General features: G+C 38.4%; 5 protein-coding genes and 1 long non-coding RNA gene across 6 annotated transcripts; 4 read left to right on the top strand and 2 right to left on the bottom strand.

Moving 5' to 3' along the window:
• Window positions 1–9,124: 9,124 nt before the first annotated feature.
• On the top strand, window positions 9,125–20,303 carry LOC146370961 (C-type mannose receptor 2-like). Its single transcript, XM_084955028.1, has 10 exons — window positions 9,125–9,511; window positions 11,453–11,538; window positions 11,650–11,751; window positions 12,083–12,217; window positions 14,005–14,147; window positions 15,313–15,416; window positions 15,548–15,684; window positions 16,096–16,238; window positions 16,902–17,005; window positions 17,445–20,303. The coding sequence occupies exons 2-10, from the start codon at window positions 11,484–11,486 to the stop codon at window positions 17,593–17,595; spliced, it is 1,074 nt and encodes a 357-aa protein (XP_084811154.1). The 5' UTR covers window positions 9,125–9,511; window positions 11,453–11,483; the 3' UTR covers window positions 17,596–20,303.
• A 12,473-nt stretch (window positions 20,304–32,776) lies between these two features.
• On the top strand, window positions 32,777–39,824 carry LOC146370960 (uncharacterized). The gene is made up of 6 exons (XM_084954576.1): window positions 32,777–32,886; window positions 32,962–33,063; window positions 33,240–33,395; window positions 33,676–33,713; window positions 38,901–39,004; window positions 39,674–39,824. Exons 1-6 carry the CDS (start codon window positions 32,817–32,819, stop codon window positions 39,822–39,824), a joined length of 621 nt encoding a protein of 206 aa, XP_084810702.1. The 5' UTR covers window positions 32,777–32,816.
• Window positions 39,825–40,972: 1,148 nt separating this feature from the next.
• On the bottom strand, window positions 40,973–93,013 carry LOC146370959 (hydrocephalus-inducing protein homolog). The gene is made up of 93 exons (XM_084908360.1): window positions 92,941–93,013; window positions 92,067–92,171; window positions 90,566–90,691; window positions 89,760–89,879; window positions 89,330–89,464; window positions 88,276–88,475; window positions 87,880–88,004; window positions 87,137–87,338; window positions 86,780–86,954; window positions 86,062–86,161; window positions 85,667–85,785; window positions 85,099–85,322; window positions 84,864–84,931; window positions 84,507–84,748; window positions 84,016–84,116; window positions 83,220–83,355; window positions 81,905–82,069; window positions 81,654–81,806; window positions 80,805–81,043; window positions 80,392–80,689; window positions 80,140–80,283; window positions 79,530–79,673; window positions 78,897–78,989; window positions 78,422–78,636; window positions 77,535–77,709; window positions 76,714–76,923; window positions 75,563–75,745; window positions 75,248–75,422; window positions 74,712–74,842; window positions 74,308–74,435; window positions 73,837–73,973; window positions 71,315–71,442; window positions 71,094–71,207; window positions 67,963–68,043; window positions 67,680–67,829; window positions 67,296–67,535; window positions 66,819–66,948; window positions 66,584–66,706; window positions 66,194–66,364; window positions 65,888–66,061; window positions 65,002–65,174; window positions 64,679–64,753; window positions 64,335–64,518; window positions 64,081–64,222; window positions 62,630–62,756; window positions 62,464–62,551; window positions 62,248–62,339; window positions 61,618–61,749; window positions 61,165–61,326; window positions 60,811–61,005; window positions 60,478–60,678; window positions 60,081–60,313; window positions 59,806–59,988; window positions 59,515–59,634; window positions 59,273–59,432; window positions 59,022–59,194; window positions 58,628–58,826; window positions 58,420–58,513; window positions 57,909–58,002; window positions 57,652–57,817; window positions 57,487–57,569; window positions 57,131–57,277; window positions 56,895–56,985; window positions 56,187–56,391; window positions 55,772–56,004; window positions 55,524–55,672; window positions 55,166–55,361; window positions 54,899–54,995; window positions 54,087–54,326; window positions 53,847–53,989; window positions 53,100–53,324; window positions 52,845–53,005; window positions 52,474–52,568; window positions 52,097–52,316; window positions 51,768–51,968; window positions 51,563–51,689; window positions 50,985–51,150; window positions 50,320–50,467; window positions 50,000–50,207; window positions 49,673–49,894; window positions 48,595–48,764; window positions 47,173–47,371; window positions 46,315–46,467; window positions 46,063–46,233; window positions 45,727–45,836; window positions 45,373–45,595; window positions 44,353–44,562; window positions 44,068–44,231; window positions 42,975–43,125; window positions 42,664–42,894; window positions 42,321–42,545; window positions 41,828–42,109; window positions 40,973–41,413 (listed from the first exon to the last, which is right to left on the bottom strand). Exons 2-93 carry the CDS (start codon window positions 92,142–92,144, stop codon window positions 41,204–41,206), a joined length of 14,901 nt encoding a protein of 4,966 aa, XP_084764486.1. The 5' UTR covers window positions 92,145–92,171; window positions 92,941–93,013; the 3' UTR covers window positions 40,973–41,203.
• A 1,268-nt stretch (window positions 93,014–94,281) lies between these two features.
• On the top strand, window positions 94,282–97,009 carry LOC146370958 (uncharacterized). Its single transcript, XM_084908724.1, has 3 exons — window positions 94,282–94,971; window positions 95,278–95,413; window positions 95,689–97,009. The coding sequence occupies exons 1-3, from the start codon at window positions 94,637–94,639 to the stop codon at window positions 96,439–96,441; spliced, it is 1,224 nt and encodes a 407-aa protein (XP_084764850.1). The 5' UTR covers window positions 94,282–94,636; the 3' UTR covers window positions 96,442–97,009.
• On the bottom strand, window positions 96,909–98,723 carry LOC146370957 (uncharacterized). Its single transcript, XR_014797212.1, has 2 exons — window positions 98,610–98,723; window positions 96,909–97,790 (listed from the first exon to the last, which is right to left on the bottom strand). It is a non-coding gene; the product is annotated as an uncharacterized LOC146370957 (long non-coding RNA).
• A 2,134-nt stretch (window positions 98,724–100,857) lies between these two features.
• Window positions 100,858–106,302, top strand: LOC146370956 (CD209 antigen-like protein C). The gene is made up of 6 exons (XM_084955029.1): window positions 100,858–101,024; window positions 101,169–101,270; window positions 101,530–101,727; window positions 102,692–102,831; window positions 104,039–104,142; window positions 105,946–106,302. The coding sequence occupies exons 1-6, from the start codon at window positions 100,955–100,957 to the stop codon at window positions 106,088–106,090; spliced, it is 759 nt and encodes a 252-aa protein (XP_084811155.1). The 5' UTR covers window positions 100,858–100,954; the 3' UTR covers window positions 106,091–106,302.
• Window positions 106,303–110,127: the final 3,825 nt, after the last annotated feature.

The raw sequence follows: 110,127 nt of genomic DNA, 5'->3' as shown, positions 1-110,127 counted from the left end.
AAAAGATATGACGAGAGAAAAAAGTGGTTCATTTCCAGAGTTTGAAATCTGAAGAAATCTGAGCGAAGGACGAATTTCCTACCCTCAAACAAGTCCAACTCATCTCAGAACGGTAATAGGTGAGAAAATAATTCTTGAATTGTGAGCGTCAGGAGTATCTGAAGATATACGGGGACAAGCCTCATGTTTGAACTTCGATTCGTTAAGGAGATATGACGATTCGAATATGCCTCTCATTACAGAAATCAAGCGGTGATTTTGAACAAACTCTCCATTGACTTTCTATGGAGAGTTTTGAGACCTTGTGTTGGTCTGAGGAGATTTGCCAAAATTCTATAAATCCCACAACAATGATAGTGACATTTTCTGAAAGCCAGCAAAAATACCTACGTTTTGATGTATAATTTGTGGAAGTTGAGTGAAAATTGAGCAAGTAGCAAGAAGTTGTTCGGACATGAAGAGAAGACTGCGAAACCTTCAGTGGCACACTGGAAGCCAAGAGCATAGCAACCATAACAACGCATGTATTTTGTGAAAAATCAAAAAGATGAAACTCAAAACTTGAAGAGGGATAAGATGAAAACGGTAACAGATATGAAAAAGCTGAATCATACATGAATAGCCCAATAATTTGTGAACATTTTAAAATTTGAATGGTTGTTCTAGGCGAAAGTATGAGGAAGTAGTTAAGTTTCAAAAACGAGCAAGTTTTAGCAGAATTGCGGAAGTTTCCCATTCATTTCAATGGGACAAATTAAAGGAAAAAAGCTTAATATTTTAAAAAGTATAATAGTAATAAATAGCAAAAATCATAGCAGAAATAGCAGAATAGTTTAAAATTTGAACGGTGAAAATAGCACAAAAATTGTGGAAGTAGTTAATCGGCGAAATACGGAGCAACTAGAAGAATAACTAGAAAAATTTGCATTTCCTGCGAAAATGCAGTGTGGATGCTTTAAAGCTGAAGCTGTATGCAAAAACTAGCTGAAAAAGCTGAAAAGTTGCAGAAATTGTAAAAACTTTGCAGAAGCAAAAGAAGTTTGCTAAAATGTAATAACTTAGCAGAACTGCAATATCTTAGAGGAAACATAATACTTGGCAGAAATGCAATAGCATAGCAGAACTTAGCAGAAATATTGTAACTTACCAGAAACATGATAACTTCTCAAAAATACAAGAATTTAGGAGAAATAGTATAAGATAACAGAAAGAATATATTTAGCCAAAAATACTTAAGCATTACAGAAACACTATGATTTAGAAAAATAGTACAACATAGCAGAAATACTGTGATTTACCAGAGACACTGTGATGAACTATGAATATTGTAATTTTAAATTAATACTATGTTTTAGCACAAATACTATAATTTGACAGAAATACTATCATTTGGCAGAAATACTATGTTTCAGCACAAATACTCTGTTTTAGCACAAATATTATAAGATAGCAGAAATACAATTATATAGCAGAAATGCTATATTTAGAAAGAAAAATATAATATAGTAGAAATAGTATGATTTAGCAGAAATACTACAATATAGCATAATAACAATGATTTAGAACAAATACTATGATTGAGCAGAATAGTAATAACTTAAGTGAAAATACTGGAAAAGTAAGATGACAAGCTGAAAAAAAAACAGAACATGGTTAAATTCCCTCAAAACTAATTGTTGTTCACCTGTGAAAAAAAAATAAAGAAATAAAAATAAATTTAAAAAACAAGAAGGAACAGCCAACAGATACACACAAAATTAAATATGTATACACAAATGCACAGAGAGAGAGACACACGGAGGGTCTATGCCAGTCAACCAGTCTGAATATATTATATTTTTTTCCAACAATGAGATGCTGCCCTAAAGAGGGTCTCTCTCTCTCTCTCTCTCTCTCTCACACACACACACTCACACACACACACACACACACACAGGGAGAGAGCTGCTGAATTTGAATCCACCAATCAGAGAGGCTGTGTACTTTTTCCCGCCAAAACAGGTGCACGCAGCACAGAGAGACACAGGATTATTGCAGTCTATTTCTCATAGTGACGACTCCCCTCAAACAAATGGCCATAATTTCCTAACCGTAGGGGCTAGAACGGTCATTCTTACACCGTTTTGTTCAGAAGAGATGGGAGAATCTTCAAGTGTTGACAATTTATCATTAAAATATGAATTATTGAAGATATTTGACTTGTAATGCACCATAACGGAGTAGAGCGAAGCGAAAACTGCCTTGACTTGCCCTCAAACAACGCTTTGTAACTCGAAATCTATTTGGAGTATCGATATCATTCTTTCACCGTAAGAGACAGCAGGCTTTGGTGAACAGTCATGGAAATTTTCAGGTCTCTGTGGAAAACCATCAAAAAGATATGACGAGAGAAAAAAGTGGTTCATTTCCAGAGTTTGAAATCTGAAGAAATCTGAGCGAAGGACGAATTTCCTACCCTCAAACAAGTCCAACTCATCTCAGAACGGTAATAGGTGAGAAAAAAATTCTTGAATTGTGAGCATCAGGAGTGTCTGAAGATATACCGGGACAAGCCTCATGTCTTAACTTCGCTTCGTTAAGGAGATATGACAATTCGAATATGCCTCTCATTACAGAAATCCAGCGGTGATTTTGAACAAACTCTCCATTGACTTTCTATGGAGAGTTTTGAGACTTTGTGTTGGTCTGAGGAGATTTGCCAAAATTCTATAAATCCCACAACAATGATAGTGACATTTTCTGAAAGCCAGCAAAAATACCTACGTTTTGATGTATAATTTGTGGAAGTTGAGTGAAAATTGAGCAAGTAGCAAGAAGTTGTTCGGACATGAAGAGAAGACTGCAAAACCTTCAGTGGCACACTGGAAGCCAAGTGCATAGCAACCATAACAACGCATGTATTTTGTGAAAAATCACAATTTTGCAACTGAAAACTTTAAGAGGCATAAAAGCAAAACGGTAAAAGATTTGAAAAAGCTGATTTATACCTGAATAGCCCAATAATTTGAGAACATTTTAAAGTTTGAATGGTTGTTCAACGTGAAAATATGAGGAAGTAGTTAAGTTTCAAAAACAAGCAAATTTTAGCAGAATTGCAGAAGTTTCCCATTCATTTCAATGGGACAAATTAAGCTTAATATTTTAAAAAGTATAATAGTGAAAAATACCAAAAGACATAGCACACATTAGAAGAAATAGCAGAATAGTTTAAAATTTGAACGGTGAAAATCGGCTGAAAATTGTGAAAGTAGTTAAGTGCCAAAAGTGTACGGAAGTCCCAAGAGGAACTCAATAGTGTGGATGCTTAAAGCATCCACACAATAATAAAGTATAAAGTATAAAGTATAAAGAATAAAGAGAAACAGGAACTCAATAGTGTGGATGCCTTAAAGCATCCACACAATTATTAAAATGTGAAATTGGCAAATATTTAAGGAAGGTTGGCAGCCTTAATGTGAAATCCAAAAGGTTAGAGGAAGAAAATATAATCTCTCAAATTAAACAGTTATCTAATAAACAAATTGACACTTTAACTGAAGAGGATAAATTGAGCCTTGCTAAATTACAAGATAAATTAGATCGTTTATACTCAGACAAAGCAAAAGGAGCCTTTATCAGATCAAGATCGAAATGGCTTGAAGAAGGTGAGCATAATTCCCATTATTTCTTCAGTTTAGAAAAGAAACACTCAAGCATAAATAATATTAGCAAATTAATGATAAATGGGGTTATAACAAAGGATTACAGATTAATCTCTAAACATTGTAGTCATTTCTATAAGGAACTTTATAGCTCTACATTTTCTCAGGAAGCTACAGATCACCTCTTAGAATCGCTGAATGTTAAATGTATCAGCCAAGAAGATTCGATATTGTGTGATCAACCCATTTCATTAGAAGAAGTTAAAAATGCAATTTGGCTATTAAAAAATAGCCCAATTGCCCAATCTCCAGGTACGGATGGTATTACTGCTGAATTATATAAAACTTTTTCTGAAGAGTTGTCTCCCTTTCTTCTTGAGGTATTTGCAGAAAGCATAGGAAACCAACAACTTCCCACTACAATGAATCAAGGTTTGACTACGTTGATTCCGAAGCCTAATAAGGACCTATTAATGACTGATAATTGGAAACCAATTAGCTTGCTAAATAATGATTATAAAGTATTTGCTCTAATTGTAGCTAACAGACTTAAGATGGTTCTTGACTCAGTTAATGATGAAACACAATCTGGCTTTATGCCCAAAAGACATATAACTAACAATATCAGATTGGTTTTAGATATTCTGGATTATTCTGACCTAATAAATAGCAATGGTTTCATATTATTTTTAGACTTCTACAAAGCCTTCGATGCGCTGGAGCATGAATTTATATTTCAAGCTCTAGATAAGTATGGTTTTGGCACTTAATTCTCTACAGCGATTAAAATTTTATACCATAACAGTAACAGCAGTATTAAATTAACAAACGGTACTTCACCCAGATTTAACATACAAAGAGTGATAAGACAAGGCTGTCCCATTTCTCCATATCTGTTTTTGTTAATTGCCCAACTATTGTCTAACCATATAAAATCAAGCACTGTAAAAGGTATATCGCTAATTGGCAAAGATTTACTCATAACACAGTTAGCGGATGACACTACATTATTCCTAAAAGATGAATATCAAATCTCTATTGCTATTGAAACAATCTCCATATTTTCCAAAGCTTCTGGACTGTACTTGAATATTCCTAAATGTGAACTTATGGCAATAAAAGAATGTTCGAAAACAGCTTTGTGTAACATTCCAGTAAAACAAGAAGTTTGTTATTTAGGTATCATAATAACCAAAAACCAGGAAGGAAGAATCACTCAAAATTTCTATCCTATTCTAGAACACAGATTTAATCAGTGGCTCTTAAGAGATTTGTCATTAAAAGGCAGAGTATTAATAACTAAAGCAGAAGGTATCTCTCGTCTTACATACGCGGCATTGGCATTGCACCTTAATAATAAACTCATAAAAGAGGTTGATAAGTTACTTTTCGACTTTATCTGGAAAAATAGGACACACTACATTAAAAAAAAAAACAGTTCTTATGAACTCCTATGTCAATGGAGGACTTAATGTGTTAGATTTTAACACTTTAAATAACACATTCAAAATAAATTGGTTAAAGAATATAATTACTAAGCCAACTTCCATTTGGAATACTATACCTGTGTTCATGTTTTCTAAGTTAGGTGGCACTGAATTTTTCCTTACTTGTAATTTTGATATTGATAAAATCCCTATAAAAAATCTCTGCTTTTCATCGTCAAGCTTTTTTTTAGCATGGACTCTTATTTACAAGCATAACTTTAGTCCACACAGTTATTATATCTGGAATAACAAGGATATTTTATTTAAAAGAAAATCTCTCTTCTTAGATAGTTGGTTTAGGAATAACATTGTTTTAGTCAACCAATTATTTGATTTGAATGGTACGCTTTTCTCCTATGAAGAATTTTGTTTACATTTCAATTTAGCTATAAATCGTCATGATTATACAAAAGTATTTGGATCAATACCATCAGGGGTTTGTATGCTGTTTAAGAATCAACCTAATATCACTTCATTCCACAGGCCGTCGGCATCTCCCATACAAGCTTTTGTTGGCAAGATTTGCTTTTCTAAGCCATCTAAAAACAACAATAAATCTATCAGATCTTTATTTCAGAGTAGCATAACCACGGTACCATATGTAATTTTTTTTCTGGAACCGGCTGTCAGATGGCATTATGTGGAACGAAGTTTGGAAACTCCCTAATCAGTTTTTAATTACCAACAAAATTAAAGATATTTCTTATAAATTAATACACAGAATTTATCCTTCTAAACATTATCTTCAAAGCAAATTCAAATTAGACATTGATACAAGCTGTAGCTTTTGTAAAACTTCCAAGGAATCTACTATACATCTTTTTTGGTTTTGTAACCTTGTGCAAGATTTTTATAGTTTATGTGTTTTTATCTCAGAAAATGTATTCAAAGGATTTGTACTGTTTTGGAAATATGTTTTATTTGGTCTAGACAAAAAACAAAGACAATTCAACTTTGATAACAGATATATGATTAACTTGTTAATTTTAATGGCTAAATTTCATATTCACAAGTCCAAATGTTTAGGATGACATCCCTCTTTTTATGTATTCTCCTTTGAACTTGTACAGTATCTTACACACAGCGTTGGGTGTGGATAATTTTGCCACAAAATACGGCAGAAGGGAGCGGCCCAAGAGTGAACTGTCAAAAGTAAGTACTGAATATGTCACTTATTTATGTGCGAATGTTTAATAATGAAGAACATTAAAACATTACTGTTGGCCACAATTCGGCTAAGTTATGTGACATTAGTGACGTTTCAAACATCACACATAACACACACAAATTCTTTTCACACATACAAATCCTGATTTACAAGTACAAAATATTTATGACCACATTTTGAGCCCATACATTACAACCTGAGACGGGGAACACGGAACATGAAGACAAGCGACGAAGGAACATGGAGAAATACAACGAGTGAAATCCATAAAAAGTTCATTTAAGATAGAACACAACAGAGTATAAGAGAGTATACTTTTAAATAATTTAAATCTTTAAAGCTCATGTTGGTTTGTTGCATGTATAATCTGGCACCTCTTAAACCGTAACCACAAGCACTTCCACTAGAGGGGACTGTTGTGCTGAACTTCAGTCAATGCTATGTGGGAAAGCTGTTTTTCAGTTAAGGCAGCTGTGTATTGAAACCAGGGCTAAAACTAAAACAAAATGAAGCAAAATGTGTCAAATTAACTAACATGTTAGCTTTCGGGGCTACTGCTGCTGCACTATCACAAGCAGTACCTGCAACAACTTGTAACAAGCCCTTGCAGTCACAGGAGTCTGCTGTTGTTAGCACTAGCCATGGATAAATGCAAGAGGAGGGACAGCAGTCCAAACAAGAGTATGAGGAAAAAAGAGTAAGATGAAATTAACATAGTAAGAAAATAGATGGAGGAACATAATTAGGAAAGGAGATATTCAAGGATTCAGGTAAAATTAATGGTGACTTTGATCATGAGCAACTAATAGCTAACGGGTGACTTTTAATTGTAACATGCTGGAATGCCACGAGGAGGTCATTAGAAGGAAGTGAACATGATTTATTGATGTACAGAATTGAGTTTGAGGTTTTTGGCGGTTAGACTCTGATGGCCATCACAACAGAATGGAATCCCAGCTTTGACAGGGATTAGGGCAGGATCCCTCTGTGTCTAGACGCTAGTGTGGAGATGAAGATGGAGGCTTGAATGAAGCCTGAGTGACGAGGTAGAAGTGATGATGGGGAGGAGGAGGTTTGCACAAGGTTTCTGCAAGGAAGAATGACAGATGCACAGTGTATGCATTAATGTAAAACACTAACACAGTCGCATTAATAGCTGCATTTAGACATTACTGGTTTGTTACAGATTTCAATAGAAAAAAATTGGTTGCTGTCTGCACTGCCGATAAAGAAGTCTCCCAGGGAACATAATATCTGCTCCATTTCTCCAGAAATAAATTCAGTGGTGGGCTGAGCCATTAGTGTGTTTAGCCAAACAAAGACAGCAAAGGCTTCAAGATGCTGGTGCCTTGTTTTTAGGTTCAAAAGAACTGCTCAGCAGATTTCTAGAGACATCAATAATTGTTAACACTGAATTGAATTGAGTTTAGTCCAAGCTCAGTGTGGTTCAGTGGGTATTAAAACATGTGTTACCGCCCGGTTCAGCAAGGAATGTAAGGAAGTAACACCAGAGACTGCCCCAGTCCATGTCAGAGGTTCGGGCTTTATTAACATTGGCAATCATAAAACACATACAACAGAAAACCGGCTGGGAGCCTCAGCGCCTCAAAAAGATGTCTCCTCTCACTTGGCACGTTTTCCTCCTTATATAGCTGCACCGAACCTTATTCTTCATGTCATTGGCTCTCTTCTTAGCCGAACTCCGAGGCAGCCACTCCTCAGCGAGCCCAGGCCCACAGGAGCTTCGTTACTAGAACCTACCTCCTCGTGCTTCGTCTTGGCCATAACAGCATGGCTAAATAACAGAATGCAGCGAGAGTGTATATAATTTGAAATAATTTTAAGGAAATTTTGCATTTGCTTTGACAATGTTTTTTTATGTAATATTGGCTTATTTCATAAAATCCTAAACCTGGCACCACAGCCTCTTTGACATTTCTTTTCCACTTAGCCACCTGTAATAAGGGATTTTTCCCCATAATAAAACTGGACTTTTGAAAATATTATTTTATTTTGAAATTGGCAAAAAAAATGGCAAAATGATGTGTCTTTGAGCTGTGCAACATTTAATGAGGCTAGCACCAAGCACCAGAGGGGTGAGAAGATGGGTGGACGCAGTCAGTCAGCATCTAAAAGGCAATTCTCAACTACTCTTGCCTCACACAAATATAAATCCATATCCCATTTAAACCAAAATGTAATTAAAACAGAATGCAGTGATTTGCAGATGTCATAAAACCACATTTTGCATTTACAATGATGCAGTAGTGAGTGCTGCTGTAAAAGAACCATTAGTGGCAGTATTGCATACTTCACACCAAGGTTAAATGAGGTAAAAACACAAATTTTCCATTACACCCCTCAGGATTGGTTATATCCAGTATAAATCTCGGAATTGAGTCGGATCAGCAGCAGAAAGGATGACTTGATATCTTAAACATGGCTTGCTGCAAATTCTGTGGGCCCTGCTATCATCCAAATTATATTAGCTGAGCAGGGGAAATCTCTCACTGGGGAATTCAAAGTGAATCTTCAGATTCACAGAATCAAAATAAATTAATTTCTAACTTGTCCTGAGCACACGATGGACGGTAAAGAGTGTGGGAAAGTGAGAGCAAAAAGCTCCTCTGTGCTTAAATGAAAACAGTGTAACATTGTGTGTGTGTGTGTGTGTGTGTGTGTGTGTGTGTGTGTGTGTGTGTGTGTGTGTGTGTGTGTGTGTGCATGGACATGTTTCTGTGTGTCTCTGTGTATCTGGGTCAAACTGAACACCACACAGGAGTTAAGCCTTTGTGTTTTGTAATTAGAGAAGTAAAGCTGTGCTCTTAATTCAGTTTTGTCTCACAGTCCTGCACTCTGGGTCCTCACTCTGCCTGTTACACCCAACTTATTGTGAGAGAAGATAGTAAGCAGTAAGATCGACCCAGCAGAGTTGGTGAGAGATCGGCAGTGATCAATAATTTCTTTTAGAGAAGAAAATAAGGGGTGGGGGGTCTCAGCAAGCCCCTGACCATGCGCCCCCATAATATGGGACTTGGCTCTTGGGGACCTCAGCATCTCTGAATCTCCTCAGCTGCTGCCCTCCCTCGGACCGATCTTCGGGTGATGAAAGTGGGCGGTCTCTGCTTCACATCTGCTGCTCATCTCCAGCCTCTTCATTCACCTGCTCTCTTCAACCACCGCAGAAGTATCTGAGCGAAACGGCAGAAGCCGGGGTATGTAGAGGTTTTTATTTCAGCCTTTTTGAGCCCTTGTATTTTTTCAGTGCTGAAAAACTAATTTAAAAAAAAAAACATCTGGAGGGCCTTCTTTATAAAATTATCATTGAATTCGTGCCTTCTTTTGAGCTCAAGTTATGCACACTTGAAAGGTCCATAACCATTTTTAATGTCACTTCAAATTTTGTAGTTTAAACCACAAGTGTATGTTACCGCAGTCTGTTTGACATGCACTACCTTTCACATCTTACATACAAAACCCTCCAAAACAAAACATGTTACATGTGTTTACACCTTAATAAACAAACAGCTAAGTGATCTCATACTTAAAACCTGGGCAAACACCCCATTTATTCAATCCATTGTGGATTGTAAATATATGTGAGTACAACAACATTCTAGAGTTTCCGATTTGTACTCTAGTTGTAACTGTAATTGTAACATAGGTACATATTTTTTGCAAGTACTTGACTCAGTCTAGTAGATATCAAAAATCTCAAACACATCCCTCTATGCTTCATCAGGCACGGTATTTTACCAAAATAACAGATACTAAAACTAACGAGAACTTCTCAATATTTTTTCTTTTCTTTTCTTTCCAAGGTCACAAAATAATTTGGAACTAAAATGTTTTTTCACATCTAGTTTTAGTTTTCTCTTAGAAAAGCTGTGAGAGAGATAAAGGTTATCTTATCTGTGTAAAAATGAAGCAACATGTTAGCAGCTGCACTGCCGACAGTAATGTCAGCAAACTAGTAAGCCCTCGCAGTGACAGCAAGGTGCTGTTATTAGGATTAGCTGAGAAAAAGTGCAGGAAGAGGAATCACATTTTCAACAACAGCGTGAGGAACAGACAGAGGAAAATAGAATCAATGTGGTAGGAAAATAGATAAAGAGACATATTTAAGAACGGAGCAATACAAGTAAATGAACGGCTATTTTAATCATGAGCAGCTTCTAATAGCGAAAATGTAACTTTTAAGTATCACATGCTGCGCTGGAGTGAAACTAAGATGTCCTAACTGAACAATAACTGTACTAACCTGATAAAAAAGAAACTTCAGTATCAATAATCAAAAAATTTGAAACATATAGGGAGAGAGCACAGAGCAAAGGACTGATTGTACTGGACGAGAAATACCAGGGACGATTTTTTTTGTGTCCCAGACATGTCTGTCACTTTGCTGCAGAAACTCTCTGATGGGACTATATCCTATCATTCATACTTGCTCAGAAATCATTGAGTGCCCATCTTATTAACAGATGCAAGACTAATATTGCCACATATCAATATAATAGTGCTTCTAAAAAATTGCATTTACAACAAATCTCTAGAGGAAAGAGGACAAACAGGAACTAGAATACAGTCAGAACAATGCTTAATAAAAGCTTTTGTGTAGCTGACGGCTTACATGGAGCCAGAATAAGACGATATGGAGCATTTCACTCACTAAGGTTAGCTTGACACAGAAGTAGCAGTCTTAAAAATATCCATTACACAGGGCTGACAAATCTTTAACAAATGGCAAAGGTAAATAACTGAGAGTAAAACAGTTGAAAATAAACTCCTGAGAATTTTCTGTATTTATGTAGAGTCCATCATATTGAGAAGCCAATTAAGCAGACAAGGCAAAAAAAAAAAAGAAACTTTATTATTATTAATATTTATTTTGGAAAGGGATCCAGTATTACATTAATATGTGTATACGTACTTCTAGTGTCTGACATACAGCTTTTATCAGAATCAGCATACTTTATTAATCCATAAATTAATTAATCCCTGCATGTTATGCAAACATTTCTGGTATACACAATATATACACAGCTTGAGAATATGTCCAGTTTCAGTGGTGACATAACTGCACAAACTACATATGAAATATGTAACTTCCACTGCAACCAGTGATACTTTGACTTTTCACATGTCCTCTGCTGCAGAGCTCTCAGAGATAATTCGTATCTGCATGCAATGGAGGAAATATATTTGAAACCTGATAACCCAACATCTTCAACAAATCACAGGGGTAAGAAAGAAGTGACAGAAACAGGAAGAGGTTTGTTCATATTTCTTATTACTCTTGTATATTTTGGGGGATTTTCAGATTCCTGGTTTTTCCCCCCTTTTCTCTTTTCAGGTCGAAGGAGCTCTAAGAGGAGTTTCTGTTTAGTTGGTATTCTCTCTCTTTGCCTGTTGGGTGCTTTCCTGCTGGCTAGACTGATCACTTTTGGTATTTCCTGTGAGTTGGATTGTTCATCAATATTTCTTCTAATTTACAGTCCCAAAATAATAAATTGTTTTCTAATGAAATTCTACTGAAATTTAACAAACATGGTAACATTCAAATCAAGGAAGTCTCACAAGTTCAAAATTTATAAATAATTTTAAGAGGACAAGATCACAGTAATAATGGTTCTTTATTCACATGCCAGTATAAAACTGACAAACATATTTAACATGTTTTAAAGTCAAACTTTTTGTTTAACTCTAAAATATATCTGAAACAGTCTCAGGATGAATGCATGAGGTCTTTTGAGTTTCAAATATATGAATATTTATCTTTATTTCAGATCATAACTGCTTACATGATTCAGTTGATCATCTGCCAGAAATAAAGAAACAACTTTCTTCAATGACTGAGGAGAGAGACCTGCTGACTGAAAAGACCAAAGAGCTGAAAACGCTGCTATGTTTGTCCAGTCAGTGTGAGTTGTATGAAATGTTTTGTCTTAGTAAAAAGCTTTAGTCGGGAATTCAGTGATTCAGTTTCCTAGCAATTTTTTTCCTGCTTAACATAAATTACTATTGGGAATCATTATTAATATGTATTTATATGAACAACTGTCAATACCTTTGCATCTATGCTTTTCAACATATAGCTTAATTACATTGGTGCATCTTATACTCATTACAAATTCACATTTATAAGGAAGTTATGACTGAACAAAATGACTGTGCCGTCATTATTTAGTAATTTCAAAACTTTATGAATCCAAAATAGAACTTAATGTTTGTTAATGAATTTTATTCATTTTTAATCAAGTTTTCATGTGCAAACTTTCATTGTAGCAAAACAACATTTAACAAATACAACGAGCATTAAACCCCAGAAAGTTGATTCTGTTCATCTGGACGTAGCGTTTTAGTGGGAGAATCTTTTTGTCACTGATCCAAGTGACTTCTGCTTCAGTCTCAGCTGATTGCAGGTTTCCCCAGCTTTATCAATAATGACCTGAACTAGTGCCACTGATTAAAAATGGGCCTTCAAGTCAGGTTCATGGTCATTAATATGCAACTTGTAATGACCATTGATCAGTGAGCATAAAAGAAAGCTGAAGTGTTTGTGTTAGCTGCCAGTCTTCTTACTCCTGTATTTTCTCCTTTTTAACTCTATATCTTTAAAACTGTTAACTATTCAGTTGCTCTTCTATTTGGTGATGATTTGTGTTTCAGTAGGGATGCATCTATTCACTATCATATCTCTTTTGAACTACATGTTTCACCTTTCATCAGTTTTACCCAGTTATTAGACGTTTTCAGTGGTTGCTGTATCTTAAATTCATTTGTGGTAGGTAGGTTTAATCACATTACACAAAGATTTATCAGGCTTTTACCCTTGTAGTTCACTGACATATGGAAACTGGCAATTTTAGTATGTAACAGTGCAATAAAGTTTGAGTGAAATGAGCACTTTCTTTATTTGAACTCTATAAAATTTTAAATTATTAAATATAATAAATTATTATTATTATTATTATTATTATTATTATTATTATTATTTATAAACATTATATATATATTTTAAATATGCATATAATTTCCCAATGACAGAAAAAGATTGACATATTACAATAGATTTCTATACTGACAATTTTGACATCAGCACAAACGTTCTATTAAATTAACTTAGATACCATTACTGGAGATTTCTTGGACTTTTCTTTTTGGACTGTGGGAGGAAACTGGATTACCCAGAAAGAACCCATGCAGGCTCAGGGAGAACATGCAAACTTCACACAGGTCTTGGGCAGATGTCTGGATTTGAGACCAGGACCTTCTTGCCCTGAGGAAAAAGTGCAAGACACCACCATGCTGCTCAGGGCAGGTTAAATCGTGCAGGGATCATATCATCAGCGACGTGGTCACCCCAGCCAAGACCATAACATTTTAGTGGGAGAAAATAGGTCACAGCACATCACTTTTTTTGGTAAACAAAACAAGTTCACTTCATCTTTTGAATCCTCAGCAGGAAATGTGTCCCACACACTTTGTTTTTAGAATAACTTATTGGAGTGGAACTGTTCTCTGTTAATATAAAATAAATTAGGTATTAAAACTGTCACCATGTTAAACACAAGCAGACAAATATAACAGTCAGTAAGTGAATAGACTGTGCAAAGATCTTTGTGATCAAGACTTTGGAGGATTGAAATTAAATAGAGATTGAATGAGCATCATTATAGAGTTCTTAAAGGATCTTTCCTTCCACCAGACAAAACATGTCCTGTAGGATGGAGCAAGTTCAATCATAGATGCTATCTCCAATCGGAAAGGTCTGATTCGTGGGATGCAGCCAGAAAGAACTGTACAGCCGAAGAAGCCGATCTAATAGTCATTGACAGCCCTGAAAAAGAGGTACAGTGTGTTATTGTGTTTGTAAATAAACACAATAGTTCAAATTCTTATTTTTATTTTTTTATTTTTTCTTCCTAAAAGTGTTTATTATGAGCATTTGAGCATTTAATCAACACATATCTAAACACAAAAACCTGAAATAACTGTAATTCTGTCTCAGTGTAGAAAACAACTAACAGACATTTTCTGTGGTTCTATATGGAATTTGTCTTAGCTGAATAGTTTCATTCTTCAAAAACTTTGATGAACATGTGAATTTTAAGACATATTTATAGAACTAAAGTGTATATATTATATGGGTCCTTATTTAAAGAAAGAATAATGAAATGTGGTGGTTTAGCAAAGATAGGAAAAACAGAATATTATAAAATGCTAAAGAATGCAGGGATGCAGCATACAAAGGTTCTTCCACTGTTACTTTGCAAGAGAGCAGTTACTACCAGGCGGATGGGAGTCTGTAGCCAAAGTGCTGGAGCGGCAGAAAGTCCAGGGATTTGAAGCATTGTTTTGCATGGTAAATGATGTCAGACAACTTTTGTGCCACGGATTAGCAAGTCAGTGGTGTCACTTAATAAGTCATGACAGTGACTCTTCTGCAGTAATCAAAACAAGCGTTTTTTTGAAACTTGGCAACGATGGAAATCACTGTACAAAAACCAACACCGTGGTCCCAGAATCTGGCAAAAAGCAATAGACCAAGCACCTGGTGTACTATCACCTTGACATCCTCTATTGTTGTGTTGTGTTGCATACAAATGCAGCACTGCTATACAACCTCACTAATATTAGGGTGGTACTCAGTCGAGTTTTTCTGTGGCGTCAGAACTACTGGGACACCGCTGCCTGGAGGGGAAAACAATACAGGAACGATTTAACTGAAACTAGAAACAACTTGGTAAACTTTACTGTGTGATGCAACATTAATGTGACAATTTAATACCTTTTCTGGTCCTACAGTGTAAATAACCAAATAAATAAAAAGACAAGATTTGCATGTGGTAATTCGTTTGAGTTAGCAATGTAGTGCTTACCTTCGCTTTAACCATGAACAATTTCTTGTTCTTCACTTCCCACAATGCAGCATTATTTACCCATCCAGATTGTATATCACAGAATAAAACTGGTTCAAAACTAAAATAAAATGTTTTATCCTCATGTTAAACAGACTTTCCTCTCTACAATCATCAATGAACAAACTTGGATTGGTTTGAATGACAAAGAACAGGAGGGAACATGGAAATGGGTAGATGGTACTCCACCGACTCTGATGTAAGTCTTCACTTTGGTTCAGTTTGTTACTCTAATTACATTTCCAAATCAAAGTTGTTGAATCCACAGATGCATGCAGAATTGACAAGAAATGAAGTAATAAGATAATGTTGTTGTGACTGACCTGCTAGGTACTGGGCATCGAGTCAACCTGATGATGGTGGAGATGAGGACTGTGCTTATGTCAGGAATCACGGCAAAAATTCTTGGATGGATTTTCGATGTTCAGCTTCTTTTCATTGGATCTGTGAAAAAACACTAAACTGCAGTACAGTTTACTGACAATGATCTATTAATAAATGTTTTGCAGTTTTTTTCTATCATTCTATTTTAAGTTTAGTCTGTTTTATTCTGTTATACTTTCAAATGTATACCATACGTGCATCTACTGGGAGGCTAAGGGGTAGCACTGGCAGCTGCCAGTATTTTTATTCTAGTGTTTACAGTGTTGATTTTTGTGTTTCTTGAAATTTTGAATTGTATTTTTATTTAATTGCCATTGCTTTATTTTCTGTGATAAAAATAAAATAATAGTTCTAATAAGAATTATTAGAAGAATAATAATTATTATAATTATTGAGTCTCAAGAGAATAGATTTTGCACAGATCTTTATGATCAAGCCATTGGAGCAGTCTAGTTTATAGCTAGCTTAAATATATTGTTTGTAATTTCTTGTAGAAAACACATGTTCTGGAGGATGGAGCAAGTTCAACTGTAGCTGCTATATCCGGTCTCAAAGCTCTGGTTCCTGGGATGCAGCCAGAAAGGACTGCAGAGACAGAGGAGCAGATCTGGTGGTTGTTGACAGCCCTGAAGAACAGGTACTGTGTTTATGCATGTGTGACTTATTGTGTTTGTAAATCAATACTGAAATTCAAGCTCCTTATTTTATGTAAATAATGTCGCCCTTTTTTAAAATACATGACAACGATTCAACACATATATCAGATCAGATCATAAACATAAAACCCAAAGTTGTTCTGTGGGAAAAAACTCATATGACCACATAGTTTTCTGTGATTGTGTAAGTGACTTAATGGAACCTTCAATTTAAAAAGTGTTACCACAATTAGGATGAAATAAAAAAAGATGAATATGAGGATTTCAAATCAAATTTATTGTACCAGAATGAATCAGAGAAATATACACAGACAAAAACATTAAGGGGGAAATAACCTGTCAATGGAGAAATAAGAAAGTATGGTGGTGTATAAAGAAAAAGGAAATCATAATATAGGAGGATACTGAAGAATGCAGGGAATGCAGTCAATGGACCTTTAAGAGTCCACTGACAGAACATAATACCATTTTAACCAGTCTTTTGTAGACAGTGTCAAAAGATTTTGGTGGCAACGACTTATAACATGTTAAAGAAAAAACGTGACAAATGTATTAAAAGTTTGGATTAAGTTTCAGCAAAAAGTGTATAAACTAAAATTGTGGTTCAAAACTAATATAAATTGCTTTTACTTCATATGAAAAAGACCTTTCTCTCTACGATCACCACAAAAAGAGTTTGGCTTGGTTTGACTGATGAAGAACAGGAGGGAACATGGAAATGGGTGGATGGAACTCCACTGACTCTGTCGTAAGTCTTCACTTTGGTTCAGTTTGTTACTTTCATTAAGTTTTCAAAAGAAATGTGTTAAACGTATACACACTACTGGTCAAAAGCCTGGACATTCATAGTTTTGATGCCTCCAGTGAGAATCTATAATGTACAATAGTCATGAAAATAAAGAAAACCATGAAAACCATTAAACTTTTGACTGTTAGTATATAAAACACACTGGTGAACTTACATTTCAGTGGGTTGAGCCAAACTGCAAGGTCAAAAGCTTAAAGATGTACACTAATGACTTGTTTAGACAACATAGGTTAGAAGTTGCTATATCAGCTATGACGTCTTGTTATCATCTCCATATGAAACTTTGTTATCTTAAAAAAGCCCTGTCACTACACACCAAACATCTGATTTTTGTCTCAATAATAAAAACAAGCTAATATTATGGTTATGGACTTACTAGGTACTGGGGATCGACTCAACCTGATAATGGTGGAGAAGAGGACTGTGCTCATGTCTACAGTGGTGAGGACATGACCATGAATGACCGTTCATGCTCAACTTCTCTTAAATGGATCTGTGAAAAAGCACCAGACTACTGTATCATTTCTTGAAGATTTTTTACTTGTTACTTCAGTGGAGACTTTCAGAGAGAAATTATTGAACACCAGCATAGCTGCATATGTTTAAATTTTGGGTTTCTGTTTGGTTTTTATTGCAGTGTTTTAAAGTTTTGATTTTTGTGTTTGTTAACAAAGTATACTAACTTTGTGTTAGTCAAATGTTACATGAAAATGAACAATGAGACAAAACATTTTGAGCATGCAATTTATTGAAAACAAAGCTTATACTGTATGGAACTGTTGTCCTTTTTTTTATAAACTTCCCTTGCCATCCTTACCCAAAGGTTCTCAATTGGATTTAGATCAGGGAAACACACAGGATGGTTCAAAACATTGATGTTATTGTCCTGGAAAAAGACCCTTGTCCTGCAGGCATTCTGTACTGCAAAGGTAGCATTGTCCTGTTGAAAAACCTAGTCGTTACCACAAAGATGAGGGCCCTCAATCATGAGGGATCCTCTCTGCAACATCTGGACATAGCCAGTGGCCACTAAAGGAAAAAGCACCCCCCGCCACTGTGGCGCATAGAAAACATCTCAGGTGGGATCTGCTTGTCATGCCAGTAACGTTGGAAATCATCAGGACCATCAAGGTTAAATTTTTTATCAGAGAATACAACTTTCTTCCACCTTTCAATATCCCATGTTTGGTGCTCTCTTGCAAAGTCCAAATGGTCAGTTCTGTGGCATTCAAGGAGATGAGGCCTTTAGCGACATTTTTTGTTTTTGAAGTCCTTCAGTCTCAGATGCTGTCTGATGGTTATGGGGCTGCAGTCGGCACCAATAACAGGCTTAATTTGGGTCGAGGATCGTCCAATTGTCATGAACCGTGTGTGGCAGGCAGGATTGTACCCAAATGCAGACTCACAAACAGGATTTGAACACAAAAACTCAGCTTTATTTCTGGTACAAGTTAATACAAAAATTAAACTGGAAATCTAGAAATGGAACTATGAACAGGAGACACAGCTGGGTATGAGGGAGACACTGACATAAATACACAGAAGGATAACGTGGGAAGTGAGAACACACAGGGACTACAGCTGACGTGAATTAACATGACGCCACAGGGAAAGCAAGACTAGACACACCAAACATGGAAACACTTGACTTTCATAATAAAACAGGAAACGGAGGAACATGGTACAGGAGTGGAGGAAAGGCAGACAAGAGAGACAGAGGGAGCACGAAGGAGCACAAGGGAGAGAGAAAGTAAACGAGAGAGACATGATAGACTGGGCAAACATGGATAAACATGACAAGCAGGGGGGAACAGAATGAAACACGAGGAGGGAAACAAAACACAAGAACTCACACAACAAATATAAACACAGAGACATAAAGGGCAAAGACACAAGAGGGAATCTAATAGTCTAATAATAGTAATTTATAATAATAATAATAATAATAATAATAATAATAAAAAGATAAACAGAAAAACCTGGGCACTACAGAATAAACTCAAGACTAACAAAATGGACTTAAATCATAATACAAAATGACATCAAAACACAAGAAAACTCAAAATGCTGGATCAGTGACCCAGGACCATGACACCAGTGTCTTGACAGACAGCCAACTTAATCTGCCGGCTCAGTGCTGGTGAAATTTTTGGGGGTCTTTAACTTGACTTTTTTGTTCCATAACCCTTAATCTTTAAAGAAATTCCAAATGACTTTCTTACTGCGTTCCACCTCAGCAGCATGAGACCCGGCTTGTGCACTTCAACAACCCGACCACATTCAAAAAGAGAAAGCTTTTTTTTGCCTTTGCTATCAGAACATCATGAGATTGTGACTACCTGAAAATGAAAATGAATTCACATTTTTGCACAGATTTGGCTCTTTAAAGGCAGGTGGTCCTACAGATCCAACCATGCAAAATATGATTTTTTGTCATTTTTCAAGTGGTCTTGAAATTTTGATCGGGACTGTATGTATTTAAGATGATGCTTAGATTAATTCACTTTATTCCACGTCTATATCAACTTCATACTGTCTAGTATAAAAAACAGAGTATACTGTTGGCAAAGGTAATCAGCCGATATAGCTCATTCATTAAACTGCTGACACCTTGTTGAATTGAGTTTTGTAATTCCACAAAGAGCAGCAGGTCAGCTGATCACAGCCTGTGCATTAAGAAAATCTATTGGAGCTCACAACAGAAATTATTGTGAGTTGTGATTATTTTTCCTACACATGTCTGATCTCACTTCAACCCCTGATTGTACTCATTTTACTTTTTAGGTGTGGAGGCAAAGTCCAGCTACAATGTAGGGAACAGAAATTAGTTATTTATAAATTCTCTTTCACTGCTTGTGCTCTACAAGATTCAAGATGAGTACAGTCATTAGAATTAGATTAGAATAATATTTTATTGCCATGTACTAGCCTGTGTATAATCTGTATAAAACATGATCTCATTTTAATTTTCTTACTCTTGAGTACATTTCAGACCCAGTACTTTTTCAGTTTTATACTCAGCATAAATACATCTGAATTGCATATTTAATTTCCATTATATTTTGTCTATACAGTGTTTATTCGATTGCTTAGAAGTGTAAAAGAAAATTAACTGCAATATATTTAGATTTTTTTTGCAGTGGGAGGGGTTTTTACACTGATGTGTAATCATTATACCAATATGATGAATCTCATCTTCTATCTGTGAAGCTCTTTGTAACTGTGTTTTAAAAACTGCTATGCAAATAAAGTTACGTTTTTTTGTCATTATTTTTATTATTGTATAGAGATGCAAAATGAGTACCCAAGCATTCGCAGGAGGATTAGTGAGCATCTCTCAATTTCTGAAATGAAGACGAAATGAAGAGGCAAAGAAAATATGATGAAGGAATTGACGGAGCTCCTGAGAGCAGTTGAAGAGGAACAAAAAAAATGCAAGCAAACAAAACAACTGAAAAGGCAAAGGCTTACTTAGGGCAAGTCCAGAGAGAATTTACAGAAGGCAAAGAAGGAAAATTAAATAGCAAAGAGCAAATTGTTGCATCATTCATTCGGACAGTTAGGATACTGATTGTCTGATCCCTATTTGCCTCTAGCAATCGTGGCATTAGATATTAGAATTAATCGTTTAGGGTCAGCATCATGTGTCATACTACCAAATGTGCTCTTCAAAGGAGGCTTGCTTCAGACTGGTTTTTCTGTCAATCCACTTTTTTTAACAGATAAAAGAAAAAAACCTGACTGATTCGGTAATATCAGTTTGCCAACACATGGCGTTGTATGGACGGAAACACAATGGCAGAAGAAGATGGGTGGATGGATACTCTAGGAACAACAAGTAAGCCTGCAGTACAAGAGTGAAGTGATATGGTACTATAAGGTCATTAAGTTAAGATGGGGCCTGATTATTTAAGACCTTAAGACCTTCTGGATTTAACAGGGAGCCAGTGAAGGGAAGCCAATATAGGAGAAATATGCTCTCTCTTTCTAGTCCCTATCAGTACTCTTGCTGTAGCATTTAGGATTAACTGAAGGATTTTCAGGGACTTCCTGATAATAATGAATTACAGTAGTCCAGCCTGGAAGCAATAAATGCATGAACTAGTATTTCAACGTCACTCTGAGACAGGATATTCCTAATTTTAAAAGTATTGTGTAAATGGAAGAAAGCAGTCTTACATATTTGTTTAATATGTGCACTGAAGGACATATCCTGGTCAAAAATGACTCCAAGGTTCCTCACAGTGTGACTGGAGTCCAAGGCAATGCCATCCAGAGTACGAATCTGGTTAGACACCATATTTCTAAGATTTATGAGGGTTCAATAACTTCAGTTTTATCTGAATTAAGAAGCAGAAAATTAGAGGTAAACCAGGTTTTTAAGTCTTTAAGACGTTCCTGCAGTTTAAATAATTAGTGTGTGTTATCTGGCTTCATGGATAAATAGAGTTGGGTGTCATCTGCATAGCTGTATGCTATGCCTTCTGATGATACTGCCTAAGGCAGGGGTCAGCAACTTTTAACACCCAAAGAGCCATTTGGACCCGGTTTCCAAGGAAAAGAAAACACTGGGAGCCGCAAATACTTTTTGACATCTAAAATGAAGATAACACTGCATACAATATTTTTACCGTTATTCTTTGTATAAACAACTATAGTGTGTTGCTTATGAAATTCATGAAGTGCTACAAAGAAAATGAAATTTTATTTATGTAATGAACACATTTTGAACTCTTAAAAAATTATAACAAAAAAGAAAGACATCCAGTTGAAGGTCTCTTTTAAATGAATTAAAAAGCTGAACTTAAATTATCCATGTAGCAAACAACAACTGAGCCGTCATCCTTATATCGCCTTTGGGCTTTCGGAGCATGTAGCGGAATCTTGACCTGAATTTTAAAAATAATTGGAAAAAAAGCACTATGCTCCTAAAAAGTGAATTATAAATATTTGTAAAATATCTGCATAAATATTTATTTTACCTGGTTAATGTGTATGGCGGGGCGTGGCCTGAAGTGCCGCTGCAGGAGAGGTGGTCATACCTGAGCGTCATCCACAATCACGCCTCACCGCCTTAAAGTCTGTGCTAGCCTGCATGTGTACAGCAACCGTGTGTGAAAAGTGCTGTTGGGAAATCAGTTTTACCCCAGTTCTTTTTATTCCTCGGGCCTCCAGAGATGCACCTGACTCAGTAGTCATTTTCACAAAAACTTTACTCATCTTTATTCATCTTTACTCATCTTTATTTATCCTCATTTAAGCATGCATTCTTCTAGAAGGGAAGACTTGCCAGGCCGGTGTCCCTCTGCAAAATCTTCACTCCTTTGTCTGTGAAACACAGTTTTGTAGGGGCGACCCTATCATAAAACCCCCACGGTGTGCTGCAAACTCTGTGTCTGTGTCTATGTGCACGAGCACGTGAGTGCCTGTGTGTGCGCGTATCCGTGTGTCTATGTGAGTGCACGTGAGTGAGTGTATGCGCGTACCTGTGTGTATGTGTGAGTGCACGTGAGTGAGTGTGCGTGTGGATGTGTGTGCGTAACAGTTAAAGCACTATGTGCGTATATCTCTATGTACGTGCCTTCCTGAGGGTCATAAAAGTCCATCTCCCTTCCAAACCAAAGTTATTTAGTTACAAACTTTGAGACTCCCACCCAGGCATGCCCTGAGGAATTTCCACTCAACATTAACCTCTCTTTGTCTCACTTTCACAGTTCAAACTGGGGGAGGGTCTCCTAGAAATCTACTCCTAAGTTTATGACACACTCAGGCCTTTATTACATCGAGGGCAGTGTCAGTGTCTCTACAATAATTCCACATTCTAACACATTTCTAAACTCTAAAATAGGCTACGCATATCTTCAGTGGTCAATAAAGAGAAGCTGTAAAGCATGTTCATGCAAACACCGTCGGGTCTGCCGTGATATGTTTACCATGGGACTTCTGCTCCTGAACCTCTGCGCATAGGGCTAAACGAAGTCACTTTCATCTTTACACAGGACTGTAAGCTGTCGTCTGTGAGGCGTGAGTGGTTTTTGTTTTTATCATAGTTCATGGTGGGGAATAGCTGCTCAAAACGTATGTGGATCCGAAGATCGACAATCTACAAATTAGGCATACTGGTAGGCCGCTCTTGTCAGAAGTAAATGCAAATAAATCTGCCCAGGCATCATTAAATGTTCTATTTTCTTCAGATATTTTTCTTTTCTTACATTTCTCCATACTTGGCCTACCTGGGGTTGAAAGTCTCGATAAATGCATGGCATTTCGGTGGGTATACCGGCTTCCGTGAGTGTGACTCTTATTTTGAGCAACGAAAAATAATAAAATATCATTTTATTGTTATATTTCAAGATCATGATAATCTTCCAATTTAGAACCACAAGTTAGTAGTATCTGCAGTAAAGATCTTTTCATACATTGTATACATTGTACCATAAGCCAAGGTGTCTCCATTTTTCTAATCTTTTAATAATATTTTGTACATTTCAAGGACTCTTCTGTTTTTGGAGTGTATTTTTTATGTATCTGTATTATATTATACATACACTTTAAGTGAATCTCTGTCCAAAAAATGCACTCAGTTTACTTTTTACTCACTATGAGCATCATTCATTATTCTCCCCCAGTAATTAAGGTTAGGATATGTATTTTCTTTTTTAATTCCAATCCATTCTTCTTTGGCAGTAGTAGTCTTTAGCAGCATTTAAATAACCTTTAACAAATCCATCAAATCTGATACAGACTTTTCAAAAAAGTGTTTTGCTTTTCTTTCACAAATGTGGGGATTAAATTGTGTTAAAATGTACAAAACAGTGATGTCATGTTTTGTGACGAGGACCCAGGCACAGAGAGACTTGATGAATTTAAGAATCTTATGATTTAATAAAGAAATTTGTAGACTTGCACAGAGAAGGTAAAATTATGATGACTGATAATGGAGATGAAGACAACAGACGATGAGGACAGGGAGGAACAGGGGTTTAAATGCACCAAGGAGATAGTCAGAGGGAACTCGTGACAACTGGAGACATTTAAGGATGAAGGGACTGACAGAGACAGGGAAGAAGTCTCATCGTGACGAGTAAAGTTTACCTTGCCTGGCTGGGCAGCTCTCTGGGTGCTCAGCACCCCCAAAGCTCTGATCCTAGAATCGCCCCTGGCCTATACCATTCCCAATATGCGCTGGCATGACATCGGGGCAGCATGGGTCCGAGCAATTTTTTTATTTTAATTTTTTGCCGATGCACGTGATGCCGCCCCCCACCACGATGCCGTCCCGGGCAACCACCCGTGTCGCCCGTATCAAAAACCGCTACTGCTTGTAAAGTTATGTTTCTGTTAAAACTGTTTGAAAAAGAGAAATCGATTCACCTTTATAGTAATGTTTGCAGTTGAATGTTGTGATGACTATAACTCAGATAGTCTAGCCTATCACTATGAGAAATGCCTCTGATATAGTGTGAACAAAGTTGTGGAAAGACACATTATAGCATAAAAAACAAACTGAATATTTTACACCTTCCCATAGCTTAGGTTTTCATTTTTCATGTCTGTCAGTCACTCATATGAGCCATCCATTAATAATCAATGCCTATGTTAACATATATAGATGTACATATACTGTACAGTAGATTTACACAATATGAAATAAGTAGCAGTAGTAGTACTTTAAGCAACTTGATGACTGGAAATAAAAGCAGTCTTTTTGCACCCCCAAGTGGCCAAATGAAATAAGGTTGGGACGAAAACATCAAGGAGTTACTGAAATATGTCCTCACTTTCAATATGACAGATATGCTGCAGAATATGGCCTCTGAAAATATGCTTCACTGCCATAGATCCCAATACTGCTGGAACTGGCATGACAGAGAGTTCGTTTCTTAGGTCATCTATTTAAAGGATTTCAAAAGGTAACTCATTTTTGAAAATCTCTGACATTTGGCCCACATGTTTCTAAACAAGCTACTGTGCTGTACAGTCAAGGCATGGTGAAAATTTAGCAGACTTTCACTAAGCAGTATGTCTAAATAAACACATTACTGTTCAGCTTATGGATTTGTCACATTCTTCAAGCAGAATAAAGAAGAAAAACATGCAACAATAAAGTTTTTGCCCCAAAGTAGCACCTGCATCAACTGTCTGCCCCTATTAATTAGTACTCTTAATTTTACAGTGATCAAAACACCTGGATAAGTAGTAGGAAAGTAACGTGGTATGTTTACTCAAGTAGTTCACTAAAGTAGAGGTTCAAATTACTTTGATGTTGTGCTTCTCTCTGCTTCCCCACTAACATTTGCAGTAACTCTATCATTAGAAACAGATTGATGATTTCCGATTGATGTTTCTCTCACGTCTTTTCACTCTGTGAGTCTATACACCATTGCTGTATTTAATCAAACTCAAAAAGACTTTAATAGCGCTCTTTATAAAATAGCTGCTAAAATCTCCAGTTGTTCACAGATGGCTCCTCCACTCTGAGCCTGGTTCCTGTTAAAAGTGAGTTTTTCCTTCCCACAGTTGCCAAGTGCGTGCTGATAGGGGTTCGTGTAATTGTTGGGGTTTCTTTCTGGTGTTGTAGGGTCGTTACCTTACAATATAAAGCACATTAAGGTGGCTATTGTTCTAAATTGGTGCTATGTAAATAAAATGTAATAGAACGACTGTATATGCAAATATTAGCATTTAAAATCTATACCATTTATTTGAGGAAGTTTTTTAATTTATATGCTTTTAATATACTTTAAATGAGGGGCGATATTAGCCCATTTTTGGGGGTGCTTCAGCATCCCCAAATGAATCAAAGCACTCCCAAAGATTTCTTACTTTTTTTGACAATATTTGTTGTTTGTGTGACACACTGCTAAAAATATAAAAAGCATACAGTACTTGGTTGAGACATAACATTTTAACAACAAAAGTATAGATACCCCCCCCCCAAGATGGTTTGTTCCAGCTCGCCTCTCCCCTGCTCTGGCTCTAGCACCCTTGCTGCCAGAGCGATGGTGGCTGAGACGCTGCGGAGCGGAGGTGTTAGTGCCTGGCTTAAAACAGGACATATTAGCTGCATTTAACCTTCAGTTACTCTTTATATAGTTAGGTAGGAGTCAGACCATGTTTCTTTTTAGCTGAAAAACATTACGCCCAGGTAACCTGGGTGTAAAAAAAACTTGTTTTCCGGCAATGTTTGTTACCCTACAATCCGTCCTACACTGTAGTAAAATCAGCGACATTTGACCGTCCTGTTGCTCCCATTGAAATGTATATAGCCTATTTAAAACCTAAAACTTAAAATTGTCCGTAGCCTGCTGTTGGTTACCACTGTCCTGTTTTAAATGGATACTAACTAGCTAACTGACCGAATGCCCATTAACCTTAGAACTCCTGTTGTGTGTGTGTGTGTGTGCGTGTGCGTGTGTGTTTTGGGGCCACCCTGGGGCACACTGACATGTGTGTGCCCCAGGGTGGCTTTGGCTACAATGTAGCTTGCCATCAACAGTGTGTGAATGTGTGTGTGAATGGGTGGATGACTGGATGTGTATTTATATCTTTTATTAGATGTTCATGTGGTTTGGTTATTTTCCTTTTGATTGAAAGTAAACTGAGAGAGGACTTTTTGTTAGTGATCTTAATAGTATTTTTTCATATTAATGTAATTTTTCATCTAATTGAATACAATCTATTTGTGCATGATTGTAAGTCCAAAGAGGAAGAGGGGAAAGAGGTGAATGTGAGGAGAAAGTACAAGGTCAGGAAGAACCAGGTAAGAAAACAGACAGGGAACAGTGACAGGCAAAACAGAAACTATTAAACTGACAAAGAGAAAAAAACTTATTTTACTCATACAGTCTGGAAGTTGTGTTCTCCCTATATTAAAGCTGCTATACAGAATCTGCAAAACAAATTGGGTTGAAACATTTTGACCGTCTTTAACAACATTCCAACATAACATTATAATTGATTGGGGAGATTAAAATTAATGATATATTTTTATGTGGTTCAGCCACAACTCTACTAAAACCTCATCCAGTAATAGGTAGGCCAACTTTTGGACCGTCCAGTTGTCTGTATGACTGCCGCAGTACGTGCACCACATTTGCACACTATCAGAAAGTGCCAAACGGTGCCCTGGTGGAGTGAGGAGCTGTAAAGAGAAGCAGAGTGCTCTGTTTATATTCTAAAAATGTTTTAAGCTTGTTTCAAAGATTCTTTACAGCAGCTTTAAATGTTTTCCAAAAGCACACACACACTTATCAGTGTTTCTCAAACTTTATACAGTGTGTACCACCTGATAAAAATGTCAAGCTCTCCCTAGTACCACTATGAAAGAATGAACCTCATAAATCTTACAACACAAAATTAGTATTATTAAATTAGTAAAATTAGTGTCTGCAGTAAAAAAATTTATTTGTAATAATTTATTCTGTTTTGGGAGTGTTTTTTATGTATCTGTATTATATTATACATACACATTAAAAGTGAATCTCTGTCCAAAAAATGCACTCAGTTTACTTTTTACTCACTATGAGCATCATTCATTATTCTCCCCCAGTAATTAAGGTTAGGATATGTATTTTTTTTTTTATTCCAATCCATTCTTCTTTAGCAGCATTTAAATAACCTTGATCAGATTTGATGGTTTTGTTACAGACTTTTCAAAAAAGTGTTTTGCTTTTCTTTCACAAATGTGGGGATTAAATTGTGTTAAAATGTACAAAACAGTGATGTCATGTTTTGAGACGAGGACCCAGGGACAGAGAGACTTGATGAATTTAAGAATCTTATGATTTATCTTGCCTGGCTGGGCAGCTCTCTGGGTGCTCAGCACCCCCAAAGCTCTAATCCTAGAATTGCCCCTGGTGTCCTCCTCTGTTATTTTGACTGCTGACAGCATTCAAAGTACAGAGGATGACCACGGGCTTAAGGGAAACAGCAAGCTGATAAAACCCTGACCATGATATGATAATAATCACTTGTACCGATATTTAACAGATAGCAACATAGCACATGGTTTCCTGGCAATAGCCAACCATACTTTGATAACAAGCATGCACACAGTATAAACAAAATACACAGTAAAAACACATTATGCAACAACAGCTCTGCACTACTTGAGTTACAACATACAGTATTTAAAAAGAAAATTCACAGGGGTGATATGAAGTCCTGTAAAAAATTAAGACACTATAATTCATTAACTTGTTGAACCACCTTTAGAAGGAATGGTTTGAAGTAATTATTTTCTGTATGTAAAATAACAGACAGACACTCTGTCTGTCAGAGTGTTTGATTTTGGTTTTCAAAGCACTTTCTGCCAGTTTCTCTATAAATCATTAAGATGTTCACCAGCAAATTTAAGATGGGCTTGTACATGGAGAGTGACCTAGCAGGCACTGCAAGATGTCAGTCCATTACTGTGTAGTGCAGAGATGGGCAACTCCAGGCCTCGAGGGCCGGTGTCCTACAGGTTTTAGATGTCATCCTGGGTCAACACACCTGAATCAAATGATTAGTTCATTACCAGGCCTCTGGAGAGCTTCAAGACATGTTGAGGAGGTAATTTAGCAATTTGAATCAGCTGTGTTGGATCAAGGACACATCTAAAACCTGCAGGACACTGGCCCTCGAGGCCTGGAGTTGCCCACCCCTGGTGTAGTGTGTTACTAATGGTGTGCTTGCTGACTGTGGTACCAGCTGCCTTCAGATGATTAAAATTTTAATTTTGGGGTTATCCACCAACTTTCTCATGATCATCACCCATCAGGGGTGAAGATCTTGCTCCAGACCAGGGGTGATAGATGGTCATTTGTTCTATTTCTGATTTGAATGCCAACAGTTCTCACCAAGCTAGTTGCTGGTGGTCTTGTAGTCCATTTCAGCCCTGTGTACGTCGACAATCTTGTCCCCAATGCCCTTTGACAGCTCTTTGGTCTCGTCCAAAGGCTGGAGAGGTTGGAATGGGGAAAAATGAAATTGATTCTGTGTTCATTTGAGATCAGGATTGTCTACAATTGACTGAGTGATTGCAATCTGTGTGGCATAATGCCCTGAATTTTGGCTAGGTGGTATGGGATCAAATACTGATTTCATTCAATGACACGCAAGTCAATTTATACCTTTTATGTAATGTGCTTTTTCTAGAATTTTGGTTAATATGTTATCTCTCTACTGAGCCTGAAGCTCAGTCATCTTCTCCACCACCAGCTCCAGTCTCACCTCAACCATCACTTTGGTTATTAGCTCAGCTGGAGGGTCAGAGGGGCCCATTCACCTGTCTTCAGTCTCCGCTGGAAGGTGTCAGGGATCGCTTCAGCTGTCTTCAGTCCCCGCTGGAGGGTCAGTGGGATCCATCCAGCCTGCAGTGCACCCACCCACTCCATCATCTGTGGCTGCCACTCTACTGTCTGGTCCTGCCTCATCTGGTCCTGCAGCCGCCATGCCACCTCCACGTCAATGTCTGGTTCGGCATCAGTGGTCACCTTCCAGGCCGCTGATTGGACTTCTTCGTCAGCGCGGACAGCCTCTGGACCAGCTCAGGCTTTGTCTCAACTCTTGAAGCTATTAAAAAAAATCATCTGGTTTCCATGGACTCATTTCACTTAAGCCACTCAATATAAAGTCAGTTACATTTTGGATTTCAAAATAATAACCCATTGAAATCTGTTACAGGCACTCTGACATGTCATCAGTTTCATCTTTTGTTGTTGTTTTTCCTTAATTTAGCGTGGCATTATATTGAAACTTCCTGGTTCCACAGATTGGAAAATGTTATATGATTACAGTAACACATTACTTTGTAATGCACTAACACGGTTAACAACAGTGATGTGTTCTTTCAGTCAACATCAGTGTTGGGGAGTAACGGTATACATGTACCGCCGTTAAGTATTTAAAATGCAAAATATGAGTAACTGTATTCCATTACAGTTGCCATATTTTCCTGTTTCATATTGTCGCTGGTCAGGACTGTTTGGGTTTTGTTTGTTCTGTTGTTCCAGGCGGCAGCGTTACGGTTGCCATGGTTACAGGATGACGCGCTCTCTCTGTGACTGTGTGTTTCCTGGGTGAGTGAGCATGTCACTACCCGATCCGTACCGGAAACCCGATCGGTACCCCGCATGCGTGAAAGGTGTCTACTTCCGGGCGAAGCGTTTTACGATAATTACGGGTCAGAGTATATGTTAAGATGTTAAGAATAATAAGTATCTCTTAAAATATTTCCGATAATGAAAGATTTAATATAATGTAGACAAAAACAAAAAAATAAATCTAACTTCAGGACTCGGGGTAAAGGGATCAATAACAATTTAAATTTTATAATTTACAGTTTGATGATTTAAAGTCTCACACACAGCCTGTCGAAAGGGGAGGGAGACCTGCTGCTTCCAAATAGAGCACATTTCATTCATAATGATGTAAATCCAAGCCCATTATGTATTCATGATTTGAATCCTGGGTTGTGCGAAATCCCAGAAATAAACCCTAGACAAAGCAAATCTGTGAAATAAGGTGTAGGTTTATTAGGTTATGATTCTCGGGTTGGGGGATGGGTGTTCATACCGGAGTGCAAAATTAAAACCAAGATGGACAAGAAAAGTTCAAAGCCATCAGGTGCTCAGTTTAGAAAAAAGAGAAAAGAAGAGGAGGAGAAGCGAGCAAAAGATACAGGTAAGCAGATGTGTCATTGGATAATGGCAGGTCATCCTGAAACAATCAGAATCAGAATCAGAATACTTTATTAATCCCTAAGGAAATTATGTGGGTTACAGTTGCTCCAAGAAGAAATGGTAAAAACAGTAACAGTAACAGACTAAACTCCAAACAATACCTTATGTTACAGATTGTAATATTAATTTGTCAGTGTCAATTGTTGATTTGTCCTGTTCTCATTGTATGATGAATTATGATGGCTGTCCGGTAACCGTTTGCATACTATGCATACTCTCTCTCTCTCTCTTCATATGTGTGTGTGTCTGTGTTTCTCTGGTGAAATTCAGTATGGTTCCGACAACAGTTTTATGTTAATGTACAATCCTTAATATGTTTTATGTGTGTGTGTGTGTGTGGGGGGCGCCAGAGGGAGTGTTCGCCCAGGGCACCAAACAGGCTAGGACCGCCACTGCATCCATCCATTTTCTTCAATGTACCCGGGGCTGGGTCAAGAGGGCAGCAGCCTAAGCAGAGAAGCCCAGACCTCCCTCTCCCCAGCCACCTCCTCCAGCTTGTCCAGGGGGACACCAAGGTGTTCCCACCAATCTGTCTTTCGATCTCCCACTCCCTTCTCCCATCACTCATGAACAAGACCCCGAGATACTTAAACTCTGCCACTTGGGGCAGGAACTCATCCCTGACCCAGAGTGGGCACTTCACCCTTTTCTGGCTGAGGACCATGGCCTCAGATTTGGAGGTGCTGATTCTCATTCCCACTGCTTCACTTACGAGCTGCAGTCTAGAGCAGCGGTTCCCAACCCCCGGGCCTCGGACCGGTACCGGTCCGTGAGTCGTTTGGTACCGGGCCGCGAGAGTAGAGGCTCAGGTGTGAAATGTATGGTTTTCAGGGTTTTTAATCGGTTTTCAGCGTTATTTTGTTATCGTTAACTCGGTTTTCCTGGGTCTTTTCACGTGTGTTATGAATAAATCTTCTTTTTTCCGGTACTGGTACTAGTTTTTTTTGTTGTATTTATCCGCGACACCTTAAAGGCCGGTCCGTGAAAATATTGTCGGGCATAAACCGGTCCGTGGCGCAAAAAAGGTTGGGGACCGCTGGTCTAGAGCGTCCTAGTGCCACGTGCACTTACACTTACACTGAATATCAGATGAATGAATATTTCATCATTGCCTTCACACTGTTGGCCTCAATAGGTTATACTTGACTAACTTTAGTTCTCGCTATGGTCCCCCCTGTCCTTTTTGTTGCCTTTTTTCCTTGTTTTTTTTTTCTACCTATTTGTTCCTTTTCCCTCTCCATGTTTATGTATTTGTGCTTATGGAGGGTGTTGCCATCTACTAGCATGGTAGTGGCACTCTTGGTAGTTAAAAATAGGATTCTCACAACCTGTTTATCAATAAAAGGCAAAATCAGATAAAGATCTCCTAATTGCCACTTTCCACTTGTGCTAATCTAACATTTTTAGAAGCTGACCTGTTGTTTTTATGCTGTTTCCAAGAAATTATAATGTTTATACAAGCTTCTGGATGTTTTAAAAAGCAAGAGAGAGAGGGAGAGAAATTCTCCCCTTTTAGCACTTTCATGTGTAACGTTATTATCTCATTCTTGTGTTGAGGTTATTTTTAATCACATATCACACAAATGTCTCTGCAGCAATGACAGTAAATAATCCATCTTTAAAAAGTGATTAAAAATACTATCTAGCATGTTTCTATATAGTTTCTAAATAAGAACTTAAAGGTCTTAGGCAGGAGCCTAAAGTTTTAATTGCTAACTTTCTGATCATTTTCTTTATATGAATCTGAAATCTAAAACTTTAAAGTTCTTAAAAAAAACTGCGTAAAGAAATTTAACTTTTATTAGTTTTCATATGACTATCATATACAAAATTATTTTTAGAAAGGATCAGATCCACTTTTACTGGTAAATTAGTGCTGTGAAAATCATATCAACAACATCTGAAATGTGTGACATCCTTGGAAGTTCAAAAAAAGAAGAACTTGAAACTACTGATAATTTGAGGTTACAAGCGCTGAGCTACAGATCTCACCATTTAGGAAATAGTTTGCCTGCTTGTGAGCAATGGAGGAAATTTCTGCCAATGCTGAATCTGCTGAACAAGACAATCCAAAACTGTCAACACATCACACAGGTAGGAAGTGATAGATTTATTTTAACAGCTGTTGTTACTGTTGTATAATTCAGTCTTTTTTTCTTCTCTTTTCAGGTCCAAAGAGCCGTAAGGAGAATGGTTATTTAGGTGTTATTGTGTTGTGGAGTCTGCTGGGTGTTTTACTTCTAACTGGATTTGTCACTCATGGTGTCCACTGTGAGTCTGATTCTTCATAAATAATTGTTCGAACTGCCACTGAGTGCTGAATTAATATTTGACAAGCTAAGCAATGTTCAAAGTTTTTATGGTTTAAAATAAATCAGAAGCAGTCTAAGTATGAATGCACAAGATGTTTTGTGTCTCAAAAGCTTGTCCTAATTTATTTATTTCAGACTTTATTATGATTGAGGAAAGAAACAGCCGGAATGCAAATCTCTCCACTGTGAGTAAAAAACTTGCCGTCATAACTGAGGAAAGAGACCTGCTGCGTGCCAACCTCTCTGAAAATCTCAAAGAGCTTGAAGTGCTTCTGAGTTTGTCCAAACAGAGTGAGTCCTTTTATTTACCGTTGTCTTTACAGTGATTCAATTCTCTAGCAAATACTGTTCTCCTTTTCTCTCACTGAGAAGAAATTTAATTAACTTAAATTAATTAAACTTAAATGCTTAAGAGACCAAATATGCATTGTCATTTGGGATTGTGGCTCTTCAAGACTTTGCACTCACTGAAATTATTCGAAATTCATAAAGTCAACCCAAGAAAGTTGCTGGATGATATTCCATTTAATTTATTTCCATCCAGCCATTCTCTTGCGCTTATCCAATTCAGGGTCACTGGAGCCTATCCCAGCTACCATAGTGCAAGAGGCAAGGTACAACCTGGACAGGTGGCCAGTCTATTGCTGGGCCAACACATAGAAACACACAACACACAAACACACAACCATTCACACTCACATTCTCACCTATGAACAATTTAGATTCACCAATTAACCTAACCCCAGTAGTAGCAACATTGCCGATGCCAACTGCATCACAAAATCTAACCAGTACAAAAATGCTGAAATTGATTCCTATATAGAAATTGTAGTTACATTTATAAATTAACGAGTCTACAACAAATAGACCTTAATATAGGTAGTTACAGTCATTCCATCTAAAGTCGGACATTTTTTTTGTTTTGAACATTCTGCTTGACCATCACACATTTACATGCAAATTTTATGATTCAGAGTTTGAACACATCTAATGGGTTTTGTGATAATTTAGCTTCATATATTCATATATCTATTAGGGGTGCAACGATACACAAAATTCACGGTTCGGTTCGGTTCGATACTTTGGTGTCACGGTTCGATATTTTTTCGATACAAAAAAAATGTTCATGCCTTTTTAATTTGTCATTTATTAAAATTATAAATACATATTTTAACTCAAAAGTACAGTTTTTAAATTTAATGTTGCTGAATTAACAAAGTAATAAAAAAATAAATCTATCTGATCGAGAAATCACTCATCTTTGGAAAAGAGAGTTTATTACAGAGAAATGGCTCTTTCCAAAATAAAAGCTATACTATACGCTTCTTCTGGGCTATATTCTCAGCAGCATATTAAACATATCAGGTCCCCATAAGGAGAATCATGTGCTAACGGCTGTCTAAATGACTCGGGTAAAGTTTGTAGCATGCATGCTTGTTGTTTTTGTCTGCTTCCACTTGTCTTTGCACTAGGATGATGTCAGAGTAAATGTGCAGTCATATTCGTTGTGTTCCCACTAGTGCTTAGTGATGGTAAATTTGATTATTTTTACTGAATCGAGTGTTAATGAGTCACTCACCAAAGTGAATCGGGTTTTTTGAGTCATTTGATTCACTGAGTCAGTTGACCAGAGAGTGCAAAAATTTTACATTTTCACTCAAACTTAATTTGTTTCCCTTTTCATGTAAATCCCACTGCTAAGATGAATGATTCAAAAAAAAAAACAACAACAACTATTTTATAGAGAAAAAAAAGAGCAAAAACATTTCTAAAATTAAGCAATTTCCTATCAAAATTGCTTAATAAACATTTATTTTGTTTATTTGTATTTTATTAGTATTTTCCTTAAGTGTGTCAAATATATATTTTCTCATCTAAATGTCCACTGCGCTGTGAGCCAGGGGGCGGTAATGCGCCTTAACATTGGTTGCCAACCAAGAAAAAGAAGAAGCTGTGAGTCAGGAGGGAGGGGGTGAGTGAGTGATTCGTTCGCTCGCTCTATGATTCAGCACAGGAGGGAGGGGTGAGTGAGTGAGTGATTCGTTCGCTCGCTCTATGATTCAGCACAGGAGGGAGGGGGTGAGCGAGTCCTGAGTGATTCGCTTACGATTCAACACAGGAGGGAGGGGGTGAGTGAGTGAGTGATTCGTTCGCTCGCTCTATGATTCAGCACAGGAGGGAGGGGGTTAGTGAGTCCTGAATGATTCGTTCGCTCTTTGATTCAGCACAGGAGGGAGGGGGTTAGTGAGTGAGTGAGTGATTTGTTCGCTCTATGATTCAGCACAGGAGGGAGGGGGTGAGCGAGTCCTGAGTGATTCGCTTATGCTTATGATTCAGCACAGGAAGGGAGGGGGTGAGTAGCTCAAATGTGTTGTTAGCATGTTAGCAGCGCGATGCTACTCTGAACTGAGGAGCTATTTTCTTGATGTGAGCTTCTACTCAGGGTTTTTTCTTCCAGTTCAGAGCAGAAATGCTTTTGTTACGAAACTGGCTGTTGTTTTTCCCCCCCACAATTTTAATTATAAGCTAGATATATTTCTACTAATGGAATTAGTTTGCTAACAGCAACAGGGATGAGTCAGTGAGTCAGTTGGGCTTGTGAATCATGATTCACGAGTCAGTAAAGTGATTCTCGAGTATTGAACGATTCGTTCACGAATCGAACATCACTACTAGTGCTGTCAGCGTTAATCTGAAATGAGTTAACGCAACAACACGGCAAATCTCCGTTAACGAGCTACCGCGGATCGCCCCGTGCGTGGGGCTGGACGGCCAACACGTTAACGAGCTAACTGCGCTAACGCACTAGTTTCCACCAATGTAATTGAGCATTGCGTGGCACATCCAACATACTGTTTTACTTTAGCGCTTACCTTCAGGGTCATACGTCACATGAAAACCAAAATAGTTCCAAACGCCACATCTGAATTAGGGTGGGGGAGGTTCAATTTGCCATGTTGCAAGGAGAGCTTAACTTCTGTCTCGCTAGCTTGCTCTGCGCTCAGTGAATCTGCGTTCGACTACTCCGCCTAGGCTGCACTGCCGAGCGCAGATCCACTGAGCGCTCAACACAGACAGCATCGTCAGAAGGAAAGCTGATAAAATAAATTAAAAATTTTGTATTGTTCGATACATATGCGTACCGAACCGAAAGCACTGTATCGAACGGTTCAATATCGACACGAGTATCGTTGCACCCCTAATGAACATGAGAGGTTTTTGGACCAATTTTGTGTTCTCCATTCTTTAAGCACCGGTTTGAGCACCGTTTAAGCACCGGCACCGTTTCAAAAGTACCAGTTTGGCACCGGTATCGGATAAAACCTAAACGATACCCATCCCTACTTTTGAGTGTGATGAAACCTGCATTTTTGGAATTTGTGAGATGTCTAGTTTTAGCGGTGTGGTGGTTGTTGAAATGGTTTTGTGAGCTTCCAGCTAAGATTCTGGCATTCTGCCACTCAGACACTGAGCAATGGCTCTGTGCTACATGCATCTCTGCCATTCAAAGACACTTTGTATATAGATTATTTTCATTCAATACTAAATTGTAAATGTTGTTTTCAAGGAAGCAATTTTTTATTCAGTGTCCTTTTTTTTATGCATTTGCTACTACTAGATTAAACACACATGAGGTTTAAGGCGTGGACAAGTTTGAAACCTTTTGTCCTTAAAAATGGAAAATTGCTGAAAATAAAAACGGCTATCACTTTAGTCTTTTATTTTAGCTCCTAATTTGATCAATTCTGCACTCAGCTTTGCGGTCTCCTGTATGCTGCACGTCTCATTTATGCTCCTTTCTTCACTTTTACTTGACAAGCTTCCATTTAGGCTTTCAGCAGGGCTGAAGATTCAGCTCCCAAATACTGACGGACCTATAATAATTGACATATGAAATTATTTTGCAGCCAGTTATAATTGATTATATAGTAAATTTAATTGTTAACTACAATTGAGCTGTTTTGGCAAATACATCTTCAGATGAGAACTAGAGGGTGGGTCAAAGCAGGAGAAAAACTATAAAAACTGACATTTTACAGCAAAGCAAACAAACATACTATACATATTTTTATGTCCCAGCAATTATTAAACCCTGAAACAGCTGTTACTCCATCTCACTCTGGATACTGTGGAAGAAGTCTAGTGTGTGTGTGTGTAGTATAATGGTATAGCTTACCTCAGACATGAGCGAAAAAAGATAAATATGGAGCCATACAGGCTCGGACGTGACCGGATTAACAAGGCCTGCGTCAGGTGTTGAGGTACCAGAACACCCTGATGAGAAGTTGGCTGCTCCCTGAACTTAGATGGATGATATCCATCTAAGTCCAGTACCCATCACTGTGATTTAACCATCGCAGTGATTATCACAGACCCTGAACATGGTCTAGTAATCATCACAGTGAAGAGTTAGACAGCACCAGACTTCACCATGGCCACACCTACTGGCTGAAGAGGCTGAGTATTCACTGAGTCGATGAGAGACACTCTGAATGGATGACTGAAGGCCGGAGAGTCCTGATCCCCAAATACCCCAAGAAGGGACTGGTCCTAGCCTTGGTACCAAATGGAAGCTTTTGTCAAGCATCGTAGTGGGTAAGCTATGGTTCATTACATGAGCGGGTCACAGAAAGGAGGCTACTGGTAGACCGAGCAGTTGTCTGAGACAGCAAGACTAGGCTCAGCAACCTGTGCACTGCCTGGATTGATGCCCCACACCTGGGTTCCTGGAATGCCTAGAACTATACAAGATCAACAGGACCCTAAGAGCCTTCATCAGGAACTCAATGTGTATGTGGCGTACAACACTTGAGCCCATACATTAGAGGCCAACTTCAAGCCCATAGCACAAGTCACCATCAAGTGCAGGTTCTACCAAGGAGATGCACTGTCTCCACTACTGTTCTGCATAGGCCTGAAACCGCTCAGTGAGATCACTGACAAGATTGGCTACGGATACTGACAACGGAATGGGCCAATCGTCAGCCACCTCCTCTACGTGGATGACATCAAGCTGTATGTCAAGAGTGAATGTGACATCGATTCACTGATCCACACCACCAGGATACACAGCAATGACATCGGAATGTTGTTTGGACTGGAGAAGTGTAGTTGGATGATAACGAAGGGAGGGAAAGTAGAACTGAAGGGATCAAACTACAAGAAGGCAACATTGCCCTTGAGTACCCTAGCTACAAGTACCTGGGGTACTCAAGGGCAAATGGGAACCATAAGGAGACCACTAGGAAAGCTGCAACCACCAAGTACCAGGCAAGTCCCGAGGAGTCAGCTGAAAGGTAAGAATAAGATCCGGGCTGTCAACACCTACGCCCTGCCTGTGATCAGGTACCCTGCAGGGATAATAAGCTGGCCAAAGGAGGAGATGAATGGCTCACTAGAGCCGGCCAAAACAGCGAACTCCCAGCACATTGTTGTCAAACCCCCCGCGGTCTTTCGCTACTCAGGTTAAACATGATATATAAGTCACTTAGTTAACTTCAAAATGTTATTGTTTGGCTTTTTTCAGTGTTTTGTTTGTGAGTAAATCGGTTTGGCTGAGAAAGTTTTCACACAGCTATAAATAGCTGTAAATAAACATCAAACAGATAACTGATTAAACAGAAGTGTGAGATGGTAGAGATTTTACTCCAGTGTTATATTTTAGGGGGCAAAGAGCAGACGGCTGAATTTATTAAACTTCACCAAGACAATCTGCAGATTTCATTAAAATGTATGTATAAACTAAATAAACTAAATTCACAAATGGGAATTCATGTTTTTGTTCTTTCTGAACAGGAGTACCTTACTAGGCTCACCAAAAGACCAACTTGGATTGGTTTACATGATAAAGAAGAAGAGGGAAAATGGAAATGGGTAGACGGAAATCCTCTTAATCTGAAGTAAGCTGTAATTTTGGCAGATTATATTAATTATATTTATAATACATGCTGCTCACAAATAAACTCACTAATAGACTTAGATGTCAGTCGCTGAAAATCATAAAAATTGACTTATTTTGATAGCCTTATGGTGGTCATACATGATATTAACTAAGCATTTTAGAATGAAGAATGTACTTTTAGCTGCTTCCTTATTTCCCATGGGGTTACCACAGCAGGTGAAAACACAGGGTTTTGATTTAGCACAGATTTTAACCTGGGTAATTGTCTCCTGAAATTAAACTGGGGATATTATTTGTGTAAGTCAAATGTGTTAACCACACAGTTAAAAATGAATAACAGAAAAAAACACATATAGGAGACACCAGCCAACACTACCATCATCTCCTGACAGGGAAAAACAAACAAACAAACAAACAAACAAACAAAAAACACAGAGTAGCTTATTTTTTTCACCAAGTTTTGTTTTGCATTTTGTTGCAATTTGTTCTTAACAGCTACAGAGTATGTAGATCCATAAATTCAGTGGATTAATCAAGCCAGGAAACTGATTTTATCATCTGTAATCTTTGATGTTATAAAAATCTTTTCATCCTTTTCTTGCTTTTCTAAATGTTTCAGATCTAATTATTTTCTCAAAGATAATAATTGTGCTCACTGATCTGTCAGGTACTGGGCACATGGCCAACCTGATAATGGCGGTGGAGACCCACAGTGGGGTGAAGAGGACTGTGCTCAAATCAGGACATTTGACAACACTTTGTGGAATGATCTTTCATGCAGGAATTCTCTGCCGTGGGTCTGTGAAAAAATACCATAATACCCACTCCTGATCCTTTATCATTTATTATTTCATTTTTGTTTTATTCCTCTCTGAATACCTATTTAGCTAAAGCATTGCAGTGCTGAGTTGTAGCTATAGCTATATACTGTTCACTTTTATAAATAGATTTACTTCCTGTTGTAAAAAAAGAAAACATAATTTAGCACATGAACTGAGGTCCAACTGCTGACTGCCTTTTCTGATATATCAGTTAATTTTACATTTTAAGAGAACCAGTGGACAAAGCAGAACTACAGCAGATTCTCTGGCTCACCGCATATTAGTCATATGTTTATGGATAATCAGAAGTTGTCACAATATGTTAGTAGTTATACTGATGTCAGGACATTGTCCTCAGTCAACAGGTCATTTTATGGCAGCAATGAAATGCAGTGGAAATTGGTTTTTTGGGATTAAGTTCATTTTCATGGCGAAGAAGGACTTTTCAATTCATCTGATCATTCTTCTAAACGTTTTGCATTATAAGCAAATTGCTATCATAAAAACAAAAAGCAGCAAACTTTGTGAAAACCAATATTTGTGTCATTCTCAAAACTTTTTGCTACAACTGTACCATGTGACTTGCTGCAATGCAGGGATATTGCATTTTTGTTTTGTGTGGGTTTTTTTTTTTCTGGCTTGTTGTTGCAAGCAGTAAAGCTGGGCTGATTGTTCATGATTAATAAATGATTAAGCACAAGTCTGTAAATTACATCTTATGTGCACTTTGGTTTAATTAATTAAGTTTGTTCTTTCCACCATGAAAAGAGGAAGAGTGGGCCACCGGAACAGTCTGACAAAGGTTGTATCAAAGTGTTTTTCCTTAAGAAGTAAAAAGAGTGAATTTTGCATATACACTGCAGCTCCTCACCATGTGTGATGTGATAGCTCTAACTTTGGATAATAAGAAAGTTACTGCTGTATAGCTAGTTTTCCCCATAATGTGCCATGACTCTAACAGCAAACAGGCCAGTTTGGATGAATTCACTTAGGTGAAAAGTTAACATATGGGTCATTATGATACAAAAAGGAAGTCAAGTGATCTAACTGGACCTATCAATGGACCACATATACTGTTCAAATGAACTCATGATTCCCCCCATGTGGTAATATATGTGCAGTAACAGGCATCTCCAAGTTTTCTTTGCAGAATTTATTCAGTCAATTGTTAAATATTTATTGACAGGTTTGTCAGCTAATTACTTGAATCACACAATACACAAGAAGATATTCTGGATTTTGGCAATAAAATCTTAATAAAGCTTCAGATAAGTCACTTGTCAGCATATGCAACTGGACCATCGTACAATCTGGCAATCAATGCCTTTTTCATTGTACTCATGTTGGCATCTCTGTCTTTCTATATTTGCATGTTTCTATAATGACTCGGGGCGGTGGCCCTTCAGGTAATAGACCCATGAGTAGGGCTTCCTGTGGCCCTCAGAGCTCTGACTGGAGATGGTCAAGGTGCCAAACCACGGTCCTGGAGAGCCATCTGGAGGAGCCTCAAAGGACACCTGGATGTTCTGAATCTCTTTGGATTTGATGCTTCCCCCTCCTTTGACTGTAAAATGGTGGTTGTCAACCTATAGGCATAAACAGGGTTCAGGTTACATAAAATCAAAATAAGCTGCACTATTAAGTGAAGCACATAAACTGAAGCATTTATCAATGCTAAAAAAAAATGCTAAAGTGAAAGTTGTATCAGAGAGAAGCAGGAGTCAAATCTGTTGAAACATAGGGTTGCACAACAGAGTTGCACAATTCTGCCATCTGTTCCAGGCTAAATTTAATGTTTCATGGTGTCACAGTGAACACAGTGTAAATACTCCTCAGTAAAACATCCCTGTTTTTAATAACATTGACTTTTTTTGATGTGTTTGAATTAGTATGTTGGAAATCACTTAATGTTATGTCAATAAGACATTTTTAGCTTTACGCCACTGCTTGGTCTGGTTTTCTCACTGTGCCCATTTTCACAAATTCTACTTGGTCTTTACCAGAAAAGAGAAAGCTGTGGTTTGCAGGAACACATTCTTGAAGGGGATGATGATGTTCCCACCGGCTTTAATGCTGAACGGGCCCCGAGACTGGGGGGGTAAGCATAACCCATGTAAGGGAAATATGTATTCTCCACCAACTCCTGAAGACAGGCTGAGCTGGCCTTTCACTTCTCCCAGCTGAGAAGGCTCAAAACAGACGTCCACGCTGGCCTCTGAGCCCACGTGGAAACCCGGAGTTACACTCACACTCTTGTCCACGATAAAGTCTGGGTAATCAGTCTGGAGGAGAGAGACAACACAAGGAAATTCCTGTTTAAAACTGACAGAAAGATACAGACACTGAGTTGTGTGTTGACAAATTATAAAGAACACATAAAAAGGTGTCTTAAGAAGTGATAAAGGCTGACACTGAATGCATATAAAGTCATCCTAGCATGAATGTATACAAAGACAGAAGAGGGCTATTTCTTCTTCTTTGTTTTGTTTTTACCTTACAGAAGTATGTGGTTTTGAAGCGGGCATAGTTGATAAACTTTACAGTGATGGTGTGGCTACGGCCCAGTAAAGCGTTAAAGTGCACAGTTTTCTCTGGTGCCGGAGGCAGAGCTCTGAGAAGCAGATCATAGTGGAAGTGGCCCAGCTCACTGCTGAACAAAGTTAGCCGTGCTGTAGACTCGCCTGCTTGCAGAGGCTTGTACTCGAAAGGCAAAACACCCTAAAAGGAAAGGCAGACATTCACAGACAGTGCCAATAAGAGTTTGTTTATGGAAACACAGTTAGGGGTTTTGTTTCTTTGTTTTCCAAGTATGATGGAAGACGTATTCAGTATTCACCTTGGACTGGCCTGGCACCGTGTGCTGAGGTGGGACAATGATATCACGGCTTTTACACTCAGTGGTGAGGCAGGAAGCTGTGGTAAGGGGGTTCTCTAGTTGAACGGTGGCTGAGGCTGCCCGGCGAACTGGTGTCACTAATTCTATGGTGGACAGGACTCCTGGAGATGTGGCTTTGAAGGTAACGAGGTAGAACAAGTACTCACCTGTCTCATGGTGACGGAATGTCACCTGAAGAAAAAGATCAAAGGATGTCATGATGGGTAACAAATGTCAGTTCAGATCTCTAAATGTGTAATGTTTGATCAAACCTTGGTGTTAAACTGTCCCTCTGTATATGTAAAGAAAGACATTTCATAGTCCCTGTTAGCATGGGCGGGGACATCGATGAACTTGATGCCCCTGAGGGACACTGTAGCATCTGGTTTATCAGGCTTCACTATCTCTAGCTGCACAAGGAACCTGAGAACACAGATGAGAACATTCATGACATGACTGAGATCATTCCCTCCACTTTTTATTAAAGTGCTAGAATATTTAAATTTTCTATTTCCACTTCACCCAGCTACAGTTTTTATCTCTGGGTCAGTTTAGGCAGCATACACATATTTAAAAAAAACTAGCTGGTAAAGACAGTGGTATATTTTGCTGCTAAATATTTAATAACAGATTTATAACATTGGCAACATGCAATTTAAAGTAGGAGAAAAAAAAACATATATTATTTTTTACACTTGAATGTGTCAGTTACTGCTGCAGAGGTTTAGGAGACGTTTCTGCACTCGTGTCACTTTATCTGGAAATCCAGACAAAGATGTGATAAAAACTTATACCAAGCCACCTGGAACCTCCAAACTAAAGGAGACACACAATATCAGCAGCAACAAAACTTAAATTTCAGTTTTTGGCATTAGGTTCTTTTCACCATTCTGTGGCTTCTGTGGCAGGAATTTCAACAAATATGGCTGAAGAAAAAAGAGAATGCAAGGATGATGATGCTGAATTTGGACCTTATCCTGACAGTAATCATGCCTCGAGAAGTTTTAATAGCAGCCCATTTTTTATTTTGATGTTTTGTATTTGTTTGTTAGTTTGAAGCGGATGTTTGTGGTTGTTCTGATCAATGCAATTACATTATTAACCTGCAAAAACACATTTTTCCTTAATAAAGTTTTATTACACATAAATAAACAATATTTGGTGGTTCCACTAACAAACTTCTCCTGTTAGTAAATTAGCTGAATATCATCTCTTGACCTTGTGCTAACCTTGCTGATTCAGCATGTCATATTAAAATGAACTGACTGTGCCTGTGCTTAGAAAACAGTGCAACTTCCCCATAAATATAACCACACCTTTCAGTGTTTTTACCCTGATTAGTAAATGTGGTCTTAAGTGTTTTACCGCTGTTGCCTAGAGAGCCAGTTGTGCACAGGGAGCAGCACGGTGTGGCTAGTTTTTGCCGGAAGCTCGTGCACAATAGTGTCCTCTGCTTTAGGAGGATCAGCAGTTCCCTGCAAGGAGTACAGCATGCCTGTCCCATCGGGAAAAGCAAAAAAGACTGATCCCTGAGGCAAAAGGAAGGAGAAATGTACAATTTTCAGGGATTAAATCCATTTAATCAATCAATCGTATCTACATACATTTCATATTTAACTCAGTGCCACTAAAATGGCATTGCTCCTCTACCTGATGTTTCTTTCCAGAAGTAGTCATGGTCATAGGTCGGTAGGTGATTGTGAATGCCGTGTTCTGGTGGGGTTCGAAGTTCACAGAGAGTGCAGCACTCCAGTGCTCACCCTCAATGACAGGTGCGATGCTGCAACACTGGTTTGTGGGGTTGAGCACAGACAGGGTCTGAGTGTGAGAGCCACGAACTGGGCAAACAAAATTCACCACCTGCACACAGAGAGATGGCAGCAACAGTTCAGTGACAGATGGCTCAAAGGCGCTGACATTACAAAGAACAGATGATGTGTGAAGTTTAAACTTCTGATGTCAAAACATAATCTTCCCACATCTGAGCTACATCTGCTGCTATGAGAAATTAATTCCTGTGTTATGGTAAAAAATTAGATTACCTTCAACTCAATCTCTAGATAGACTTCTTGTAGCCATTAGTGTTACAGAGCTAATTGAAGCCAAGTAATATTTTTTTAAAAACTCTTATATATGTTTCACATCGCCTGATGTTGACCTCTAACCATTCCTACAATCTGAAACACTCACAGTCATCTTTACTATTGTGCCATCATCTGGTTTCAAATTTATTGAATTTATTGACTGGTTACTGGAAAAACTGTCCCATGTGAGTGAGCAGATTTGTATTAGAAACCTGAAACTATGCCATGCCATGTGGTTATTTAAAATAATTAAATGGAAACAGAATTGCATCGTTAGTTTACTGAATACATACAGCACTGCTGCTCTGCATGTGAATACTGAAAGGTAAGATTAAAGTCTCTCACGTTACTCAATAGCACAAATAATCACTTACACGTGTAAGTCAGTGGTTTTTAAAAGTTAGATCACATACATGCATCATGTAAATATGACACATTCTCATCCTCACTGGTCTTCAAAAGCATTCAGTTAACCTGAAATAGCTCTTAACAAGTAACTATCCAATGATCAATCAGATGTTTTTTTTTTGTTTGTTTACTATATTACTCAACACTGTATTTGTCTGAAAAGGTGCTTCAGTCAAACCTCTCTGCTGGTGGAGGTGGCGATGCAGGAGCCAGTGACAGTAAAGGTGATGGGTGAGGAGGAACCCTCCACAAAGCAGGACAGATTCTCATATCTTGTGTCGTTACGCAGCTCCACAGGGGCAAACGTTACTTGAAAGGAAACTTCCATCCCTGGGTTGATAAATCCTTTTAATGGCACAATGGACAACTCTGCAGGAAAATCCTCTGTTTTCCAGTTAAACCTGTAAGAAGGTGGATTGAAAAGTAAAAAGCAAATAGGAGGATATAATCCTGTGCATGTGACACCTGATTGCAATAACACAATACTGTGTGTCTGTGTGGAGATTTGTTTGCTGGTAGCGTCTAACCTTACCTGGCACTACTGTCGCCAGTATTCGTCATGACAATCTTCTTCTTGACCTGGCAGTGCTGGACCACAGCTCCAAAGGAAAGGCAGTCCTGGTCCAGCTGAACTTCAACACCCTGGTAGTGTTTTGTGAATTATGTTAACGGTAATCGTTGTTATAAGATCATGGCATTCAGTTTAATTCATATTAGTAATACAGTCTATATTCAGAACTTTTTTAAAGGAAGTCTGAAGGAAAGGTTTATTAAAAAATATTTTATGTGACAATTTAGTCCTAGAAGCTGATGCTGATCAAGACACATAAAGAAACAGATTATCTGTTTCACAGTGAAATTTATGTACCTGGCAAGAGCCTTGGATGGTCAGCAGGGGTTGGATCAAGCCTAAACACTTTGCCTGCAGCTCAGCAATGAAGGGACGAATGCGCTGATGAGGTGAGAAATTGATCTGAACATTACATGACCCGCCACTAGACTTCAGCTTCAGCTCACCTTCTGGACTGAAACACAGATCCTGGGAGAGAGGGTGACATGAAGTGCTGCTCGAGTGGACTGCTGTTTATGCATATCTTGCCTGTGTTGTCTGTCTGCATACCTTTTGATCAATTGGTGTATCTGTGCTGAGCATTAGGGTGCAAGAAAGGTCGATACTGCTGCGGTTTACTAGAACCACCTGTTTTTTCATCTTCTGACCCAGTTTCAGAGGTCCCAATTTCACCTTCTTCTGCCTTGGATGCTCAACTTCCAGCTACAAAAAGTCAGGATATCTTATTAAAAACATACTGATTTTGATACATTTTATGGTCAAATTATGAAGCCAGTGGACATCAGAGCATCTTCACATTGGATCCAGGTTTTTGAAAATCTGATATCAATAAAATTATTAAATATGTAGCTTGATTTTATAAATCTTACATGTGTTCAAGTTAATTTTTTCAAACACATAATACAGTTAAATGCTATATTGATATAAGCCTATATTAGATCTAAAAGATGCCTTTTAATCCATCCATAACCACTGTGAGGTGGGTATTCAATCTATGTTCTAGGTGTAGGCTGACAAGCTGCTTCTGGAGGTACCCAGGTACAAGAGAAAGCTCAGAAGGGACAGGGCCTTCTCTATTGCTGCTCCTAATCTGTGGAACAATCTGCCCCAGCACATTGGAGAGGCCTCTTCACTGTCCACTTTTAAAACCCATTTTTACTCCTTGGCTTATGACACAGTCTGACCCTGATTTTATTGTTTTAATCTAATGTGCTGATTTTATTGTATTAAATGTAATTCTAATGATCATTTTATACTCTTTTATTATTTTTTTTGCTATTTGTGCTAATTTTATTATTTTAAATATCATTTTAATTATTATCTAATTTTTTTTTTACGACGAAATTGTATTTTGACAAAAATTCTAAATATAGTTGTTGAGTCCACCACATGCACAGTGATTCTCACCTTCATCTCGATGCCCTGCCCCAGTATCTCCACCTGTTTTGTGACACAGCTGTTTAAGATGAAGGTGAGCTTCTTGTGATACTGACATGGCTCACGAGGATAAAAGGTGAATGGTATCTCTTTTACACCAGCAGGTGACAAAATATCTGCATGGAAGTCCATCTCCAAGAAAGCAGTGTTCTTGAACTGGCACTGGATGCTGAGGAGTAGAAGACAGGAATCTAATTTTAGACTCTCAAAATCTCATTTATTCTGATTATAGTAACAACTGAGTGGTGGAGAGAAACAGAACTGAGGCATCCTGCTGAAAGCACAAGAGTTGAAGGATCAGATTCTGTGAGTCAAATTTTTGTTTATCTACACAGCAACGTGCTGTTCTCAGAGTTACCTGACACAAAAAAACAAAAATCTGAATGATACTAGAGCCTGACTGATATATTGGTGGCGTCACTATCAGCGATATTAGCGATATGCTAGTATTTGTATTTGGGACGAATGATAAACACAAATTAAAAAGTAAAGAAGAGGCAGGAGAAACATCCTTCTACGATGTTCTGAGTGTTGATTTTGCAAAGTTTGTCAAACAGAAATAAACTATGCAACATCAAAATCTGCAGTTTCCCAGTGGCAACATATAAACTGAACAAATACAACAACTGGCTGATTCGAGCAGAATGTAAATGAGTAATCCATGGTTTGCTGCAGCAGTTAAAAAAAAAGCGTATTTTTAAACTGCGACACTGAAAAAATGCTGAGTAAAAATTCGAAATTGAATTAAAAGCAATTTATCAATCAGGCTCTAAATGATCCTCTTGTTTCTGGACCTTCTGTGTGATGTTACTTCCTGTTGTAGGAAGCCTGGGACAAGATTATGTGACAGTGAGCTGAAACCACCATGAAGAGCTGACACAGTCATTAAGTTACTGTAATCAACTGTAAAGTGTTTTGAATGTGCACATGTTTGAGTATAACTGATATTGTCATGTTGCTACCCTATATGAAAAGAATTAAAGATCTGCTTCATGCAAAGTTACAGCAGTGTCTCCCTCTTCTTCCCACGCATCATGCAGAGTTGGCCAGGACAGGACCAGCCAACGAGCCAGATAAGAGTAAAACCAGTAACATCTTTTGAATGTTTGAAGAACCTTGAATCCTAGAAAAACTGGAATTCAAACTACGACAACAACTGTTTAACATTAAGTTACCATAAATCCAGAAAACTAGTTTAGAGATAAGAAATATCAAATGTCAGTTACCTTACATTTTAAAATAAATCTGTTCTGCTCTGATGATATTTGCAGCAAAACATTATGTGTTAATATAATATTAATATTACATATTATATTACATTAATAAATATGAGAACTCTAATCCAATAGTTCATAAAAAAATCATGCTTATGGTTCTGTGACTTAAACACACCTGATGTCCCTTTTGCCGTTGTTCCTTAACACTAGGGTCTGAGTTGCCGGTTCCATACCAGGACAATACAAGAAGCACTTCCCGAAGTTAAGCTTGGTAGAGGAGAATTCGAGAGTGGGTGATACAGCCTTGCCTTTTATATCAAAGGCAAATGTAGGCCCACGTTTCACCTGATGAGATGAATCAAGAAGAAATTTACATCAGAAAGGGAAATGCCCAGAAAGCAAAATTCAATAATTATTATCTTTCACACCTAGGGCTGGGCCATATCATACCATTCACGGTAATACCGGTATAATGTTAGGCAATGATAAGAAAATAAAATGTCGCGATAGAATATGGGTAAAACGCGCATGCGCAGTGCCTTTGTTTTCATACGCACATGGCAGAAAAAGCATGGCGGCGACGGAGAATGAGAAGGCGAAAGAGGATCGTCGAATGAAACAGATGAACCAGAATTGGTTTGTAAAAATGGTGCAACTTCAGTGGTGTGGAACTGGTTTGGCTTTCATCCGTCAGATACACACCAAAGCACATTTTTTGGTAGGGCATGCAAGCGGGCCGTCGTTATTACCGTGTTTTTCGGAAAATAAGTCGCTCTTAAAATCCTTTGATTGTCTGAAAAATGGACAGTGCTCCTTATAATCCTGTGCGCCTTATGTATTCTGGTTGTGCTCACAGACCTCAAACCAATTTTATGTAGTACACGGCGCTCGAAAATCTGTCAAAAAATGTTTTAGCACGACCTTGATAAGCTACAAAGCCACATTATACATGGTTATGCTCAGGATATGTCAGCCCATTTCCACTGGAAATGCCTTTTGGTAAACTGTCAGCAAGGAAACAAAAAAAAACATCACACAATACTCAGATAGACAGACTTAGTTCTAAAAGATGATCTATTTTTATGGTATAACAATAACTGCTAATGAAAATGATAACTTCAGCCAAACTGCCTACATGTACATGAGCTTGTCTTAAAAGAGAACTACAAGCATGATGTTTTCCTTTAGACTTAAAAGCCTCGCTGATCCTTTAAAGCATGTTACCGCTGTAAAAATCCACACCAGCCTATTACCTTGATATTTAGTTTGACGTCTTTGAGGTTGCAAATGCACTGGGGGAAAAAACACAGTGAAGACTGCAGCTGCTTCCCAGCATCGATGGCAGCATTTTGTGTTTTTGTGACTAAGTGCTGTTGCAGTGCTTTGGGGCCCGTTAGTTCAAAGTTCACTTCCAGGATGAATCTTGACAGATTGGACACCAGAAAAGTAAAACTGGATTGCTCTGAAATCCCCACCTGTACAGACAGACACACAGGAAGCTCTAAGTTGTCATGTAAAGGAAGGTGACTGTACATATATACATATGAATATTTTTGTCTGTATCATCAAACTGTGTTGACCTCCCCAAAGTCCAGAGTTTCTTGGTGGTTGGGGGCAATCATTTTGAGGCCCCCCTCTGGCTTCTCAACTTGTACAGAAGTGCTCAGGGTGAAACAATCAGCCTTAATGATCAGTGTGAGTGGCTCTGACTTCTTCTTCACCCTCAGAACCACTTTGAAACTCACATAACCTTCACAGGAAGGTATGAATGACACCAATAACGGCAACCTGCACAAAACAGTTTACAATTATCTGATGCAGTTTTCTCTTAGACTTTCTATAACATGCCATTGGGGAGCATATTTCATCGTTATCTAATTAAGATTATAATGTCATTAACCTGTTTTTGGGTGCCACTGTGCCAGTCATGGGCTCCAATATGAGCCTCGATTGCTGGTCTTCACAGAAAAGAGATGAAGGAACCACAGAGAAATGGAAGGGCTCTTCCTCTTCACTCACAAAATTAACTGCCTGTTCCACTTTTTGTCCTTTAAGAGTACATGGAAAAATTCAAAGTAATCTGTATCAGAATGTGATAAATTAATTTATTCTTAGAAAAACCTATTGTAGCAACACATCTGCCATTAACACCAAGATATCATTAGAGACAGTATATTTACTAATCTTAAGGCATAAACTGAAAGAGGAGCTGTGTTGGAAGTGGGTTGCAAAGCAGCTTGCAGATGCACATCAACCGTGGGCAGGCTAAAGCAACTTAGGTAGCATGCCCTGTGTGAGAGCTGCCAACTGGATTTGGTAGAGCCATCAGCTGATGCAGGCAGGGACTGAGTTGGCAGAGCAGGACATCATCACACTTGCTGTAAATCTATGCTCAATTGTAAGATTGTATTGAATGACGTGTGTTCTTTGTTGCATTTCATTAGCCAAGCCAGTTAAAGACAAAAAATCATCTAATTTTACCATCAAAAGAAGCAAATACGCACAAAGTATAAGTATAAGGGATTATTTGAACGTTTGCGTTTGTATATATTAAAACTGAATTACCAAGAAGCAGTTCCCCAAAGTCAAAGTGAGGTCTGTCGAGATAGGTGATTGGTTCTCTAGCAGTGCCCACACATAGGAAGGGAACAGATAGCGATAGAGTGTCAACAATGAAGGTCCAGAAGGACTCCACTGCATCCAGCTGCTCGGCAACATACTCAAAACACACCTGCAAACAAAGCAGACAAAGCAGGTTCAGGGGTGGCCAAGACTCATTCATGAAAACAGACAAGTTACTGGAGCTCAAATTGCCAAAAACGTTAATGGTGGTTCTGATAGAAAGGTATCAGAATACCCAGTGCATCACAGTTATTTGGTATTTTCATGGCAAAAGAGAGGTGGTGGTGGGGGTGGGGGGCTAGATATCAGGCAGGTGGTCATAATGCTATATACTGTTAGTTCAAGAAAAACACGTGGAGTGAGTGAGATGAATAAAGACAGATAAAGGTAAAAGAAGAGAACCCAAGACTGACAAATGGAGAAAATGAGATCAAGATGGGAATGAGGTAGTACACTCTGTGAGATACTTTACGACGAAAAGACCATCATTGTTATGGGGGGTGCACTCTGTCTATTCTTACTTCTGCTTTGTTCCCAGGGGGAATGACACCAGATGGAACGAGACAGTGGAAATGGCTCCTACTTTTGTCCTCACACCTCCATTTGAATGAGTAGGGCTTACTGGTTGGGTTCACCACACTAAAAGACCTAAAGAGTCAACCGAGAGCATGAAACATCCCGGGTTACACTGACAGAGATAGAAGTTCTAACCTTACTTGCTATTACCTTGTTGATGGTACAGACAAACCAATGGCATGAATCTCCAAAATTCTGGTGTTTGGGTCCAGAAGGCCACTGAATTCAGAGTTACGACGGTTCCCACTGATGTAGTCTGAATCTTCCAGGTCAAAGTGGAATTGGGGCAAAAGGCTGCGGCCACACACTGAGATACACGGGGCCTGTTCCCCATCCTGCAAGTTCTGAATACTGGAAGAAATGTGCATACTCACAAAAAGGAAAGAAAAGCATCCAAACCATTGATGCCATTTTCAAAAAACTTGAAGAAAATACCTAGTTAAACGTTTACCTGCATGGAAATGTTACACTTCCCTTACCTGCAAAACAGCTTTCCCTGAAAAGTGGACACCTGCAGGGGTAAAAAGCGAACAGTGAAGTTCTGCCTGGCACCCGGCTTCATGGTCCCTACGCTGGGTTCAATGCTGAAAGGAGGAAGCTCAGGGTTCAACATTAGAAGTGACAACAAGTTCGCCAGAGGACGGGCTTCAGTCAGTGATCCTGCTGATCTGCTGCCAGGTCGAGAAGTCGAGGTCCCCTCTGTTAAACACCACATGTAGACATTTACACAGAGTCAAGTCCAGGTTTTAAAGTATTCACGTGTAGGTACAGAAAGAAATAGCACTTATTTTCAGGATCAAATCCAACAATGACAAGTTGACCCAATAATATTGATGATATAATATTTCTGTCGTACCTTCTTGGTCACAGCTGACAATATTGCTGCTTGGATCCATGAGAACTTCCCAGGAGAATTCCACCTTCATACTTCCCTCATTCACTACCTGCAGTCTACGTGCGTGTGTGCAGACAACAAAAAAAGTAACACTCAGAAATACTCAGAAAGAAAGACATATTTTTGAATTTACATTTATGGTGCCCACTGTTGAGGAATGTAATGTTAGATATACATCACATATAAGCCTTTAGTGGCTATCTTTTTGATCTTTAGTATTTTCATTTCTATCTGATGAATAAGAAACCCCAAATAATGTTTCACAAGAATACCATGTTATATATTATTAGGTTTGATGACTTGGAATATGTTGTACACAAAACCTGACTTACTGCTGCAGCCTGGTTTGGAAAAGCATGGTGTTCTCAAAGAGGATGGTGTCTGTGCTGCAGCTTAACTTCACATAGTCGCAGACAGCACTGATGCGTAATTCAAGCTCCACCTGAGAGCCGTCGACCACAGAGCAGCAAGGCTCAGGATCTGTTCTTATCACCTGGATAAAAGAATGTGATTTATTAACTTGTCTCCCTATACAGCATTTGACACCACTTGTCTCTCTAGCACAATAAGCTAGGCACCACATGTACCTTGTCCTTTACAGCCTGTTTGGATGCATCCGAAGCTTTCTCTGAAGAACTCAGCCAGTGTACCGTCTTGTGTCGGTCATCCCAGTCAGCTACCTCCTCTACAGGCTGCTGGAACTCCACCTGGCAAACCTTACATCTCATTTGCAGCTGAGACAGAGTCACTGCCTTGCTGGAGCTAAATGTGACAATCACTTCCTTAGAGCAACCAGCATGAAGGTGTCCCACCTGTAACAACAAGCAGCTAAATGTTTTCCTGAGCTGGCAGTAAAACAAGCAAGAGAAAATGTAAAATTACTACAATCAATGTCTTAGGAAAGGAACTGCGTGTGTTCAGAAATAATGTCTATAGCTGTATTTACTATTTGTTGACGCTGGTTTGATTCAAGATTTTTTTTTATTGTCATTGTCATTTTATTGTCAGCACTACCTCAAATATGTAACGCAGAACGAAATTATGTTGCACAAGCTCACATAAAAACAAAAAAACCATCAATACAAAGTTTAAAAAGAGCAAGTATAATAAATAAATGAATATAAAGTCATTGGTACATATTTAAAACGACAAATTATTTAATTATTGCACAAGAGAAATGCTGATTGCACTGAGGCATTATTTTGTTTCAAAAATAATGCCAAACTAACCAGCAACTTTTGACAATGCACATTTTATCACTGCTATGAAAAAGTATTTTTTGGCTCCACCATTTAACAGTTTTGACAGCCTCTGCCACTTTGTTGATATTTTACCTGTGGTGAAAAGCTGACATGAGGTCCACTAGGGGGCCACTCAAACCTCAGCACCTGGCTGCTGCTGTGGTTGGTCATAGTAAAACTTTCTTTGTATGGAACGTTTACATGGCAGTCACCAAAATTCAGCACCTCATAATTACCTATAAACGAGAAATTAGGTCTTTAATAAAAGACTCAAGCTTCTGTTGAACTAAATCACAAGATTAGGAGGTTTTGTAAAAAAATCTTATGCCATACCTTCTTTTTCATCTTCATGATCTATATCCTGCAACGACCTGCTGATGTGATCTAGAGAGACGATTGGCTGGTAAGCCTCTCCTGTTACTTCTATTGTAGTGTTGCTCTGCTGGTTGTCCTTCACTTGCAGTGACATTTTTGCCTTGACACTCAAGGGTTTATCAGAGCAGAAGCCAACCTCAATCTCCACTGGTTCATTAATCTTCAGCTTTAGGTTTACTCTGTGCACCGATTTGTGCTCTGTGGAGAAGGAAAAATGTCAGAAATCACTGAGGAGTGGGAAGTGTGAATGGTTTAAAGCCTCACCCACTAGTTTTCAGTGCATTTGTTAAACTAAAACAAGATCACACTTGACCTCAAAGAAAAGACAGGGTAAAATCGATTCATGTCGGTTAGGATCCATAAATCATAAATTGGGACATAAATTGAATGGGAAGTTCTTGCAATAAGGTCACGTTGATGCTCATGGACTATGAAAAACTGCCAGCTAATGCGATGAATCGTTACAACAATATGTAAGACAGTACCCAGCAATGTTAAGATGGCCACTTAGGAGAGAAAGTCACACTACAGCCTTAAGAACTCAGTTTCTGCAATGTGTCAGGAAGTCTAAGTGACTGATTTGACCATGAGTTAGACAATAGTGAGCAGGCAAGCTTCACTGCATGAAGGATTCAGTGTGTGTGCTTAGATTAAAGAAATGTCAGCTGTATTTTCAGAGCGTCGTGGTAAAACGAGCATTAAAACATTACAGTTAAAATTACAGTGCACTTTTCTGTAGGCGTTGTTTCACAAATACAAGTTTTATTTACCTGAAGCACGCTGTGTGGAGTCCACGGAGGTGTTAATGTTGTCAGACACAGCTTTTAGGGTGAACACTCCATGCTCATCCAGCATGTCAATCTGGACCTATACACATTTTCAGAAAACACATTCATTATTCATGAAATCCTACCTAGACTGTTTGTTATGTTTCTGAATGCATTGTAAATAATAATATTTATATTTTGGTATAATTTGGTTTTGCTGAATTTAAAATGGGTAAACAGACGGAATTTGGAATTTTTCCCTCTTCTCACCTCAGCTGGAACATTTCCATTATTTAACAGCACCAGGGGTCGGATATGTCTGCGCCCTACCGGTACCCGTCTGAAGTGCAGCACTGGGCTTCCTTTACTGCTCCTCAGACCTGGACGTACCACACAAACACTGGGCAGAGTGCCTTGTCCCAAAAGGTCAAACTCCAGCACGCTGGTCTTAATTGTGGGTGTCACTCTTAATCCAGCAGAGAGAAGAGAGCAGGGTGGGAGAAGTCAGCAGCAGAAAACAACCGGTGCTGTTACTCTGTTATTATATACAGTAGTTACAGGGATAAAAAAGGGATAGAAAAACTAAAGACAACACCGCAGTGGCATACACAGTCATTTGCTTCTTTACCTTCCACTTCCCTCCACCTTGGCCTCAAACACAACACTGTAATGCTCCATTGCCTGAGGTGTGAAGGTGACAACAGCAAATGCGTGCGAGAAGCTGGGAATGCTCAGTGTTGTCACAGGCAAGTCAAAGACCTCAATGTGTCGGGATGACTGTAAAACATACATATTTTAGACTCAAACTTCTACCTACATTATGATAGACAGAAACAGTCCTATATACATTTATCCTTGTGACTTTAAACACTTCACCTTAGGCCCAGCACTTCTGATGGCCAAGCTGAGCATGCAGGGGACCTTGCTGCTGTTGGTGAGTTTGAAGCGAGCTTGGCTGGTTTGACCCACCAGGATTTTGTTGAAGATAAACTTATTTTCATCCAGCACAAAAATCCCTTTAGCATTGCAAAACTGCTCTGAAGAAAGCTGGCTACTGCTGCAGCACAGATGGTGTTCCTCAAAGATGGAGGCCATATCCAATACTATGCCTAGAAACCAAAAAAAAGAGCTAGATATAATATGATTTAAGTCAAAGAACGGCTAGCAGTAAGTTTAGAACAGAATTTGATCTTTGATCAAAAATCTTTTTAATATGCCTTTGGTAATTTCAGGACTGTAGAGCTGAGCCTGACCAGCTTTACTGATCAAAAAAGAATCATGCAGCTCTCACCTGGCTTGCAGACTTCAGCCAGCAGTGTGTAGGGTATGCCATCAGGATGGTCTGAGGGGTCACGCCCAATGATGTCAATGTGCAGACCCTGGCTCCACCTGCCCAGCTGTTCAGCTACACAGTCCACTGTCACCAGCTGCTGAGACCCTGGCTGTAGGCTCCCAATGCAGGGAGACACTGAGAACATACCCACGCTGAGGCGATTCTGGAAGAATTCAGGAAAATCAGAAGAAGCAAGGAGAGGTGATGAGAATACTGAAAGGAGTACTTACAAAAAGAAATCAAATTTAATGTCAAAGAGCAGAATTTAGTTTATTTTGCTTTAAAAATTATTAAGCATAAAAATCAAAGACACAAAATTATACACAATTTTATTTCATGACCATCATCACCGTTTTTTGTATTGCTTCCCTGTTAAAATTAAGGGGTTTTATCATGTTTCTTATTAATTCACTTTATAGACCTTTTCAATGTCTATGTTGTCTGTTTTACTTTTGTAAATCCATAACAACTCAAAGGAACTGAAAGAAAAAATGTCAGGACTGTTTTGTGATTATTCATGTGTTAATTATTAGCTTGACTAATCTCAAAATAAACAGAAAATGTAACTCTAAGAAAATTAATGAAGAGTCCAATGACTGTAAAACCACAAACAGGACCATCTATCAGGCACTGTCACTGGTGTGAAATTCACCAGTGTTCTCTCACCTGAAGAAAACTCTGAAAGGATTCTGGTGGTATTTTGGCAGCATTGGGCCTCCCTGAAAGGGTCTCTCTTGATATAGTCTTACCTGGACCCCTGAGACCAGAATGTAAAGAGAAAAAAATACACAATTTATTAACAATAAATGTTACAAAATTTTGTTTTGTGAAAACTAAAACTAAAAATATCTTTAAAATAACATGTGCTGGATGTGTTGTTTTTGTCTGTTCTGTTGGCCTACCCTGTCCTCACGGGATCTGTGATCATGCAGCAGATGGTGAAAGAGGCCTCAAAGACCCCATTGTTTTCGATGGTGAAGCTTTGGCTTTTCTTGTTGCCATAGATCAGGGGACCAAAGTTCAAGTCGGATGAAGGTGTGATCTTGTACCTGAAGAGAGACGAACATAAAACACCAAAAACAAAAAAACAACTACTAAGCTGCTTCATATGAACAAAATAAGAGGCTGGAAATGAGATGAAAGAAACACCGTTTTTCAAATTCTATACTATAATACGATAATACAATAATGTTTCTGCACTATTAATAAATAATATATTAATAGTGCAGAATTAATGAGAGCGTGAATCGGCCTTCACCTGGTGAAAACAGATCGGGCTGAAACCCTGATCGCCACGATAGCTACAGTTTCTCCTCCTGTCCCAATGCTCGGTTCAATCACCTGCAAAAGATTAGCTCACTCAGTGTCAGCTATCAATTATTTAAATCTTTTAAATAAAGTTTTTACTTTTTATGGATCGAACCTGGCAAGGCAGGATAGGTTGGTCTTTAATGAACACTTCCACATCAGGTTTGAAGAGGATGTTCACTGTTGTGGGCTTGTTGGGCATCAGACTACCACACTGAGGAGACACTTTGAAAATGGAGTTTAGGTCTGACTGCGCTGGGTCTGTCTGCTCAACATTAAACCTTGTGATAAGAGAACAATAAAATTAAATGACCGTTCCATGAAAACCTTTATATGAATAAAATATTGCAAAAACTATCAGTTTAAACTCACTTGTAAGATACTTCATATTTTCCTTGGTTTTTCAATCTGAGAGACAGTCTGACATCCTCAAAGACTCTGATGGTTCCAAAATTAAGACAGCCATCTGACATAGAAACATGAGCATGTAGTACATTATTGGTGGTTATTATATCCTGCCACCCACTCAGTCAGTCATTTTGCAGTGCTATCTGTTAATGGTCCTTAGCTGCGTTAGATGCCGGTTCTCTGTGACAAAAATATTTCCTCATGATAAAAAGGCAGCTCTACTTAATTTTCATTATTTAAGGAAATATAAATGTATATAACAATGTCTGTATGATGGATTTTCAGTTACTGTAACATCCTTGTTACATTTTTTTCAACTTAAATATCATTTTTATGTGACTCCTTCTTTTGCATAAAATGTGGAGAATGGAAGTGCAGGTTCAAAATGGTCAAAATCGGATTGTTTACTGCATTTAAATCAATAAAAGGCCCACATTCACTTTCACATTTAAACGAAAAGCTGTTTCATTTGTACCTGGACTGATTTCCAGGTCCACGTCATAGGCTTCGGCAGTAACCTGAATATTTTCAGTGTATACAACACCTAGAATTTTCTCCACATCGGCTACCTGGAAAAAAATCCACATGATGTACTTCTGTGTGTATAACATGTCTATAATATATTCATTTATTTCATGTTATTTATTAACTACAGCATGAGTACTGCTTTGGTTGTACTCTACCTCCAGACGTAAGATTCTCTTAATATTGAGTGGCCTTCGGGCTCTGAAGCGCAAGCTCAAAGGGAAAGAAGAGTTAGGTGAGATGATGCCCTGATCTTGTGGCACAGTGAACTCATCACCCAACTCTTCCACACCCTGCAATCTCCAGGACACTGGCAGAGCTGTCTTATTATACATCATAATGCTGCGGCTGTCCCTCCTGGGCAGGATAAAAAAGGTTGGGTGAAGAGAGAGAAATCCCAAATTATCCACTGTGGCATATTTGGATTTTATCATGAAGCTCCTTTCTTTTGAGAAAATTCTTCATGTTTTTTTTTTTCAAATTCACTTTTGAATCTGTAAACTGAGCAATAGTTATCCGTGTTCCCTGAATTACTGCGGTATATGTTGGTACCTGTGCAACAAAATCCTGTCAAAGTGCAAATGCTTGCTTTCCAACTCCAACTCTGGCCGAACGCCCCAGCACGAAAGCTCAATGACCACAAGCTCAGGATTGTCTTTGATCTGGCAAATCAAGCCGTCCTTCATTTGTCCTACTTTTGTTGGGTACGACCAAAGCGTCAACTCCTTGTAGGGTGGAAAAGTATTTAAATGTAAGTAGAGAAAGTAGAGTAAAATTATCAGACAGCATTAGTGCTATTCTACCTGTTTCTGGTTCGGTTTGAGGGTCATGGCTGGGGGGTCCAACAGATATGTGGTGGCCTGCGTATCATGCTTGAAACTGAATTGGACCTCAGCCTCCAGACATGAGTTATTGTGAATCACCAGCTTCTCTGAGTTCTCGGGGTACCTGTTTTCCTTGTATCTAGAAAACACACGTGAATCTGTAAATACAAAGAAAGCCACAACCACATGAAACCATTTATAGCCATCGTTCTGCCTCTCACCTGTCTCTGGTCTTGCCACAGAGCAAAGGTCCAAACTCAAAGTATCCAGGTTTAATTACATAGGTCTTCAGAAGCCCCTCTTTAGTTTGAGTGACTTTCTTACTGTGGGGAAACACAGTCCTGTGGAAATCACACACAAAAAGTCAGACTATTAAAAAGCTTCAAACTTAATTCATCTGTGAAAAATAGATCTAGATTTTTACAAAGTGAGGCAGAACACAACACGCCAACTACAACCTCTCCGTTTGCAGTTATTTCACTACATTAGTTCATCACACTACGCAGACTGACATGTAATCACTGCTGATGGAAGGATAGGTAGAAACTCCTCTGCAGATGAGCTGGTTGAGTCTCCGGGTCCCGACTATCTCAAAGTTGAAGGTATGTTTAAAAGTTCCTGGTGACTCTGAGTAGAACCAGATCTTGAGTACCACCTCACCGCCAGCTGGCACAACCCAGCGAAATGCTGTCAGACTAAATGCATACAAGCACACATTCAGACAAGCAGCACCAACAACAAATTAAAAAACACTAATGAACATTAGTGATTCTGCAGTACGTCTTACATATGGCTGCGTTTTTGTTCCAAGCTTGCTTGATGTTCTTCCTGGTCAGTGTCCTCGGGGTGGAAGGAGGCATGTGAACGTGACCCGAGACGCTCTGGTCCCTGTGCTTTTGTTTTGGTGGAAGTCTGTTTCTTGCTCCTTTGAATCTCTCGGCCCGTTTTATCCTTGTCCTTCGCCACTGTGCTGTCCTTAATGGTGGCCTTGCCATGACCTTTAGAGCCTGCTGCCTCTTCCTTTACAAAAACAGCAGACAAACAGTGTTCTGACTTAAAAACCTAAAATTTCATGCTTTTAACACCAAAATAAGCTTGTGTGGGTTAAATGGACATGAGGTCCAAGTTGCTTGTGTTTCAGATTTTGCCTCAAATTAAGAATGATTTTTTTGTATAGACATTACCGATAACTTTAAAACGGATGCTTGCAGCTCGTCCTCTTTCTTGTCCTTGTCCTTTTCATCCAGCCCTGAAGGAACCAGGAAGGTGAAACAGGTCTGTTCTAGTTTAGCTTGCTCTCGTTTTTTGGGAAAAGGAACGACAGAGAAGGTGACAGAAGGAGGGATTGGAGGGCCACTAGGACCTATCCCTAAATCATCCAACACCTATTGAGACCAAAGCAGAAAAGAAAATAGATTAGGAATTCATCTTAAACTTATGAAAGAACAATTTCATTTTCAACAGAAACATAATTAATAATTTTATAAAAATGAAAGATCTGTGAAATGATGCTATACCTCATCTAGGGGAGGCAAAGAGCTGCTTATGATGCTCATGTAGTCTTTTTCTGTTACATTTAACACAATATATGGAATGTCCAGAGGAGATGCCTTGTCGTCTGCCTTCTCTGCTTCTGACAGTCCTGCTATTTGACTGTGCAAAGGTGATATGAGCTTGTTACTGACTCTCCTGCTCTTCTTATCAGCAGAGGACTGTGTAGATGGAAAAAATATTTTGGATTCAAACAAGGATAAAGAATTATAGCACACCTTTCCAATTTTCCAAGCAGTCTTACATTTAAGTTAAAAAAAAGGAGGGATTGGAGGGCCGCCTGGTGGAGGACCACCAGGTGTGTTGGCCAGCTAACACACCTGCTTCTCTGTTGTAACTTCAGCTGACTCTAAAGCATCTTCAGTGGGGAGTGGGACCAACAACAATCCCCGGCGCCGGTCCCAGTGCTGCAGGATATGCTCCACCAGGGCTTGGCTCTCCTCGTATTGACAGAACTTAGACTGCAGGTTCTCCACCCGGGACTGAATGGGGGTATGGTGAGCAATGGAGAATGAAGGAATGGTGGCACTTGAATGGTTAGTAGGCAATGATGTGAGTCTGTTAACCTCTAATGTAGAACATAAAGTGCACCAGAACAGGTTAGGTTTACAGCATAAGTTACCAAGGCGAGTACGAAGCATCTGAATGAGAAGTACGGAAAACCCAGGATTGGACCCAAAGTTACTTGGACTAAATCCTGCTTTGTAATACAGGCCTCAGATTTTATGTTATTGACTTAACAAAGAGCCCTTAAATGGCATATTTGTACAAACCTTCCCAGCAGGTAAGCTCTCTCTCTCTCTCTGTCTTCTTGCTCTGTCTTTTTGATTCCTCTCCCCTGCTTGTTTTCCATCTTTCAACTCTTTTTCTTCTCCTGCACTCTTCACATTTACAGTTTCTGTATTCTGGCAACAAACACGATTCATGTTAGATATAAAAGCAAAATTAAATACTTTAATGTAATTAGATCCTGTGCAGAATGCAAGACACTGGATTGCAGAGTAAATCATTAATTCTTCATTGAGTGGTTTTAAAAACTAAAGTAAGAGAAGCTGAAGATTTCACAGCACACATAGTAACAGATAGGCCTACAAGAAGTACTTTTGTTTCTTGAATCCCTTTTTTCTCAAATTAAAATCAAGTAAGTATTCAAAACATACTTGAAAAAAATCACACATGTTGTTAAAATAGTAAGAACTCATCTCAATTTATTATTCCATCATTCCTCATATCTGATTTGTTGTACAACATTACACAATGTTATGAAATAATGTATCCCAAACATGCAGTATAAAAACTCCAGTAAGTTACAAAGTAGGTAATTAGTCTGCAATACATATCTACCATTTTAAATAATGCACTGGGGTTGAGTGTGTTGACATCGTTGCCAAGCTCTAATCTACCTTGTCTATCTCCAGTGTGTCTGTGGGTTGAGGAGAACCTGTGGTTCCTTCTGTCTGCTTCTGTGGATCATCGGCCTCTTTGCTATGATGCTCTGTAGGAATAATGACCAGAAGTCACTCAGTAACTGATTATGCTGCACTCTATAAACCGTTTCATTTTTTACTCTATATTACATTTTATAAAATATTACATGTTTTTTTTACACTTGTCTGCACCTTCATTTAGATGACATTGCTCTCTTGTGTCCCCTAATTGCTCTTTGGAGTCGTTAACAGAAGATGCCCTTAGCACATTCAATGTTGACTACAGAGGAAAGGGGAGAAATTAATTCAGTGCTCTAATTTTTCTCTGTATTTGCTGGTCTTCAGACTGGATACAGACCTGCTTTACCCCCAGCAAGCTCTTCTTCCTTGATGGTTCTTTAATGTCCTTCTTTCCACCCACCTCTTTTAACCTTTGGTTCTCTTCCTGTTGCCTCTTTTCTTCCAGCTCTTTCGCCATCTGCTCCCTTACACACAAGTGAATTGTTTTTAGTTACTTTCATTTGAACTTGAATATATTCCTGGTATTTGAGTGAAACTGTGCATGCTCAGCATAAGTAAAACTGTGCACAATATTCCTGGATGTAGAAGGAAGCAAGAAGTAGTTTCAAGTCTCTATATTTATGATCACTATGAGGGCTTTTATTACATGGTAGATATAGTAAATCTAAGTCTATAACTGGTTTAAGCAGAAAATGAATGACATCAAATACCTCAAAATGTGGTTATAGTGGCTTATGCCATATTCTAAACAATTATTGATATAAATGTTAAAGCACATATTATGTATTTATTATTTATTATTGTTTGTATTATTTGAATATGCTATTTTGATTAAAAATTCACCTTTCAGACGAATGTTAAAAACTGGAAGTGTTCACTGCAGAACTTAATCAGTCCAATGTGCTATTTTTCATAATTTGTGTTTATATTTTCTTTTTCTTCTTAACAACTTAAATATGAAATTTAATTTAATCATCTGTATTCCATGGATTAACCACTCTGTACCTCCCTTATCATTTATGATGACTTTATTAGGCATGTAATGCTATCACTGGGTTGGGCTCCCTTTTGCTTTCAGAAGTGCCTAAATTCTTCATAACATAGTAAACAAGGATTCGGGGACATTCCTCAGAGATCCTGGTCCATACTGACATGACAGAATTAAACAGTTGCTGCAGATTTCGGCTTTCACTCCAAAGCTGCTATATTGGATAGAGACTGTGTGACTAGGAAAGTTATTTGAGTAAAATGAAATGAATTTCATGGAGACCATCAAGAAACCAGTTTGAGACGCTCTATGATCTGTGACATGGTGTGTTATCCTGCTGGAAACAGCCCTCAGCAGATGTGGTCACTGTGGTCATAAAGGGATGGACATGGACAGCTACAGCAATCAGAAAGGCTTGTGTGTGCGTGGTGTTTAAACAATGCTCAGCTGGTACTTAGGGAACAAGAGAAAATACCCCTGAAACCATTACACCACCGTCAGCCTGAACCCTTGATACAAGGCAGGACGGACCCGATTTTTCTACATACCTTGGGTTGTAATAAGTGGTTATCTGAATTATTGTTGTCTTCCTATCAGCTTGAAGCAGTTTGGACATTCTCCTCTGACCTCTGGCATCAACAAGGCATTTTCACCCAGAGAACTGAGCCTCAGTAGGCATGTTGATCATACCATTGATGACTGTGTCCATTTCATCAAGCTAAAACATCAGTTTTGACTTTGTGCAGTTTGGTAAAACTAGAAATTAAAACCTCACTGAAAAAAATAAATATTGTCAGTACCTGAACTTCTGCTGTCGGAATTCCTCTCTGTGTTTTTTGTTAATGCGCTCCTTCACCTCCTGTGGCAGAGCATTATACTCCTCCTCATCCATGTCCTGCAGCCATTGTTCCTCCCTGGCAGCTTTCTCCTTCTGCAGAGCCTCTGAAACACACACACACACACAGTTTTGGTCATTTATCTAATTCAATACATAAACATGACAACTATAAGTTCTGTTCACAGGTATAAGAATTTCTGTCTGTAAATATTTTACCTTCAGCTTCGCTTTGAGCTTTTTCCCGTGCCTTCAGGGCTGTATAAGAGTCAGATAAGTTGACCAAATAGATGTGTTTGCGGTTACTTAAGGCCTTGAGAACAACCTGCAGAGTGCTCGCTGGAACCCGAGTGTACGCTGAGTCCAGGCCATCAATCACTATTCCACGATAACAATCGCTTAACTGTAATCACAACGTAAGCACCAACATTAGAGAGAATTACAAAATAAATAGAGAAACATGAGAGAAAACATTCCTTATTTGTGCCAATTTATTGCACAGCACTGGCTAAGAGTTATTCAGTTTGCACTTTTCTGTATATACACACCATGTAATACCTCACCTGAAATCTTTCTGCTAGGATATCAACCAGTAAATGCTCAGGCAACAGACTCCTCAGTGTGGTCACATCTCCTCCCTGAAGCAAAATCACACTAAATATGAGTAACAATTAATCTGTATTCACAGTTTATACAATAGTTTTGTATAGAGGTGTAAAGGAAATTAAATTTAAATGAATTATTTAACTGCAAAGCAAGGACCAGACCACCAATTCATAGAGAAAAGAAATACATTAAAACAGAAAGAAAAAGTAAAAACAAACAAAATAAAGTCCTGTGAAAAGCTCAAAGACAACAGATACGGAGATACTTCGAGAAAATGTACCAGACAATGGACAATGTGTTGATTTTCAGTCATCAGGGGAGCCTTGGAGTCATTTTCACTACTGTTGTCCTCACAGTTGTTGGCTGTATTTAGTATAAAAGGCGATGAATCTGGATCGGAGGCTTCAAGTGGTGCTGTGGGTCCTGATCTAGACGTTTCCTCAATGACCAGACCTGGTAGCAGGTGGGTAATTTTTAGTTACTCTTCTGCTATGGTATCCTGCCTTACTGTAAAAGATCTTAAATATCTCTAAGGATGGGGGTAAGCTTCATTTAATTTACTGCAGAGGATACAGTAAGTGTAGGTTCTAATGGTTTAGTCCCAAGGAAATTTTCATTTTTAGACCATTTTCTAAATTCTGGTGAGTTTTTATACTGCCGTGTACATTTTCTTCATCACTTTATAGTACAACTATTAAGATGTGTTTAGCTAAATGAAAAAACAAACAAAACAGTTTAATAAAAATCAACAATCACATATAGAGAAGGTTTACTCTTCTGTCCTCTTTGTGTTTGCCTGGCTGCAGATGTGAGAGTCAGGCTATAAAGAGTTAGTATTGCTGCCTGATATCAGGCTATATTTTGTGTCTTTTGTTTTGACCTGTTCACGCCAACGATAAATTCATAATTTAATTTCAGTTTTCTAACCATATTAAAACCTTTCTGATCTCAAAACATGTACCTGTGTTTTGGGACGGTTTTTAAAGATTATGCTTTTTTCAGACCATGCAATAAACTGGCAATCTGCCCAGATCGCACCCTCTTTTCCTTTGACAGCTGAATCACGCTGCAGCCCAGCTCTTAACCGCTTACTTAAAACTGAAAATGACCAGTTAAAGGTGTTACTCATTTTTCCATCACAAGCTGTTTTCTAGCTTCCAGCTTACCAGCTTCCTTAGCATTTTTCTGAGCATGCTCTGTAGGAGCAAAGTCAAAGAGTTGTCTGGCTGTCAGGCTAACCGGTGAAGTGCCATTTAAAAGCATATCTGTAACCACATCATCAACACAGAGGCACGCTGCTCCATACCGAAGTGCCAGAGCAGCTGCTATGCTGCTCTTACCTGAAAAAAAAAGAGACACACACACATACACACACACACCTTTTATATCAAGTTAACTGACTCTAGCAGGGGATGATTGTTTTATACACTATCGTCATTTAAATTCTTTCATTGCAGAATGTGTTTTTAAACCTGTCAGTGGGGCTCCATATACGATAATAGCAATGCCTCTGCAATTGCGTCCAATCAGAGCCTCAGGTGACAGGTCAACACCCATATGCCGGGCAACTGCTCTGCAGATAGGGGTCATCTCGAACTGTCTTAGACTCTCGCTGCTCACCAATCTGGTCAATTCTGAGAAAACTGAATTTGAATTTAAATGTTAATTTTACAAGCAAAATAATGTTTGCAAAGAAAATTACACAAGTCTGAAAATTGATGGCATTTTTTTATGAACTGTTAGATGAGAAGTGAAACATCATTACAACAAGGACATTACAAAGAAGTCCTGTTGCTTTCAACTCAAGGTGATCATAGCCTGGATGACTGAGAACCAGCAAAGAAGAAACTTGTTGTACTTACACATTTCAGGTGGTTTCACACTTGTAGTTCTAATTTCTGGGTGGTCTTCATCTAGTTTAGGCTTATTTTTTCCTCCCTGTGTGTCTTCATTTTGATCGTCATGACCCGTACCTGCCTTCAGCTCTGGGGCACACAGATCGATTAAAAGTGACATTATGACAGACATTAAAACAAATATGTGCTGACATAACTGTGTGTATATTATCAATAGCTGCTTAGGTATCTTTAAAGATACCTTCATCTTTCATCTTGGAGCAATACTCCTTGTAATAGTCCAGCAGTTCTGAGGGAAGCCCTTCTCCCGGGACACGTGGAGGAAGTAGTAACACACTGTTGTCTTTATAATCCTGCATCAAACGCAGAATCTGCATGTGACCATGAGAAGAGAGGGCAGTTAAAAACCCAGAAAAAATGTCTTATTAGAGACACTACATAATGCAAAAGACAAAAACAAATAATTTAATTCAGGAAAGCTGTGTGAGATTAACTGTAGTGAAAAAAAACTACCCAATCAGAATTGCATTGCACAGCATTTCTACTTTGTCTCTTTCTCTGATGCCTTTTTAATCATGCCATATTTTACCAATGAAAGGAAATCACATAATCTCTTCATATTACTACACCACTTGTAGCCTTGCCTTTAAAAATCATGCACTTCATTTTAAAGTAAATTTGCAACAATATTTCTGAAACTATAGAAAAAAAGTGCTACCTCTTCTTCCTGGAGATACTGTGTGTCAAACTCCAGGGAGTAAAACTCAATGGGGAAAGAACAGGGGTTTTTCACTGTAACCTCAGCTTCAACGTCAGTGCTGGCAGGGAGACAAGGACCCAGCTCGAGTACCGAAGGGCAGAACTCGAGATGTGGATCCTCACCCTGACCCTGAGCTGTGATGAACACCTCCTGGGTGCTGTCAGCGACCTGCACCACTAGCCGTTTGTTGTAAGGACACTGAAAGACAAATAGAGCAAAACAGTAGGTCTTTTGTCATATTTTATATCACGTTCTCTTGCTACTTTTTCATGATTAAGCAGTATGATGTTATGCTACTAATTATATCTAACAGTTATTGTTCTAATATTAAAAGCAGTTCACCCCATCAGCAGGCTTGAACTTTATGTGGACATTGACCCGTTCACCAGGGGACAGCACACCAGAGGAGGGAAACATCTCAAACACCACTGGAGGTGGACGCTGCTCCTGCAAGGCTTTTTTACGCTTGTAGAGGGGCAGGAACTTATCGATCTGAGTGAGAACAAGAACAAATGCAGGCATCACATTTATTGTATTTCTCTCTATCTGATATCTTTCTTGGCACGACACAGATGGCCTGTGGATTCCATTTTTTATATTATCCAAAAAATAACAACAGTCATACCTTTTTAAAAGGCTTAACCTCCTCAGCTATGCTCCAGTGACACGGCACAGACTCATGGTTCAGCAGCTGTATTGTCTTCATCTGTTGGGTTATAAAGAAATTCTTAAATTTTGCACAACAATATGTCATTAAATATAATGACATCGCATTACTGCAAGTTAAAACTGGTTTCAATTAAAGAGATTTACTCATGCCTTTAGAATACCAAAGGTTCAAATGTATAGGTCTGACAATTCATTGATTTACCGGATTTCTTGGTAACCATATGTAGGAGGGCACCACAGTGAGCCCAGTTAGAGCTCTGTGCTTGACAGCTGTGCCTACCTGCTGTTCAAAACTGTTAATTGTGAGGAACAGCCAATCAGAAGAAACTTGAATTAAAGGGAGAACTGGTAAAAAAGGCAAATTTAAAATAAAAGATGATGTGAAAGGCTGCACCATGGCCCAGTAATGATAACTAAGGACTGTGAATTATATAAAGATGCTCAAGTCCAAGAAAAGAAATATAGAGATGAGAAATTTGCAAATGTGGTTAGCTTTGAATAATAGATTTTACTGTAATTGCATATATTTTTTTCATCTCAGTGGAACACACTGTAATTCAAACATATTTGAACCCATTAATGTTTTCAAAACAAACACTAACAAAAGTAGCAGACCCAGTATATTTGTTAAATACATAAAAATAACCACTTTCATTAACTGTTAACAACTGTTTTACACACACAGCATCTACTTACTGTATTTTAGTATCTGTTCTAACTCAGTCAGGATCTATTATCTCTTAGTCAATGTTTTGGAGAAAAATATGCCTTCCTTCGCATTCTGAAGTCAGTCATGCATGTTGTAAATGTTTTCAGGTTTTTCTGTCTGTTTCAGCCAGCCTGAGGATTAAGCACCTGTACCTGGCGGAACCATTTCTGATTTTCACTGTTCATTGAAACAAAAAGATTCTTGTCTCGACTGATTTTTTAAGTTGCACATCAGCTCAATTTATGTTCACCCAGTTAAAATGAATTAAGTATTGTTTTTCAAAATGCAATAATTTTAAGCCTAGAATGTCTTCAATTACACAGAGGTGTAATAAAACGACTTTAAACATACATACCTGCTCCCACCTGAGCACATTCTTAGTACCTTTAAGAGGTTTTGCTACCACTGCTATGCAGATGATATTTAATTTATATCTCTTTGAATCCCCAATATACTTCTAAGCTGCAGATCCTGGATAGGTGCTTAGACTCCATTAATGGCTGGATGGCTGACTTTCTCCCACTTAAGGAAAATACAACAGAAGACCTGGTCTGTCCACTGATAGATTTGTGGCCAGTTTAATGAAAGCTCTTGGCCCTCTTTCGTCATTTGTGAAATCATCTGTCAGGAATCTAAGGGTAAGTCTTGACTCTGCATTCACTTTAGATTTGCATGTCAGATCTCTGGTAGACTCTTGTTTTTATCACTTAAGAAATATTTCTAGGTTAAGTACCATTGTATCATGCTCTAAACTGGAAATTGTTATCCATGCATTTATTAGTTCTATGTTTGAACCCTATGTTTCTCTATGTAGTTCTTGTCTATTTAGGTTCCTCCCATGTCTGTGTCTCCCCACTACATTGTCCATAGTGTCATGTCTTCGGTGTATGAGTCTGTCGTGTACCCTGTGTTTAGGTCTTCCTCATCCTTTGTGTGTTTGAGTTACGTTCCTCCTCCCTCTCTCTCGTGTTCCCTCGCTCCCTCTCTCTGGCTCTCATGTCTGCCTTACCTCGACCCTTGTGTCAAGCTCGCGTGTCCCAGTCTACGTCTCTCTATGTTTCCTTTTTTATTTTGACAGTCTCATGTTCCCTGTTCAGTGTGTTTAGTTTTGCTTGTGGGGTCATGTTCATTTCAGCTGTGTTCCCCATGTGTTTCCACTCTCCTTGTCACCTGTCTGTGTATTTAGTGAGTTTTCTGTCATTTGTTGTCAGGTCACCTGCTTTCCATGTTTCATGTTCCAGGTATTCATGTTCCTCGTGTCCAGATTTTTCCATGGCCGTGTTCAGGGTTTTTCCATGTTTAATTCTAGTTTACTCAGTTTAGGTTATTGTTTAGTTTCATACCTTGCCCTTTGTTTAGTATTTTTTCCATCGGCTATATTAAACAGCTCGGTTTTTGTTAAAACCAAATTACGTTCCACGCTTCATTTTGTCTGCGTTTGGGTCCACTATTCACACTCCACACGGTCAGCAAGCACAGACTGTGACATCTGGTTATGACTTTTAGAGCTCTTAATGGTCAAGCACCAGCTTAAATCATTAAACTTTTGCAGCAATACATCCCCAAGAGGTCCCTGAGGTCTTCTGATCAGGACACAGTTACTGTACATCATACAAGCTGAAAACTAAAGGACACAGCGCTTTTGCCAGAATGGGCCACAGACGCTGGAAGTCTCTCCCTTTGAGTTTTAGATCTGTGGACTCAGTGGTCTCTTATAATACAAAAACCCCAACTCATCTTTCTGATTTGCATTTAGTTACCTTGTTCTTTATTCTGTTTTTGTTTTTAAATTTTTATTGATTTTTTGTGAAGCACTTTGTGATCTTTGTCTTGAAAGGTGCTATATTTGAATGAAAGTACCCACTGGTTCTCTGTATCATCTGACTGTGGATATGATTCTACCTACATCTTTCAGTCCAATCACAAATGAAGAAAATAAATTCAATTTATACACAAAGTATATAAAAGTTGTGAATTTGGTTTTTGTATCATTAATTTTTATCTAAAAAACAGTATGCAATGGAATAACAGTAGAGCTTAAAAACAAAAAAACGCAGACAGAGAGTTAATATAAATATTTGAGTCTTATTTATACACTTAGATGGTGAAACTGAATCGCCATTATCGTTTGCTTGATTTTTGTAATAATTTTGTATACACTACAAATATTGTTTGTAATCTTTTTTTTGTATTGTTTTTTGCTCATTATGGTGGAATTAGAAGAAAGAATGGGGGAAATTTGCTGTGCCTTGGAAAATATTTTCAAGGCACAGCAATTTTTGACTTACTAAGTATTTCAAATTAAATATTAGACGAGAAAGGAATAGAAAGAGAAAAGAACTTTCACAGACTCATCATCCATTGTTATCATGGTGTACCTGACACATGCCACACTGCAGAGTGTCAAATTGAATCGTATCACTGGAAACGGTGACAGCTGGCATGGTTACCACTGCACACAGTCGCACTTGCACCGTTGGACCACCTGCGACCTGTAACAGCAAAGAAAATCCTCTTAGATCCAAAATGACTTATAGAGGGAGAGTGAAAAGACACAAATTTAGTTTGTGGACATGTACAGGTGTAAGCCTGTGTATACCTGGATCGGGAGAATAGCACTCGTATAACCCAAATCCAGGTTGACTCCTTGAGGGTCAAATTTAACTGTGAAACTCTTCGTCTCATCACGGGGTTGGTTCTTCATGCTTTCAAAGTCTACTGTGAAACCTGTGAGGAACCAAAAAGAGTCATAAATTATTTTAAAATCATTTAAATTAAAGAGAAATTTAAAAAAATTATACTTTTACTTGAGATGAATACTTAAATTCACCACTGTGTACAAAAGCTGTGGACATGAAGATGGTTTCAAAACTGCTACAAATCTACATTTTCTATTGTCTGTGAAGGTTCTCAGTCATCCAGGTCATCGTAGTCAAAGGAGCTTGCAAAGAAAAGCGTCTGGACTTCTTTAAGTTGCTTGAAGACGTTTCACCTCTCATCCGAGAAGCTTCTTCAGTTCTAAGGTCAAATGGTGGGGAGTCCCAGATTTAAACCTAGTGGGAGTATCCCCCCACAGAGGGACAAAAGGACCCCCTGATGATCCTCTAATCGCCTGAGCCAAGGTGTGAAACTGGGTGTGGGTCCCAATCAGCCAGAGTTTCGGGTGAGCCCATTGTGAAACCTGGCCCCACCTTATCATGCGAATTCCTGAGGTCAGATGGCCCAGGATGTGAATGGGCGTTAAGGCGTCTGGGGAGGGAACTCAAAACTGGATTATAGATGGCAGACAGTTGGTGTCGTAAACCACCGCCTCTGTTCAAAGATGGTCGCTCACAGTGGACATAGATGGCCTCTTTCACTCCTCTTTCAAACCATCTGTCCTCTCTGTCCAAAATGTGAACATTGGCATCCTCGAAAGAGTGACCTTTGTCCTTAAGATGCAGATGGACTGCTGAGTCTTGTCCCGTGGAGGTGGCTCTTCTATGTTGTGCCATGCGCTTGTGAAGTGGCTGTTTGGTCTCTTCAATGTAGAGGTCTGGGCATTCCTCGCTGCACTGTGCAGGATACACCACATTGTTAAGTCTGTGTTTAGGAGTTTTGTCTTTCGGGTGAACCAGTTTTTGTCTGAGCGTGTTGCTGGGTCTGAAATGCACCGGGATGTCATGCTTGGAGAAAACTCTCCTGAGTTTTTCTGATACACCGGCTACATAGGGGATGATAATGTTGTTACGTCTGTCCTTCTTATCCTCCCTCGCTGGTGTCTGATCTTCTTTTCTGTGCCTCTTTGCTGACTTTAAGAACGCCCATTTAGGATTGCCACACATTTTGAGTGCTTCCTTTACATGCGTGTGTTCCTTCTTTTTTCCTTCAGGCTTAGAGCCTGAAGGAAAAAAGAGGAAAAAAGAAAAAAGAAAGACAAAACTCCAAAACACAGACTTAACAATGTGGTGTATGCTGTACAGTGCAGCGAGGAATGCCCAGAACCTCTGCATCTTAAGGATAAAGGTCACTCTTTCGAGGATGCCAATGTTCACATTTTGGACAGAGAGGACAGATGGTTTGAAAGAGGAGTGAAAGAGGCCATCTATGTCCACTGTGAGCGACCATCTTTGAACAGAGGCGGTGGTTTACGACACCAACTGTCTGCCATCTATAATCCAGTTTTGAGTTCCCTCCCCAGACGCCTTAACGCCCATTCACATCCTGGGCCATCTGACCTCAGGAATTCACATGATAAGGTGGGGCCAGGTTTCACAATGAGCTCACCCGAAACTCTGGCTGATTGGGACCCACACCCAGTTTCACACCTTGGCTCAGGCGATTAGAGGATTATCAGGGGGTCCTTTTGTCCCTCTGTGGGGGATACTCCCACTAGGTTTAAATCTGGGACTCCCCACCATTTGACCGTAGAACTGAAGAAGCTTCTCGGATGAGAGGTGAAACGCCTTCAAGTAACTTAAAGAAGTCCAGACGCTTTTCTTTGCAAGCTCCTTTGACTACATTTTCTATTATCTTCATTCAGAACACACTAAGCTAGAAAAAAACAACTATAAGAAATCAATACTTGATGCTGCTTTAAAGCAGCGCCAGTTGTCTTAAATACACTTCCAAACATATCCTTATTCCATCCATCCAACCATCCATCCATCCATTCTCTTCTGCTTATCCTTGTCAAGGTTGCAGGGGGGCTGGAGAGCCTATCCCAGCTACCACAGGATGAGAGGCAGGGTACACCCTGGACAGGTTCCCAGCCTGATGCAGGGCTAATGCAGAGAGACAGACAACCATTCACACTCACATTCATACCTACGGACAATTTAGATTCACCAGTGAACCTAACCCCACTAATCCTTATTTCAAGCATTTTAAAAAAACACAGGTTGTCTTTGCCTGCCTTTAACAAACTATCCCCATCCAAGATTGTAACCTTGTGTCTTGTTGTAATCTTTCTTTAACGATCTAAGGGTTTTAGGTAAAACTGTCACTTGTTCAGCTACCTCATCTTTGTTCTAGAGTTATCAGAGATCAAGTTTATTTTCCTTTTGTTCTTGTAAATTAGTCTAACAGAGAGAGAGAGAGAAAGTGATGATGACCTGAAAAAGTAGGAGGACATTGCATTACCTGTGTCCCCAAGATGTTTGTTAGTGGGATGGAAAGACACAGGTATTGATCCATTATTGCTGACCTTCACAGCACGACTCACGACTTTGCCAGGAATGACAAAACCAAAATCCAGAATGTACTCTGGGAGTTGGAACCTGGGAAAAAGATTTAAATAATAAGAATAAAACACTGGGCACAAACAAGCATGTTAGCAATATAATTTATTGTTATAGACTAAAGTCTGTAAAAATGTTTAGAATATATGTATTACAATTTTACTAAATATAATTTTGCTTTGTATACTGAACTTAAGTATCTTATACATTATATTATAGATTTGTGGACTTTCAACGAGATATAATGACATCATATCAAGAGTGCACAAAGTAAAAAAAGCTAAACAGTCACAAATTCCCCAGCACAGTTTGACAAAGTTCTCACTTCAAAACAGAGTCACTAAAATGCATGTGTGTAGTTGTGTTTACATACTTTATTAGCTTGTTCCACTTTCTGAAGGACTCTTGTGGTTCTTCAGTCTCCAGCAAGTTATTAGCCACAGCAAGAGCATTTTTTTTGACCAACAATCGTTCGATTTCCATGTAAAGCAGATCTTCATACTAGAGGTCAAAGAGAGAACAGAGAATAGCAGGGGATGCAAGAAGTGGTAAAAACACTCAAAACTCAACAGAGGAAACAAACAAACCTTACCAATCTACAACTGTAAATACCTCTGCAATAAGGGATTTTATTTGTGCTTAATTTTCCCTACAAATCCTCATAAATTCCCTGCATGTTCACAATATCAAGTTAGCATACATATTAATAGGTATTTTTTCTTAATCCTCAACAAAATTATAGAAAATGTGAGGTGTCACTAATATGAAGTTACTGACTGTGAGTGTGCACGTCGCCTCTGTTGCTGCTCCTCCCCGAACAGTAAATTCATATATAAGCTTCTCTTTGACTCCATCTTTCTCCACAGCTGTTCTGGCCTGCTGTAACACATCACTATAACACTCCTCCGCTGTAAGAGAAATCAAAGTGCAGAAATAAGAAGTTGAATTTGTGTCTCAAGAACTGTTATCACAATAGAGGTCTATTATGGACCGTTTGAGCTTGATGCTTTTTAACAAAACTGGTTTAAAGAGAAAAAGAGGGAAATATGAGTTCACAAGGATAATTGACAACATCCTTATATAGTTCTATAAGATGGTAACACACTGATGTAATCATATGTATTTATAAGTCCTACTTTCAGCCCTTTTGTCTGATGCAGAATCATTTATTTATTTTGAGCAAAAGCACTATTTTAAAGTAAATTTTAATGAGCTAAATATTCATCGTTTAGCTCATTGATTTTGGATTGAACATATCTCTGTGCATGTGTGTGTGTGTGTGTGTGTGTGTGTGTGTGTGTGTGTGTGCATACACAGGATTCGTGGTAAATTCAGGCTGATCCTGGGGAACACTCCCACACCAGTCAGAGTGATCTCCTCCAGTGGTAGGAAAGTCACCTGCATCTGAAGCTTCTTCTTAAACACTTCAGGAATGCCCGGAAGGTAGAGTACACGGAGAACCTGTACCATACCTGCATCAAGGTAACCCTGTCTCACACACACACACACACACACACACACACACACACACACACACACACACACACACACATATAAGGAAAGCCATCCTTTTCGTGATAAAATAGCTTTGAACATCCACAATTGAAATGGCAAACTCATAAGCTCACCTGAGCAGGAATGACTGTAGGCCAACCAGGTCTGACCTCATGTTCAAAGACCTTCATCTGCCGTGCTTCCTTCTCACCAACCCCTTCATCCTCCTCCTCTCTATGAGGGTGTATACTGTATTTGAAGCCCACCTTGCCCGTATTTGTCAGGGTTACATCAACTTCACCTACACAATGAAAAAGCTAGAAGCAAAGGACAAAGACTAAGAGGAGAGAGGAAACACTGTTCTGCCTTTTAAAGTTAACTGTACCTTTACTTTTATTAATGATCATGTCAAGCCGCTTACTGCAAACAGACAAAGTACTCCACCTAGGGACCGAGTATACTGAATTTGGTAGAGAAAACAATTTGTTTTTCAAAAAAAAAGCATTGACCGTAATGGACTTTTTTTTTTTAATCTCAAGGTTTATGAAAATATGAGAAAGGATAGTTTTACACATAAGGGCCCAAGCAGGGCAAGCAAAAACATGTTACTCTGAATCAAATCCAATCTACTAACAGATGCCATGATGTACAAAAATTAAAAGTGTTATTCATTTCACTTGTCAGTGGTCATAATGTTTGGCCTGATTGGTGTATAGAAATATGGCAAATGTAAGTCTTTCTATACAGTGTTTAACTTTCTAAGTGTTCAAAACTAAGCTGAGAGATGCACATGGTGTCATTTCGAATGTTTCACAGAATATCATTTGACCCTTCCTCCCTTTCTTAGGCATTCACAGAGGTCAACCCAACTCACTTCTTGAAGGGTCTAACAGCAATTTGCAAAGCAATATGCTTTGGATCTGAGCAGTTTTGAATTGTATTCTCATTATTACCTTTAATAATTTGTACTCTTTGCACCTCAGTTTAAATGAAAACTATTGTGAATTATAAGGCTCTGAGTCAAATGGGAGCCCTTTTATCGTTATCTTCATGTTAAAACTGCTCCATCCCCACACAGTTCTTTCTATATTAATATAAAGGTACTAAAATTAAATCTGAGATTTGGTACCTTAATGTAGATTTCATTATTTTATTTTAAATTGAACGTGTTTAAGCTGAGAGTCCAAATACTTACACTTTGAACTTTAACCACTGGAGAAATGGAGCTGGCTGGAATAAAGATACCCGTAAGAAACGTAAGAATTAAGGTGCCTTGTATACGCACCTGCTGGCCAAAGTCCAAATGGGTGGTGTCAAGGGTGTAGCTGATTTCTGATGCGTGTCCTCTGAGAATGATTTCATATGTAGGCCCGTCCTCTACATGGCACTGCGCGACCACCTGTCTGCTGATATTTTCGTGGCCATAGAAAGAGAACGTGACTGCCTGCTGATCCCCAGGTTGCAGATGACCATGTGTCGGCAAGATATCAAATACCTACACACACAACGAGAAAACCAGATGTTATTTAGGTTTTACTCTCAGCAATGTTCTGAATCTCAGTTTTGAAAGATGGTGGACAATACATTTAAAATATTTACAATGTATAGACAAGAATCTAATGAAATTTGATTATAAAAAAAATACTCTATGATTGAATCAGTGAAGAACATAATCATAGCTGCAACTAGAGTCCAAATGATTTATTCTTTTTTTCAGCTGCTTGCTTTAAGCGTCATCACAGCGGACCATCTCACCAACCCTCTGCATGCCTTCTTTCACTACATCCATGAATCTACTATGAAAATTCATGGATGAAGAAATGAAGAAAACAGAAGAAATGCCCTTCAACCATTATTCATGTTGCATGGATTGTCCACCAGAGGGCACTGTTCGCAATCTGTTTGGAACGCCACAACACAACACAACTGGCTTGTGACAATAAAACAATTTTATCTTTTTTAAGGGCATTGTTGTATTATTTTAGCAAAGACTCATAAGTAACTGGACATAAATGTTATGTCTAGTTTCTTTTGATAACAAATCTGCTTATGTTTCGTGCGCCTGAAAGAAAAGAAGAAATTTCCTACATGGAAATATTTGCTTACCTCCTCCACACGAACAGAAGCTTGTGTGCTGCTCTGTTGATCTGCAGCTAGCAGGGGGGTTTGAGGAGCTGAAAAGGCAGGTGAAAGAGTTGCAGAGGAGAGCCTCCATTCTTCCAGTTGACTTTCTGAAAGTTTCTGCTTCTTTTTCTTTTTTCCTTTCAGCATCTCTGTTTTTCTATAAGAGCAAAATAGTCAAATAAAGCATCCCTAAACTTAAAAATATATTTTTCATAATCACTGCATTGAAATCTTACAATAAATGGAACATATGAAAAATTCTCTGCAAAGAAGGAAAAATATGATACTATCTTTTAGCATCTTGGTGGAAAAAAACCCAAACAAATTCAAGATCTTCTTGAAGTGGACCTGTTATTTCATTTTTTTAAATCAGAATCAGTTGATCGTGCAGTTGTATTTCCTCTCTCTTTAAGGGAACTTTACTCAGATCTGAAGTTAAAATATTTAGGATATTTCCTCACTTTGGCATCTTACAGATCCAAGATTTCTTTTTTTAAAAACAAGTACAGATATTAGAAATTAGTTAACTCACTGAAATGTTTTGGTCATGTTTATACAAACACACATGGTTCTGTTGTGGATTTGCTTTAGCTGTCAGATACTTGATCTCAAACTTGACACTAGACTACTTGGTCAAAATAAATATCCAAATAGGTTCTGTATTAACACAGTAATAGCACTATAATCTCTTTCTTAAGTGATGTGGCTGGCTGTTTCTGACCCACATAACATCTAAAACAGAACAAATCTGGGTTTAAAAGACTTACCACACAATCACTTTACAATTATACAACATGATACTGCAGTGTCTGGTTTATAAATGTGATACATGTTCTAATACTGTTTGGCCAGATTCTGTGTGACTATACCTGCTGTTAATGTGGTCATCCAGAAAGGTCCAGTAATAGGACACAGGAAGCAGGGAACAGTTTGTAATGGTCATGACTTTGTGAGTCTCTGTGCAGTTTAACACACAGTCAAAATCTACAGTGGTGGAGGGAAAGTCGAGGTTGGGGTAGTGGACCTCTGCATGCAGGTCCACTACATCCTGCTGTGGGTGTCCCAAGTAATTTACCTCAAGATACTGAAAACCATTTCAAGAAAGAGGGAAAAATTATGTTAGTAAGTGAACATTTATTCAAAGCCAAGGATTATCTGATAGCTTAATTAAGACATTAGTTTTAGATCATTAAATGAGTAAAAAAAATAAACAAAAGTAAATGTTACTTCTATCCAGCCTATTTAATTTCAATGTAAATCCAGGTGAATAAGCCACTGCTCAAAAATGCACAACTGAAAGAAGATAACAGCATGATATAGCAAAAGAGGCTGTATCATAGTTACCTCATCCACATTGTGTGACACTCGATCCTTATAGAAAGCTGGATTAAAGCATACCCACAACTCAGCCTCACACTTGTCGCCTAAAACCACAGACTGGAAAAAATACACAAGACTATTATTGGAGTTATAACACTTCAGTATATTGGGCAAATCAGTGTAAGAGCACTTCTTTCACAGAGCATGGTCTTGCACCTGGAAGAAAGAAATCATTTAATAAAATATTTATTATAATTCTGCCACGGGACCCAAGTTTATCAGAATTATCCTTCTAATCGGGATCATTCAATCACCACTACAGAAAAGTGCAATTCCTCAAATTCAAATTCGAATTGCATATTATGGATGCCCTAATTTGAACTACTATATCTGTATATCTTGAATGGAGCTGTTTGAAGTGCACATACAGTGAAGTCCCACAACCACATACAGATATCCATGACACACAATAACAAAAACAAAATAACAACATTAATCTGGAGAAAAGCCCATCTACAAGACAGTAAGAACACAACATGTTTCCACAAAAATGTTCACAAACATTGGTGCATGGCTATATCACAGAATAGTGAGAATCCAGGAAATCTGCTTTCCTGGAACTTAAAACGAAAACAACTAGCAAACAACAATGTGCACCTTAGTGGTGGCTGTACTGTGCTCCCCTGGGGCCTTACACAGAGAGAAAGGTTCTATGAGCGACAGCTTCATGGATACAGGCAGAGAGGACACGTTCTTCAAAATCAGCTTCTCATACAGGGGCCGCACACTCTCCCCTTTGACCTGTAACACACATACAAATCCTTAATTAAATGAACCACAATAAAGGACAGGAATGAAGCTGCTGCAGTTTAACCGACAACTAGCTGTTAACTGTTAGCTAATGAAGTCTTTAACAAGGTTAAACTATTGTAATTTTCAAAAAATCTGAATGTTAAAATAATCTAAATGCTTTCACTAAACTATACAGAGTTTGGAATATGCTAGACATCCTGTCACAATATCCCTAAACTAAACAACATCTATGTGGCATTTGGTTGTGAATCTTGAAATGCATTAAGGACACCTGTAAGACTGACATAGCTATCTATCAAAGTTGTAGCTTATGGATATTTAACTTTAGCCTTTAACTAGGCTTTAGATAATATTTAAAAATACATACAACTAACAGAGCATTACAATAGAGAGCATTCAGTATATGCATTTATTCTAGACAAGGTACTGTTTCTAATTTTTGCTCAAGACTAACCTTCTTTATGTAGAAGTTCAGCTGCTTTGAGGAAATGCTGAGCAGCGGAGCCACAAAGCGACAAGTAATGTCTACAGACATGATTTTCTCCTGATACCCTTGCTGGCCAACTATAGCGTAGCACACCAGACGTTCACGTACAACCTGCGTTGTCGAAAAGAAGCATTATTTACATGTTCTATGCTGCTTACTATGCTACATCATGTCATTTAGTGCATGCGCAAACCTTTAACTTGCAACAAACTATTTCACCTTTGGGGAGTCTGCAGAGACTGTCAGCACCATGTCAGCAGAGCCACCTGGAAAAAGTTCCAGACGAGACGGTCTGAGGCTAACCATCGACTTCTCCCTGCTGGAAGGGAGTGAAGATCCACGTCTTGCAACATCTCTCTGTTTAGGAGTGAAGATAGGGGGTAGGAAGCTTTGGTCGGGCAAGGTGCCACCTTTGCAGAGTTTTGCAGTGGGCTGTGGGGTATCGACCTTCCAGTACATCCGGTGTACTCGCTTGCCATGGTTGCAGAGCTTGAAGTGGTACTGGTATGGTTCATGACTTACAAAGTAGAATAAACACGAAGGATAGTATCAGTGTCGTATTATCCACATCTACATCATGAATTAATAACTAGGAAATGCTCCATTTTAGTCTATGAAAATGGGATTTCTACCTGAAGTGGGTGCCCAGGTCAAGGCTGGGACCAAAAGGCCTGTCACTGACAATTGTAGTGCCAGTGCCAGTAGCAGACAGGAGGACAGTGAGTGGCTGACTGTCCTGTATGGAAACCTCTAACTTGCCCTCAAATGGAACTGTATCCTTCAGATGCACCACGACCTTGAGCTCCACCTGGCTCCATGGTGGCACCTCCCCCTCACTGGGCTCAATACGCCAAAAGGGCTTTCTGATGGTCTAAGGAAGCAGAAACAAAAATCTGAGTCTATTCATAGTGTGAACATCATGAGCTGAGGAAAAAACACAAAGCAGCGTAGAAGCTCCAATAGGTCGTTCCAGCACTAAAATGTGATGCATGGAAATATCAAGTGGGAGCATTTTCTATAACTGTGCTATGGTTTGCTATGAATGAACTCTGAGAGATAAGAGATTAAGAGAGAGCAAGAGATGAAAGTTGAAGTCTAGTCAACAGTAAAGGTTAACAGCATTTTTTGTGCATAAATGTTACACCAAACAGTGAGACTACATAATTTTATCATTAAAGTCTATCTAAATTGGTAAAATGTCACAATTTGGTTTAAAATGACTAATGCAAAGGAAGCCCCTTATTCTCATTCTCAAATTTAAGCAGCAACTAATTATTTCAAGAGTTACCATAGCAGTAAAATCATTAGCTCATAAATTACATATCCAATTAGACTGATAATTGATCAATCACAGCAGTTAAGAAAGTCGGACTGCCAATACCTAAACAGATCTATGGTTGGACAGATATGAAGTAAATAGTATGCGCCTGCCTGTCTAAGTCACAAATGGTATTTTTATTTTCTTGGGTGAGTGTTTGTACCATTGGAGTGGTAAAGTGAGCTGGAATAGGTGAGTGGTTTGACAGGAGCAGGGTTTTGCCAATGTCCGTCAGAACTGGGATTTTGCCAAAGTGTAGCTGTGTGGTTTGAATGTGAACTAGTGGCCCGTGCCCAATACATGATAAGGCCACTTCCTGAAACAGAACAGAAGTAGGAGGATTAGAGAATAAGCACCATGCCGGTATTCAGACCTACACACAACTTGCACTCCCACACATGCACTTCCACCGACCAGGGGTGGCTGGGAGCTCCCAAATACAGCAATACGTATCGTGTGATGCAGCATTCCAGGGGCCTTAGCTAGGAGACGCACAGGAAGCTCCTCGGAGCTGCCCGGATGAATCACTCCTCTGGGTGCAGAACTGCCTAAAAGCAGCGAAGAATTCTCCTCATATTCCTGAAAATAGGGAGAGCAAAAAGAAAAACTAAATTATAAGTTTTAATGTCAGCATACCGATCTGGTACAAAATGTGTTTAGGTAAGTTGCTTCAGTGCATGTGTAATAACAGATTGCATTTATATAGCGCTTTTCTAGGCACCCAAAGCGCCCCCCTGAACCACGGTCGCCCACAAGTTGCCTCAGTGCATGTGTACACAAAGAATCTATCTCTGCTATATATATATATATGAAGCACAGTCACTGATTATATAAGGAAAGCTTTTGTTGCCCTTTGTCTCAAAAATCCAAATCAATTCAAAGCAAAATAACACAAATAAAACTTAAACGCTTTCTTAGCAGTTACATGACACAGTTTTGTGGAACCACCTGACATAACTTTCTAAACTTAATCCCAAATAAACATCTTTTGAGTGAAATACAAGAAACACACGCAGAGTTCCAAAATAAGAAGAGTGAGCTGTTTATTAGGCTGAGAAGACTAAATCAACTCAAACACAGTGTTGTGTGTGGGCGATTGTGGCTCAAGAGTAGGGAGGTCGCCTTGTAATCGGAAGGTTGCAGGTCAAGACACTTCACCTGTTGCCTACTGGTGGTGGTCAGAGGTCCTGGTGGCTACAATGTAGCTTGCCATCACCAGTGTGTGAATGGGTGGATGACTGTATGTAGTGTAAAGCGCTTTGGGGTCCTTAGGGACTAGTAAAGTGCTATACAAATACGGGCCTTTTACCATTTGATTATTAAGGTGGTATAAATATCTGCTTTTTATATTTAGACAAAGCCAGTTCTTTTGTTTGCTCATTTCCAATCTTTATGCTCATGGCTCCACAGTGTAACTGTTTACACATTTGCCTAACAAGTGAAAGATCCCAGTTTGTTCTAAGGAAGAGACACAAATCCCTTAGCAGTTGCATCAGGAACAGCGTCTGATATAGAAATCTGCCAAATCAAATTTGTGGAGCTACCTGTGGTGACCCCTTGTGGCAAGCGACGAACTAAAAGTGGGTATTTCTAATTTTTACGCTAAGCTAACTTTCTCCTGGCTCCAACTTCATATTGATTGAAAAGGAAAGGTACAGTGTAAAACACTTTAGTGGCTGCCAAAACATGTAAACTCTATAACTGTTGTTGCTCCGGTGATCCATCCAACCTGATCAAGCATGCCGTAGCAGGCAGGCAAATTGCTGGGGTTGGTCAACCGCACTTTCTGTTCGAAGGGTTGATTGAGGAAACACCTTTCAAAGTGTAGCACTGGAGTATCCACCAAAATCTGAGGCACAACACACCTATCAACAAAGGGGAAAAAAGCAAGTCAGACAATCAGGAGAAAAACAAGGAAAAGGTGAGGAGAATAAAAGATGTGTAATTGCACTTCATCATGCCTAAACTCTATTAATCCTCCAAGTTCAAATTCAATGGATGCAAACAAACAAAAGTGCAACAGAGACTACCGGAAGAAAAAAAGCTACATTGCTTTAGGAAAAAAGATGACAGAAGAGATTACTTAACACTCACCCTACTAATTGGGATCCTTAAGGGATGCTTGACTTGAAGAGTTGGTAATGAACATAATATGTTCCATTTAATCTCTAATGACAAATACAGCTGAGTAAAAACTACTATACTTTGAATGGTTTTAAAGAAAAAATATAGTAATGTATGTCGTTTCATGGATTTTATGGGTCTCATCCACCAACCAAGACACCACAACAAAGACATTTTATTCTATTTTCCTATATCAGATGGATGGTCATTCATTCTTATTCATCATTTTTTATAAAGCTTCCCTTTTCGAAGGGAAAAAGATTTTCAGTCTTAGGCTAATAGAGAATAAAGATCTGTGTAAATGGGCCCAGTATGACATGTTAGATTCATTTTGCTGTGACAGAAATGACTTCAATAGCTGTTTATTTGAGTACGTCTGAACACTAAGCATGTTTATGTACCTAGCATTTATAGGCAGAGTCAGAATTTCCTCCCCAACACCTTCAACATCCACCACCAGTGACAGCTGGTATGTCCTGACTGTGTTGGAGCACAGTGTGACCTGTACAAACATCGCACAGACATACAACAAGACCACAAATACACCAATACACAGACAGGACAACAAGTGTCTAAGGTTAAAAGGAAAGGAAAGTTCATTAATGTCACCTTCAGCTTTAAAGACCCCAGTATCGACAGGGTAACCACCATGATGATGACTGCTGGCTAGAGATCTGATTATTTTCTAAACCAGCAAAATATGTCAATGAGATTTACTAATCCTTCAAGATTCCCCAGATATTTTTTATATTATCTAAATAATCTACATAATTTACATGTATATAAAAATAAAAACAAAATATTTGAGGTTTTTTCCTTCTATTTCATAACATGAAAACACTGATTGCTGGAATATTTTGTCAGTGGCGGGGATGGTGTTAATAAACTGTACCTTAATGTCAACATCGGACACGCTACGCACTGAGCCTGCTGCCGGGCTGACCGTGAACTCCACAGGGCATGGATGAAGATCTCTAGCAGTATAACCTTGCCAATCTTTTAGTGACTCATCCGAAATCTGTTTGAATGAGCTAACACTAGGAGAGCCCAGCCCGTCTCCCAAGACACGCAGGATGAAGTTCACGGGTACAAAGGAAGGGTTGAAGAGCGTACAACCAACTGTTACTGGAAAACCTATGCAGGGAGATTAAAAGAAGCAAATATGAGAAAATGTGAAAATATTAAGATGATGTCTGTCATTATTCTCTGGATATATGTTATAAAAACTAGAAGAGTAAAAGTGATGTACCAAAGGCTACATCCCCAAAATTAAGCTCTGAAACACTGAAGTGGATTGTGGGACAAATGACGGAACCCCTGCAAAGAAGAGACAAAGAAACCTTGAAACCTCGGGAACAATACGATTTGAAAATATGCAGTGAGAGTGTAATAGACCCACTACTACAGCTGGGTCAGCTTTTATTTGTGCTGTGTTACATGTAAATGTCCTGGCAGAGAACTGGCTCGCTGCTTGCTAACTTTACCCAACAGTGAAGGTCAGTGGTTGAGGTTGTCCTGCCACACTTAGCAGCAACTCCTCAAAGAATGAACCCAGAATGGGACTGCAGAACGATACTTCCACTATCTGGCAGGCGCCAGAGGGAACAACACCTTCCTCGGGATTGAAGGAGAAACAGCGGCCAAAAGTGGTGTCAGGACTTGACCACCTGAAAGGGGCATCAATTGGCCCTTTGTTTGACAACTGCACCTGAAGAATGAATTCTTGTATGAGAACAAATACCCAATATTGATCATCTAAATACAAAATGTGTTTCATGGAGTAGATGAATTGATATAAGGTGGTAGAGTCTTTCAGCATTACATTTGTGCATTAAAACTGTCAAAAGAAAAACTTTTGATTTTGTTTTTATTTTATTTTACAGCTTTTTTAACAATATATGCTGTTTTGTTATCTTGTGGATAAGAACTATAACCTTGCAGTGCACCCACCAAGGCTGAATTCAACTCACACAAAGTTGTAGCTCAAGCATTCTACATTAGAGCCATACTGGCAATAACATAACGTGTTCACACTGGCTTGGTTTTTCTTACCTCTTGACGAAATCTTTCACCTATGAATAAATCTTTTAAGTTCATCCCATCATAGTTAAGCACAAGTTGAGGGCCCATGCCATTGCCCTTGACTGTGAGGGGTAACGGTGATTCACATCCTAAGATGACAAACAGCCATGATGAAAGAGTTACAATAGAGCTAAAGACAGAGAAAGGAAAATTGTAGGGCCACAGGAAAGAAAACATCACACAGATTTTATGCATGTGACGGTGAAGTTTAAAAGTTGCCTCTGTGTTTCTGTGATTTTGCTCTATTTTTTTAACAATGTAAACATGACTAAAATGGACAAAAAGTACTGATTAAACTGATAACATTATGAATTATTATCTTTTGCTGCTGTATGTGTGTGTGTGTTTGAGAAACCGGAATAAACCTGTGACATCGCAGTATATGGTTTGTTGATAAAGTCTGGCCTCCTCAGGCTTGAAGATGATGGTGAACTTCGCTGTGGTGCTGGGCCATACTTCCCCCTCCTGAAACACGTAAAGACAACAATAATTATTTTAGTGAAACAAAATGCAAACATTACAAAAACGTAAGAAGAAGAAAACGACTGATTTTTTGGTCAGGCTTTACTCTACACATACACACACACGCAGGTGACCTCCCTAACTCTGTGTTTTGTCCAGGGAATGGGGCTGAGTTGGGGACAGAAGAGAGAGCAGCTCATACTTTCTAAAGGTCTCTGGACAGAAAGGCCCTAATCTGTGGTTCTAATGTCACAGAAGAATCAGACAGAAGTTATATGCAAACAGTCTTGATCACAAAGTCTGTGTGACAGTTTTAACATCAGATCTGATCAACCTTTTCAGAATTCTGTTCTCACAGCAATAATACAGCTCTGAGGGTACAGCATGCTGCAAGAAATGATTCACGGAAACATCAACAAATTTCAAGTGCTGTTGCTCCTGTTCCTTCTCCCCACTTAAAACTATTACATTATGCAGACATACTATAGGAGGCATTGTTGCCTCTAGAGTTGATGGAAAAGAAACAATGGGCAATGTAATGACATTTAAGTATTCAACTAATCAGTCTGGCAAGAGGAAAATCATGTGAACACACGACAAGACAATGAAACACAAACACACCGGAGGCTCCACAGTTATACAGTGTGAAAGGGCCAAGAGGTAGTTGTTTGCATCCTGACTTCTGTGTTCCTGTGGGGCTCTGGACTGCAGCGGGAGGTAATGGATCCCTGCAGGGTCAGACTTAAGCAACTGTCCTAGCTCGACTTCTTCCTTCTGCTGGAGCACTGAGCCCTCCCTAGAGACAAGTAGGGAGAGACAGTGAAAAGTATAACAAATAGCAAATGAGGAGGGTCAGAGAGAAAAAGAGGCCAGTAGAAGGACAAAGATCTACAAGACAGAAAGAATGTGATGGGTACCCGAGCTCATTTCTGGCAACACATGCTCTAATAAATACATTTTGTGCTCATGCATAAATACCTCAATAAGCTCAGGTCCTCTTCTTGTTGGCTGGGCCACACAGTCCAGCAGTACTGAAGAGGGATGCCACTGTGGTTGGTGAGGGACACTGTGCGTGTACTGATCAGGGAGACATAAGTATTCTCCATCCAGATAGAGTCAGGTTCAAGGTGGATGTTCAGTTCCTCACAAGACCCATGCAGGCTAATGTACACATCTTCACCTGAGTAGAAGATATCATGGTGCTTATGACCTAGTAACTGGTTACCACAGGGTAACATAAGTGGTGGAGAAAAGGTATCAAGAGACCTTTTTTGTCTATTTTTGTTTTGATTAGTCATTTGTAAAAATATGGAGGAATACTGTCGGGATTTAAGTGAAATTTAACAGGGTTACTCTTGTCTAATTGAAAGACAACAGGAGATTCCTAAATACCAGATTCTGGCAGTATACCAAAGCCACTAAGATGTAACATGTACTATGAGAAGAAATCAGGGAGAAGAGAAAACAACCCCTCTGAGCTAGCCATACCAAGCAGGAAATGCGATATAATACAGCCATTATGAGCTGAATTTTCATTCCCTAAAGACTGGCTATATTCTCTTTCATCACCTACAGTATGTCACCTTTTACTTCACTGGCCCCCTAACCAACAAACACATACGCACCGCTCTCGCAAGCCCCTTATCAGTGTGTATTTATCTGTTACATCTTGAAGAGTCTTCAACACAAGTCTCATTGGTGTCACAGTTTTGTTTTCTCACCAGTATGGTAGTGCAGCAACAGATCCTGCCTGTGGTTTCCTGTGTTCATTGGGTGGAAAACCACAGTCACCTGCATACTCTCGCCAACATCAAGTGCCCCAAACTCAGGTGTCACTGAAAAAGGCCTGCAATAATAGGTTACTGTTTTAGAAACTGACAGAGGAAAAGCAAACTTTTAACTAGACCCAACAATAAGTACTGTAAAGTCTAGTTAAAGGTATACCCAAGACTCCATTATGTAATTTTTGATAAGTAGGTAAAAAATGTTTTCTGTTCACTTATGATTCTGAATTTTTTTCTTAAATGTATTTAACTGAGCTTTTCAGATCAGTTTTCACAAGCTGAACTTTAAAAATAACTATTCACTGGGTACAAGAATGACTGTTTTACTCTCACCTCTCTGTGTGGAGCCTGAATTTGGCTTTGCTGTTTCCTACATTACAAACAAGTTGAGTCTTCTCAGTTGAAGCTTTCACAGGACACACGGGCAAGTCAAGCTTGTCTCGAAAGTCAAGAATGGCACGTGGCCCAATAGCCCGGATTAGAATCTCAAACTTTTCCCTCTCTGTCACACAAACCAGTCTATGGTGGTAGTCCTGTGTAGACAAGGAGAAAAGCCTGTTGCAACCACACAAACTCTATAAACTCAATATACTTTATTATATCAGTTGTTAAATAATTTTGTGCCACTGAATTTGGGCATACAAGCAGTTCAATTTTATCCAGTTTGATTCTTACACTGAATTTTTATAGCGCCAATTCACAACAACAGTCACCTCAAGGCAGCAAAGACCCTACAATAATATAGAGAAATCCCCATCAGCAAGCACTTTGTGACAGTGGGGAGAAAAAATTCCCTTCTAACAGGAAGAAACCACGGACATAATGAGGCTCAGGAAGTGGCAGCCATCTGACGCTGCAGGTTTGGGGTGAGAGAAACAAGCTGTTTATTCCATTAGCTGCTCAGTTATTCAAATGTAAATAACAAACAAACCAAAAATATCATACTTGAGTCCTAACCCTTAAAACAATAAAAAAAAAAAGATTCTTTCCTTAACAAACATGAACCAATAATTAAAAAACATTTTTTAAATTATATATGTGACAAAATCAGAAGGTTATTTGTTGAAATAATTAAACATTAAGGAAAATGTATACAAATCAAGTATATTCTCTTGATTGATTTCATATTGTATTTCCGTACACAGAAAATTTACATGTAATTAATTTAGTTAAATTCAACATTTAGGACAAATTTTTTTTAGTGGATTATGATTCTAACAGACTTCATGAAACATTTATGCAGAAAGTCTGGTAAAGGCTATACAAGATCATATGAGGTTATCCTCATCCTATATGTGGTTATTGTGAGTTCGTGTTTTGTTCTCTCAGTCTAGCCTTCTTTGTTTTTGTGCTGCAAAGTCCAATCAAATGCAAACGTCTCTTGTACCTTGTTTTCGTGTGGGGTGAAGAAGACTGTGAAAGTGGCAGACATTCCTGGTGCAACGTTGCTGCGTGCATCACTTGAAGGCAAAACACTGAAATACACGGAGTTCTGCTGCTCCAGCTTCACTTGCCGTGAAACCTGAACAAAAAAAATAAACATAAACTGTAGATAAGTGCATAAACCCAGCACAGCAAGAAGGACAAAGGTAGTGATTATTAATCATTGCTTGAAAATGGTATCTTATCATGGTATTTTATTCAGATTTCCTCCAGTCAGCAATGACCTTTTCTTCACACTCCCCACATTTTCTCTTTTTCAAATAGTCATGCTGCGGCGGTGTTGTTTCACAAATGTTTCTGATTCAAATATAGGCTTGACAGTCATGCTGATTTCAAAATTATTTGATCTTCATTACTCTTATTGATTAATATACCTTGTCATTGTTGAGAAGTAGCAATGGTAACTTGTAGGTCTGTCCAGGAGAGAAATTCTGGAAGACCAACTCAGAAGGGTAGGGCTGAAAAAGCGGCTGATCTATATCTGGAAAAGAACCCTAGCCAAACACACATACAGAGACAATGCTTTAGATTTCAAATTCGCCTCATACTTTGCACTAAATACGTATTGAACAGTGCATTTGCTTTGCTGGTTTGTGAGCACAAACACATGATAATATTTGTAAATATTTACACAAGCTTTTTATTCATATTGATGTAATGATCAGAAAAGAAAACGTTTTTCCTAATTAACAGTGAAAAGATGGACACACAGTATGATGCCAATAATATTAATCATCTCTTTTTTATGCAGTCCTAGCTTTTGTGCAGATGCAATTTTAAAATATACAATCAATTATGGGGAGAAAATATAATGTGGCGACAACTCTACAAATGATGAGCGTGAAAAATCACCAGACTGGTGATCAGCCAAATGTGCTGTGATTGAGTCAAATTCCTGATTATTTCAACCTCGGCCTTTCTACAGTTCTTCACCTGAAGGGTCTGAGCTGTTTCTGCAGCACAAGAGTCTCTACATATTGCTAGGCAATAGGCTAGGCAGGAGTAAGTGATATCAAAGAAAATATTTAAAAATAAGAACTCCCTTTCAATTTGCACCTTTTATGGTAGACTGTTGCCACTGTTATTGTTGGTTCCCAGTTAATGTTATACCGCATCACTGTGTGTAATAGGAAGAAAGTTTTTAAACTAGTGTGATATCACAGAATTAGCTGGCATTTACTTTGTGATGTGGAACGGCGCTCAGGTCAAGCAACTCCAGGATGCGAGGTGGGTGCACCTCAGCTGTGTTACTCAGGCGCTCCTCTGTGGACTGCAACATCTCCTGGGTGAAAACTGATGGAGTCACCTGCAAACACACAGCAACACAGGCCTATTTACGGTCTCCTAATCAGCAGTAATGAGGCGCTGAGCTGTAGGCCATTGCTCTTGAAACAGCTCAGCTAACAGCTCTAATGCTTGTATATACATAAACTCAAATAATGTTCATTTTGTGCATCATTTTTTGGGTACTGTATTTTCTACATAATCCTCTGTCATTGGTGCACCTAAAGCAAAAAACAACTAATTGCACTTAGTCTCTCTGAAGGAAAATGATTTTAGCTTAATTCTAAATCTAAATGAATAACATAATAGCAAAACTGCTTATGCAATATTTATGCTTTTATTATTAATAATTATAATTATTATTATTAATTTTATTATGCAGTTAAGCAAACTGTTTATTATGGAATTATGAGGTATGAAGAAATAAATGTTGAGAACAAACAGATAGGCTGTTGAATTTCTGAAGAAACTGCAGTGGGACTGTTTTCACTGCTACTTGCTTCAGTTAAATATCTTGGTTAAAAAAGCCGAAGAGAGATAAATGCCACAAGATTGTAAAAACGAGCATCTGCAGCAGATAGAATATTTTTTTACAATTTGATTTGATTATCTGTCATTACCTATCTTATATTTCTGAACATGTTATTTTCCATATCTAATGAGGGAGCTTTTATTTTGAAAATCTGACTATTTAAAATCTTGATGGATTCCAATATCTAAACGGAAACAAAGCAAACTGGTGGCTTCTCGTAACAAACTAAGTCTTTTAGTTTCAAAATATCACAGATTGAAGTCTTTATAAAGTCTAAAGACTATCTGGATGCACTTATTTTGAAAATATCAAAAATTTTAGAGCATGAGATGAAATGACAACTAATGCAGAGTAGAAAATGTTAATCCCTCCACTGCATCCCTGAACATTGTACCTAGTTTCTGTCAGGTGTGTAACAGCGCAGCTCACACTGATGATGAGCCTAATTTTTTCTTTTTAACAATCTTACCAAATAAGTAAGCAAGTATGGACTTCAATATTCCACATTCTGACCTGAGAAAATTGTAAGTGATGTGGAAGAGAGCTAAAATGGTTAGGCTGAGGTCAATGCAACAAAACACTGTAGTCATGTAATTCATTTTGTTCCCTATGAGAAGCCAAAGTGATAGGGCAACGTGTTATTTTAAGCATTATTTAAAAAAGAATGGGACAGTGTCCAACAAGTAGGTCACAAGAAAATAGAAAGCTGTTTATTTGTCAGAAAATCCCACTTCTGACATCTGCTGTAACATCTTCATTTCCTTGTCACCTGAAAGCTGTCATATGGCTATATTTCACAACATAACTCGCAAGCAGCTTCAAAATTACAGAGATAAAAGGAAAAAAATGCAAGTTAGAACCTCACCCTTCTTGTTTTCCCCTCCTTCACACGCTTATTGTTGCATAGCAGGGACGCCTTTTTCTTCACCTGAGTGAAGCTCATTCTGAATATGTTGTATGGCAAAATCACCTGCAAGAAAGGAAACAGAAGAACACAAGAGAACACATGGAGTCATAAACTAGACATCCATTTTTTATGTTTCAGTTATCATATCAGGTTCAGAAGTAGCATTAGGGTGTGTCTTTAACAACTGAAATCTATATGCTGTATACCATGTCCACTTCAGTTTATGTCATACATACTTATGGTACAGTAATTTGAAGATTTAGATTCAATTTCAGAAATCAAGTGCTTTCTCAGCATGGCCTCATGACTGTTTAATGAAATATGGGTTTTTTGAATCAGTAAAAGGAAATTTGTCATTGATGTGACCGTAGAAACATTTGATTAACCAAAAAGAAAAAAATGGGGTATATATATAGAGAGAGATAGATAGAGAGAGAGAGAGAGAGAGAGAGAGAGAGAGAGAGAGAGAGACATCACATTTATTTAGAAGTCTTTGTGTTAGCTGGTAAGTTTAAGAAACCCCTAGACGGAGTGCAGTGCTCCGTGTGAATAAGAACATTTTGGAGCACTGACGAAGAAAAGGAGCATAAACAGTCTCTAAAGCCTAGCTGTTTTATTCATGTTTGCATTGTTTTTATGTTAACAGTTGTACTGTTCGCTGAGTTTTGCACTTCATTATATTCTCACTCTCTTAAGCACTTCACAATACTTAAACCGTGGATCCCGTAGTTGTACATACAGCATAGGCTGTAAGAACTCTCTGCGTTCACTTTAACGTTAATAATGGATCGTTTAACAGACTGCACAAACAAGCATCTTAATAAGAACTCACCGTTGTGTCGAAGAACTTTTTACTTTACATCAAGCCCTCTGTCAGCCTGTTACCAGCGCGCAAGTCAGTTGTCTTGGTTCGTTGTCGTGGCAACACACTCACCAACGTCTCAGTATACGGTCTGCTGATTGGCTCGAGCTGTGACAGACAAAAAAGCAGGCTTTCTCATACATGGTTGTTTTTGAATACAACAACTATCACGTAAGTTTGTAAAAGCAAGTAAAATGACTAATTGATTAAAAAGTGATTATATTTAATTGTTGTTATTCAGCATTATTATGAGCTTTATCTATATGTTACTCAAAGTCTCCATAGTTGTAAAGTTTTTGAATCAGTCACAGTGCATATATATGTTTTCACTTTTCTCTTTCCAGGAAGGGAGAAAAGCATATAACTAAGAAAAAACTGACAAAAATGATCAAACACCAGAGTTTTGCAAGTACCTCACAACTAATATTCTAACTTTGTTTGTTGGTTCTGATAGTTGGGTTTGCTTAAAAGTACTAAGATGGTAAAAAGTCCGTTTTTACAGCAAACAAAACAGTTGTAAGTAAATGTAAGTAGTTTGTAAGTAATAGTTCCTAAATTATTACGATTATTACTTAATGCATACTCCCACAGTCCAAAGACATGCAGTTAGTGGGGATAGGATAATTGATTAATCTAAATTGCTCATAGGTGTGAATGTGGGAGTGAATGTGAGAGCAATTGGTTGTCTATGGCTGTGTCCCTCCGTGTTAGCCCTGCGACAGACTGGCCACCTGTCCAGGGTGTGCCCCGCCTCTCACTCTAAGACAGCTGGGATAGGCTCCAGTACCCCCAGCGATCCTGAAAAGGATAAGCAGAAACAAATGGATGGATGGATGGGTGGATGGATGGATGGGTAGATGGATTACTTAATAATGTAAATATTAAGATGAGTTTATGCCCTTTGTAGGGGGCCCCAAGGATGCCCAAATTTCATTATGTTAATATTAGCGAACATAGGCTAGATTGCTAGATATTGAAATCTATTTTAGCTTTCTGAGCCATATTGCTTCTTGCCATCCAAGGAGTTAATGTACTTTGTGAATTCAGTTTGTTAAAGTTCCCTATTAATTGTTTATCTACAGTACATTTATTGACAGTGTGTTGAAGCACAGAACCAAACAGAATAAATTATGTTTAATTCCTTTTTTTCCAATCTTGGACATATTTGTTTAAAGAAGAAAAAGTGAGTACAAGTCAAATGAAAGAGTCGATATTTAATTAGAAAATTGTTTTAAATTGATCTGAATCAGTTTATATCTTTTATCTGTTGTAAATTCTTTTTAATTGGTACAATGGACTACTTGCACTAGGGCATGTGACGTATTTCCGTTTCCAAATACTACCGCTTGGGCGTTTCCGGTATGTTTGTTTATCTGTCGGTAGCTATGCTAATGTCGCTTCAGAATGAGTATAAAAAGGAAAGTATTTAAAACAGAACATTTTCAAAAACAGGAGAAGAAATACTCCGAACATTGCTGTGTCCCACTTTGTTCGGCTTCAGCCAAATTTAACGGCATACTAAGTTTTCATGGCGTTCTGACCCATTCTGACTTGAGAAGACAATGGCTGGTAAACATACGCCGGGATCATTTCACGATTACCTCTCACACCAGGGTCTGCTGCAGACACTTTGCCAGTGATCAACTCATAGAGCCAACAACCCTCGATGGTCGAAGGCGGCTTATTAAAGGTGCTGTACCAACACTTTTCTGAGTGGAATGGCTATAAAGTTGAACCACCGCGGCGTAGTGTTTGGGGGAGAACGGAGCGACGCCCTGAACTAGTTCCTCCTGACGATCAAGAAGAGCACAGTCTTACAAGAGATCATGACTACTGCTCAGTCCCTGAGCCGTCTGCATTGGACATATCTGCATCAGCTGCAGAAGACCTGTCCAAAGACGTGGAGACTCTGAGAAAGGAAATACAGGAGTTACGTGTCCAGCGAGAATTTGGGTTACAGCGTTTTGCTGGCTCCGACACTGACATCCGATTCTATACCAGGTACACCTAAGTTCTATTCAAGCTAACTGTTTAAAATATACCAAGGTTAAATTTCAAGTGTTTCCAGTCTTAATGAAAACAAAATAGATATTTACTTTTTCTCTGCTGATTGTATGTTTCATGTAGGTGCTTTAGTATTTAAACGATATCCTAATGCTACAGGTAAAATACAACACCAAATAGACTCTTAATCAGACTATTTTATACAGCATACCATTAGCATATTTGTCACAGTTTACATTATTTTTATGCCAATGTTGGATGTTAATTAATGATTGACACGATGTATGTCTCTCTCGTGAATAGATTTCCAAGCTATGATCATTTGATGGCATTTTGGTTTTTGATTGAGCCTTGCATCTATAAAATGATCCGGGTTTCAAGAGCCAAGTCAGCTGCCAATCGGAATGAAGAAGTGTTGACACCTGCACGAACATCAACGGTAGGTTATGGGTTTGTTGGTAGTTAGAACTAGAGGTGTAATGTTATTGTATTTATGTACAATAACATTACATAATGTACAATAGCATACATACACAGGTGTATGTATGCTAGACTCAGTATCCTTTACATACTGTGTACTACAGCACCTCATTGTTTACCCCCTGGTACAGTATGGTATGCATAACCATTACAAAACATTTAGCCAAGAAAAGCATAATTTTACTAGTTCATAGCTTAAGGAGTAACATTTTCCCTTTTGTTTTCACCTTCCAGAGGCAGCTGCTACAGCCAATTGACGAGTTTTTTCTTTTCCTGGTTTTCCTGTCAGTTGGTTTGAAGGAGAGGGACCTGGCACACCGATTTAACATACACCAGTCCATAGTGAGCCGCATTATTGCAACATGGACAAATTTTCTTGCCACTGCACTGGGGTCTCAATGCATTTGGCTTACACGTGAAGAAGTGCAAGCTTACCTCCCTGAGGAATTCAAAGATTTCTCAGACACCCAGATGATCCTTGACTGTACAGAGCTGCGGTGTCAGACACCATCCTCACCACTTCTCCAAAGTGAAATGTACTCTTCGTACAAATCCCACTGTACGATGAAAGCCCTGGTTGGCATAGCTCCACATGGTCCAGTGACATTCATCTCTAATCTGTATGCTGGTTCGGTTAGTGACAAGGAACTATTCAAACAATCAGGCATTGCTGAGAAGTTGACTGAAGACATGGCAGTGATGGTAGATAAGGGCTTCCTAATCACCGATTGTTGTAAATGCAAAGTGTACTGCCCACCTTTTCTATCTAAGCAGAAGCAGAAGCCAGCATACCAGGTTAAGGAGACGCAGGCCATAGCCAGACCCAGGGTGCATGTGGAGCGAGTCATTAGGAGGATCAAACAGAACAAACTTTTTGATAGCATCATTACCATGTCACATGTTTACAATATCAACCAACTGTTTGCAGTAGCATGTATGCTGTCAAATTACCAGAACACAGCATTAGTTAAAAAATGGGTTAAGTGAGACAAGATGGATTTTTCCCAAGACACCAGTGCCAGTACAAGTAACTTATGGAAAATGACCTGCAGCTGAGGCCACTACAGTTGCATTTCTTCCTTCTCAGCTGACAATACTTGATTACAGAACTGGTACTTGAGTGCTGATAGTTGAGTTTCAGTTATTGATAATTCAAATTCATTGCAAATGTTGAATGTTAATAATACTGTTTAATTATACTACTATATTACTATTCAGATTCAACAAAATTGTTTATCAAAATTATAAAGTAAATCACTAAATCGTTTTAAAATCATAAGTGACATTGTGCTTTTGTAACATCAAAAATACCATTTGTCATTTTCTTCATTCAGTTGTGTTATTGTCTAAATGTATATCAGTATGCTAGGCATGGAGTTTTAAATACTATGTAAATAAGTTCTACACAAATTCAATGTTTTAATGTGTGTTTTTAAAAAATGAAATTGATGCCATTGCTTAAATAACAGTTTATTGATTTCACATAAAAGTAACATGTAACAACAAAATAATTCATGAAATACATTGCAAATAAAACATCAGTTATTTTGTTCCAGCCAGCCTGAAGGATCTGTTTTTCTTTTTGCTATGTTTTCACTGTTCATTTTTCCAAACACAGGTATCTTGGCATATATATGTAAAAAAAGAAATAGTCTGCCTTTTCTCTGATTGCATTGTGCACATCTGTATCCATGTATATTCTTTGCACTAGGTAGTCCTCTTGTGCCCACACAACAAAGTCACACCACTGCATCCCACTGATGAGCAGTTGAACAACAACTAAACTAAAAACTAAAAGGTGTAAAACAGTGGTGCATAAGTTAGAGACTGGGATGTATATGTACATGACTGAGTTAGCCGTCTTCAGAAAGTGTAATGTTGTATGTAAATTAATACCTATTCTGACACATGTATGTATGAACAAATAGCAACATACATTTGTAACACATGAAACCAAATTTTACAAATCTAATTACCGTACTCCAGTCTGGGCCATCCTATTTGGTACCGGCTTAGTGAAGATCATGGAGTTGATGGGTCCTGGCTTCACACCCTAACAGAAGACACATTTACTATGGATGGTGTTGCTGTTCATATGTAAACATGGACTAATTCAAAAACTTTAACCTCATTTAAATTACCACTGTCCGTGGCTTGTGCCATTGCTGTTCAGATTCCGTGCAGCTATGCACAGGGGGGACAACCGGCACTCTGAGTTGTGAGTAGTGTGCTGTTTGGAAGAGCAGTGCCACTGTGTGATTGCACATAACAGCGCCTGCCACACAGGAGCACTGACTATGTGTCAGTATCACCAGCGATGAATCCAGAAGCTTAATCTAAGAAGAAAGAACAAAAATTTAAAAATGTAACATCTTCATGGAAGAGCCGAACAGGAACATAGTTCAGTGTTATGGTTACTGACCCCTACAGGCTTACCCTCCTGAATGCTTAGTGTTTCCTTCTCTCCCTATTAAAACAACTTAACCATCCTTGATAACTGTAATAACTTTGATTGTGTATATTTGCAGTATTAACTTGGTGTCAAATGTTTCTGATCACCCAAACACACGTTGATTTAACTATCTGACTAGTCAAATTAGGAGTGATAAAGCAGGGAGACAAGGAAAACATTCAAGTTGATGGGCCTTTAGGAATGAACTTAACTAATGCTTAAATGAACTGAACCCCACTGAACGGGGATTAACAACTTTACACAGCTTCCTGCCTACACTTAGTCTGTGTGGTGCCTCACTCTTCTTCATTGACCTGTAGCACAAGGCTCTCACACAGACCTCCCCTGACAACCTGTCTTTATTGGATACTGAATAAAGATACAAGTACCATTAGCATTATTTCTGTATTACTCATGTCAGCACGTCTTAAACATATATATTTTACACTTAGCAAGAGTAGCATTAGGTAGTTAACTACCTCCTTAGTTAGCCAACTACCTAACGCTATTATAACAGTGTCTAACAACAAAAGTGACATTAGTTAAGAAAACCTCAACTATAGTTTCGGACGACATAAAATACCGTTTAATAAAACATGTAATATAGAGAATTGACATCAAATGAAGGACATAGCGGAGTAACGTAGTGTTTGTATTTGACGCTAGCTAGCGTTTCTTTGTCGGTTAATTTACGTTTTCTTACCTTCGTAGTTGTGTATATATGATGCAGCATATAACTTAAATCCTTTATCTAATTTGCTGGTGGGGGTAGTCGTCACTCTGCAAATCCGATGAACATCAGTGATGTTCAATTTTGGGAGCTCTTGTAGGCAGCGAGTGCAGAACGTCGCCATGGTTTAACCACACCGGAAGCACTGGGGCAGGACTACATAGAAAGCGGAAGTGATTGTGCAAGTAGTCCATTACCTTTGCAATGGCAGCACAAGGACAGAGAGGGAAAAAACATTCTTAATGAATACAGTATGTTTGTGTAATTGTCAGTGCAAAGAAAGAAGAATGAGGAAGGAGAGGGGATAGAGAGAAAGTGTCCAAGACCAGGAAGAACCAGGTGTGAAACAATAACCATTTAGCCAAAACAAAAAAAGAAAAAGAAAAGCTTTTCTTTTTTTCATTTTTAAAGAATACATAAATTCTGGGTATTCTACAGGAAAGGAAACACAACTTGTGGCATAAATAATTTCAAGTACCTCCTTATTGGGAGCCGTGGTTTGTTTGTTTTTTCTCTCACGCTCTCTCTCTCTCTCTCTCTTTTTTCGCTTTTCGCTGCACATAAGCCTTGTGTTTGCGCTGAGCAGATGGGGAGGGGCAGTAGTTACACTCGCAGTAGCACAGGAACAGAGCAGGAGGGAGAGGGAGAGTGAGAGCCAGGGACAACAACAAGAGACAACATCGTCACATTAGAAAGGTACAGTAAAGAAAATGAGTGACACCAGGAAAAGAAGCAAAATGTGGAACCATTTCAATTTTGTTGACAATACATAGGCAGAGTGTAGAGTCTGCTAGAAAAGGATATCATACAGAGCCGGCACCTGAGAACTCTCCAACCATCAGTGCAATGGGAAGATAAAACACAGTCAGTTGAGTGTGATATTAATGAAGGTGCTAGTGTGTCTACTACAACTGTTGCTGTTGCTGCATCTACAGCATCTTGCAGTATACCACCACAACCACCTAAACCAACCCAGAGCTCTATTAGACAGTTTTTGCAGAAGTCTGTGATGCCAGCAAAACAGAACCCAATTGATAAAGACCTGGCAAAAATGATTGCACTTGATTTCCAACTATTTTCAGTTGTGGATGATAAAGGATTCAGAAAGTTTATTCACTGAATCCTATGTATGCAATTCTAGGCAGGAAAACACTGTCCCAAAAAATCATCCCAGGCCTACATGAAAATATGTTTTGCATATTTTAATTTATATTTTATTGCGTTGTGGTTTGCCGTGTTTTGTTTTGTTTCACTTTAAATTTGTGTAAAAGGAAAACATTGAAAATTTAAATAGTTAAAAGTTGAATTATAAATAGTTGTTTTTTGTATTTTATAATTTATTTTTTACATTAGTAAAATTAGTATTAGTATTACTAATACATTAGTATTAGTATTAGTAAGTGAATAAATAAAAGCATATAATAATAATAATAATAATAATAATAATAATAATAATAATAATAATAAATCTATTTATAAAGCACTTTCAAACAAAGTGCTGTACAACTAAAGAGATAAATAAAATAAAAGCGATACATAGCAATACAGGTAAAAGACACAATACAAGTTAAAAACAATAAAAACAACAATAAAATTTTAAATGGTTATGTTTCACAGAATTTGTTTTAAAACAATGTAAATAATTTACTTAAACCCTGTGAACCCAAATACGGCTGATGAGTAATAAAAATAAAACAAGATAACAAATTAAAGCATATACCAAAACAGGAATGAGGTTAATCAACGACTGAAATGACAGCATGGTTTACAAGGCAGAGACAGAGCATGTCATAAATAGCATTCTACCAATACAAGTCACCACACATCAAAACCACACATTGGCCTATATGTAAGGCATGCAAAACAACATTTTCTGGGCAAAACTGCCGCCTTCAATTAGTAAATTTTAATTTATTTAAATTTATTAACCTTGCCACTGTAAGGCTTTCAAACAATCAAATCAAAAACAACCCTTAAGGTGAACATGTGTTAAACCCAACAGTGTTAAGTGCAGAAGATAGGGTAAATAGCTCTGTATTTCATATTTTATATATATATATATATATATATATGTTATATAAATGTTCCTCTCAAAACTCTTTTTTTCTTTTGCAGATTGTTTTCTCTATCCTTTCACATGGCTATATAAATACACAGGCCAAGAACAGATCCAGTTTCAGTGGTAGCAGCTGCACAAACCAAATATTAAGTAGGTGATTTTCTCTGAGCGTAAAAAAAACCCAGTGAGACGTTCACACTTAATATGTCCTGTGATGCAGAGGTGAGCTCTCATAACCACATCCACCTCCTTTCATGCAATGGAAGAAATTTATGTCAATACTGAACATCTCAAATGTGTCAACCCAACACATTCAACAAATCACACAGGTAAGAAAGAAGTGGCACAAATTGGGGGGAAAATGCTAAAAAAAAGAAAAAAGATAATAGGTGTTTTAACATCTCTACTGTTTTACACTTTGTTGGGGTCCCTGTTTTATTTTATATATTTATTTATTTTTCCTGTCTTTTCAGGTCAAAGGAGCTCTAAGAGGAGTTTCTATTTGGTTATTATTTTGTGTCTGAGCCTGCTGAGTGTCTTCCTGTTGGCTGGACTTGTCACTCTTGGTTTCCTCTGTAAGTTGTGTTGGTTATTGATATCTGTTCTAATGATCACAAGCTTTTCTTTTTCTTTTTTGGATAGCCCATATTTTACCATATTTCTAATGAAATATGAGTAAACTCAATAATGTTTGAATAAAGGAAGACTCACAAAGTAAGCTAAGTAAAACATTTTAGGATAAAATTAAACAGAAGAAGTCAGAAGCTGTCAAAGAACAAATGCCTGGTGTTGTTTGAGTCTCAAAAACATGCATCCTACTTTTCTTTGTTTTAGATCATGATTCAAGGAAACTTCTGTCTGCTATGAATAACCGACTTTCCTCAATGAGTGAGGAGAGAGACCTTCCAAATGCAAATGTCTCTGCCATGAGTGACCAAATTTCTTCCATGACTGAGGAGAGAGACCTGCAGCAAGCTGACCTCACTGAAATGACCAAAGAGTTGGAGAGGCTGCAGAGTTTGTTCAACCAGAGTGAGTCCTTGTATGAGCTGTTGTGTGGCTCTTGTTTTAGTATTAGAGGTTGGTATTTTCCCTGGTTATGTATTTTCTCTGTTCGTAGCTTCTTTTTGTAATCATATTCATAGGTTATATTCTAGCTGAGTCTATGTGCTTTGGTTATTTAATATATTATCTTTATTTTATCTTTTCTGTCTCATAGTCATATCTCCATGTCTGTCCAGTTTCCCTGTTTAGTTGTGTCAGGTTTGTATGTTTTAGTCCTGGCCTCAGTGTTAGTTACTTCTTTTTTTATTTACATAGTCTCTCATCCCATGTGCCTTATGTTCAGTTTTACTTCCCCATTATGAAATGTATATCGTATTCCATTTGTCTTTCAGTATTTTCGCCTTGCAACTACTCCTCAGCCAAAACTGAACTGACCTAGTCCGCACAGGCATGCCATAATACTTCAAATATAACTTGGCACTCAGACGTTTCGGTGATAAGTTACAGCGCTGATGTGTGTGTCTTTTTTGTTCCATGGTTATCCATAACCATGATTTTAATCACACTTTGGAGAATGAACCCAGATCAAGCTAACACCAGGATGATGGCAAAAATTTGGGGGGGTAATGATGCTCCTTATGACGCTCTTTCAACTTCCTAAATCACACATTTCTGATAATATAACGACAGCAGTAGTGTTAGAGCATTTATCTAAATATTTATTTTGGCTTTGGCATTAGTTGATGTGATGGCTGGCTTTGGCAACAGGGCATCAAAGCAGTCAAGGTGTAATTTGTGAGCCGCGGTCAAGCCAGTGACAATTTGATCTCACTGAACAAAATCAATGGAATATGATAATATGCTGAAAAAGAAGTCCAGAGAAATTAAAAGTCTTTTCTGGCAAAAGATCCCAGTTAATTAAATAGAGATCTGATGAGCATTACAGGTTATTTGCTGGTCTGGATTGTCTCTTGCTTGATGTTTCTTCCAGAGAAAACGTGTCCTACAGGATGGGAAATGTTCAGTGTCTGTTATTTCCTCTCTGGAACCTCTGGTAACTGGGATGTAGCTAGACGGGACTGTAGAGACAAAGGAGCAGATCTGGTGGTGATAGACAGTTCTAAAGAACAGGTACAGTGCATGTATATTGCAATTAATGTATTCATTCATTTTATGTGTTTCTGTTAACCTTTCAACATTCATTCAACATATCTGAACATAAAACCCAGAAACATCTATTATTCAGTCTCACTGTGGAGAGCAATTCTGTATAGCACCAGGGTTATTGTTATGGTTAACTAAAACTAAACAAAAAACTAAAAGTAATGTGATTTTTTTTTACATAACTAAAATTAAATAAAAACTAGAATGAAAGTTAGGTTAATTAATAGTCATTCTAAATTGCCCCAGCCTCCTGGGAACCCTGAGGAGTATAAGAGGAAGAGAATGGATGGATGGATTGATGGACAGAGAATGAAAATTAGGACTAACTGAAATATTTTTTGAACTTTGAAAACAAACTAAAATGAATTTTTTTAAAAAAATGTAAAGATTAGTTATTAGATAGTTTAGGATTAGTTAGTGTTACGAGTTCAAATATTGAGGGTGAGCACAGAAACAACAATTGGTCCAGGAGAGTCGGTCAAACAATGATTTTAATGAACACACGCGTGGGGAGATGAACACTGCACACAGACAGCATCGATCTCCGCCCAATGATACACAAGCAGTTGTTTTTATAACATCAGGGTATTATTTATGACGTCCCCTCATGCGTCAAAGCAGATACAATACATGAATAAGTTTCAAAACCACAAATGTTCTTTTGACGACTTTTGACACATTTAAAAGGACATCTTCTCCGTCTCGAGGCCAGGTGCTTCCTATTAATCTTCTAACTCTCGCTTATCTCCTGGAACAAACTGTCCCTTAGGCAGACACAATTTTGCAGTCACAAGCTTTTGCAAACTATTATTTGAACTCTTACCTAAACATGAGTCTAACTACTGTTTGTGTGTGTGTATGTCTCGACCTCCAACGCACTCAGCCTCACCCCGCCCGTTGGCGCTTCTAACCTTTTACCAGACAGAAGCTCTCTGTGATAGGTGTAATAATCTTAACTAAGAACATGTGTAATCCATTGAATAAATGCTTTGATGAAATGATAATTAATGTAATGGTAATGATGATGGTTATGAATAGTAGCAGTAAAATATTTCCCTGATCTCCACATTAGTTTGGTTAAAAATTATTACAATTTAAATAAACAAAAGGAAATAAAAATAATTAGAAAAAGGAATTCTGGTTAAAAAAATGTTGTTTCTTTCATGTTTAACAGAACTTTCTCACTACAATCATCGAAGATAACACTTGGATTGGTTTGACTGACAGTGGAAAGGAAGGACAGTGGAAATGGGTAGATGGCACTCCACTGACTCTGGCGTAAGTCTTCACTTTGTTTCAGTTTATTACATTTACTGGATTTCCAGCAGATGTGTTTTTTTATGAACATATATGTATGCAAAATAATCTCATCAGTAAGCTTACATGTCAGGTGGTTGAGCCAAAATAAGGGCAAAAGGTTAAAGATGGATGCTACTGACTTTTTTTGGGGGGGGGGCAGAAGAACTCAGTTACGACCTTTCATACCTTTCATGACAAATACATCGATCCATCCATTTTCTCCACCATTCAGCTAGCACACATGTCTTTGGACTGTGGGATGAAGTGACAGAGAACCCACACAGGCAGAGAAAATGCAAACTGCATACAGAAAGGACACAGTAGATTTGAATCCATGCAACACTGTTGACAACTGCACCAGACAGTGGGGTCATTGTCATTAGAGATGGCACAATACCACTTTTTTATGTCCGATACCGATATCATAAATTTGGATATCTGCCGATACCGATATGAATCCGATATATAGTGTTTTTTAATCTGTTTTTTTAATATCTTGCTGCATTTTGTATAAGTTCATACTCAAGTTTAAATAAACAACAACACTAAAGCTATTCTGTTATACCTGTATGTAAAAAATACACTGCACCCAAAATATTTCATAGTTCAGCAAAACTGATCAATCTAATAAACTTAAACCTACTCAAGCAGAAATATTAAGCAACCTAACTAATAGGGTTGCAAACTCCCAGCAAAAAAAAATAAATAAATAGGGAACCACCCCCCACCTCATGATGCTTAATCGACGTAATCAACTTTAATTTGATGCAGTGTGAAAAATAAATTGCACAGAAATAAATTACTTTTCAAGAATAATTAAATAGATTCAACATCTTTCTTCAACAGAATTGCAGACTGCACAGATGGTATCTTCCCAAAGGAAAAAGTACTATAGCTTACTGGGGTATATTAGACTTAACTGTTACTATATACAGTAATGGACTTCTATATATTTTACATAAGATTAAAACTTTGGGTGTAAGATTCAGATAATTATTTATTAAAAGCTAGACATTTTAAATGAGAATAAGAAAGAAAAGTATGTCTTTGTGCCCCCTTTTCCCTGTTCATGCCCTATCGGCCCCCCTGGCTAAACTTTGCTAGATCCGCCCCTGCACAGTTACCAGCCGTCAGCTGCATAGAAAAAGATCCTGGTGTAGAAAGTAATATTAAATAAATTCTAACAACAGCTTATCAAGGTTAAACGTGCTGCTGTTGTTCAGCCGCTGGTTTCCTCTTTCTGGCGCGAGGTGGGCCAAAAACAAAGAAGAGAGACGGACTCGCGACAGAAAAGCCGATCAGCTGATCATTAATCAGTTTCACGATTGAAGTAGCAGCAAGAAGACGCAGTCGCTCCATATATCGGTTGTTAAGCTTAACGTGGGAATGTTTTACAAACATTCAGAGATGAACTTACACACTTGCTTTACTTCTCTCTGGGATAACTTCCTCGGAGATGAAATGCTGGTTTGGTAGCAAGGCTACAAATACACACAGCCGCTCCATCATGTGAGCACACTGCTCCAACGTGCTACGGTTATGAGCCGAGTTACACCGTGTCGCAAGTTTCGTGAGGTGCTTTTTTAATATTCAATGGATCGATTACATTTTTTATTTCTCTCCGATATCCGATCCAGTAATTTACGTCAGTATCGGACCGATACCGATATCGGATCGGTCCATCTCTAATTGTCATAGTTTTTTTTTTATAGGGAATTAAATCCCCACACTCAATTTCTTCATCTTACTGATATGTTCTTATATAAGACCTTCATTCTTTAGGAACTGGGCGACAAATGAACCCAATAATGGAGGCTCACCGAATAGTGAAGAAGATTGTGTGCATATAAGAGCTGAAGATCGGAGGACTTGGAATGATATTTCATGTACAGCTTCTATGAAATGGATCTGCAAAAAACTACCATAACACCACTGTACAGTTTCTTGGAGAGCATATATTTCTACATGTTTTGACATTTTAACTGTGATTCTTGTTCTATTCTACATTTCCATTTTAATGTTGTACTCTGTTCTGACTGCGTACATTTACTGTACTGTGTTTTTTAATGTAACCTTTCATTGTTACGCTGATGACCTGCAGGTTTATGTTCCTTTGACCATTTGAAATTGTGCTGAAGTCTCTAAACTAGAATTTTGTCTATCTGCAATTAAGGGCTGATTATCTGATAATTTCTTGCTCCTAAATACTGATAAGACAGAGTTGATGGTCATTGGGCCACAAAAATTTCAGCACTTGTCCCAAAATTTCATCTTGAAAATTGATGACAGGTGTCAGAAATTGCAAGGACAAGGTAAAAAACTTGGGCGTGTGGTTCGACATGGTGCTCTCCTTCGAGTCTCATGTAAAAGAGATAACAAAGACCGCATTTTATCATTTGAGGAACATAGCCAGAATCAGACAAGTTTCATCAAGCGACACTGCAGGGGTTCCTGTCCATGCATTTGTGTCTTCATGTATTGATTATTGTAACGCTCTTCTTTCTGGGCTACCAAAGAAAAGTTTCAGAGGTCCACAGATGGTGCAAAATGCAGCTGCTCGCATTTTATCAAGAACTGGGAAATTTGAGCACATTACCCCTGTACTGAGATCTCTTCATTGGCTACTTTGTCAGGTTCAATCAGATTTTAAGGTCCTGCTGCTCACCTACAAGGCTTTAAACGGATTGGCACCTCTGCGACCTTTTACACCTTTAAGTTCCATCCAGTGCTCCACGATCTCAGGACTCTGGCCTTCTAAAGGTTCCTAGAGCCAGAAAAAAGACAATTTTTATTTTTTTTTAGCTTTTAAAACTAAGTTGAAGACACATTTGTTCACCCTATCCTACATGTTTTAATTCTATGGCCTTTAGTTTTTTAAATTCTTACTGTTTTTAACTTGTATTGTTTTTTTACTTGTATTGCTACGTATCGATTTGATTTATTTATCTTTTTAGTTTCAAATAGATGTACAGCACTTTGTTTGAAAGCGCTTTATATAAAGTTATTATTATTATTATTATTATTATTATTATTATTAGGTGCAAATTTATATTCATGGAAAAAATAACCAGTGGTTGTATGTTATTTGGTCAGCAGACAGTATTTAATTCAGAGAATCAAGCACAGTGCCTCATTAAGAAACATACAAAAATTTTATTTTTTAAGTACTGGTAAAAAATAAACAAACCAAATTTTAAAAAAGAAGAAGAAAAAGACGGTGGCCCACTTTTATCTCATTGTAGCATTACAGAAGCTACTTCAGTTTACTCCATGGTGTCTGTTAACAGGGCAAACATTTCAAAACACCAGCACAGAGAGTTCTCTGTAGAAAGTCATGTAAGCGAGAATATAAAAGACTATGACAGAATAAACTTTAAAATAACTTTTGATAAACTTCTGCTTTGCTTTAAAACTAAAAGTCTTGGTTGGTTTATTATATAAGAACATCTAGTACCTCTTAAGTATGGCATTATTTTTGTGCCACTATTCTGAGCGCACGTAAAAAAAAGTTTGCGGGTGCAAGTGTTGCATTTTGAGGAGAAAATTATTTTGAGCGAAGAAAAGCTGAATTTGAGTGAACAAAATTAATTGCTGCGTGCAAAAAAATGTATTTCAGTGTTTGCTATTATCCATACACACACACACACAATAGCAGCCGCAATGTGTTGCTTGCGCTCTCAACATTTCTGCCCGTGCGCGCTCAACTCTTTTTCTACACGGTTATATTTGTGCCACAAAACCAGCCAATCACAGACTTTGATGCAAAAATACCCGATTGGCTGTTCTGGTCTCCAATCAGCTCGAAATGACGAAATGCAATATCCCAGAATCCATTTCGTCCAAAACTCAAACGAGGCAATGGCGGAGGAACACAGAGTGGCGGAGTTTGAAATATTACTCTTTCTGGGTCACAAAATAAACTTTTAAGATATTTTCATGCGAGAATGGTGCTGTGTAAACTTCAAATATCTGCTCGATTCATCAAGACATCACATATTTCCATAACTGCTCTAACGTTTTCGGAGATGCCTGTTACCCACCAGCTGACCGGGTGGTCACTCGGGGTAAACATAATATATAAGGCTGAACTGACAAAAAAAATCACAGACTACGCCACCAGGTATTATAGAAAAAAAACATAAAGTCTTTGAATGAAAACAGACGCTGTTGTAACAGTGATGTACAGTCTTGTTGGTATATTTATGATTTCTATACATTTACATCAGATAATAACTTTGGTTGTAAGCTTCAGATAATTATTTAATAACAGCCAGACATTTTAAATGAGAATAAGAAAGTATTTCTTTGTGCCCCCTTTTCCCTGTTAATGCCCTACCTGCCCCCCTGGCAAAACTTTCCTAGACCCGCCCCTGCACAGTTACTAGCTGTCAGCTACTTAGAAAAGGATCCTGGCGTTATTTGTCTCTCAGAAACAGTTCATAACTTCCCTTCAACTCATTCATGTCACCTAAAAGGTAAACCTGTTTCTCCATCACCTGTTCAGCTCTGATGATTCAGTAAGGACATCTCCTGGTTTCATCTTCATGTTTCCCTCTCACCACATATCCAAACCGACATCATGACCAGCAGCTTTTACAGCTGTGGCTCCAGCAAACATCAGCTGATACTTGAAATTAATATTAAATAAATTCTAACAACAGCTTATCAAGGTTAAACATGCTGCTGTTGTTTAGCGTGACATCCGCTGGTTTCCTCTTTCTGGCGCAGTGGGCAATAAACAAACAAGAGAGAAAAGCCGATCAGCTGATCATTGATCAGTTTCATGATTTAAGTAGCAACAGGAGAGGGAGGGTGAGAGAAGAAGAGGCAGCTGACAGCATAAATACACAGAATAACTCAAGCTTTGTGTCTTTTTCCATTCTAGCTGAAGTACGGGACAAACTGTGTTCCTTTTCAGCTCAATACGAAACGCGTAATATTTTCTCTGAATACGGAACGATTCTGTTTTTTACAGGACGGTTGGCAACTCTACTAACTAACCTTATGAATAAAATAAAGTTCACTATCAGTAACATCATAGCACCCACCCAGCTGTATAGAAACTCCGTCATGCTAGCTAGTACGCAGTACGAGTTATTGTAACTGACTGTAAAAAGTCAGCACAACGAAAATAAACTCCACCTAAACTTGGTTTATATCTGACCCGGATAGACTGCAGGTCATAACTTCTTACCTGAAGTTCAGGTCACCTGACACTCGGACCGGCGGCCAGCAGATGTATTTTTATACATCTGCCAGCATCTGGCCAATCCACCACCTTTCATTGTTTATACCGTTACAAAAAATAAAAAATTATTGGCCCATAAAAATGAAAAATCATTTGCCCGGTGGGCTGATGGCCAGTCCAGCTATTGTCGTGCCATGAGTTAACCCTTCACGTGCCAACTGTGGCACGTGTGCCTAGGGTTGCCGACCCCTGGTCTAGACGCTGGTGGTGGTGAAGACAAAGACTGAGGTTTGGAAGTTCTGACTAAGGTGTCTGTGAGGTGAAGATGGGGAAAAGGTGGGCTGCATGAATGAGATTCTGAAAGAGAGAATGATGGAGAGCGCAAATTTAAACTATGCAAATTGGCGGCTGATTAATTCAAAAAAGGCAGGCAAGAAGGTGATTGGGCTAGAAAAATTATGACATTAATGAGATTGCAAATGTTGAAACAAGGTTGTGATGTGGAGAATAGAAACACCCAGGAAAGCCGGAAGATGACATTTACAGCTCTTTCTTATTGAACTTAGGCATATGCTTCATTTAAACCCCTGAAAGTGGCAGTGTCTCTCCCAGAGCTCCAGTTTGGTGACATCTATGTGTATCTTGTAGAGAACTACTGCCAGAATGGAAGATTTCAAAGTATGGACAGCTACATGTATTTTCTATCTGGATTTGTAAATAATGCTGTCATGTCAGAGATGGAGAACGAGAAACTGTTCACCATTAAAGCAAAGGCA

This window comes from Perissodus microlepis, chromosome 16 (genome assembly GCF_051167445.1).
Source record: "Perissodus microlepis isolate ML-2025 ecotype Zambia chromosome 16, ASM5116744v1, whole genome shotgun sequence".
NCBI classification, from domain to species: Eukaryota; Metazoa; Chordata; class Actinopteri; order Cichliformes; family Cichlidae; genus Perissodus; species Perissodus microlepis.
This window is presented reverse-complemented; position numbering and strand designations above follow the sequence as displayed.

Coding starts and splice junctions, on each gene's coding strand:
- LOC146370959 (XM_084908360.1), bottom strand. CDS start 92,144: ATGAGCTTCACTCAGGTGAAGAAAAAGGCGTCCCTGCTATGCAACAAT. Junction 67,830..67,962: donor AGGTTAAGCCTTTTAAAAAG/GTATGACTGTTG, acceptor GTTCTCACTCAG/ATCGATAAGTTCCTGCCCCT. Junction 45,596..45,726: donor ACTGGCGACAGTAGTGCCAG/GTAAGGTTAGAC, acceptor ACCTTCTTACAG/GTTTAACTGGAAAACAGAGG.
- LOC146370956 (XM_084955029.1), top strand. CDS start 100,955: ATGGAAGAAATTTATGTCAATACTGAACATCTCAAATGTGTCAACCCA. Junction 101,728..102,691: donor GCAGAGTTTGTTCAACCAGA/GTGAGTCCTTGT, acceptor TGTTTCTTCCAG/AGAAAACGTGTCCTACAGGA. Junction 104,143..105,945: donor GGCACTCCACTGACTCTGGC/GTAAGTCTTCAC, acceptor TTCATTCTTTAG/GAACTGGGCGACAAATGAAC.
- LOC146370960 (XM_084954576.1), top strand. CDS start 32,817: ATGGAGGAAATTTCTGCCAATGCTGAATCTGCTGAACAAGACAATCCA. Junction 33,064..33,239: donor TGTCACTCATGGTGTCCACT/GTGAGTCTGATT, acceptor TATTTATTTCAG/ACTTTATTATGATTGAGGAA. Junction 33,714..38,900: donor CAGCTACCATAGTGCAAGAG/GCAAGGTACAAC, acceptor CTTTCTGAACAG/GAGTACCTTACTAGGCTCAC.
- LOC146370961 (XM_084955028.1), top strand. CDS start 11,484: ATGGAGGAAATATATTTGAAACCTGATAACCCAACATCTTCAACAAAT. Junction 16,239..16,901: donor TTGACAGCCCTGAAGAACAG/GTACTGTGTTTA, acceptor CATATGAAAAAG/ACCTTTCTCTCTACGATCAC. Junction 17,006..17,444: donor GGAACTCCACTGACTCTGTC/GTAAGTCTTCAC, acceptor TGGACTTACTAG/GTACTGGGGATCGACTCAAC.
- LOC146370958 (XM_084908724.1), top strand. CDS start 94,637: ATGGTCGAAGGCGGCTTATTAAAGGTGCTGTACCAACACTTTTCTGAG. Junction 94,972..95,277: donor GACATCCGATTCTATACCAG/GTACACCTAAGT, acceptor TCTCGTGAATAG/ATTTCCAAGCTATGATCATT. Junction 95,414..95,688: donor CACCTGCACGAACATCAACG/GTAGGTTATGGG, acceptor TTCACCTTCCAG/AGGCAGCTGCTACAGCCAAT.